Raw genomic sequence first — 144,179 nt, 5'->3', positions numbered from 1 at the left:
TTTTATTCCGTAACTGCCGACTTATAGCACGGCCCACATCTAGGCTTTTTAAGACACCGCTTACACGGATGAAATGGCGAGGAGGAGCCTAGATAAACCTCCAAGACTTGTGCAGGTATTCTAGTGTCGACTTTGGTCAGACTCGAACCCGCAACCCCTTGGTGTTGCAGCTGTGGATTATATCACTACGCTACCTCGCCACGACGGGATGGGTTATGAACTTATGATTCACTTCAGGGCATACAAGTCATCTTGATTTGAATATCCAATACAACCTCGGAATACGGTAATACTTTCGTTGACTATAGTTGGACTGATCATGAGGTAGAGTCGGTGAAAGTGATTTTACCTTGATTAGCTGGTCTCTAATTTCCCAGCTAAACATCGTCGGATTTTCTTTTTTATATTGCTCTATCTTGGATTCGATTTCGGCGTTACTGACTTTCGGCTTGCTTCCACCGATAGCTCCCGGTTTTATGGAGCCGGTTTCTTGATACCTACAAACACAGGCGATAAACGTTGAACTAGGTCAAGTCTTGTAATAAGAAAAAAGGCATTGATTATTTTTAAAGCGTTGTGGAGAGGCGAAAATATTTTGCTTACCGGCACAGAATCTTGCTGACGCATCCATGCGAGACTCTGAGTTGCCTACTTATCATACAAGGCCTGATTCCGGCGGCTGCCATTTCCACAATCTTGTGCCTCACGTGATTCGGTAGCGGACGACCGTTGATGAACACCCCGCCCAGTTGATTAACCCGTCCTTGTCCTGTTTGATACGATAGTTGTGAATACAATTCCAGTCCTCCCATATTGTGTCCGTAGAAGTAGAACACAAGGCAACAATCCTCGCTATGGCATAACAGAAGAGTGGATCCAGCAAGCATTTGATGTGGAAGCGACGCTTCACCTGTTGCCCGGCGGCGGATGGTAGATTTGCGGCGAGCCTTACCAATCGTGTTATATTACCATTTGTAAATAATGATCAATTACGTGTCGGTATCAGTTTACAGTCATGAAAAATTACGTCGGCTACCAATAAGTAAAGTTTAGAGTCCGCGTATAATCGCTTTGAATCATACAGCGCCGCAGATGTGAAGACCTTTGCGCTGAAATTCGCGAAAAACGTACCGGCATTTCCTAATCCAGCCTATCGAGACAGACGAATCGCCAGAATTAACTTATGGCGAGAAACCAAGTTCCGCTACGACAATAACACCGCGGTACGACAAAGAAGACACAGATTCAAGGGAGGCATGTGGAAAACGGAAATAACAACACTAAAAACGTCAGCCTGACAAGTCATAAAACTACTGTGCCTTTGCTCCTGATCCGCGTTTTCAATATTGTCAAACAGTTTAATAAAAAGCGTATCAAATGGGTAATGAGAGTTGGTCTATTTCCCCACAATTTTCACGGTAGTGCGACGTGAGATTCTCACGGATTTCCTAATGATCCGCAATGTACCCGCGATTGCTTCTGATAATTAGCCACTGTTGAAATGATCCAGACGTCTGAGGCGAAACCAATCGTCTAAGCAGGTTAGTGTGGCAATTACTGATTAATGATTCGAACGCGAATTCAGCGAAATCTCCGATAGAAACCAAACAAACCCGGTAAACCCGGTATACACGTTTATGTTCGCTGCTGACCGTTGGCGCTTATTGCCAAATTCACTGGACATCAGACATCGCACATTCAGCATATAACACTATATTGAATCCAACATCATATCAAATTTCCTACGAAATTAAAGCCAGCAGTGGCAATCCTTAAATGAAAATGCGTCCCATCCATACAGACGCATAGCATGAATTTTGGACATGATCCGGGACGCGTTTTTAGTGATGTGACTGTTAACTGCGATTGACTAAATATTAGATATACATGTATACGCGCGCGAGAGAGAGTGAGAAATTTTTTTCGGCTGTTAACATAAAAATCGACAACATAACCATAACAATACTTCTAGGCATACAAAAACCGCCGAAGTGGTTATCGGATTTTGTAACAACGAGTAAGCTATGTAATACACGTGATAACTATAGTGTTCATACATGGCATGGTACTTTTATTGAAATCAACGTGATTTTCTAATAGACCAGAAACCGAATGAAATATTAATCACACGTGGAAGTACAAGAAAGTGCGAAGGCAATGTCCGGACAAAGCTTAAAACCGGTTAAACTGCAAAATCTCTGGATCGCTATAACCTTTTCTTATTCAACTAAGTCGTTTCGTAGCGACTGTAACGGAAACCCATATATTCCGTTTGAAGTGAATGAACTTAGGTGTGTAGCTTGAAAATTAATGATGTGTGTCCGGAGTCCGGACTCTACATCTGCAACGTTAATGGATTGCGACTTCGGGTCCGATCGAGGTTGGCTCCGGAATTCCTTATTGAGTGTTAGAAGTTTATATAGGCTTGTCCTCGCCCAGGATTTGTTTTAAAAATTTTAGATCTGGGTCGTGCTATAATTCGGCAGATACGGAATCAAAGAATATCAGCCTGGTGTGAATGACCATTGTATAGCCGAAACACAGTACTAAAACAACAATACTCTCATCACATGTGTTTTATGCTGTCGAATTGCACACAGTGACAAATGACCGCAATGGTTGATGCATGGCGCAAAATTTGACATGACTTGAGAAGAAAGGTCCTGAAAATACCTCCTTTATAGATTTGTAGTAGCATAGCTGCATGATAACTATCGGAAGTTCGCGTAATTAAACACAATATATAAATACACTCATACAAAAATCGAGATACTTTACTTTTAGTGCTATAACCATTTTATTACAGGAAACATCCAATTCTATCACAAACATGAGTTTGCGCTATTTTATAGAGGTTGTTTGTTTGTCAGTCATCAAACAAATCAGAAATACAAGACCTCACGGCGTCACAGTGCCGAGCGAAAATTTCAAGTTTTACATCGCTCACTTTTCCGATCAATCCACGCGATCAACCGTTTTAAGGTAAACAAAAATATACAATTGTTACAAAGGAGTCAGGAAAAGTTCACCGTGTACAACGCAAATTCCAAATGCACATGCAGCTACAGATGCATGGTGGGTATTATCCGCGTGCTAACAATATTATGGGGTGGAATCGGGTGCATCGCAAGTTCACGCGGAAGATTCGTATCGCGAGATACTATACGTTAGTGGATCATTTGCCCGTCAATCTTGCTAATCCAGCCCACAAAGACTTGTACAACCTTGCTATGCTAACGCTTGCTATCTTAGAATCATCGATACTGGGATATTCCGAATACATTCGACGGGTGTATCTCGAGAAATAGTTGAGATAATGTAGATAACTAGTTAACAAAAACAGACAGGCATAAATTGACGAAGACGGGAGACTGCAAGGCGTCAACATGCGTAAATTTATCAAAGCGGTTTCGCCCATGGCATCCTCAAACGAACTTGAAACAGCGGATTACTGTGAAATGTATTAAAATGAGCTATACATTCAGATGGAGTTAAATATCAAGAAAATAACATCTCCCTACCTTCTAGTGGAAATGCGGGACGGAAGGTGCCCGGTCTGTGCATCATCGTGCTGTTGTAAAGTCCAAATTGGCGTTTGAAGTTCGAAATGTCGGCAGAAAATAAATAGGGCCTCTGTCGGCCTAGTTAAGTTAATATCTGTAAAACGAATCATTTAGATATCGCACAGGTAATATGCCTTCGAACACTCACTCAGGTTACGGATCTATTCTGTGAAAACTACAATCCATGCATGCTGATCGTGGAAATGTCTTGCCGCCATTTTGGACATTGACTGAACTTCCGAAATTGGAGTGGGTTTGAGAACAATATCGTAAAATAGTAGATATAAAGTCTTAAAGATAACATTGGATAATAAACTTATTTACATATTGTATAATGAACATTACAAATGTTACAATTCGTCGGCACTCCGCCGCAGTCCTGTTACAACACGATTTATTACCCTTGGAGTCGAACCATACGATAACATCAATATTTCGAGATGATTTTGTCCATGATCATTTTGGACACGAAATCAAGTTTCTAGAGAGTTGGAAACTAACACAAGAGCTATCTAAGCTTTCAATCTGGCGCTTAAAATACTGCTAACTGCGCACTCCTGTATTTTACGAGCATAATTTCTTGGGAGTTTTCATCTGTTTGATAAAAGTTTATCTAAGGATTAGTTGGTGCAAGGGACCGTATATAAATTTATATTTACTACCAGACCTTCGTACGCTTGATTGAAAGGGTATCCAGCTAACGTTGTACGCTAGGCGCCATTTTGGATTTCACTTACTAATTTTGTTGCATAAGCAACGACTATATGCGCACTGTTGAAATTCAATATTTTTGCCCTTTGGCAGCTGTGCAACTCTGTCGCCTGGAATACGAATTGTTATGATATAAAACAGATCTAACTAAGACGTACAATATGATGATAATCAATAAAACTGACGAAAAGAATCATTGTAACAGCTGTATACGCGTATTTCAAATCCAGGATATACGAAAAACTACCGTCTCCGGATTGGATACTACTATTTAGACGACATATATCGTTATAGCCTCCGATTTTCGATTTGTTACGGTTCGGTGTGAGATCCTCCATCTTAATACACCGTTACGTCAATTAGAAATAGGATCTTCCAAGTAGCGGTGCCCGGCTATAAGGCTCACCTCCACACTGTACTCGCGCGCGTTGGGGCGGACACATCCATATACTATACATTCCTCTATAATTATATGAAATCAGGACGACTTCTGTTGATATAAGATAGATGCGCTCTTTTTTCTCTCCGGCGCGTGGTCGCAGCGTCCACAGCTACACATCTCCCAGCCAGGATCGTCTCCATTATCACTCATTAACCAGACTTATTAGCTCTTGCTTCGAATCAGTACAGGAACTTCCGAGCGTACGTGCTTTTCTCTCGGGTCGCAAGGCTTGAACTTGATCTCGCGACCGCTCTCGTTTCAACGATCGCTCGCATCGCGACGGCGAAGCATCGCTCTTCGCTAGATTTAGAGATAATAAGCCTTTTTGCAGCCTCGCAATTCATTAGCCGTGCGGCGTGATCTGTATCGCTCGCGACCATTTTGAGGGAAACAAAGTATTCCGTCGAAAAAGCGCAATATGATTTCGCTCAATGCGATGCAATAATACGCTTGTGAAGCATGTTTTCGATAGTGCGCATGCAAAGTACTCGATTTTTGATGAGATCGCGCCCACCCGACGTTCCGAAATCACCATTAGGAACACAAAAAATCTATAATTTCTATTTACTCAGTTAATCCTTTGAAGATGACGTTTTGCAAGCGTGGTGGTTGTTAACTCCATTACAGCGCACCTTTATAGATCAATTAACATGCGATTTTCGCCGTGTAAAACAAAAGTTGTCTGGCGCATTGTTGCACGCAAAGACTCGTCTGCCTTGCCGCGGAGAGCGCGACAAATCACCGGCCGTCGTGTGCTATTGGGGTAGGAAGTTCAAGAGTGATGTCTGCGACATTCACTTGTAACGCCTATATGCAGACAGATAATTGTCAGGCTTGAATCGCAAATTCACAAATGTCTTTCAAACCTTCACGGAATAAACTTGGATGCACGCGAAGGTCGATACGAATTGCCCAACGACGCGATAGCAATTACAATCTCTGATCGCTTCATGTATACACACTACACAGTTACGCACTGATGTCAGGTGACAATATTTTTTTAAATTGTTCTCCCCTCCACCCGAAGCAATTGTTCTCAGTCACTTTTGACCAGATAGGATATAGCCCTTGAAATTCGTCGGTTCATATTTCGATGAACGTATCGCGACTAGACGCGTTTGCCGCACATAATTGCTGGCAATGTCACAAAATTTTACGGAGCGCGAGATATGATCGTTTCTCGACCCCACCGGTCGATATTTCGGAACCAGAGTCATTCAAAGCATGTCACACCGAATCAACCGACACGGAAATTCTGGACGAAAAGCGTTTCGCATTTACGACGTTTATGACTAACCATCACGATACCAGTGGTACGTTTGCAAAAATGACAAACAGAGCAGCCCAACGACGGTTATCAGCGTGCATGTTAACCGCCAGTCAGATTCAGAATCCAAGTCTCGCAGAGGAATTATCTAGCTTAGTAATAAGATAAAGGGATGTAATTATGTTGTTATTAGATCATTTCAACGTTTGGTCGGTGTATAATTTTATAAGATTTAATGCTTCAGTCATATTTGTTAGGTGGCAATAAATTCTATTTAACTGCTTGCAAATTAGCAAGATTCCGCCATGGCACGCGGGTGTCGCGCTCCGACAATGCAGTAAAGCTGCAAACGTTTTGCGCTTTACAAAAATGGCATCAAAATGCGTCTGGAATTTCTCGTGGACGGCAGTTCTATAAGAAACCATGGAATCGCTAATTTCGCGTTGATTTTACGCGGCATGAAGATTGTTGTCACACTGTAATTTTACACTCACGGGTTAGACAACTTCAATCTCCTGCAATATAATAAGCATTTCATTGCTGAAAAATCGCTCACAATCTGCACACAATTTGGAGTAACGGGTTGGGCTGGAGAGCGAAGGTACGATCAAAGCGAGCTAAAACTAGACGACTATGCAATAATGTCCAAATGAGAGGAAAAGTACATTGCGAAAACATTCAAGGTGTAATTAATGCAAGTTGAAATTTAGTCAAGCTGTAGCAGAACTATAGGTAAGGTAATTACAAATTGTCGTTTATAATCTTAGACTCAATTATCGTGCCCTGGTACTTCGGCATCTTTATAGTATGCCCTGAGATCTGATCACTTTTCAACTTCGACAATATGGGTGGAGGTTACGTCGACTTGTCGACGTATGAGCAGCTGATCTCCCGCCGTGCGAGGCCAGGCCGATCTGAACGTATATCTGTCCTCTTCAGGAAATGCGGAACACGTTTTAGCATATCTTTTACTCATTTGCGAGGATATTCAAAGCTACTTTAAAGAGTTGAAAGGCGCCAGGTGTAATATCTGTTGAGCGCAGTGTTGTTATGAATAATCCGGCAAGCTTTGTAATTCTGGGTGGGTGGTTAGTTTGGGCCTGCGGCTATGCTACTTTTATAATTCAATGATCATTGCAAGTGTGCCGAAACGATGAGGACCAATATCCCATGCGTAAAAGGTGCGTTGTCAGCTGACGTACCTCGTGAGGTGAGGTAGCCGGGGTAGATTACCGTTGGTTGTTTTAAAGACACATTATACTGTGTATATCGTTCCCCGTTCGACATTTTACATTGCAACAGGATGCCTTTCCTGCTCGTGTCACGTGACGGAAATATACTCCAATTGACCACCCTTTCAGTTAATTCTTCAGCGATATTGTAACAATAGATTATAGGTGAATCTCAATAGCCAAACCAATCCAAGCATACTGCCATCTGTAACATCCGTGCATAATATCAAGCGGAAGTGATGCTACAGAAAAATAATCATATGCCCCTACCACATATCCAATTATAGTACAAGCAGCCGAGTCAAGATAACCAGAATAAGATTTCCGAAATGCGCGGAGAGTAACTCATGGACGGTCAAGTATGACACGCTGTTTTAAATATTATCGTCATATATATCAATTATATGTAATAAAAAATTATACAAAATACATATCAATTGCGACCTGCGCAATAATACTGGGAGCTAGTGTTACTTTCGTATAACCGCCCATGTAGGCTTTTATTTATCAAATTCACAATCCACTTTTGCTGGCTTCTTTCCACATAAAATGGGTGGTATATATTCACTGAATTTATCTGTTCGTGGTCATACCTACCGACCTATATTTCCGTAAAACTAGGAAACGATGTACCCGGTGCAATACACGAAGAGAAATTTGGATTGCAGCAATGAGAATACTACATTGCAAATGCTACCTTTTTTCGTTATAAGATCGAACAAAGTATGCATGAACTAAACTCTAGTATTATCGAGCCTAATTATAAACATGTGACCCCTCAGCTAGTTGCATTTTCTTATGAGTTGATTGCATGCATATCGCTCTGAACCACGGACGCTTCCTATACTTAGAACTGTTAAAGTATATTCTGTCACCTTCAACGATCCCTTCACTTCGGAAACTATGCGATCATGGTACAATGCAGATCAATGGCATTTCCTTGCAAATATCACTTGCTAATCTCCGAGTTTCGTATATATACTTACGTCCGTATCCGATCGCATTGCATGATGGTCTAGGCAGAAATTATCAGGTGTGGACAGTATATATTTCGGGTGGCGATTATATAAAAACATGTTCTTCGAGCCGAGTGATTTGAGAAGTAGGCTATCGTCGAATAAAGCCGGCTACAATGACCGTTCAAATTTATCATGGCGTTTGTCGATCGCGAACGTCATAGAGCCATGACTTCGGCACAAATTTACGACAATTAAACGGCGTTCTCCAACATTATAGTCCATTTAAAGCCACCGAAGTGCGGCGCTCATTGAAAACGGGAAATCGCTCACAACATTTTGGATAAATATTGCTAGCATAGTATCACGTTATATTTTCGATGTATTAGCTCTCCGTGAGCGACCTGTGCACGACGGAAATAAGAAGTAGCTAATAATATGAGCCATATTAACTTCGATTGGATCGCAACGTGACAGAAGGCTTTCAGTAATTTTTGGAATATTTGCAACAAACGCCCGTCATTATGGGTATCAATTTGGAATAACTAATTGCAGGCCACCAGATTGAAATACTCGCGCTTAAAACCTTGAAAAAGAAGGTCAATAGTTTACCATCGGGGGTCCCGTGTCACTCGTCAGCTTTATAGGGCTTCTATAACACACACATTATTCCTCACTGCTTTGTGAAAATTAGCGTGCATAATGCTTCTTTTAAACGCACGCGTCGTGTGTTCATGATCCCTATACGACAAGTTTCTTATCATCGGTCATACGTTCGGCTATTGATAGTTTACATTTGTAGCAATAACCCAGCTGTTTTGTCAGCGGGAAAACTAGGCTGTACGAGTGTACGTGGCCGCGATGCAGCTGCATGTACGTTGCGCTTTGAGTGATCGTAGGGCAATAGCGATGCAATGCATCGATGATTTTTTCCTTGTCCGTAAAAGTTGACCGATGAACGAATTTTGAAGTCGTTGAGAATTGAGCTACTTTGGTGCTTAGAATCATCGCTGGATCGAATAAAATTACTTGTTTATTCTTTACCTATCACCCGGTAGTCAATTTTTCTCTCACCTGCATGCTCCTACAAATCTACACAGTTTAATAAGTTGTTAATAAATTACCAGCAGCAAGTATAACAAAGCGCATTAAGGGTATCGAGTTCGATGCGCAACACTACAATAGGTTTAGCTTCTAATCCTCCGTTTGAATCCACGGTTCTGATTAAAAAATGACAATGAACAGTCTTCCACTAGTATTGTCCGCTTGGAACTAATGTACTTTTCAAAATTCGATTACACCCAAGACGTGAGCAATAAGGTCAAGCTCAGTGAAAGTTATTCCCTCGATCGATTACAAGATCGAATATTTCAGAGAATGAATATCGAGACATCCCAATGGGCGGTATCGTAATGAATTGAAAACACGACGACCTCCCGAATTTGTGAAGGCTCAGCTGCTAGGTTAATCATTCGTTGAAAGATAATTATGACAGTGACCGTGTTCGCGTTTCTGCCTAGGTTTGGGTTAGGCTCACGCCCGCGGGGTAACCTATTCGAATTCACGAAATACCCATATTGTCGAAATCCTAGGGACTTGACTATTGAAAATATTTCGGGCTTGAATCCCAACGAATGACCACTCAACTAATTTCAGATATAACTATAGTATGTAGCCTACTCGTTTGTTTGTTTGTTTGTTTGATATTCATGGTGTTTCGACTGCAATGGTCAATCTACACCAGGCCGATACTCTTACTCTTTTATTCCGTATTTACCGACTTGTAGCACGGCCCACTTTTAGGCTTTTATAAGACACCGTTTACTCGGATCACGTGACGAGGAGAAGCCCAGATAAACCTCCAACACTTGGGCTGGAATTCTGGAGTCATCGTTCGGACTCTATCCCGCAAAACCGCTGGCGTTATTATTATGACCACTATACATTCGCCTGACGAAAAATCTGCAAAGTTAATCATTGTGACCCAAGATACACTTTCAATGAGAACTGTATTGGAATACCGACACCGTAGCGTCCCAGCGCCCTCATTATAGCGGGGCATGGATAGTCCATGAACTGGGTATCTGCCAGACTTTTTTTTAATTTTGTGCGGAGTTGGATCGTATTCGGATTCAGAATTTTACTTATAATGCCGGATAGGGACCGGAGCTTTATTTGTACTATTTCTGATGGTGCCGGAGTACTAACGAGTGAGTAGGATTTAATCAGAACCTGGGGGGGGGGGGCAGGATATTTTCATTTTGACCGGAGTCGGATTGGAGTCAGATTCCATTTTGAAGAAACAAGATCGGGATCGGACTAGAGATTTCGACGATTTGCCCCGCACGAGCCCCCATTTCGCCCAGGTTACCCCCCCCCTTCAAAATGAAAATCTCCCTTGAGGGGCGGAAGCGCCAACGTTAACGACCACGTACTGTTAGTTACTTTGAACCATAGATGCGACATCGCGAAAAACACGAAAAATTGAAAATGACATTTTACTGGACCTAATGCAATTTTAGTCAGAAAACTGCAAATTTCGTGATATGCAATTCCGTAGTACTTCCTGAGATAGATTTTAGACTTCCTTCTACGTATCACGATCACGAAATGTAGTTTCGAAATTAGGGTCATATTTGCAGTGCTATTATGTCTAATCTATATTTTTCGTCGATATGCGTCTAACAATTTCCAAAACGTCGTGACTTATTAGAAGCATAATTCACTAAAATCCTATTAAAGTGTACAAACATCAGTAATGCTTACCAAAAATCAAACCAAACCATTTTAAGTGGAGTGTTGAGATTGACACCGTTAGAGCGCCCCTATAACGTTATATTCCATTTGTGACGTATCTTATTTTACCTACAGTCATTTGATTTCGCGGCGGCTGAAGATCCTGAATTTCTACATGGTTCCATATGTGAGAAAGTAGAAGCCTATGACGCGAGCCATTAAACGTCACAAAATTTGTATTGACAGTGCAAACAGCTCGTTAATCCCGTTAAGCCGATAACTGCCTGCCGTAGCGGACTAAACACAGCTCTACAAGGTTACAATACAAAACTATAAAAGCTTTTGTTATATACAAATCGTGTCTAGGACTTATTCCAAATACCAAACATACAAGTTGGCAGACATGACATATGTTGTAATTAACTTACAATCACCATGGCTTGATAAAAAATAAAATACATTCTGATTATTCCACCAAAATAGGCTTGCCACAGTCATAATTTAGAAATATAGAAGGCATTTATGATATACTTTCAATCTGTGGTTAATGTGATGAAATAAATACATTGAGAATTGAAATATAGCATGCATAAATTGACACCTAAAAACTGTGTAGCAACTATAAGCTATAATCATATTACCACATTATGTTTCATCGTGAGATGAATGGCTAATAAATTTGAGATCTTATTGTTTATGAAGTTGATACCAGGGTTGTAACGACTCGAGTCATTTTCTTATAATACCAAGAATGACTTGACTTCAGTCAATTTGTGTATTGACTCGAGTTGTACTCGAGTCATTGTGCATGACTCGACCAAATCATATGACTCGAAATTTGGACGGTCAAGACAGGCATTTCATTGTAATTTCGAACAATAGTAAAGTTATCAAACTATTGGCATTTCGTCTATCTTTAATGGTACTTGAAAAAGTCATAAGAGTCATAAACTGCTAAGAGTGAGGAAAATTTCATATCAAGAATTTGATAATTCGATATCAACCAAGTGTCGAAAGTGTCCCCGGAGGACGCCCAAATGTCCTCTTTTTAGAGAATTTGTATTCTTTTTGAAAAAGTTTGGTTAAATGTATGTGGAAATTGGACTGAGGTAATAAAAATCAGCACTCATGGAGATGAACCATAAAGACGAACTTTTTTAATTTAGTTTTTTTAGTCAACCAACTACAAACTCGTAATAAATTTACCAATTTTTCCGGATTTTACCCCGGTATTGTAAGCCTGCAAATTTTGAAAAAGTTTCCTCTTTTCAGATTCTCAAAATATGGTAATCCTATTATATTACACCACGCCGATATGCTTTATTTTTGACTTCGTAGATACCGACTTGTACCACGGCCCACTTCTAGGCTTTTTATCAGACACCACTTACGCGGGTGACGTGGCGAGGAGGACCCAGATAAACCTGCAACACTTAGGCATCTGGGTGACATTAGATATGCTTCAGGTTGAAGTATATATATCACTAAATGAACATCGCCAATTGCATTGGAATTTCCGCCTGTATAGTATGCAGATTTATGAGATTCAACATTCGTATTCAAGTAATAGCCTACTTACTTAGATCGAGTATGCTTCGAACATGCTTTGACGTTAAGATGTTGAATCGTTGCACTGCTGACATTAGGGTGGACAGTGGATCATACAGCGGCGTAGGTCAACTGGTAAAATTCCACAGCGAGTCACGCCATTAAACGCCGGTTAACTCAGATATCAATTATTGACTGTCAATACCGTTGTTTGACTACGCCAAGAACAGTTCCTCACCGCGTATCAAGTCACAACAGCTTAAACTTGTACTTGTTCGCACTTAAAGGACACTAATCCCGTGTGGTTTGTTTGTAAAGTTAAACCTTTTGTTTTAGGATTCAACCGGCGTTACGGCCGCCGTTTTCCACCTTACGTTTAACTATAAAAGCAAATAGACATAATAGGTACTTTTCGCCGGCGAACTTTATGAAGTTCTCATAGTCATGTTATGAGAAAACCAAAGGCTCCAAGCGGACTCAGTATTCCTGGCTGCATATCCGTGACCTCACATCGCGCACTCATCATTACGTATTGACAATCAAAATAAAGGTGTCGAGCATTGTCCAATTCTATCAGAGTTCTGCTCCGTGATGACAGTTGGCTGCCAGTCATTTTCGCGAGTGACGTCATGTCGCAGGGGTACTCAGTTGAATCGGTCGCGGAATGTATCACGATTTTGCGTGTTCGGTATCTTTTGATGGAGGCCGACCCACTTTCACACTTTCACGGATTCTTGTTCCTTTGTAGGCGAGTTACACTTGGAGAAGGCGCCCAGGTCCATTGTTATGTGAACTCAAGGGATTTGAGTAAATTTTGGATATGAGAAAAGGATTGTTGAATAAGGTACGTAAATATGAATACATCAAAATTACTCAATATTTATTAATCTTATGTGGGAGATTTCAAGCAGAATTTGAAAAAATGAATGTGGTATGTGAATATAAATATGTTCACACTCACAGTGAAAATAGTGTGTATTCACACAGAACGAACAGTACCTACTTCAAAATTGAAGCCCATTCTCGGGGTGTCGATCGAATATTTCATCGGATTTGTTAGCGAGTCAACAGCATTTCCTTGTTTGTGTGTTCCCTTTGTACCTCTTCTAGTTTGTCAAGCATTTAGATTAAAATGTTGTGTTTGATTGACACCGCGGTATAATTCTGAGCTCTATGTGCACGAGTACCACCTCTAGGGTGTAAAACACACTCTTGTATGCATGATTCATTTCGTAACATAGCATTATATATATCACTATCTATATCCCAAAACCGGTTGTCTGATCAGTGGTCTATTCAAAGTCAGTTCGACTCCTTGCTATATTTTCATTGAATCGCTATGTTTTAGTATAGTGTTTTGCATCGATTAAGATATCAACCAAAGAGTCAATGAATCAGTGGTATTCATCTTTGGTCCAGTTACAATTTATAAGACCACAATGATCAACAACAATTTACGTTGCCAGTTAAGACGTCTCAACAGACACAAGTTCATATTCAAAAGCAACCAACCTTCAGATACGAAATCCAAACCATATGCAGTACAGCAGCAGTGCTGGTCACCAACCTACATGCGGTCCGGTCCGCGAGGAGTTCGTTACTGGCCCGCGAAATATTCGTATGCTTTTGCAAACATGTATGTTGCTGCCTCACTGGATAGAGTGGACACCCTTTCGTGACCTTACTTAACAGTGTATAAGCTGCGATCAAGATCGGTCCACGAAGAAAAAATCAGTTGGAAACCGGTCTGCAGAGCAAAAACGTTTGCCGACCCCTGCACTGAGTACATGTTCCCTGAAATTTAAATTGATCATATAATGCTACATTTATGCGATTCGTCATTAGGATGCCATTTAAACGGATGTATCACAAAAAATTCTGTTTCAGAGAAATTAAGATGCCAAGTTTTAATTTTCCGCACGTTGTATTCGGACTAGATTCAGGGCTATTTTTTATTGTCGACCCTACTTTACAACTATACAAGAGAAATTTGAGACAAGGCTTATATGGCCTATCTACATGATATATCTATATATAATATTGACTATACAATACCCTATCTTTTCATTTTAAGAAATGTCTTCTAAGATCATGATATGGCGTTTCTGACGTTTTTGGTCAAGACTTCGGTAACATGCGTAATAAAAAATATGCGGTGTTTATTACCAAAGGATGAAAAACCTTTAGAGGTGAGGCATGTACAGGAATCTTTTTTAGATTATGCATATCGCTTTGATTCATTCACACTTTAAATCATAGGAGCAGTATTTATTCCGCTTGCATTTGATAAAGCGATAAATTTCACAGCCGCCAACAAAAGATGTGCGGCTGTGCATGTGCTCGTGTGCAGTAAGGATGCGTATTTCAATTTGTGTAGCATGTATACTTAAAGTTAAACTCTACTATTATGAATTGAGCTGCGAGAATTACGGCAAAAATAGTGTGATACAAAAATATAACCATGAAATCTTTTATCTCCAGCAGTTGATCACCACAGAAGATTGTAACGAAGTTATTGAACCATATATTTGCTAAGGATTCACGAGCCAACTCAATAGAGTGTAGTGAGGTACAAAAATGCGATCAAACGTCCGCTAGACGCTGCAAACGGCTACCACGATAGGACGACTGCTTGAACACAGAGATTCCGTTTTCGCGACCAATTATAGCACCAGTATATCTTCCATGCGATATAGCTCGACATCTTTCGTATAATACCTTAGCGAGTCAATATTTTACCAACAAATCAGATAAACGGGCAGAGAGACCGGACTATTTCCAAGGAATTTTAGGTGACGCCCCGGGCTACGTGTTCCGCGCTTTTGCGCGGTTTTTTACGTGTAACAGAAAAAAGAGAGGTGTCGTGAGATTTCTTATCAGTGCGAAGCCGTTAATGCCTGTGACGAAAGCAGAAACCTCCTCGAATCATGAGGCATTTGAGATTAACCAGTGAATCCCCGCGCTTTTTGTGGCCATCAATGATTCCGTGAGAACCTGTATACTGCAGGCCTGGATGCGTTGTGATCGGGGTAACGCGTTAATGCAGCAGTAATAATAATGTGATAACAGGAATCTCTTCGTTTATGCTCCGAAAATAACCAATAAACCGATGTACAATACGCAGGACGTGAGAACGGACAGGTCTTGAACGACCGTGAAATTGACACCTGTACGACTTTCTTCGTGGTCTTACTGGTCTGTACGTCGCGCTATACGAGACCGATTATCCGTGTTTCTATTTCCTTTATTAAAAATTGGGACGCTCAAAAATATATTGGGGAAAAATATAAAGAAGATAGAATTGTCTTCGTGAGCATTTTAATTTTTACTTTAGACGTCGAAACGTTAGAAATTAACAAGAGTGTGAAATAATTATTTATTTCGATCAATGCAGATAAATTTCGTCAAGCAAGATTTTTTTTTAAATTCGCAATGCTTTGATATCTCTGTGGAATCGGTATTTTTCTACCATTCAGCAAGTTCCAATTTATTTATTCCTCAACTTCCTTTTTCTGTTCCCGACAAACCATATTTGAGTGATGTGAAGTAGTTACAATGACCATAAGAGGCCGTGTAATTAACTAAAAGTGGAGCGAAAATATTTAAATTAAATATCGTCAACAAAGCGTGACACCGAGAAATTAAAATAAATATTGTAATATCCAACTGCTGATTTGTTTACAAGGAGAGAAAATTTTCGTTAAATAGTCTTTACAGTATTTCAAACAAACTTTAAACAAGTCTTCCATCGAGTGAGGAATGATTTCCATTTGAATGTGTCGGATACATCAATGCGAAGTGGGGCTTTACAGTGTCCAATAAAATTACTTTATGCGTACACAGTTACCAAACATATGCAAGATACGGGGCGTATAGAATCCTTGCCATATCATGAAATTTGTGACGTCAATTGCGTTGTATTTAGGTATTGACATTTCCGAGACAGCTTATGGATATCGCCATTTTGTTCCTCGCAAAGACTTCTGAAAAATGCTCAACGTTGAGGAAATTGTCGCGGCTCGCGCATAGGTAAATATCGTAATATACCTTTGCTTATCGCGGCATGCGGTAAGCTCAACGCGGCCTGCAACATAAAATTAGTGAACAGAATGTATGATTGTTATATGCGTATTATTTAATTCCTGAAGTCCTGATTACGAGGATGCACTCACAAAGTGACGGAAGATAATATCATTAATCGCAGTAAATTGAAATACAGCAGTTACAAATTCAGCGCGTCGCCGCATGACTTGGACGGATAATTAGTAAAACGCCAGAACCTCGCATTCCAGATTAAATGATAGCCTGTAGCCTGATTACATATAGGTATGGCATCAATAATTATAAAGTATCGATATTAAAAATAGCATTTCTAGCGCTTGGAATGGGAGAGGCGTTCGCCTCGAAATATCCAAACGATTGAAATAATAATCCAGTTCGTGATTAGTAAATGATGTAGATAAGCGAAATTCAGGTTCGGATTGTAGTTAGCATTGCACTCGGAGTTTGTTTGAGTGAAATTTTCCGAACTATGTTCATCCATGACTTATTTCCCAATTGTATGTTTGCTAGTTTGCCATACCTGGTCCTTTCATTTTATAATATTGTCAACGTTGGAAATGGGGACTTTCGCATTTTATAATCAGATCTCTCAAGTGGTTCGGAGTCGGAGTTGAAATTTGGATCTTTGAAGCGCGAATGAATTTGCATCTGGCTCGGTTAGGATTTGCAATTGAAAAATTTGATGAAAATCCGACTTTACTCACTACAATGATTGTTTAATTGATTAAACAAGAACTATAGGGATTTCATGTGTGCTACCATGTGATTCTTGGCACCAAAATCAATGTAATAATTAGGATACTATACTAGACAGACTGTATGCAAGTGTTTGAGTAAGGTGAACGGAACAAGCGAATCGTTTTCAGAGTGCTGAAATAACAGATAATAGTTTTGTATCACAAGTATTCGTCACGTTTTATATGTGATGTCATACGCTACATTGAGATTCCCCCAATCCCGTACCATCTATATTCTATTCAATGAGTAGCTAACCGTGAAATTCCATTGCTAGTGATGGTTGAAATAAAATTACAATTACCTATTTTTTTCTATACACTCACGAAACACTGATGCAAGAAACGGGTGGTTATCAAACTCGTGGGTCAGTTTTAAATGCATGTCATAATTATTACCTAACGATGTAGTCACTGAATGTTCCGATCATCGTCTATCAAGAGATTGTAGATCCGAAAATTATCTGGTCACGATAAGGTACATTGTCGTGACGAAATTTCACATTACGGCAAACAAATAGGCGACACAAAATATTATTAGAACAGATGTTTTTCATCGACACCTGGAAGTAAGTCTTAACCCGTTTGATGTCAATTGGGCGAAGTACTAATTGTTGAAGAACTATCAGAATCACCAGGATTACGTAATTCGTGGGTTAATGTTGCCAAAAAGTGAAGTTGTTTCCAATACGATTTTGGTGTGCCGAGATGGGAATTTCACGCTAGCGTTAGATAGCTTGTTCGAGGTTTGCGTTCTCCTGTAAATCAGCGTTATTTTCATCAGATACTTCAATAAGTGATTCGATACGCCTTGCTATCATGAATTGCATCGTTTAATAGAGTGCGCTGGTACAGCACATTTTCAAATTTGTGTTGTTACCAATGTAATAATGATGGGTACGCTGTGCCGGGAATCCTCAATGAGCTCAGTCGTGGCTTTAAAATATAGTCATTCAACCACTCTGCAAACAATAACCACATAATGACATGTGATGGAAGGAACCGAAGTGATAAACTCCATCAAGCCATTTCTGCCGTCAAAGATTATATTATAATATAGGCGAGCACGACCAAGTTGCAGACCGATTATTTAATTCGGAGATATCCAAGCAATGCTATATTACTGAGTTTGAAAGCAATACATTTTATCGAATTAGCTTAAATGTGTCTTTCATAATTTAAAAACCACCCCACAATGGCAATACTAAACTATATGTGTAGGGTTGTGTTTAAAACAAAAATCAATTTAAAGCAAACCTGTTTAAAACAAGGCCCTTGTTTAAAACATGTTTTTATTGTTTTCTTTCTTTCTTTCTAAGCCATGACGTCTCGCATTTTCAATTGTGACGTCATAGTGGATATGTATTCACGATTGAAAACAAGCTCCTTTGACGAAATAGGCTTCCAAAGCCCGTGATATACGGATCAAAAATATCTTTAACCATGACTGCATCGTCTTGCAGCATTTTTACGGTCGCGATCATCATCATCAGAACATTTATTCGGTACCAATGATCTATATCTAAATACTATAGATGTTGAACCGACAATTTCGAGGATTCCAACCATCCCATATTGTATATGTCGGCTATATCGCGTGGTAATCATCGTCCGCAGGCGCATACAGCATGTTTTAGGAAAGTATTCACACAATTATGGCATATTTATACAACTTTAATAAAAATTTCTAAAGGCTTTTGTTTAAAATGCAATTCTAACTATGTATATGTCCAGGGATATCTACATATATCCCTGTGTGTGTGTGTCGAATCTCAGACCCATTCGAGTGTTTATACACCGACTATTGTGGGTATATTTTCATCGGACTAAGCCTTACATAGTATATATCGATTACAAGTATATCGAGCCATGATTAGGAGTACGATTGATTACGCCAGACCTGGGCAAAGTGTGGCCCGCGAAGCCATTCTGTGCGGCCTGCGAAAGGTTGCTTGGAATTTATAACATTAAACCTGTTTTTTGGATGTTGATGCGTGGGCTAAAACCATAGGCTGTATCAACTAAACAGAAAATTCGTTTACTTCGAAGCCTGTTTATTAATTTATCACGATTACGCTGCCTACGTACCTTGCATGCGTACTCCATATTCAAAATACAGGCAATGTGGCAAAGCATGAGTAACTATTGAATTCACAATAAATCACTCTTTCCATATAGTTTGGGTGAAACCTTTGTTGCCATTTTCACACTGCGCATTATATTATGGTACATGTTTTCAAATTGTTACGTGAGGTGTTTCCAAATCCCTAATTCGTATAACAAGTCAATCAGTGCTTCCGATTACTATATGACTCATCATTTCTATCACCCATAAAGAATGAACGGGCGTTTCCAAAAGAGAAAGCCGAAAGCTGAAATTCAAAGAAGGTTTAGAGCACTAAATATTTGTTTACTGCAGTTAGGGATAAACCTGTTCCTTTAGTTTTTGCCGAGCATGTCGCCGAGATTAAGGATTTTATTTATGACAAAACACGAAACACTCGGTCAAGGGAGGGCGATTAATTTCGGAAAAACTGCAAACTTTGTTCAGCATCAAGGCTATTTGAGCCGTACTCTGCTCGGAATGCAGCGACCAAGACAAGCTTTGTACTATCCCATATACAGTTTAGTGCAGTGGTTATCGAACTGGAGGGGCGTGAAAGCATCTGAAGAGAGGCGCGAAGCCGAAAATAAATGAAAACGTTTTTCGCGCTCCGCGCGATTTCCCCCAGCGTATAGGATAGTTATTGCTATGTGTATTGTCCGACTTTGATATTACGGAATTCCCTCATCTACAAACATAACCTTCCATGCCATCAAACTATCTGTTGAGATTGCTATCATTTTGGTTGCTCTTTTTAATTTGTTGTGGTATCATGATATGGGGGTGGGCACGAAATTTTTCACTATCATAAAGGGGGCGTACCTAGAAAATCGTTGAGAGACACTGTTTTAGTGTCTTAATAGAAAGTTGTGGATAGGGGTTTAAAGAGAGTTAAAATTGTATCATGTTTAACATTGTTTCGAATCGTGACGGCAAATAGATATTTTTTTTTAATTAACCGCCACTTTCTCATTACCTAACATCAACAGCGAGCAGCCTTTATTAACAATGTAATTTAGAAATAAAATTGAAATACGCTGGAGAATATAACTAAAATTGTTCACTCGGCCCGCCCACGTATTTTTTACTTCGCATTTGGCCCGCGGAGGAAAATACTTGCCCACCCCTGGATTACGCGATGCCAGCATACTTTTTTGCCACGAAGCGACATTTGGATAAACTGGACATGATTCAAAATCAAGCTCTAAGGTTATGTTGTGGTGCAATGCGAAGCACTCCAATTTGTCATGCGTTAGAAGCCGAGTGTAACCAGATGCCGCTTCACACCCGACATTTATGCCTCTACCTTAATTATCGGTGCTTCCTTCTTGCTCATTCCACTGAAAAGAGTCCAGCAAACGAAATATTTGATGATACTTGGCACGAAATATACAGTTTGACAAATCCAAGATTTCGAACCTACCTTCTATCAAAAATCGAATTGTTCCAGCATTTCACGCTATAGGTACATATCCACACATAACTGTACATTGTATAACGGTGGAAAATTCCTGTTCCAAGCGTAGATTTTCATCTACTACATTTCGAGAGGTCAAATATCTCATTACAACAATTATGCCAGGACTCTCTGTCTTATATGACAGAAAAATACTTGGTTACAAGTAGGATTATACGGATGGATCAAAAAACGAGTTTGAAACGGGATACGCAGTATATATCCCAAACGTCGCATTGATAACCAAACGATGTTCTCCATATTCTTCAATCTTCACAGCTGAACTAACTGCTATCTCCGAGGCACTGAAGTGGATTTTAGAAAACAGCTCAAGAATCAAGAAATATTTAGTACTATCTGATAGTTGCAGTGCATTGCAGCATCTACAAACAGCACGTTTCCGAGGGATGAGTAAGTTATCAAATGAAATTTCAACTAATCTTCTCGAGCTTGAATTACATAAAATACATTTTATCTTCGTTTGGATACCAGCACACGTCGATATTAAAGGCAACGAGATGGCACACTAATTGGCAAAGTTCGAAGCAACTTCCGAAGGACGGAATCCTGCAAATACCGTCTTGACAGGAACTGAAGCGAAGCAAGTCATGCTCAAATCTTTCAAACAAATTTGGAATCAGCTTTATCTCGAAGAAGCTGAAAGATATCATTTCAAACTTTATCGTCAATCTCTTCATTGCAGTGTATACCATCTCTACAAAATCTGTTAAGTGACTGAATATTATTTCGATTGCGCTCAGGACAATGCTGGTTAAACGCGCACTTGTTGGCTGGTGAAACGTATACTGTATCATCGATAAACAAGTGAAGAAATTCCGTATTTGCTCCAGTTACAGTCCGGACACTCCTCCGACGAAGGAAATGGCTCCGAAAGTAAATTGAATTCACACCATCATCACAATACTATATTACACAATCAGACTACGAGCCTGGACAATGGATTGTGATCATATTGTATCGATAAGTTGATAAGATATTATCTTCCTTTGGCAATATGATTTTGTTCGATTTGTACCTTTCGATTGCTATTCTCAGAAGTCAATTATGCAGTGCGCAAACCGAAAGTAGCTTTGTATTTAATGCCAGACACTGGGGAATTTGGTTGAGTGGAGGTGTTATTAAGAATCGATATCTAGTTATTAACACGACCAATCGATTTCACCGTGAAGAAGGAACCATGCATAATTTTAGAGCGTGTATGTTTGACTTTTTCCGGAACTATTTGCGATCGAACTTTATTTGCCTTTCGTGATATGAGGTTGGATTACGTATTCTCTAGCAAATCTGTCGAAACCGCCATTTTATCAAACACGATAATTTTCCTGGATATGTACTTACTTAAAATATATCGTAAGACATTTCGACTATAGAGATCGACCGATATTGATTTTTGCAGGCCGATGCCGGTACCGATTATCGACACTCTCACAAGGCCGATAACCGACATCATAGGCCGATATGGAAGGAACAGAGAACCATTAGGCAAGATGGCACTTGTACGTGCCACAGAAAGCTGAACAACAAACGAGAAAAATGAAATTAAAAAGAATTCTTGCTTAATTGTGCACATACATTGAAATTTGGGATAACCCAAAAGCAAAACTTGATACAGAATTGCAAATCAGTCCAGTAGAGGTACATTATAATGCAGGCAGCATAATTTCTCTGCAAGCTCATCCAGTTAAGCTCGTCTTGCAAGGATAAATCTATCACTCACCCTTTGTGTCGTCGATTTCTTGAGATGAAGAACATGGAGCATTGAATTTCCACTATTTTTGAATTTTTTTTATATATAAAATATCGGCCGCGATATCGGCATTCTTAGGTAGGGCTGGGCAAAATCGAGTACCTGAGTGAATCGATTCTGAATCACGTAATATGCTTCGAGTCGAGTAATCGAGTATCACTCATTATGACGTCATAGCAGACTGCAATACGTCAAAGTTCAAATATGTATCATTTATGCCACAACAAAGAATATAATGTTAGTTATCCATCTCTTAAAAGTTACTTTGGTATTTTTTCAACCATACCTAATTCATTCCACTTGGTTGCAATGTTGTGGAATAATCATGACTTTGGAAATGTGCTACGTCCAGTAACCTTCGTAGCTTTGTACCATAGATTTCGTATGCTACGATACCGCTGATCAAGGTTTCAAGGCTTCAACAGTGAAAATTAGTATCGTAGCTATAATTCTAGCTGATAAATTAACTTTCAATGGTGAGAAGCGTATAATTTTAGTACTCGAAAAAATCATCTTTTGCTACTCGACTCGAATCATTGAAATTAATACTCGATTCAGATTCGAGTACTCAATCATTGTGCCCAGCCCTATTCATAGGCCGATATCGATAACCGGGAAAGTTCCAAATATCGACCTCGATAATCGGCCAGGTCGATAATCGGTCGACCTCTAATTTCGACAATGAACTGTTCTTTCGGTCGGTAATGTATAATCGTATTATCATGATAAATATATTATCGATGGTCCCATAAACGTTTCGCAGTCATTTCTGTGAATAAGTCACTCGTGTGGGTCTATATGTGCACATTTAGGCCGCAAAAATGAACTTCCCGCTATACTAAATGGTCTGGAACGGGCAGCGTGTACGATTTGGGTATAATGAGTATCTCGGGAAATGTTAATGGTTGATATCGGGACTAAATAAGTGATTTTACAATGGCAGGGTGCAACAATTTTTCAGTAACTGTATGAGGTCATCGATCCTTATAGTCTCGATCAGTCCAAAATCCCTTTCGTCCTATCGTTTTTGAGTACTTGTTTTTCGTTAGAAAATCGTAAATACTGTATAATTGCGTAATGGGTTTACGCTGGCGTATTTATCTTTTATAGAGCTGGAGCAATACAGTCTGAGTACGTGTTTTTCGTTTGCAAATATAGTAAACACCTCATTATAATTACATAATAGGTTTACGCGGGTGTACTTAATATTTTATAGAGCCGGAGAGCATGCGGTTAAGATACGAAAGATCCACAAATATTAGATATCAGAGTGAGAGCAAAATGTTACAATATTACTAATAATGGTGGAACATGTGAAGCGCCTATCAGTTTCCAGCCTTGTGCACCCAGGAGAGGAAAACGTTTAGCGTAAATAATGACTGTGTATCGAATAATTACTCTCTCTATACTATAGTTCTGTGCGAAAAAATATAGCAATAACATTTTCTTTGTTTTGATATAATAACACTGCAACGGTCGAATCATATTAAGCTTAATTCTTTCGCATTGTTTTAGTACCAGGCTCAGCGCTCACATCTGTGCTCGAATCGACTTGGCGCAGCACAACCACAGTGAGAACATCAACACCAGGCCTTCCCAAGATATCAAAGTAAAGTGCCGCGCCTTCACTATCAAAGGAGTATCAACAAAATCAAAGCGAAATAGTGTGCTAGAGCCCGGCTGGGCCAGTAAGCTATGTACCGTGCGGGTTTTGGCCGTTTGGAGCGGAAAACACGGCGTGAAATGCGATGAGATACGCTGCGAATGCTGCTTCCGAGTGATGGATGCGAAATCAAATCCGCGCAGCTGTCAACGAGGGACCGAAATACGATTTGAGAAAGATTGGAATATTAACAGAAGTGTTTGGAAGGCTGATATTAACCTCGAAGTCCATTGTCACTCCGGAGGTCGACCTCTTGCGCGCTCGCTGCGTAACGGCTGGACGCGAGGTTGTCGCATTTCCGCGTCGCGGAAGACAGAGATTGAGGTCATGACTTCGCATGCCGCGTATACCCACACAGCTATGTAGTTTGTATGCCAGTGTGGCATGCAATATATTTCTACATCAATATGAATCAATACATCTAAGTGAAACTTGAATACAATATATATCTGTACACTGTTTGCATAAATGAGATTTCATATGGATATTTAGTTTGTATATTCGTTGTTCCAAATCGTCCTATAAAATGGCTTCAATATTCCGATTGATATTTGAAACAAAGGTTGAACAGGGCCGTGTTTATTGGTCCTGGACCCGAATGTCGATATTGCAGTCCGATTTGAGTGCGACGGGAACCCGAAAGCAGGCTCATACTATATAGAGTTAATTATATAGCGGTGGGGTCATTCGGTCCGCTTCAAGGCTGAAATCTTTTCGAAAAAAGGAGCCTGAAAAGTCGGGCCCAATTTCCACCTCTGATTTTACGATTTTTAACCCAAAATCTTTGATGAATTAAAGTCTAGGTCGAAATATTTACCGAAGACACTTGACCGTAGAAAGTCCTGTCGAGCGCTGTACCTGAAGCCGCTTGCGTTAACATTTTTATGTTCCGAAGGGATGCAGGCATGCTAGTGAAGTTGCTTTGAAATCGGCCCCGATTGAGCATAGCATCAATAACACATCCCCAAGATAGGGAAATATCATTCTTGGTTTACATAAAGTGCGAAGGGTCACCCGAGATATGGCGCTTGTTAACACAGCGTTGCATTCCACCACGTCTAGTCAATGAAAACGGTCATTCACCTCGAACCCGCACGTTCCCAATCATGAAATTTTACACTTGCACGCTCGTTAAGGCGCCCCGCGGCCCGACGTTAGCGCAAATTACATCGCGACAAAAGAAGTTATTTCCACCACCGATTCGCATCTGCGGCCGAAACCTGTCCGCTGGCACATTGTCGCGAGAGAGGTGAAGATAATTTCAGGATGTGACGAGAGCGGCATTTCGTTTGTGAGCACACAAATACCTGAATCACGGTTCGCATGCCGAGGACCTACAGGGAAATTTCGCTGCTTTTACAGGTGTACAAGAGCTTGTTGTGGCTCCGGGGTACGAGCGATCGTGCAGAAATTTACGTTTGATTTCCATGGTGGATTTCACGCCCGTTGCGAACATTCTCTGTCTTCTTGCGGTCTTTTATCAAAATCTCAGACATCACCGAGGGTGGCTTGAGACGATGGAAATTATTTTTTCGGAGTTAATTTTATTTAGAGTTTCTAGCAATTAGTCCACTGCAAAATACACCGCGTAATCTGGATGCATGTTAACCAAGTTGAACAGCTCATGTAAATTCATAATTTTGATCGCATAAAGAACTACCGGTAACTCACATTACCTACTATCCTTCGTTTATTTTCATCAGTAGACACCGTTTCACCGGGTTGTTCAATGTGGCCGATCAGGTTAATTTATTAGTGGATGCTGCAAATTGGGCTATACGTTGTGAAAAAAAATAGTTATTGAAAAGAACCAAGGTTGAGATGATGCCATAATAAAATGCAATCCATAAATACACGCGGACCTAAATTAGTCGTGAATTGAAATTAAGTTGGCTAAATGTTTGGATCATGTCACAGAAGGAATTTGTAATAGGCGGGCACTTAATAGATTAACATCACGTATCGAAGCTATCACTCATTTTCAGTCATATTTACCGAACACATGAACGAAACCAAAATACAACAACGATATATTATATAGGATAAAGACAATTTGTAATACTATGAAAATACGATGATGTTGATAGCACCACCTTCACAAAGAAAATGTCTTTGCCATATAGCCGCCATTTTGTTCGATCATGCGAAGTAAATCTCATAAGTGTGATACCAAACATATAGGGACATGATAACGATCAGGCAATCGGAAAATTAGGGACATCTGTGCCAGATGACCACGGGACGAAAAATGTACCATTTATACTCATCGTCACGATTTACAACGATAATAATCTACGTATAAATATGCGTGCGGAAATGTTTGCAGCGCAATGCTTTAACATAGAATTGGTTGCTTAGTCGTAAACGCGTGCTAATTCTAGTGGTATTAAGGTATTGAGACAAGGACGCTTCATACTTAAGGATGAGATGCAAAATCGTGAAGCGCTCAAAATCTACATTTACCGAAGGACTCGAAGAAAATATATCTGATTGGAGCAGCACACAACTGATTGATCCCTACAATTAAGTACATGGCATATTGGTTGGTGGTGAGTGATCAGACAACATAATATATATGCATTAGAAAGATATTTGAATTTGAATCTGGAACTACTCAGACTTTTGCTGAAAACAAATGCTATATTTGCCGAGCTCTTTACGAACTATGAATTGCCGGTACTCACATCAGCCGTGATATGTTTCATCGTGGTTGCTTGTAGTTGGGAGACGTTTTGGCATATTTTAGCACTGTAAATCGGTCGCTAAATGCCAACCCCTACCTATCCCCCCCCCCCCTTATGCAAACATTATTGTATACCGAGTTACTAGCATGCTCGACTGCTCGTGCTCAAATCTCAAGCGCCGACAGTGGTCGTGATTATTCACTCGTGTTTTTGAGAAGTAATTTCTAGTTGCTATTTGCCATACTACGACAATAATATACCGTAAATATGATTGAACAAGATGATTTCATGCAAACTCGAAAACCGATTGTGCGCTACAGTGATAGTCCCCATACGCGAACGTCATATCATGCTGAAATTACGGTTTGGTGATGCAGATAATCGTAAGAACCCGTTGCTATCTTTACATCAGTGTACAACATTGTGCTTTTGGTTGCATCCGTTCAAAATATGGGTAGTTTCTCATAAGGACATCGCTTGTATACGCTAGAGATAAAGAAACGAAGCGAATTTGCAAACAATATGTGGCATATCTCATCATATGATAATCACGTGCATTGTGCGATCAATTAGTAGTTATTTAGTGTACCATATATTCCCATATAGGAAGTCGTCAAATTTAGAGACGCCAATTTGTCATGAAGAGACTGTAAACAAAATAATCCGTGTAGATTTTGATGACTATATCACATCAAAACATGTCCGCGATTGAAGAGAGTTTACACTTCGTTGTATATAGTCGCGGCTGTGTGTGGCATGCGATCATCAATCATCTTTGACAGTATATATACTATTACTAATTAACCCTTCGTTCTCAATCAGAATTCGCAAAAAAGTTTCAAGAGTAGATATTATATTGATATTCCGACGTTGCATTCTCAGTCAAGTATTTGGTATGTTCTTGAGGCAGACTCATTGCCGAGATCCGCTGACCGATGCGGGTATTTTGACAGGATATATGGCGTAGCAAAGTTCCATTTAAATGACAGGGCAATAGTGCCTTCTACCGGTAGCACCTTCTAAGAGTTAATCAAAATATTGTACTTTTGTTGGAACTCTGAGTTATACATGGAATGTATCCATAAGTAGGCCTACATTCCCCCATATTCAATAAATGCCTCGTTTGCCTTGCAGTACTACAATCACTATAACACAATATGTCAATCTATTTCAAGCTAAGAGCCAAGCGGGCGGAAATCGATTTTGCAAACTCACTGCTCTTCATAATCCTGACTCGTATCGCGGGACATTGTCCGTATAGCTACAATGAAAAGGGGACAAGAATAGTTCAATAGTGACGTAACCGACGGTCTGCACATGAAACACAACTGCAGATAGTCCTGCTTCGATCGTATAAGTATGTACATATTTCGGACACCCTTACTATCCTAAGAAGCGATTCCGACATTGTACCACCTTGCCAACCTCATTCACCCATTATCAGCCGAGTGCTTAACCCAACCGCCGTCGTACAAATTAACATTCCAGGACTTGAACGTCCTATCTTTCCGTATCCAACATACAACAACAACAGTGGATCAAGGTTCGGCGGCCTGCACGCGGGTCTCACCCGACCCCAGGGCCGTAACAGCACTTCGTCAGCCCCCCAAAACGTTGGCCTTGCCCCCCCCCCCATGGGGTGATAAACCTAACTTCTAGGGGGCTTTGCCCCCGAGACCCCCCTTTCGCTGTCCTCTTTTTTACACTATTTCACATCTACATTGGGTGTCCGTTCGGTGGGACAGCTTTTCCCGCCTAGACGCACGAAGCGCGAAAAATTTCAGTAATTCATGATTGAATCGGGCAATATGATCGGGAATTACATATATATTGCTATCAATTTCGACCCTCTCTCTGCTCACGTAATCAGATTTACCGGTAGAGGTGAGCGAGGTCTGTTTTAAAGTGTAGGACCGCCCAATAATAATTAGACATCTTCGGGCGTATATCCGTTGGCAGGAACGAAACAGCACTTCGTCAGCCCCGCCCCCCCCCCCACAAAAACTTGGGTTTTGGGTTCTCATACGGTGATAAACCGACCCCTCATCACAGTGTTCGCTTTTGCCACGAAATTAGCTGCACTGTTTTAGTGAGCCAGCTCGAAGCGCGAAAATTTTCGATAATTCATGATACAATCCGCCAATAAGATCGGGAATGGCATATATATTGCTATCAATATCTTGTCCTCTCTGCTCACGTTACCAGATTTACCGGAAACTGTAGGGCCCGTAAATAATAATTAAACATCCTTGGGCGGGCGGACCCGTCTGCTATATCAAAAATATAGAATCGCTCAAACGTACTAAACTAAAAGACGCACACGATTTCATATTGGTATTTCTTCACTGGCATATATTTTTTTCCTGCTGGATGGTATTTGTCTTCTGAGGTTCAGATTGCCAAGACAGGAACATATGGCGCCAGTCATTTAGGTGTCTATGGACATTGGACAATTACACCTATTATTCTGTATATATAACGAAGTTTTCGGTCTGCGTAAGGGCAGTCCGTTTCGGCCAAGCTTTTCGCGCTGCCGATCGTTCTGGCACACTTCTTGGAGTCGCATGTAATAAGTCCTAAATCGTTATATATCTTGGTGCGTAGTGGCGTGTTAATGGCCAACGCCGATATGTCCACTTCTATAAATCTTGCGTGTTTTTTCTTGGGGGAAGAGTACCAAATAATCAAGAAATTTGGCAACTTTAAATCGCGACTAGCGCGAAAAATTTTGGAAAAAATTGCATAAATTTAAAAAAAAAATACTCTATAATTTATGCTAATTCACGAAATAATTTGGGGCCCCCTTCGAGCTCAGCCCCCCCTAATTGGGGGGTTTGGGGTGCGGCAGTTACGGTGCTGCCCGACCCGTCAGCTATTTTGACCCAGCCCAAGACGTAATTCTTTTCTGCTTTTATACTACTTCAATGCTGTCGTCTCTAAGTCATAACGTTTCATATTATGAACGCACGGCGAACCATTCATATACTATAGCACTTACGAAACGGAACCATAGCCACCAAGACTTGTTACGGGTAGCGAAAGGGTGAGGAAATTCCATGTCCAAATATAAATCCAGATTCAAAGATAGTCGTAAATCCAAGTTGGAACGTAATCCGGTGAAAATCTTCAAATCATGGCTTCTCAAATTCAAATCATGGCTTCTCAAATTCAAATCCATGCACTCTGGGATTCCCGATGTTGTCTGGCGTATGTACGACCCGCCTATTTATCAAGGCGAGTCAAATAGGTTGAACATGGAAATGCGTTTTTGCAACGGGCGATCCGACATGCTCTCTTATTCATGTTCCACACGAGCTCATGTCCGATAATGACACTAGAAATATCGGTAAACAGTGAAAACTGCGACAATGTCACTATGCGAAGCATTCTGATTGCAGGCTGATTGTGATGAAGATCAATCGCAAACTACTATAGAAGGTATTAGTGTATTCACCATCCTCTTTCAAATGATACAAATTTTAGCGACATCTTAATCTTGAATAAGAGTAAGATTGTCATCATTTGTATTTTCTGTCTATGTACCTCCTACGACATGGAGTTTGGTCCAGCATATATCGCATGGTCATTCATTCATTCTATTTTCTAATAGAGTATATGAACGACGTATAATTATTTACCATGCAGGCTGGGTGGTCACCGATTACCAATACTTTCGGCGCATAGATTGACGTGAAAAAAGTTACGAAATGTCGATGATCTGTTAATACACGCGAACAAAAACATCGCGCTACAATATTTACATGTCGTTTGTGGCGCCGGACGCCGCCACAAATGCATAACAGCGCACTCATGTGTTTATGCCTGAAGGGAATTCGTCGGGGAAATGTTGAAGTAGGTCTGACCCCAGTCAAAGTTTCGTTCGTTGCGGCGTAGTCGAGCCGTCACACGCCTCGTTATCGCATCCGCCTTCGTTTGTCATTTCCATCACAGTACCGTTTTGCTTATCCTTTTGTGTTCGTTTCGGCTTTTTGATTTTATTGTCTTCAACTGGTTCTGTACCTTTATCGAGACTCGAATCAATATTCTCTAATACGTCATGAAAGTCGACTGCGTCGTTCCTAGTGATATTGTCTTTGAGCGTAGTCTTTCGTCTTGAAAGAGCGGAATACATTTCTTTCAACCCCACGCTAAAGTCCAACACACAGCGTCTTACCTTTTGTACCAGGAGGAGAAAGTTAGCGATACTACCATGAGTGACAGTAAAATTACGCCGCTCAGAACAAGATAGATGATCAGAAGATTACGCGATCGGAATTCCGGGCCTCCGAATCCCCCTTTCAGCCACGGCTTATCGAGTCGCTGGTGCGTTGTTCTGAACTGAAACGGGATCGTGCTGGTTCAGCTTCACGAGTCGCGATACCATATGTGGCCCGCGCTTCATCGTGTGTCAATCGATCGGCGGCCAATCTATTTGGTCGACAGGTAACATGCGCTTTACGAAATATTGTGCGGGCGATTTGAGTGCTGATGACTGAAAAAATGTCATCGCTTCCATCCAGACCACGGCACTCAAATCGCCCGCACAATATTTCGTAAACCGCATGTGGCCCGTCGAACAAAAAGGTTCATGCCGGAAAAGGTAGCTGATGACTAAAAGCCAAGTCATCAGTATCATCAGCACACCAATTTCGCGGTCAGGCTAACCAGATTTTGGGTTGACCTGGCAAGTTCAGAATAAATTAAGGCATCGATTAATTTGATAATAATACGAATTTCTATAAAATTACCGCTTGGGTCACTCAGAAACTTCTTACAAGCGACGGGTTCGCTGCCCCTGTCCTACAGTGTTCACTTCGTTATTTCAAATATTGGGAGTGTTGTTGGGACGCCATTTTGATACAGTAAATCGTGGCATATAGTTATGGCGTATAGTTAATATGTATTCTGAATGGACCCACAATTTCATCGCAAATCGATCATGCGCAACTGTGACCGCCCTTTAAAAATTACTGGTAAGACCAAATAAATTCAATCTGTTGGATGAGCAAAGTCCACATCCCAATCGAATCGTTATTTTTAATGATTTTTATCAATTGGATTAAAATACCGATGATGTTTTACGCCACCGATCCAGGTTTTACGCGATCTTTAAGTGCGTGATCGACTCTGACATGTCCGCATAGTTATTGGGAGCTGTCAGACGAAACGCTTTGCCAAATCAGAAAATATAGTGTACCTGCAATGTGCTTCTATCGGCAAATTTGCTTCGAATGATCTGATTTGATGTTCGAATTCGAAAGACTTGAATCTAATCGTACGACATCAAAACCATTCGAATCGATATCAGTGACGCCTATAGCCCACCTATAGTCACACGCCCACGTTCAGTCTTCCATATGCAAACTGACTCACCTTGATACAAGATTCTGAGTGTGAGTTATGATTGCGCGTTGTAGGTTCTTGTTCGCTAATCATAAATGAGGAGCGTTCTTGATGCTTCGCATACACGCAGGCGATATAATTGGTATCCGGAATTAAGTTGCGAAGCTTAACTTGCCTGAATAATTTTAAATTATAATAATTGTTTGTGAATTGTACAGCCGGGTAAGCTGCATGAAGTTTTAGTTATATACCTTATTCCAGCAGCAACGTTGACAGTTTTTTCTATTCCTGGGATCGATGCGTAGGATACAGTGCTCAACACGTTCTCTCCAAATACGGGAATTCGCATTAGAGCGCTGTTTTCGTGTATACTTATAATTCTGCTTGGTGTACATTGCCTTTTAATAGAATAAAAATTAGAGCTACTGCATAAAAAAGTGCATATAAGAATAGATTTATAGCGACGGGAACTGTTCTGTGATGCCAGGGATAAGGCATTCATGCATAGTAGTAGGGTTCCTCTTCACCCGCGTCGCTGTTCTTACGGCGACAAAACAAGTCCTGAAAAAGACCCGATGAAAGAGCGCACTCACAAAGAACGGAAAGAGCAAGATAGAGCCACGGAATAGAGACTAACATCTGCAAAGGAACTGTCACACCGGGCACTAGGCCGAGGTGGATGCCAGTTTAAGAGACCACAACTGGTCGTTCGGCATCCTCCTATCTGTTCATTACATCACATTGTGTGTGTGTCTTGTTCAGATGAAAATATAATCTAACGATTATTGATTGGTGAAATTGTCAAGCGAAGAAAAGCAATTTGGAATTGAATACGTAGATTGGTATGGTACATTGGTAACAACGATAGGTTGATTCGGTTCAATACTATTACCGAGAATGCTATTACCGAGATGGACATTACCGAGAATGCTATTACCGAGAATGGACATTACCGAGAACGGACATTACCGAGAACGAACATTACCGAGAATGGACATTACCGAGAATGGACAATGCCAAGAATCTAGCTTACTGTAACGGACGTTGTCGAGAAGTTTATACCTGAGAATCGATACCGAATGTGGCAACGCCGTGATGCACACACACGATCTGTTCATATGTGTAACATGCCTGTATTGCATATATTGCATTCTCGGTAATATCCATTCTCGGTGGTGTCCATTCTCGGTAATGTCCATTCTAGGTATTGTCCATTCTAGGTATTGTCCATTCTCGGTATTGTCCTTCTCGGTAATAGCATTCTCGGTAATAACATTCTCGGTATTGACCGGACACCGGTTGATTCGTAGTTAATACGACATCAAGCGACGAAAAAACGGTAAGAGTCCTCACCCCTGCAGTACACCATAGTGATTTTTTTCATTCTTTTCTGTTCAAAACGCCATAACATTGAGTTGCCACGAAAAGATTGATCTTCCAGCAAATAAAAAGTGTAGTTTCATTACTCACATAAAATCTCCCATATCCAGAGTGTCCATAAATCTGCCGTGGACGCCGCTTGGAGAGACGCAAACCATTTTTGATCGATCAGCAACCTCCACGTGAGAACGACCAATGTCGATTCCCAGTGCCAAGGCCTCCATCTCGCAATCACACCGCCAAGGATTTCCGGCTAGCCACATGGATCTTTTAAAGCGAAACATAATACGTTCTCGTAGGGTTTGCATAGGCTATTCAGCGAGAAAATACAACGAGTTACATTGAAAAGGCGACCTGTTCATTTCGACAATCATGAAGTACAAAAAGCGCAGAAATATGGAGCAATAACCATACTATGTTAATATTATATTAACTTATAATATTCATACTGACATCAGGGATGTCTAGAATTACGGAATTGGGCACCCAGTGTGTAACGTCACACGAAACGAGCATAAACAAGGCGAAACTCATCCCGCTATCAGACGTGAAAGACGTGCCTGTAAGACGTATACGGTTTCCGAGTTCTATAGGTTCAGCTTTATTGGGTTTCGATAGGTAACGGTGTGTTGTTTTTTGTCATTAAGTCTTTCGCAGTTTAATTCCGCAATTAAATGGGTGATCATTCCGATAGCAACGGCGGTAACTTCATTTTGCGACCCTGTGCTGGTAGCCATGCATGTGTCATTTGTCTGATTTGGATGAAAATGTTTTACTCGATTTATACAGCGGTATAAGTCTTAGGTATGCTCTGGTTTCGTGTGACATCGGTGTATATTCACACCCTTATATCCGGGGTAGTACACGGGCGGAAATAGGCCTACACTCTTTTCGCTAGTCTTTAGTAATGTTGTCTGTCAATGTGCGCTTCCATCAACTGCTGGGTATGTTCTCTGGGTACAATGTGCAAGGTGTTCGACTAACGGTGTGATTTCTAGAAGTTCCGTAGTTCTAGATATCCCTGACCGAGACTAGGACAGAGAGACCCAATATCTCAACTGCCCTCAAGACCAGAGGCACCATATATCAGGGGTCATTTCACTAGTTTCAAGGGTTCCGTGAAAGCCCAATGAAAATTCGAGGTAAAGTTTGTTGTGGTGTATCAATAACAGCACACAAACTAATGTTATTGATTTCTTGTTTTAACTCGGTTATGGTTCAGTTTAGATCAGTTGATTTCATGTTGCTCTTTGCGACCAGGGATATCTATAGAGCTCGTTATCCCCGCACGCAACCACAAGTAAAATAAAATAATATGATTGGAAAATCTTTTTACAGTGCGCCATGATCATCAATTGAAAATAATAATTTGCGTGACTCTGTAAAAATTAGCCTGAGATATAATAGTTAACTTGCAATCCCATATATCATCACTCACGGCGATGGGATACAAAAGTCATGACTCTTCATTCCGTCAGCGGACAAGGTTACAAGGGCGGAGCATAGACAGTCTCCGGATGGGAAATGCCTATTTTTAAAACGATTTTTTTTTCATAATTATTTCCTAATGGTGTATAACTCCCGAAAAAACATAAAGTATGAGTCTTTACGGACGATTTTTACCCAATATGGACGACGTATTCGATGTTAGGTGGCTGGCATCCTCGAAATCGTCGTTGGGTCACTAGTTATGACACGTATGTAGATCATTGGTATCAGAATGAGGGTTCTGATGATGAAGACTGCCGACCGTAAAAATGCTGCATAACGATGTAGTACTGATTAAAGATATTTTTAGTCTGTTTATGACAGTGATCGGAAGCTCTTTTCGTCGAAGGAGCCATATTTACCATATATTTTCAATTGTCTAGGTCAATCCACTCTGACGTCACAATAAAGCGATGGCTATATTCTAAACATGGTTGTTTCAAATTGATTTTTGTTTTAAATGCAACCCTAGTCACAGTTTTATGTAGGGCTGGGCAAAATCGGATATACCTGAGTGATTCGATTCTGAATCACGTATTATGCTTCGAGTCGAGTCGAGTATTCGAGTATCACTCATTATGACGTCATAACAAAATATAGTATGTCAAAGTGGAAATATGTACCTTTTATGCCACATCAAAGAATAGCATGCCTGTTTTCCATCACATTAAAGATCCTATGGTATTTTTCGGCCATGCCGATTTCATTGCACTTTGTGACAATGTTGTGATATGATTATGACTTCAGAAATGTGTTATTATCATTAAAATTAATACTAGATTCAGATTCGAGTACTCGAATCATTGTGCCCAGACCTAGTTATAAGTATACATTTTCAACAATTGGATAAAAATGTATTTACGACACATATAACTTTTTCAAGCTTGTGATGATACGACAAAATGTCAGAAAGTTCTTTCCAAATTTTGAAGCTAACATGGGGTAGGTAAATACGCGATATCTTTGCTCCAGATATTATTAGATAAGAGTATACGAATGATAAACAATAAAAATTAAATTCAAAAAACTAACAGTCCACCTTTACAATTGTAAAATATCAAAACAGCTTCACAAAAAATATTTGCTATATAAATTTCGATAGCCGAGGAACGCAGATATTGAGCACTCACCTGAGTCCTGGCATAATGAATACCAACTCCGTTACATCCAAGGAGGACAATTTCATTTTATCAAGGTGCATGACACGAAGGCCCGTTAGTCCTGTTAAACCATCTGGCGGCATTTTTGCGATTGGATTTCCAGACAATTCAAGACTACGAAGTGAAGTCATGCTGCGTACCTTTTGAAAAACGGAGAACTTGGTTACCCCACAGCAAATAACCTATCCGGGAAGGGAAGCTCAGATGGCACAGTTGGTTGAACTCCCAGGGTCACGACACCAATGAAAGCGCTTTAGATTCCCGGCTCTGACCAACTTCTACGTGTCGGAGGTTTAACTGGTCTACTCGTTGCCAACCTCACTACTGCTTCAGTGCATTGAAAAGTCCAGACGTAAGGTAAACCAAGTTACAAGTCGGCAGCAACGTCCACGATGGGGACTCATGGGAGAGCGAGATAATGAAGAATGACTGCTAGAGAGATTGAAAGACGTCCACGGGAATACAAGAACGCAAAGACTCGTGAACACTATGAAATGCGTGTCGTGGAGAACAAGGCCTAACAAGGCGATAAGCTCGACTGTGTTGTGACCATTAATGCATACATATACAATTATACATACAACATGTCCACTGTCCAGGTCCAATGATCTATGACAAGAATTAATGGATTTTATCTTATATTTCATCGTTCTTGCATTTCTTTAGCAATAAGACTCCATTTGACATTATTCTCCATAAAACACTCTAAATTTAAAATTAACTGTCTCGATGGGATGTCATTGCCTTTTCACGGATTTGTTAATGCCCGGCATGCTCACCACGTTTGGAATTGATGACAGATTATTGTTCGCTAGATCCAGATTTTCAATGCTGCTAACATCGCCAAACGCGTCCGCTTGCAATGTTGAGATTTCGGTTCCACGAAGGAGAAGGGTCTCCAATCCTTTTGGTCCGGATAAAGCTGCGCTCCCCATACTTCCGATCGGGTTATTGCAAAGACCAAGAGCTTTGAGTCCAATATTATTTGATAACTTTGGAACGTCCTGCATCACGAAAATAGCATTCATTGGTTAACATATATGACATGATTTCAGGGCAGGGCTGTGGAGTCGATTCACTTGACTACCGACTCCAACTCCTACTGCAGACATTTTCAATATACCGACACCAACATTCCTGGAATAATCAACTCAAAAGTTTTTTTATCGTTTGTTAAATTTTCGGTTATTAATTATTATTATTATTACCAAGAGAATCAACCTATTTTATATATTTAAAAAATGTGCTCTAAGAAAGAAATTAAGTTTTTGAAGGTCCGCCTACGTGAAAAACTGCATAATATATTAATAATTAATAATCAGGGGTGAACAGCCTGCCGAGGCAGAACGAAATCTGTGCGACCGTGGTCACGTAATTCAATTAGTATGCGTTGGAGTTCGTCGACATGAAAATTGAATTTACGAGTTGTCTCCCGATTTTTTGAGAGATTACTTATTCTTTGAGAGATCTAATTGATCTTGAAATTTTATTCGCTCGGGGCGCGATTCAATGCGACTTCATTTTCAATTTAAATATATAGTATGTATGTATAAGGGGTTTTATGGTGCTCGACTACTAGGGTCTTGTGCACCAGGCCTGAGGGAGCTATAGTTGAATCAGATATGCCTACACAAGACAGCAAATTCTACGATCGCATTAACCATGTGCGGATCAGTTAACAGACATTCCAACGAAAAGCTCACACTGCTACGTTCGGCTACGTTTTTTAAATATTGTCTCTGGTGATTGTATCGAGGACACGTCAGTAGAAAATGTTCGACAGTTTCTGGTACGCTGCACGTTTCGCAGAGACCACTGTCGTGACAACCCATGCGTTGGAGGTGCGAGTTCAATTTACAGTGTCCAGTTTGAAGTCGCAATATAATTGCTGATTCCCTCCTTTGCATTCTGAACCCCAAAGTACAGATCCGGAATCGTGTGCTCCACTGGAAAGAAATTAGTTTCTGGTACGTCTGGGAGATTCTAATATCTCACCACTATACCGACAATCTTGATGGGAGGTCAAGAAACAACAGCATGAAACAAAGTGACCAACACCAATTGGCCCACCCTAATATGCATCATCATTTATAACAAAGTTTCCCAACCTTTTTAGACTGATTGCCCCCTTATCTACCTCGACACAAATTTTCGCCCCCATATTTACAGATTCGAAAAAAAGAGGACATATAGTCTGATCGCTGGTGAGCGGTGAATTTACTGAAAAAAGCCCATTTTTTCCAAGGTGGTAGGTGCTCGGAAAACTGGTTTCCGCGTCTACTCTCCAGTTAGTTGACCTTTTATTTTGTCATGTGCAGAATGAGCCGTCTTGACGTGCATTTTTGACCGTGTTAATTAAATATAGGCAGTGATTACTCGTCCGGTACCGGAAAAATCCGCGCGATTTACCTCCAATTTATTGTTTTTGCCCTGTGTATCATCCGAATATCATATTATTGAATTCTCTCATCACCACTCATAACCTTCTATGCCATCAGAATATCCGTTAGGATTGCGAGCATTCTAGTTGCATTTTCTTATATGACAATAATGGGGGCGCGAAATTTTTCGCTACCATAAAGGGGGGCGTGTCTAAAAAGTGTAAGAACCGCTGTTCTAAACCTTACCCGACCCTAAACCCAAATTTTACCCACATTATGAAGCGTCGCATGCCCAATCGTAGTACGCTGAAGTGTCAAATGCTGACATGATCATGTGTCCACGGACCGTTGGGACAATGTGAACCATTTTAGAGACCTCGGTTGACTGTCATTTATTCGCTACCCAGGTCTGGTTACTGATCTGTCCTGCGGGACTCGACGCTGTAAAAGAGGCGTACAACGTACCAAACCACCGCTATGCGGTACATAACTACCGGCATGGTGCCGCATCTCGGTAACTCCCCACATCCAAGCATCTGCTACATATATATTTAAGTGTCTGATTCGGGAACACTATAACATTTAGGGTGGCTTACAGATCTGCCGGTCAAATAGCCTGAGAAAGCGTCTACGTCTATTCGTTCGGTACCGGACCCCTATAGACACTTCCTTAAATACATCTCACTGAACGTCTTAACATTTTCGCCCCCATCGCCCCCCATTCGCCCCCTTTGGCATTTTCGCCCCCTCGTTTCTCAAAATCGCCCACGTTAGGAACCACTGATTTATAACTTGCCCTAAATTTTCGAAAATACTCCCTCCATTAACTCTACCGGTGAATCTGATCACATCGGCTGATAAAGGATAAATATTTGATAGTGATATGTGAAAATGCTAATATATTATTGGCGAAATTCATTCGAGAATCTGAAAAGTTTTTCGCGCATCGCGCGACTATAACCACTCCCAGTAACTATTCATTACATGACCACCATAGTGATTTCGATGCGCATTGTAAGACGATATGAAGAAGTAGATTAGTTCGCCGGAAATGGACATGGACAGTTTAACATGAGTATTTGGTGTCCAGCTAATTCGCTGCGACTATGTCCAGGAAATGCTGCCTTAGGCTACATAAGTAATCGAAATTCGACCGTGAATAGCCATCCCTGATATATATAAATAACTTCAATGGCACTTTTTAGTAAGATTTGAGAACATTTGATTTGAATTTACAGTCGCCGGGGTCAGCATTTTAGCAACTCCAGCTAGTACATGTATAGTCCTAACGACGACTCCAAATCGGGTTACACAATTTTTGTGACTCCGACTCCACCAAGAAAAACTTTAATGAAACTAAAGCACCACGACTCCGGTTCCGCTACCCTGTGAGAGTATCCCACGTACATATAGTATCATCACAACAGTTTGAAATTTTAATGTGTTGTGTACATTCGTTTTCGCACGAACCAGAACCTGTTTGGGGTTAGCACCATCCCGTTGTCTTCCTCAGACACCGAAATTACAAAAAATATTTCAACAATAATTAAGTCCTACTGAAAGCGGCAATGCTCAATGACTTATGAAAATTGGTTGTGGCATATTCAGTTATGTTTGTTATAATACTAGCAAGTATGAACATTGAACAATTTTCCAAGTCACATTCCCCCTTGGCGGATGACAGTTTTTTTGTTGGCAACTATAGCTCCTCATCGCAACTATTTCCAAAAATTAGTTGGAAAGTGCACCTCTTCGCAATATTAGACATCCTATGTGTTCGTTTGGTAGATGCGTTACCAACTGCAACTTTGAAATCCGCCACATGTTAGTTGGAATCATTACTCAAAAGACTCTTTTCCAGAATTATTTACAATTGTTCACTTTTCAAATCTACGGTTTTCCACTTCTATACGCGTTGGTAAACACGATCCCGCTCCTATTTGAGTTAACGTCAACGAATACGTTGGACCACCTCTGTCGCGTATTTACCGCCGATCCACACACCTTCACACTGTTATCCATCAGCATCAATTCATCAAGTTCGGTTAATTGTGAAAATGCATCGCCCGAAATTTCCTTGATTGAATTGCTATTCAAAAACAACTTTCGAAGAAACGGATTGTAGTAGAAACTCGAATCTGAAATCGTCTCGATTGAATTGCCGTCAGCGTACAACTCTTCAAGTTGGGGAAATCTGAATGTTTCAATACATATAGGCCTACAATACATAGTGACATATGAAGTTCTACACATAATCGCAGGTATATATCTCACTTGTCAAGAACCGAGCTGTCCAATTCGGTGATATTGTTCTCGCAAAGATACAATTTCTCTATGCTCCAAAATATTGTATCTGTGTCGGGCGAAATTTTGCTGATGTTATTGCGCCTCAAATCGAAGCTTTGCAAGTTTTCAAGATCTGAAGAACGTCAAGAGTTAAGAACTAACCATAAAAATTACAAACACTCGTTATACATCAAAATTATGTAGTTCACCTGAGATTGACGTAAGAGGAAATTCGCCGTATATTGAATTCGCGGACATGTCGAGAGATTTCAGACGAGTCAACTCGTCCACTATCGCCCCAGGAAGCGATTGAAATTTGTTTCCGGAAAGGTTAAGCGTTGTAATAGTCAATTCGCCGGGAAGGTATGATCTCCCAATAGTAGTTAACGAGTTGTTAGCTAGCGACAACAGCCTTAGGTTTTCCATTCTTCTGCAGTGAAAATGACAATACGTGATAAATATTGAGCAGAAAAACTATAGCTCTTTTGTGTAGCAGGAATGACCCGAATCATCGTATTTTGTCGCTTACTTCTATACTATCTTCTTTTACTTTTCATTCAGTGTGCATGCCTCCCCTTTAAATCGACTAGGCCCAGGTTGGCGTCTGATTCCGAAAACTACTCCAAGTCGTTTCGACACCTTCCTATCTTTTCATTATGTCGCAATTTTTCTGGTGTATTGAACTGATAAAAGTTGCTAATAAACCGAACTGAAGTCGAGATCACAATTCATAGTGAATTTTCTGTTACTTATGAGAGTTTGAATCCTAGATGTGCTGTTTTATTTTTTGTGATCGAGAAGTGTCAACACATTTTTATAAATTGTACTTAATGAAGGTCGACCTGCATCATGAGTAAATTTAATTCAACAGTTTTTCATTTGCGGTGCAGGTGCAAGTGTTGTGCTTGCCTCTGATCAACTTGATTTATTATCTACTTGCTGACAAGTTAGTGTTTGATATACTTATAGACTACTTCACCGAGTATTTCGGACTTATCCTTTCAGGTCACAATCTACAGCAGTGGTTCTCATACTGGTAGAGGAATGTGAAAGCATCTGAAGGAGGCGCGAAAAGTCACCTGAGAGAAGTAAATTTTATGAACTTGTAATTAGTTTAATTTTCGCTGAGAGTTACAAGTTTAAATAACGGCATTAGTCCCAGTTAAATTGCGATTTAAATGTCATAGTGGCGTCGCAATACCCATACACTGACGCTAGATTATGACTGAAACCGGACCTTAAACCGATCAGAAGATGTTTTTGAAATAAGATTAGCTGGTGAATGCGTGTAGTTAGATGATGCTTTTATGGCCTGTCTGTCAAGCATCTGTGGTCATCTGTGACCTATCTGTCAGTCTGTATGTCTATGCAGATCGATTACTTAGAAAGACACAAACTTATGGAGAAATAAGATATTTGCTATTAGGACCAAGCCATATATCATGTATAATATGCTTTTTGAAAGAAGATACATGGATTTAAAACGAAGTGGCTTAGAACGTCGGTGTAGCCCCTCCGAGTATACTCAATTAGGACACATTTTGTGGAATGCAGCTCTTAAGCAGCTCATTTTATGGCGGCCCGAAAGTGATCAAACTAATGATTCTCTTGCCGAACAGAAAGATTATTATTAATTGTCCCGCTAAGAAGGGCCGAGATTGAATGGCGTGTGCTGGCTAGCGCCATTGGTTTTTGATTCAGCTTATGGTCAGCTATACGTTTCAACCAAACCTAATTAAGAAATAGAAGGGAACAGACACCAAAATCGCTTAAATAGGCCTATCTGTAATGTGTCTGCTAGCGCTATACATGCTACCATTAAACATGATCATTCTTGACAAACTATTCAACTGAAATTAATTTCACGCTCGGTGCGATTTGCTTTCATCTCATAGTTGTTGCCCCGAGTCTAGTCCGGATTTCATAATCGAGAGTTCTCTCAACAGTGATAACTAGGGCAAGATTTTGCAACTTTTGCAACTTTTTTTACAGCTTCTCAAAACTCGGAAGTTTTGTAGAATGCTGTTTTAAGCTGTTTGAAGGAATCTTATATTGCAACATTATGCAACTTTTTCGATTTTTCATGAAAGTTTTTTCGTCATACAACCAACTTTTTACTGGAATATTTGGCAGTATATGTAAATAGATCGCTTGATTATGTCACTGTTTTTTTGAGAATTTTGGTGAAATATACGGCCAAATTCGACTGAAATACCGTAAATCAGCACTGAAGTAACGCTCTAACGTATTTCGGGAGCTGAGCCGAAAAGTTGACCCTTTTTTAGTCAACCGACCAAAATGTGGTCTTTCGGTGCAACTTTTGTGAAAAAAATAAATGCAACTTTTTACTGCAACTTTTGTGAAAAATAAATGCAACTTTCCACGGATTTAACTGCGACAAAAACTTGCACTAATGATAACCTTTCATGCCATCAAAGTATGCGTTGGGATTGCAAACATTCATGGTTGCTCTTTTAAATACTTTTTGATATGACGATAAGGGGGCGCGAATTTTGTCACTGTCATCAAGGGGGGTGTCCAAAAAAGTTTGAGTGTCTGTGATTATAATTTATAAATTATAATCAATATGTTGACTGCAGTGTAGACCCATAGTATATACTGATGTGCTCCTCCATAATAACCTACCAAATGATGTTGAAAAAAAAGAAAAACATATTTTTAAAAAACTTACTTGAAACTGTTAAAATTCAGTGCTTGTATTTCGTTATTGTCGAGAAATAGCTCTTCAAGGTATCTGTTTTCTTGCAATGTCGGGAGGGTATTCAAGCTGAAATGTTTACAGAGCCCAAAATGAACCTTGATCGACAACCGATAGTAGATATAGGCTTCAACTTCATTACTACTGATTGCAATTGTAAATCATTATTGCCATTACGATGCGTACTTATTACTACTAAGATCCAATATTCTTAACTTCAGTAACGTGGTGAATGCACGGGCTTGCGCAACGGATATATCACACGAGCTAGCGGCCAACACTTCCAAATTTGGTATTCCCGCAAAGGCATCATCAGCTGTTCAGTGAAATATACAGGTTGATAAGAAGATTGACCGAGAAGATACTCTCATAAAATCACTGCTAACCAACTATTCCAATACGATTTCCATCCATTTTTAGGGTCGCGAGGTTGGAGAACTGAATATTTCGCAGAGAACTCCCACTGATCTGGTTACGGCTTATGTCAAGATGCTTCAGTAGCGGCAACCAAAATAAATTTTCCGGTACTTCCTTCATTCCGACGTTCGCCATCTCCAATGCTCTTAGCTTGCCGAGTGGTCGAAAATCTTGAGACGCGAACGTCTGCAGTTGAAAGTACGTGGTTTGCGCAGAGGATGTCAAAGTAGTCAAGAAAGTTACTCAAGTAGAAGTTGAAGTAGCGACGAAAAAAATATACTCAAGTACGAGTAGAAGTACTTGTTTCATGAGTCACCTAAAACTACTTTAAGTAGAAGTAGAATTGACTGACTTTAAATCTACTCAAGTAAGTAAGTAGTATTGAAAACAGTCTTAATTCGTTCGCATGGACTGACAAAAGCTGCAAATTGAGCTATGCGGTATAGGTGCAAAGAACTTGATTCGTATATTGATGCACCCAGGAGGAATCGATTTTCGGCAGAATAAGCATTCTTTCGCATCATGGGATGCGAATTATAGTATTGATATGGAAATGCGGTACTAACCCTTTGCTTGCTAGAAGGCCCGGTTTTAGACAATATCGTGGCATGGCGCGGAGAGCAATACGGATAAGCTAGTTGTATCGGATATGGTATCAATATTTTGCGCGATTAGTATACGTTAATAACAAATATTGTGAATCGTAAAATTAATATTTAGTGTAGCTTTATTTTCGAAAAATAGAGGCATTACAACACTTGCTTTTATGCTTCAACATGTATGTTCTGTAGACAAAAGAATTGAAGTAATTAGAAATTAAAGTATGATACTCAATTTGCATAGCACTAATTGCATTTTTGCTCAACGCTCGCGTTTTGTGAATTCTCTCGTTGTTGTTGTTGTTGTTGCTGTTGTTGTTGTTGTTATACCATTCTTACGTCACACTACCTATATTTCATCTTTATATTTCGAGTTGCAATCTCCGTATTTACTGACGGCCACTCCCGACGAGGGTCAGTTGAAAAGCTTTAAGTGGATAAATTGCGAATATGACTGTTGTGTTCGTTGAAAAAATTGAAACTGAAATACAAATGCCACTACATAAAAAGCGGGAAATATATTTCGTGGCTTTTGTCCATAAAGCTTCAAAGGTGATCTGCTGAAACAGGTGTAACCTTAAAAAAGCCGGATTTTCCAGATTAGCAGGACACGTTATCGGCTGATAGATTATTATATGGTAGGTAATTGCTACATTGCAAAACGGTAGTTTCAAACGTTATGGTGGACCCTATTTATTGTATTGAAATATTTGATATAGGCGACAATGCGGTGTGAGCGGAACCAAGCAGTCCGGTACCTAAATTTTATTCACTGATACTTTCGTGAAAACATATTTGCCACTCCATAACTGCTGTGCGCGGAGCGCAACAAAATTTATGAGCTTTTCTTGACATTTATGACTATTAAATGTTGGTACTCCGTAAAAACAGCCCCTAAATTCCTCAGGATATCTTTCGTATTGGGGGATTAAACTACTTCTACTTGACAAACTGAAAATAACGTAAAGTAAGTAAGTAGATCACTAATTACCAAGCAGAAGTCGAGAAAATAAGGTCTACTTGAGTAAGTACCAGAAGTAGATAAAAACTACTTGAGTACTTCCAAAAAGTAGAAGTACTTCGTTACCGACCACCTCTGGGTTTGCGTGCTCGCATTGAAAAGAAACGCCCACACGTTTTTAATCGATTTGATTATACTAACAGATATCTACTGCAGTAGTAGTTTTTTTTATTGCATTGTAATCCTACCTCTTCCCGGCACGGTTATACAGGATCGTTTAGAAGTCGAGTGTAATAGCTTACCAGTCGAGTCCTATAAGCCTAAGTATTCAAGTACCACTCAAAGGGGGCCTCAGTCTCACCATATAGTTGAATTTCCCCCAACTGACTTCGTGAAGGGGGACTTGGTAGTTACAACCTTTAGCAAACACTGAATACAATTGTAGTCCCGTATTTCATTATGCCTGTCAACAGTAGTAGGCCTACACCAATCTCATTCACACGACTATCTGACCAAGTAACCATAAATTCGAGATTGCATCGCGCCACCTATATGTTACCGATATTATAATAAGCTTCCCCGCATTCGAATTTTCACACTCGACTCAATCATTTTAATTAATATAGGCTACTCTAGTTGGTTTCAACGAGGGTTCCTGCTGGGCAAAGCACTACAAATATTGTGGACAGTGGTGGCAGTACAAGTCCTTTCAGTTTAGGTATAGGGCTGCAGTTTTTTTCGTATTCATGGTCTTTCAAAAACATAAGTACATTGGTCGTTTTTTAATTTAACACCAAGCCGATATTCTTCGTTGTGATTCATGAGCTGCAGACTTTGAACACGTGACCAGCTTACGCCAGGGGTTCTTAAACTTTTTGATCGCGGACCCCCTCAAATTCTGTGGGCGGTTTCGCGTACCCATAGAATTTCAGAAGCCTATGACTAAAATAAATAGGAAGGTCATCACATTAAGCTCAACGGTATTAAGGCTATTCCACGACTATCACTAGAAAAGGTATTAGTCACAATAGCACTCACGGCGTCATTGTCAAAGGATAGGAATCGGGATTTCTAGTTTCTTGCAGTTCAACACTACCCTTTCACGGACCCGTAAAACTAGTTCACGGGCCGCTTTGGCGTTCGTGGATCATATTTTAAGAACACCTAGCTTACGCGGTTTGATTAGGGAAGAGGAGAGAGGATAATCCTTCAACGCTCAGGTTGAGATTCTGAAGTCTACCTGGGTCTAAGCATCTCGCCACTTTTAGACTAGGTATAGCCGTACGGTGGAAACTGTCGATGTGATCTGCTGTAGAAAAGCATTCTGTATCCACATTATTTCAATACCCATGCTGTAGTATATACTGTACCTTGATAGGATTGGAGGACAGATATAGTTTTTCGAGGTTTTTCATTTCTTTAATGACGCTAGGTACTGTCCACAGTTGATTATCCCTCAAGTCCACCACCGTAAAGTTAGACTTGTCATCGGGAAGCACAGTCTTCGTCAGGTATTTGATACTCAGAGAGCTTAGATAAATCTCGCGCAGGTTTGTGTTATCTGTAAGAAGAGCATCACCAATGAATGCGTGTCCGAGGTATAATTGCATTATTATGTGTCTTACGTTTCAATGCTCCATCTTTTACTGCAGATATTTTATTGTTCGATATTGATAGAACTTCTAATTCTATATTTTCCTCAAAATTTGGGAATTCCTTAAGGCGATTATTACTGATATTGACGAAGCGCAGATTCGGCAGATGAATAAACGTCTCGTTTGCGAGAAAATGGATATTGTTATCCTCTAAGTTCAACTTCTCCATGTTTTTGTTCTGAAAAATATAGTTATAGCAACTTCCATGAAAGTTGACGAACGCCATGCACGATGTATATGCCTAATCCTCATTCATCTCATGCGAAATGACCTCTGTATCATGTGCCACGACATCATATACTGGCTTCACTTCCAGTAATTAATTCCTCTATCAAAGATGAAAAATTGAGCATGAGCTATTAAATAATCTGCGACTAAGGAGCCTGCGGTGGATACATAATCTGCTCGTTGAAAATATTGGTCCAATATGGTTCTTTTTGCTGAAATAGGTTACCTGCCCCTGGTTTAATACATATGCACATTAGTTACAACAACACCTTAGGGCGAAAACACTAGGACAAACCAATCGTTCCACTCTGTAAATTTGTTAATAATGGCAAGCCGGCAGAAGCTATCCTCAATCGTTACTCCGACTTGCGCGAGTTAAATAGGGGGCTGGGCTGGAAACTGGTTATAATTTCGAAACATCCAAGGATGGAAACTATGTGTAATTTTAGTGTATGCCGGGGCCGTAGTCTAGGTTCTGTGATGTTCTAAATCCCCTTTATGAAACGTTCCGGTGTATTTGACTCATGTTTCAACCATTGAGAGGGTGTGAAAGCACAATGTGGTTCATGAAAGGGCCGTTTACCGAATTTACACCCTATACATTAGGGGGGAAATCAGCGAAATATAAAATTTTCGTTTACATTGCAGCGCACGCTGAAAATCAGGAATATCCATTTTTCAGTTTACAGTGACATAGTTAAGTTGCAAAATTGCAGGCAAGATATGTCATCCAATATGAAATTTGTATACACAATGGCCCATCATTAGGACGATTTATTAACCTAAAAACAGAAAGATCGACCAAATTTTGACCTAACGTATGCAAATTAGGTGTCTTCCCGCATAATGTTAAAATTGTACTACTTATCTTCAACTCTGGTTGAAACTGTTTGTCCTCACGAAGTGAAGATATTGACTTGAAAAAACTTTTTTGACTCAAAAACTGTCAAATTATAACATGAAAAAAATATATTTCAACGAAATCTGACCCTATGAAGAATCCCAGTAGTTACATCACGTAGTATGGTAGAAATAATTAAAATTTGTTGTAGTTCAACCAAAGATACTTTCCTACATTATCGGGTAGAAAGTAGCTGTCTTTACTAAGTAGCTTGCAAAGAATGGAGAAAGAACGTTCAGCAGCAGTTGTTGACTGACAACACTGAAGATATGTGTACACTGCTGGTGACACACCGTTTTGCTTCATTCTGACAATGGTGTATACATTATAATTTTTCACCACGCGCTTCTTAATATAAGAACCATGCGATGCCCAGCACGCAGTCTGCTGCAGTTAGGATATTACGGTACATTGAACATAACACTATCGAATGTTAACATTCGATAGTAACACCATGCCAACCTATTTGTCTCATTTGAATGTTTATCATTCACAGTGAGCAGACGATGGGCCGTCTACAACGGTTGGCCTATAAGGTAGGCTACAAGCTGTAAAATGTGAAATGATAAGTTCACCGACAATGAAAAATCTACGAGACAAACGAAATGCAGGGTGCAAAGGAATTTTGAATTTGTAAACAATTTTGTCATTTTTTGACATGTCAAAAAAATCGCCCTACTCATCATTTGCTATTACGTGTGCTCAGTAGTAGGCCTACATAATTCCTGCTTTAACGATGTTGATGTACCACCGGTATTAAGCGTTACGAGTTCACATATTTGCAAGCCGACCACAGAATTTAATTGCATGACCTGTATAGGCTATTACCTTCAATGTTCCAGCTTGAATCGAATATATCTTATTATTCGCCAATCTCAGTTCCGACAGCTCGGCGTAGTCTTCCAATGTTCCGCGACGTAAATGCATGACGCTGTTACCTGAACAGACAAATACCGCATATAGTTGATTCGACAATTCGTCAAGTCATTGTTGAAAAGATATTTGCCCAGTGATCCGGCGGTCAGATGCATAGTTTATCAAAATGAGGCTCACGGTTGGAGAAGTTTTCCAGGTGAAAATTTTTATCATTGACCATTACCATGCACTATACCACTGGTTCTCAACCAGTGTGCCATTTACGTCTCGCAAGGGTGCCGCGATAGACTCCTTCGAAGTTTTGAAGAATGCGCAAAATTATTATATTCTAGCAAACAATCAATAATATAAATCAGAGACGGGCAACGTACGAAAGTATCGACAAATTTTATGCGTCACAGAATGAATCCAAGTTTGCCAACCTGAGAAAGATGATCATGAAACTACTTGCTCTGTTCGGGTCTACATGCATTTGCTAGCATACATTTCGACCACGAACATTAACAAGACAAGGCTGCGCTCCACTATAACTGATGTTCATCTCACCTGCAGTTTCTACATACGACATGCAGCCAGACTTCAAAGAACTCGTTGACAACTTTGATCGAGCAAAGTTCTCTGATTGACTTCATCATCGTTTGCTAATAAATTCATTAATACTGATTTTGGTCTCTATGCTTTAAACTTAAAGTTTACATTAGATACGATTTATTCATTGTATAGGTAAATAAATACGCGATTAATTCTGTAATCCGGCCCATCAAGTACTTCATTTTCCCATATCCGACCCGCCGACCGGAGAAGTTGCCCGCCCCTGATATAAATCATGCTCGGTGTGAAGTTTGCACATTTGAAACATCAAAATTGTTGTCATGCACGCAATCAATATCCCCCGCGAATTCGCTTCACCCGACAACGACATATCCCGTGCCTTGAAGACTCAATGCTGTTTTGCACAATATCAATACGTTGATTGATCGCAGAGAAGAGCGGACAATGCGGCGCCTGTGCGAAAATGCAGTTTTCAAATCCTCTTTGCCTTTCTGAACTCCTTTGGAAGTGATGTTCACGTTTACAAATTCGAAAAGCCATCCACATTTCGATAATTATTCAGCCAGTCAGCGTACCGGGACTGCGGTTAAAATGTAGGCTCGGAGCGCAACGTTATGTTGCAGGCGAATTGAGAATGTAAAGTTGATCAAATTATTTCAGTTAGCAAATTTCCCCGCCGCTGAGGTCATTATCTCGGTTTGTCGGAACTAATGCGAGCGATTTGCGTGGTAATGCGCTTAGCATCATTGGCCTACGCCTCTGACCCTCTGTTCTGTATTGGTTAGCGGCGACCGTGATTGGCCTTTTTGGTGCAATGGTTAATTACATCGAGAATGCGGTAGTGGGCAGAGTGTATTGTCATCAAACGAATCTTATGAAATAGTATCAAAGCGCAGCTCGAAGTTTCAACGAGATCGTGCAGGCAAGGGTACCAGAGGTAATAGCTAAAAATTCAAAACCGCACATGGACGGGAAGAAATTTATTCTTCCGGCTTGCACTAGAATTGTAAAATAAATGTTTGGGAACACAGAGGCGGAGGGATTGAAAACGATTCCCATGTCAAATGATTCCATTCGTAGACAAATTTGTGACATGTTTGCAGATATAGAATATACCGTAATATCTTATTTTAAGCAGAGCAAAGCCTACTTGAGTGTGTCTAATAAGTAGAAGTAGGGAGAAGTGGTACCGATGAGACACTGAGACCGAAAATACTTGAAAAATTCTCCGTGATAATCCGATGATTCCAGTACGCGACTTTGTCTACAATGGCATGCTGGCAAAATCTTTCCTCACATGCAAAAAACTTCGACCTGCGTGAGTTATGGGATCTGTGACAAATGATTTAGGTTTTAGGGGGTGCAAAGTAAATTTGGATCCACACGTTTTTCTATATCACCTTTCAGACTACTAAACCCACAATAATTTTTAATGTGAATTATAGAGCTTCTATCAGGGATATAATGTCACATATTTTTTGGATCAATACCATCCTCGAGGGGACTATTTTCAATTCAATCACAATATTTATAGGGTGGGGGACCTATGGCACCATAGCCAAATCAAGCAAAATAGTTTGACCAACTAATCACTTACAACAGAAACACGCCTACATATATAGAGGCTGTAAATCATATAGTTACCTGTGGTGTTTTATCGCTATTACGGGGTATTTGAAAGACAAAATGTCGATTTTCCGGCAAGATGTATGTGGCAATAATTTTGTAAGTTTCGGCGGAAATCCAAACGTGATTTTATTCCAACATTTGAGTTGATATAATGTATTTTATCCTTGTAGGTGGCGACGAAAACATTGTTCGTTGGCATGCTGCAGGTTAAATTATAGTACACAACAAAACAAGTTGAAAAATTCGAGTTTTGAGCGTATGTCTCATAGGTCCCATGGTCGTGTGCTATTGGACCCACCGGGTGGGGACCGATGATACGTTCGAGCAACAAATTCTAAACGTTTATAGAAAAATTTATGAAAAGGAGGATATCCACGTAAATGCCCGCGATAGTTGGAGCTTGTGTCAAAGTGTTGAGACAGCAAAAGATCCGCTATTCTCGGCTGAAGATATGGGGGCCAGAGATCATTTTTCAATTTTTGATTCATCGGTACCACATCTCCCCCTAATCCGTCATGGACCACCTCTGTGCGACTACGTGGTGCTGCCAAGTACGCAGGTATTTTACAGGTGTCGTAAGCCAAAAAACGTTGAGAACCCCTGTGCTAATGTGCGGCGAACTATTGTTAATCTTCAAAGGGTGCCGCGATGTCGAAAAGGTTAAGAACCACTGCATCATTGTATTATTTTCAAGACCGTAACAGCCTTATCCCCCCCAGTTGTGGCCCAAGCTCGAAGGGGCCCTAGATAATTTGGTAAATATGACTTAATTGTGAGAGAACGGCATATTCGTAGTACATGGCTTGGAGCCGCTAGGATGATTTAGTCTGGGGATGTTGAACCCGTTGGTCTCGGCCTATAAGGCTCTAACATTTTCGCGCAAGAAGATATAGTCTTGGCCGTGTGACATGAACAATGAACATAACTTAGGCTGTACTTTACGACATCCGTACAAGTACATACATGTAAGGTACAATTATATTACCTAATTTTTCTAAATCATCAAATCAATCAGAGTATCCAAGTTTGTTTGAACAGTGAACTGAACACCCTATAGGCAGTGGCGTAGCACCCCCTTGGCGGTTCTGGCTTTGTGACAGGGGTGACAGGCTGCAAGTGCAAGGGGCGGCAATATGCGCTGTTCAAAAATATTTTTCGGATTCCAGCCATTCACTGATTAAATCGTCAGGTTACCGTAAAACACGCTGCACACCAAACCTGGTTCAATTCCAACAAGTGTACGCCGCCACAGAGCCAATTTATATTTTAAGTTATTAAGGAAAATATTTTTTTTTATATCAAATTTCTCTGTCAACCCCGTGAATGCGTTGAGTCATCTTCAAAAACGATGTAAAACAAATTTGACTCAATTCCAACTAGTGGAAGCGGAGTTATTTGAGTTTTACGTGGATAATTCTCGGATTTTCCTTGATTGGTGGATAATCCGAGAGCCCCATAGGTACCTAGCCATTGAGGGAAATTCCCGAGAGCGCAATATAGCGTTAAGTTGCTATCCGTATTTAAAATGAAACAGGAGAAAATGAAATCCGGAAATGTTTTTAATTAAAGTATTTTGAAAACTCTTTTTGATGATGTGTGAATTGTAGGTCAGGTACACTCTTGAATCCGGCCTGAAATTGGACATCTGCAGTACATAGGCATTGAGGCGAATTCTCGACAGCGCAATATAACGTCTTTGATGATCAGGCAACAGTATTTTTCCAAATTAGATTACAATTACTGAATTCGCAAAAACTTGAAAATTGAATGAAATTATGAATGAGAAATGAATACAACAAAATGTTCTGTTCATATCAAATCACCGTGCATTCCCATGACGATGGGTATGCTTCACGTCTCGGCGCACACTACACAGTACACACAGCACGAAGAGACGGCAAATCACGACCAACGTGAGTGAGGATCGACTATCAGCTGTATCGATTCTTTCTATAGAAAGAGACTATACGTTCAAACACTTGATTTCGAAGATATTATCGCTGATTATGCTTCGTCGAAAGATCGAAAAGTTCAATTTTGAGGCGGCTAATGATCTTTTATTTGTTCTCGATCTTTTGTCTTTCATTTTTCGCCTTGACGCTGAGGCAGTGAGGCTTCTTTCTCAAGCAATATAGAACTTCTGAGGTGCGGCATATAAATTATAACTATTTTTATTGAAAAGATTGATTGAACATAAAACTATATTTCAAAATTTGCGGCAGTCCACTTTGGGCGACATTTTCAACGAAAGCCAGGGGCGGCAGCATATACTCCTTCGTCACTGCCCATATGGGGGGCCCAAGACTAGCGTTTGCGACAGACAAATTACTTTTTCGGACATAATAGTTTGCATTACTGAAAGTTCTCTTTTAATGAAGAATGTAGCGTGAGCTTACCTGTCAAATCAAGCACTGTTGTGTTTTCTGGTAAGTCGGGAACAGTAAAAGTTGTTATCTCCGGAATGTGACATCTCACTATTGAATCCTCTTCGCAATTACATCCGTTCATGCAGGTTGAAGATTCCGCAGACTTTGTAAACAGCATTATGAGCATCACATAATAAAGGGACTTGGCGCGAGCCATTGCGCAGCTCATAACAGAAATAGACGTAATTTCTAACCCACCATGATATGCATCTGATTATTACAAGTTGTTGATTTATTATTATGTCTATACTTATAGATGCTCCGCCTAATCTGTGTCTTAAATGACCTTCTACGAACAGCATTATCCAATTCGCGTGCTGAACAATGCGAAATCTATACTTCATCGTTGGCACATTCGAAGCCTCTTGTACTACTGTTATCGATTAAAATGGTGAAAAGTTGTCCATTACTTTTGTAAAGATGCATATGAAGTGGTACTTAAACGTTGATAGATTATGCTCATTGAGAGCAAGCAGAGATGATTCAGTCCCGAAGTTGGCGATTTTAATAGATATAAGCGTATGTTATACCGTGTAATCATCTCGCTCCATTGAAACGTATTTCCGTATTTAAGTGCTCCAATATATGTCCCAGTACTAATTGTCGAGTATTGGCGTTGGTGTGGGTAGGATACGCATCAATCACTCGGCAATATGCATCCCTCCAGGGCAGGGGTGTCAAACATCCGGCCATCCAGACGATTTCACCAAGCCCGCGTAGCAATTTTGAGTATATTGAAAAATTCCTATACATTTGTAACAAATCGTGAGATTTTTTGCACGAAATACTTCCATGTCCTGTCCATACATGTTACCCCTAGTACCACTAGTAACAAACCCTATGATCCGTAGATTATCTATATATGCTTTCTATGTATTCAAGTGACAAGTAAGAGCATGAGGTAACATTTTGGAATCAGTAGACTCGTCCGGCCCGCGTGCGATTTGAAGGCTTGAATCCGGCCCGCGACGCAATTTGAGCTTGACACCCCTGCTCCATGGTAACCGTTTATTGTTGATGGCCGTAGCCTTACATAAAAAGCACCAAGTTTAAGTGATACACCAAATATCGCTACACTATAACATAATGCGGTAACAAACAAACAATCATTTCTGAACTATATAGAAGTCTAGATCAGTGGCTCTCAAACTTTTTTAGACACGCCCCCCTTCATGAAACTCCAAAATTTCACGGACCCCTTATCGTCATATCGCTAAAGGCAACCAGAATGCTGGCAATCTCAACGGATAGTTTGATGGCATGAAAGGTTATGACTGTTGATAAGAGAATTCTGAAATCTGAAATTCGGACTATACGCCCATCAATAACCAACCCATTGTTACGTTTTAGCGTGGCTAACAATCATCTCGCTACAGAGAGCTGGCCTCGATCCTGTTCAGTACCGGAGTTGGGGCAGGATTTCATCGATTTTTAATGGATCCGGATATTGAATTTGCTTGAATGTCGGATTTTAGCAGGATTTCCCACTGAAATACGACAAATTGGCTTGGTTTTATCAAGATTATTTCGGATTCTGAATTGGAAATTGACCGCCCGGATTTTTTCGGATTTCGAACTTCGTGTTGCCTACCCCTACCGTATCCGGATTGATTCGGATTCCGCAAATTGGGAATCTGGCCATCTCTGTGACGCTACATTGAAACACATTACCGTATGTGGGGCATCCATATATGTCCCCGTACTAATACTGACATACATTTGACACTTATCAATGTAACCTGAAAAAAAAGAAGATATAGTCCAGTTCAGTCCATTGAGTTATTTCGCTATCGATGGTTGGGATTTTTGAATTCCACATGGTTATGTCATCGAGAATTAAGTTGATGGGAATTCACTGAAACTCAAATCAACTTCAATCCAGCATCCGATTGTGCTCTGACTGAGACCATGAACCATCTGATACTTCGTCGAAATGCTTGCAATCAATCCACGCTGATTCTTTCAGGACTATAGTGCATTATATTTCAAAATTATGCAACACACCTGGTAGTGGCACTCGTTTGAAGAGCATAGTCTTTTTATGATATCAATACTCATTGTGGATGGAGTGACCGTACATTCTTAGTAAAACCGGGTCAATGGTGTATTGTTGCAACTATTGATCGTTCAATTGGCAGCACAACTAAGCAGCAAGCATCATATTGGCATAGCTGTCATAGTTGATGCATTATTGTTCGTTGGCTGTACAGTGCAGAGTACACAGTGTACAGTACAGATATCGAGTTTGTACCATTTGCATATGCTTGCGTAGGCTCACCCAAATTGTGCGTTTACTATTGTTGGCAAACGGAGTAAATGTAATGAAGATTTTAGGACATAGCTAAATATTCATTTACAATCGTGCTGACCAGTGTAGAGTAGAATGTAGATACGAGCGTGTGCGATGCGTGATACGTCCGTGTTGACTGTAGTGTTGATTCACTCTTCCATTAGCCGCCATTACTCATTCATTACTGGAGCGATTTTTTGACATGTCAAAATAAGTCGGAATGTTGTCAAAATTGTACCAGAAAGACAGTTTTATTGAACAAAATTGCAATAAATGTAAAATACATACTGCAGCGATACGATCCTTAGGGATTCCCGCGGATCATCCAGTCAGCTGCATTGATGGAGTACTGGAGCATTGTTCAATTTGAGTCCCGCGTCATAAATGAATATATAAAAAACGTAAGCAGGCAGAACAGTGGTATGTTGGAACATCAAATGAGTAACAAAATTGTTTACAAGGTCAGAAAAATTCTTGCAACCTGCATTTCGTTTGTATCGTAGATGTTTGCACTGTCGGTGAACTTATCATTTGACATTTGACATCTTGTAGCCTAATTTATAGGCATATCGTAGTAGAAGGCCCATTGTCTGCTCATTGTGAATCATAAACGGTTAAAGGAAACAAATAGACGGACATAGTCTTATGCTCAACGTACCGCAATATCCTAACTGAAGCAAGGCCGCGTGGGCATTGTTTCTTATATCAAGAAACGCATGATGAAAAATTGTGATGTAGCGGGTAGCCTACACACCATTGTCAGAATGAAGCAAAACGGTGTGTCAGCAGCAGTGTACGGGCACGCACAGCTTCAGTGTTGCCAGCCAACAACTGCTGCTGTTGAACGTCTTTTCTCCATTCTTGACAAGCTAAATTAGTAAGGACATACACTTCCTACCCGAAAATGTTGGAAAGAATCTTTCGCTGTTGTACTACAACAAATTTTAATTATTTCTACCATAATGCGTGATATAACTACTAGAATTATTCATAGGTCCAGATTTTGTTAAAAATAAATTGTTTTTATGCAAAAATTTGTCAGTTTTCAAGCCAAAAGAAGAGTTTTTTCAGGCCAAACTACTTCGTGAGGACAGACAGTTCCAACCAGGAATGAAGATAAGTTGTACAATTCTGACATTATTTATTAAACACCTAATTTACATACATGAGGTCAAAATTTGGTCAAGATTAAGTTTTTTAAGGTCAAAATCTTCGATCCCTTTTTTAGGTAAAAAAATCGTTCTACTCATTACACCTTCTGATTCAGAGACTAGTTTCGTTTCCAACCACATACCCGTGCATGTGAAGTCGGAATCAGCACAAAGAGTTCATTAAAATCGACACATTGTAATCGATTGGAAGTAGAACATGACATGTGGTTAAACTTATGCAAAGTCAAGCCGTGGCAAACTAAACGTTGATGCAGATTGACTCTTGTGCGCTCGTTAAACTCAGTTCATGGATTAATTGAGACATATTCAAACAATCATTTTGTAGTAATTTGTACATGTACTCGTATACCTACAGTTCCTGAATTCATATTCATGTATATATTGAAACTTGTTAAAAATAATCATTTTGTAATAATTTCGCGTAGCCATATTTCCCTGAAATTGTGCATACGCCTTACTTAACTCTTATCATTTAGTGTCAGTATTCCTTGAAATATTTTTTCCGTAACGGAAAATAAAATGAGATCGCATGTAAATGCTGGTTTTGTTTTACTTTGAATAGGGTCGCTTCTAAGTTGCCGAACACTGATCTAATCCATACGTTGAGAGCGAATGAATGTTTCAGCAGTCCAATGTTAGTTTTAGTATATAAAGCAGTCCTTGATCAATAAGTCATCGCAAAACTAAAATTATACCATATTAGAAGCAATGTTTTCACAAACTTTCCTGTCGAATCTAGCTTTTCGTTGATAAAAAATACGATAGCATGAAGCCAGATAACGGCGCGATTGTTCGTTTGGCATTGGAAGCGGGATGTAGCTCAACCACTCAAGAATTCGCTCAATATTTGGATGCAAATGACGAACTGGGGACATTTCGAGATAGATTCAGAATCCCAACCCGCGAAGACGGTACCGAATCCGCTCATAGGTAATTATACGGAGAATTAAAACAGCTTCTAGTTTAGGTTCGGAAATAGTTCACCTGGCGGCTAATAGAAACGGATTGCCCCCTAAAGGTGTCAAGAATCAGTTAAAATCTGTAAGTCTTACATTAGCTCCGCTTTTACGAATAAATCAGTTATGAATGTTTGTAAAGGTGATGGATAACTGGCGTTACAACGCCATAGAATGCCATTTCACCGACCCGTTTCCGGCGGCAACGTGTGAAGAGTCAATCGTGGATCAAACAGGACAACTTGTCGGAGCTGCGTACCAAAACGAAGTGCTTCAATACAACTCGGTTTGATAGGTCCCAGGATAACGCGCTCGTTTGTTGTTAGGTTGCATTGATGAACGAGGAAGTCACAAATTTGCATTTGTTGCTGGTTTCGTTTTATCGTCCGGTTGGCGCGAACAATAAAATCCTAATTGTGGAGAAAGCTGGCCTAGAAAACATTGCCCGATCTCACATCAAAAAGCACGATTTGGCGGAGAAAAATTGTTTATTGGTGGCAAAAGAGAAAGAGGTAAGGATTGCGGTTTACATCAATTATGTCACTAAGAGACACTAAATCTAAGATTAGCAAATCCCTTCCAGTGCTACCGGTAGTGTTGAAAATTTCGAAGATGCTAATACGAATATCATTATCCTTCTTCCATCACGTAAGTTTCCTTGGTAACGCCCATACTCTGTTTATTCCGGTGAAACAGGTTGATATACATCCCTATATAAGCAGTATGTGCTTTCGAAGAAGGTTGTACCAGGGTCGTAGCCAAGTCAAAAGGCTCCGAGTCACAAGTCAATCTCACTTATATAGTTTTGACTCTAGTCAAGTCGAGTCATTTTCAATTCACCACCGACTCAAATCCGAGTCCAATTCAGCGAGCCGAGGTTCGAGTCCGAGTCCATGTCATTGTGTTAACAGCTCAGTTTCCAGTTTAAGTACAGTTAAACCCGCATTTTATAACTCTTTATGGTTCGCATTTATAATATACGATTTTCTGATGACTCGACTTGACTCGAGTCCATTTTCTCAAACTACGGAAATGACTCGACTTGGCTCGACTCAATCTGTGTATTGGCTCGACTTGGACTCGAGTCATTTCGCATGAAAGTCTCGTGACTCGACGCTCAGACGACCAAGAACGACATTCCATTGTAATTTCGAAGGAACGTAAAGTAACCAGCACACTATTGGGATTTCGTATATTGGTACAGGTACTTGAAAATCTGAACAGAAACTGCTAAAAGTGAGGAAAATTATTATATTATAAAATGCGAACCATTCGATATCACTATACAGATTCATAAAAAGTGGGTTTAACAAGACTTTAACTGGAAACTGAACAATCAAGACAATCACTTGAACTCTGACTCTAGTCATAATACCATCACTCGAACTCGACCCTCTGCTCGCTGACTTGGACTCGGACTTGACTCGGCCGTGAATTGAAAATGACTCAACTTGACTAGAGTCAAAACTATAAAAGTGAGATTGACTTGTGACTCGGAGCCTTGTGACTTGATCACAATCCTGGATTTTCTATCCCATTTGGAATCACCTCCTTCCACTGCAGTTTTTTACGCATCCAGGAGACATTATTGAAAATTTAATTGATCAAATAATTAGTGCATCACGCTTATAGTTTCACCACCAACTTGAAACTGAAATCGTTACGCAGACGTGAAAAATATATCTGGCGGTTGAGTGTTCGGCCAATTTAGACTACCTCAAATTGTTGCGAAACACCGAAAAAGGGTACAATAACATTATATGGCATTCTGTATACTTTTACGAAAGTGTGATGAGGGTCACATTAACAAAGCAAGTATCCCTGCTTAGAAATGTGTCCATTCAAAGTATGTTTCCGTATAAAAATAAGTTCAATAGTAAGTTATGGCCATCACTGTCGCTTCTACCGGTATTTGTAAAGGCTAATAGCTACGTGAGCACCGAAGACATCGTGGGAATCATTCAAAATCATGGAAATACTCTATGTACAGTGATACTTCCAGCGGTTCATCCAGAAACCGGTTATTTGTATGATATGAAAAGAATTGCAGCGACTGCTAGAGAATTCAGATGCACGGTAAGAATTGACAATATAGTAATAATAATTTGTAGCTGTGGAGAATTCAGCTCCAGTAGAACCCGCGCAATGATTAGGCTATGTAACTTTAAATGGCCATATAATATGAAAACCATACGTATCGTGTTACCTGTCCTGCTGAATGCGATTTGACTATAACAAAACATCATTCGTCACGGGACACCATGGCCAAGCACGCGGCGTTGAAGAAAGTCAGTCTTTATATTTTTCACAAATTGAAGTGCGTGATATCTTAAGCCAGTGGTTCCCAACCTTTTTCATCTCGTGCCTCCCTTGGCCGAAATTTGAGCCAAAATTCCCCCCTTAGGAGAAATCTGCCCGATGATTAAAAAAGGTCATTTTTTACCGCGCAATCACCGGTTGACCGAAGAATAAGACGGGGGGTACAGAGTGTTTGTTTCTAGCAGTGCTGTAACAACACTTTGTAGACCTCCAAAAACAATGGTCTTGGTCCCAATCAAACAAATTCTGGAAGGCTTGACTCAACAGACCCCCACACTTCCATTTGTGTTTTGGGCTTATCATGCACCAATCGCTAATATATGCTGTGAAAAATCAGTATGCATAAATTTGCTGGTCTCGCGATTTTTTTCTCAAGTGTGCGTATGCATTCGGCGAATAATATTGGTATTTTCATATATAGCAGGATTGACCACACTCGAGTCGGACTCGAGTCAGCATTTTCTGATGACTCGACTTGACTCGAGTCATTTTCTCAAAATAGGGAAACGATTCGACTCGACTAGAGACAATCTGTGTATTGACTCGACTTGGAGTCATTGTACATGACTCGAACCAAGCCATATGACTCGTGACTATAAGACGGCCAAGACCGACATTTCATTGTAATTTCGAAGAACAGTAAAGTGGCCTTCCCATTGGAATTTCGTCTATTGGTCCTGGTACTTGAGAATGCGACAATAAACTGCTCAAAGTGAGGAAAATTGGTATATTATAAATGAAAATCATTCAATATCACCAAATAGAGTTATAAAAAGTGAGTTTAACAAGACTTTAACTGAAAACTGAGCAGTCAACACAAGGAATTGGACTCGGACTCGAGTCATGATACCATAACTCGGACTCGACCCTATGCTCGGTGACTTGGGCCGTCGGACTTGACTCAATGGTGAATTGAAAATGACCCGACTTGACTCGAGTCAAAACTATGAAAGTGAAATTGACTTGTGACCAATGTTACCTCTAATTCTTGACAATTCTGCGCACACTCACCAACTCAGACCCTTGGACAACAGTGCGTAACGACTAAAAAAAGGTCATCATTTCAATTTTTTGTGCGCAACTTGGAATTTCTGTGCGCAGAAACCGTCTCAGCACTGCGCATTTGTACACGTGCGCAGCTTAGAGGGAACATTGCTTGTGACTCGGAGCCTCGTGACTTGGTTACAGCCCTGATATATACCCTGATATAAAACATACACGTGATCAGATTTCCTGCTTGAGCTCATTGAAATTTAGGACACTCATTCGGTTTTAACAACATTGCAGCAAGTTTAACATGCATTTTTTCGATCGAGTAGCTGTTCACTAAAAATGAAGCAAGGCTAGCGATCTCTTTGACTTGAATCGATGACGCTGGAATATTTTGTCACTTTATGAAAATGTTGACATGAAAATATAAGATAAATACTTTCGTTAGAGGCCTTGTTGTGATAGATTCGGCACGACATTTGCTCGCTTAGAATATACTTGATTGAGAAGCCGTCGCAGGCCTACAAAATTGTCTTGCGAACTGCAGCACATCTGAACTAGTTCAAAAAAACAAGGGCGAACTTGTATGGGAGAAAGAGATTTCAAATAGCATTTGAACATACTTTCGGCAAAAAAACAGCTATAAAGGAGCATACGCTCTGATATAACTGGCTGCCAACATGACAGTTCGGACATGAACATTTTTGGAAATCCGTTACAATTCTTAAGTGGAATTCCTCCCTAAAAATTGCAAAATTCCCCCAAAGGGGGGAATTCCTCCCCGGTTGGGAACCACTGTCTTAAGCAGAAGTCTCGGGAAACAGTTCTATTTTCGACGAGCAAGGTTCATTCAGTTTCGTGTTGAATTATTTCCTTTCTTACTGCCAGCGTGACACAGAGAGTGAATTCGATAAATTTTGATCAACGATTTTGAGATTACCGGAAGTTTCTTTCATTCCACCGGCTAGACAGGGGTGGCCAACCTTTTCAGCCAAAGGGCCACATTCGATTGACGAACTATTGCGCGGGCCACTAGCCGCGCCAAGCGCGAAAATTTTTCGAAGTTCATGGGTCAATAATATTTACACTTGACTATATTGCGGGACTGCTGTATATCACTAGGGTCAGTTTGCAAGGACTGGACTATTCAGCGTCTGGACAATGGACATACCGATATCGAAAGCTTCGACCAACATGCGTCAATCATTTTGTGCCTAGGTTTCATAGTCGACGGTCTTTCTGCGAGCGCAAAAGCAAGGCCGCATATGTTGAACGACACTTTGTCTCGTAATCGCGATTATAGTTAGACTCAATCTGATACATTAAGCGTTCTTTCATTTTCACAAAGGGGTAACAATATTAAAAGCAAAAAATCGAGTGACAACATGTTGCGCGAAGCGTGTAGAAAATTTTACTTTTGATAAGTCTATCGCAAATTATTCTGCTTTATTGTAGTGTACGAAGATCTACCAAAATGTGACTGGCTCATGGTCCTCATGGATCTGTCAATGCGTCGGAACCGATATTTTAGTCATCACATCTCAAGTGTTGCGGCCAGACTAACCAAATTTTTGGTTGGCCCTGCAAGTTCACAATCTGTGCAATCCATTTTTGATAATATTACTAATTTAGAAAATTACCTCGCGGGCCACTCAAAACTTTCTCGGGGCCATATGTGGCCCACGGGTCATGGGTTGGCCGGCCCTGGGCTAGAACCTATACCATTTGTTTGCAAATGTGGACTCCTGATTTCTCGATGTTCGCATGAGAACGGGAACATGAACTGTACGTTCGCGTCTTCCCTAATGTATATTACGTTTTTCAAATTATATATATACTTTGTAAAATGAAACTTGGGAGGGTGCACCAGCATGAAAACCGTGTAAACCAGTTGACAATGCCGATTTCCGCATCATAAATCCTAGGTTGGATTTGATTTGAGTCTAGCACTGGGTGTGATGGAATTAAACCTACATGAGTGGATGGTCGACTATGCGTGGTGGGATTGCGGAAAGTTCTTGGGAGCGGGAATGAACTCCGTAGGATGTGCATTTCTTCATTCTAATCATTTCAACGCGGACCTACATCAGTTCAGAGGTTTGATAATTGCATATACATTGCCAGCAGTAACATACTATTGTGGCGTCCTGTTGCAGGTTGGTGGGGACACAAATATGATTCCCGATTTGCTATGACTAACCAATGGGATGGTTCCGGCGGAATCAATAGTTACAAACTTTCCAACCTTTCACCGATCAAAGTCGCGCAACTGAAGGCTTCGCTGGATGTATACAATGATATCTCGTTGAAGTCAATTCGGGGCAAATCAATCCTCTTAACCAGGTTACATTCTTCCCTGTAAATCATATTTAGATGTGTCACTGGTGATAATAATCAGTCGACGTGGTACATATATTACCCCCTCTCCTTCTGGAATCAAGACACTACCTTCAGGTCACCGTAAGTTTTGACTTTAGTTGATTCAAGTTATTTCAAATTTTCTCAAGTCAAGTCACGAATCCAGTCTCACAGATTTTCAATGTGACTTGCGCGAGTCAAGTGAAATAACTCAAGTTTTCCGGTTTTGAGTCAATTTAAAGTCACCAAATATGTTCAATTTGTTTCTTTTGGTTTAATGTGCGGATACATATGTATAATAAGAATATACAATTTACATGTAGACTAGACCTCGTTAAACATGTCAATTTTCATTCCTTGCCATTTCTAACCTATAGTAACCTAGACGATAGAGTCACGGGTGATTTATCCCAGTCGCTGAGACAGCCCCTCACGCGAACATACACCATTCTAAATACAATGGGAGTAAAATTCAACGTAAGCGTTTTTAATCAACCAAAATGCACGAAGGCATGAGGCAGTGCCGAACGCATTCAACACAGTGTAGAGGAGAATAATGTTTAACCGTATAACACAAATTGATACCCGCAATGTTCTTCGAAATGGCGTAGAAACGACCAACTTCAGTTCTAAGTAAAACACATGTTTTCAAGCAGCAACCGTTCAACTGAATACTTCATATTGGAGGTATATGGATTAGAATTCAACGATCGTAGTCCGAAACAGCTCGATAAGTACACCGTTCTCGCCCGTTATCGGTGCTTGCCAATCTGAGTAACTCTAGCAATTCCGTAAATACATATGTTCGAATGCGCGAAGCATCAGATATAGTTCCGTACAAACGATACTTACTGAATTATTTGGTCATGCTATAGTTGCTTATCTTATCATAACTACGGTCAAAGTCATAGTCATTATGAAGACAGACAAAGACGTGCCAAGCTGTTTTGTCTGTGATGTCACATTGTCGCTGCTGGCAAAGTTAACTACGTCGAAACGTAAATATAAAAGGAATTCTATAAGTAAAAATGGTATGGCGTGGTATGATGTATTGATGGTATGACGTGTTCATTTCTGGTGCAACGGAGAGGTTCAGCCTCCTTTGTGCAGTAGAATAATTAATGACTTGAAAGTAACAAGTAGCAAGCCATTCCACATTTCTCATAGGCAGAGATCGAGTCAAGTCATTCAAAAAGCGTGATTCGAGTTATGATGATTCGACTCATCTCAACACTGATCAACTTGCCGTAAAGTGCTTGTGTGGGACCGGTAACTAAAGGTAACTAAAGTTACCGGATATGGATGAGAGCCGAATCACCACAGCAGACATTTGATTTATTTTTAATACATTGCCTCTGTTTTATATACGCCCAACATGACCTTGAATTGAATTTATTGAAAAAGAAACACAATTTGAAATATATTAACCCAATCAAGGCCAGATAGGGTTGCATTTAAAACAAACGGTGTTTTCGAACACTTTGTTTAAAACATGTTTTAAACAGTGTTTTAAACAGAGGCCTTTTAAAAAGAATTGTGAAATTATGCTATAATTGTGTAGATACTTTCCAAAAAATATATTGTATCAGCCCACGGACAATTATCTCCCGATACAGCCGATGCATATCGATATGGGATGGTTGGAACCCTCAAAATAGTCAATTCAACAGCAATAGTACAGATATTTCATCAAAGGAGCCATATTTACCCTATATTTTCAATTGTCAATGTCAATCCACTATGACGTCGCAAATGAATATTCCTGGCGTCATGGCTTTAAAAAAACATGTTTTAAATAAGGGCCTTGTTTTAAAAAATTTTGTTTTAAATGCAACCCTTAAGTCAGCCAATATGTACTGTTTCAATACCGAATCTCATAATTGGACCGACTTTTATCTTCGGTTAAGTTCCAACTTAAGTTTTCTAAATACTCATCCCTCCGCACTATATTGTTTCTTTAGCTATCTGTGGCACCTCTGTCTATCTGGAATTCCAAGTCAACAGGGGACGAAGAGGCAAATTGAAATAGTTTCTCCTGCAGATCTTGATTGTCGCGGAGCTATTGTTCCTCTCAAAATCCCAGATTGTCCGGAGAAGGTAAAATAACGGTGATCAAGAGAGCTATTCATTGTAACCGAAATAGAGACAGGGATTTCTAATTTCCTTACAGGTACGCCATATGCTAAAGAGGAATGGATACGTTTGCGACTTCCACGAGCCAGACTTCTTCGTTATCTGCTTATCACCACTTTACTGTCGTTTTATTGATGTCTATAATTTCAGTCGGATTCTATTACGTGACGAAATGTAATCGATATTTCCGATGTTGAGAATATCGTTATTCATCATAATGTATCACTTTCAGATTCTCATTTTCCATTTCACCGTTACGCCATTAGAATCGGCATAACGATTCGACATTGGGTTCTCGAATGTTAGTCGACTATCAATTATAATTATACGAGTCTAGTATGAGGGAGTAACGATCTTATTCGTGTTACGAAATTATTTACCCTTTCCACTTTACAGAAACAGTTATTTCATCATCGAAAAACAAACTTTCGATACATGCTCTACACCGCGGGTGCCTTGAATCCTTGGTTCGTCGTAACTCAGTATCTAAACATGTTGTACCAGCCTACGCATGTTCGTGGGAAAAACCTGTCAGTTTGTGATCAAATCCTGGCATTGTCACAGAACGCTATGAAATAGAAATGATCAAGAAGTACAAAACTACTTTTGATAACGTGTAACTGGAAATATTTCACCCGTGGCCGGAAAAGCGATGCACATTTCAACTTTCTGGATAATTATTCTTATTTTGACGCCATAATAAGTGATACTCAAATACTTACTCTACTCGGAAACTAATTACCCGTGTACTCGATTTTGTACAGCCATACAGTTGTAATAACACGTCGTCGGACTGCTCCACACTCGCACGCATCTTGCATCTTAAAACTTAAGGGAGCACTTCTTTTTAGAAATGAAATTTACAGGTGATCTCGTTTGCAGTCATAAATTCCGAACACTGGATGCCAGCCCCATGATTCATATATTGTTGGAAAGGGCAGGAAATTTCCTTTCCGAATAAGGTCTTTAACTCTTTATGTTTAACCATGGGCTTGGGCATAACCCAAACGATACACAAACTCAAAAATCGATGAAAATTTACACCAGCCGTCCTAAAAATCCAGAAAAGTCAAAAGGCCCTTGAGATATTACTTCCAATATTGGTGTAATGATAGTACAGATATATGTCTACAAACCTATGATGGGATTGATGTTCGTTGGGATATTCGTGTATTTACGTTGGTATCGTTTCACTCTATTTTGTATAGGACTAGTAATTAGCGCCAATCATTATTTCCTCGTGTGCCTTGCGTTGTATTTATACCCTGTGTTCTGTTGTCTCGTGGTCTTTCCGTTTACCTGAACTCTGGATCGTGTCGCCTGTCTTAAAGTCATACTGCTGTACAATATACTGATTTCTTATTGCAACCTCGTCGCATTGAGTTATTGTTCAAACAAGATCTAGAACATAACAATTGGTGTCAGAAGTCGGATTCATAGTTATTTCTGCGACGAAGATAAAGCATGGATTCAGGTATATTGAAGCTGCTCGAGAAGCAGCAGGCAATGATGGCGAGCTTACATGAAACAATGGCAAATCAAAATGCACAGCGTAAAGAAGATATGGAGCAGCAAAATGCTCGGCACAGAGAAGAGATGGCCCAGCACAAAGAAGATTTGGCGCAGCAAAAGCTGCAGCATGAGCAAGCCATATCGCAACTAGCGCAGAGGTTGAGTCCCGGTACGTCAACATCTGAAGCTACCGCTCCCAAGTTTGATTCGTTTGTAAAATCGAAGGAGAAATGGGACCAATATCTGCAACGATTCAACCATCACCTTGCAATTTACGGCATTTCCAAAATGGAGAAGAAAAGAGCGTGTCTACACTCATGGGTCGGACCTGAAACGTACTCGCTCCTACGTGATTTGTTTGGTGCTGCTGATGTCAGTGCACAATCCTTCGACGCGTTGACTGAGAAGTTGTCTACACACTTCAAGGACTCAATTCATGTGCAAGCAGCCAGGTACGAATTTTACAATTTCAAAATGCAGCCGGGACAATCGTACGCCGATTGGGTCGCAACTCTACGCGGAATCTCCAAGTATTGCAACTTCACATGCTCAAGAGATGGCTGTGATCAGAGCTACGTTGATGAGCTAATGCGCGATCTCATCATTAAAGAAACGCCGCACGCGGATGTGAGACGGCATTGTCTAACACAAACCAATCCATCCCTCGACGACGTTCTCAAAGTAGCCGCAACATACGTGAGAACGCTGGAAACTGATAGGGTTATCCAGGGCGAGAGTAGCGGAAAAGACACTTCCATCGTCAACAAAATGACGGGAAGTTATCAGAAGGGGAGAAAACCTTCCAAATCCATCCAAGGCAACTTCCCAGAAAGACTGAAATCCTGCAGCCGCTGTTTCATCGATCACCAGAGAAAAGACTGTCAATATCGACATTCAGTATGTCAGAAATGTGGTCGTAAAGGTCATATCAAACCTGTGTGCATGTCTACCAAACCTAGTATCACGCAACAGGTCACATCCGTCAATTTCTGCTCAGTGCCGCTCCTCTCCTTCGACATCGATCAACTATATCGACGCGTGGGAAATCAGCTCTGGATCAACTCCAGCATCAACGGCATTCCGTTGCCGACACAGTGGGACACTGGTGCACCCTCCGCCATGGTGGGATTGACTGGGTACAAAATTTGGGCTCTCCGAAACTCTCCGCATACCATTGCTCTTTCGTAGCGTATGGCGACAAGCCACTGAAAGTGAAAGGCATTTGCACTGTAAGCGTGCAGGTGGGTTCTGAAGTTCGAGTTGGCTTAAAATTGGTGGTTCTCGACGAACACCGTGGGCAAAACATTTTTGGTCTCGATTGGAGCGATGCTTTCTCCATGACCGCTAAGGGAACGTCTGCTTTGGATGCAATTTCCTCGCAGATGGTCAAATCGCAATCATGTAATACTATCGACATTTCTGATTCGAACGACAAATTGGTATCTTTTCAGTCCAAATTTCCCTCCGTTTTCTCTAATGTATTAGGACGATGCACCAAGACGAAGGTGACAATTCACTGCAATTCACTTGAAACCTAATGCCAAGCCCGTATTCAACAAGCCACGCCCTTTGCCTTTCGCAAGGCAAATCGCTGTTCAAACCGAATTGGATAGATTAGTCAATCAAGGTATCCTCGAACCAATCAATTACAGTGATTGGGCAGCACCAATTGTTGCCGTCACTAAATCAAATGGATCAGTACGCATTTGTGGTGACTTCAAAGCATTGAATCAACAAATTCAGATAGATCAACATCCCCTGCCCTCCTTAGATGAAATTCTTCACAAGTTACAGGGTGGTTGTATTTTCACGAAAATAGATCTTGCCGATGCTTATTTTCAGCTAGAATTAGATGATGATGCGAAGAATTTGTGTGTCATAAACACGCAATTCGGTCTTTTCCGTTACCGACGCAAGTAGTATATAGGATCGGTCGTGAGCGGCCATTGGGGCTTATGGACGGGGTGGCATGGTGCCGAGAAACCGGGGGTGGCATGGTGACCCTTATGTCTTATGGCGGGGGTGGCATGGTGCCATTGTGTCTTATGGCGGGGGTGGCATGGTTACCTTTTCGGGTATAGGCTGCGGCGGTATGGTACCGTGAAAACTCGTGGTGGCGTGCTAATGTTTTTTGGTATACGTGCGGCGACATGCTAACGACGATAAATGTGTCTGTCATGTATTCTTACGGGATCTGTGATGAGTCGCCATGTGTTCTTATGGTGGGGGTGGTGATTCGTACTTTCAGGCATCTCTCGCGTGGTGTTGAATAGTCACCAACAATAACCGCACAAACGGAAACGCGGCTTGCAAGAGGATTAAGCAGTGCGTGCGACCTATATTTCGAATGACCTGCGTGCGGAATTGTTTCACGGCCAACCGCGCACTATCGTATCGATTATTACACTAATCCAGTCAGCACTATTACATTCAGGAGTATTCAGTATTCAGCAGTGACACAAAAAGCAACCAGCAAATAACCACACTCGTAAATTAACACTTCAAAAAGTGTAAAATAGATTGCAAATCCCGCGATCGCTAACAAGATAATGTCTCGGGCATAACCATTTTAGTGACTTGGTGGTAAAGACATACCGATCGCTCACAAGGTAATATTTCGGTAATTAGTTTGTCCCAGAACCGTCGCAGACGGTGATTCGAAACCCAACAATTTGACACTTTCTGGTGGTCGCTATATGTTTTGACACTTCGAACAGTGGCTGACTTTAGTTGCGCGATAAGAATTATGAGAATATTCAACCAATGTATCAATTTGCCAACTCGAAATGAAACTTACTACACAAACCAAGTTGATTCGTATCTGAATGTGTTAATTCGGTACAATTCTAATTATTTTGAGAAATCTTTTCGTGATCTTTTGATTCGACCATAACCCGAATATTACTGACGCCGACTTTCAGCTACATCGAATTATTCGCACATTCCACGCCGCTGTTTTCACACTTATAGAATCAATACCAACTATAATTCTACAAGAATCAAGAATCACAAGTATGTGTATTATACAGTTATTGTCTTTATTAACTTGAAATCAAACTCTTAACAAAAACACACATCTTATCACTCGTCAACTCTATCATGAAAATCCTCGAGTCCTTATCATCAAAAATGTTATAGCGCGGCGGCGGAATCTATTCGCGGGGTGTACTAAAGTTAAATCCAGATAATCCAAAATGAAATATTTGGACTTTGACATAATCTGAATTGAAATAGATTGACAATCATGACTACCAACTTTGATCCAGTCACATTTCAAGATTATACTTTGAAACAATCCTTGAAACTGACAACTCTATTCACGACTCCGTTTCCGTTTGTAAAATAGAGTTTCAGAAATACTATCACTATGATAACTCAACATTTTAACATCTTGCCATGCACAAAAGAGTGAAATACAAAAACCTTGGTAAGTCAATCCGTTTGTAGTAACTCACCAAACCAAAACAAAAAGTATCCGTATGAAAAGTAGACAAGACTATGCGAGTAATCACTACAACCCACGAACATACCAACTCAGTTGTATCCATATCCCATATTTTTATTCAACTGTAAGATGAAGTAATTACTACTTGGTGCGCGACTTGAGATTAACATGTGTTTTGAGTATACGAGATTTGAAAGTCCGACCAACGTAGTTGAGAATTCATTTCCTACGATCAAACGCCGGTGTTACATTGAAAGTTATCATGCTGTAAACATAAGGATTGACACAGTGATTTGACAGAAAATCAGAAAATATTTCCAGTAACCAAGACTAAAGATGAAACGACAATATCGGTATTATTACATTCAACAATCAGTACAATTATTAAAATCTATCGTTTGCGATAAACAGCACTAAAGATGTAATAATTCCAGTATTCATACATTGAAAATCCGATGCAAAATGCTTTATTATCCCGATTCCCAACGGGAAATTGAAACGACTAAGTGTAGAATCCAACGATTTATTGTCGGAATTTGTGACAGAGAATTGAAACATATGCACTTTACAGAGTGTGAAAATATCACTTTGAGTATCGAGTACCGTTCGAAGCTAGCGATCAATTCTTAATCATTTCAGTAACTCCCCATTGTGCGTGCTAAATGTAAAATATCGCGAGGTTATACACTCTAAGACTTTGATTATTGCAAAGGTAAATTGTGATATGTTTGTTAGATGCATCCAATTCAACTAGAAGTGTCTAGTGCCCAACACTCGTAATATCAAAAAAGTACTTGCTACACTGTTATTTGCTAAACGTGTTTTGCATTGTTGTTCATTTCTAGTATTGATTGAAATCATTCTTGAACCCTCAAATAATAATTGCCGACATGAAACCAAGCCGCTGAAAGTCGTTACCATCACGAAGATACAATGTGCACGATGTTTGTCAAATGTGTCCTACCTGGCCAACAGAAAACAATTTTCACTCACTCGAAATGAAACCAATGTGATGGTCTCCATTCGATATTTTGTTTGTGTCAAATACTTTGCAATGAACACATTTCCGTGGTTGAGCTTTGCCATCATCAAGCTGTCATTTGTATCGTTTAATTAACCGACATTGAGCGATTGGTGAACATACCGAACGATACACAGTCACTTCGAAATACTCCGTTGATCGTAATTTCCATCATCATAATAATCGAAGTACAATTGTTTCGAATTGCTAGAGTGGTTGAGCTTTACATCATCAGACTGCCATCTGTACATCAAGAATACATCCGACTTGTAACTGGGTCGTTTACCTAACCGAGTTGTATGCACAGTTTGATATTTAGCGATTGCAGAACATACCATTTCGAAATACTGCGTTGATCTCAATTCCTTTGTCGTGATAATCGAAGTATATTTGTTTCGATTTCATAAAAACCAACTTTTCTATGACATGATAAATTTTTGAAAAGTTATACTTAGAAGGTTGGTGCATATCGCGAAAAATAATATACCACCCATATTGATATTGCTACTCCATTGATCGGTATTTTCAAACGAGTCGATTTTCAAACGAGTAAAATTTATTACTTGAGTTGTTCTGCTTACTATATTTAAATGTAAACTCATCCATCTTTCAAAACCACAACGAACAACGATAAAAAGTATGCAATCAAACACAACATGTTTTACTTTTGTAGGACACTAATTATTATCTCATTTCATACTAAGTGTATAAGAAAGATATTCATGACACACGAAAATATTCGCTCATGCTACGAACCTGTACAATGATTGACACCGCTTTCAAACTGTTTCGATGTCACAAGAACTTTATTGTCTGAATGATTGTTCATGTATCTTAATAATCAAATAGTTCAATACAGAACTAGTACTAACAGAAACATCAGAGTTGTTTACACAAAAGTTTGTATGTGTACAGTATGCGAATACCATGTGTAAGTCCAGCACAATTGTGGTATCCATCCGAGTTTAGTTAACACAAATTTATTACAACGGAGCCACGTAAACTTTCGTGAAAGAAAAGCATACTCACTTCCAGAGGGTTATGTCAATACCATAGCAGTAAATCAGCTACTCCAACAAGAAAGTACATATGTTTTCTAGTCACGGTCCTTACATCTTTCACATAGATCAATCTACTTTGCTAACGAAAAGTGCTGAGTCATCACATGATTGCCCTCACAACAAAACAGCTAGAAGATATTATCATACAAAAATATTCCTAACCCTTTGCGCACCAGTGACAAATCATACAACAAACATTTTTTTGTGAGGTGAATTGTTGTTCAGTGTCAAGTCTACCTGTTGAAACGTACATTAAAACAACACAGTCACAATTCAATTAAAACCACGAATCTATTTTCATTTCGTCACATACAGAAAAATAAATTTTCTTTTCCCAACACATACTTGTAACCAATCGCTTTCATTAAACACACGACTCCATAAAAGTATTTACTTTCTACAACATAGACATTCCGATGTAGTCAAGAAATATTTTTATTAATCAAAATCATCGATTTCTGTTCACGGCGTTAGTGTGTGCATGTCATACCTGTGGGCTCCGTATTAAAATGGACACGACACGACTGAATGTAAGGGGGTAGAAGTCTATCACATCGATTTACATGTTGTCTTCGCTACGGTTTCAAAAAACGAATCATCTATTTTGCATTGGTCGAGACCGAGCGAACCAGTTACATGTATTCGCGGTAATGATTTTGCTTGTCGTATGCGAATGATAGGGTTGCTACTCCGACAAATCAAATCAACATACAACAATCTTCTGACGATCATAATAGCAATTTCATTTTCCACCCCTTCGTAACTGTATACCCACGAAAAGTATATTGCACAACTCGACAACTAAGTTTAACAAGACCAATCACACTACCAGCGTTGAACACAAGATACCTACCCAAGTCAAAATATCATACTGGTTTGGACAACTGATGTTTACCTGTGTAAAATTATCATTTTCACTTGGAGGTCAACCGTTACCTGACTAAAATACCATTGTCCTTTGGCGATTTATCGTTTACCCAGTGTAACAAACCTTTTTCACTTGGAAATATATTTTTTCTCTGGGTAACAAACCTTTTTCACTTGGAAATATATTTTTTCTCTGGGTAACAAACCTTTTTCACTTGGAAATATATTTTTTCTCTGGGTAACAAACCTTTTTCACTTGGAAATATATTTTTTCTCTGGGTAACAAACCTTTTTCACTTGGAAAAATACTTTTACCTAGAGTAACAATACCATTTTCGTTTTGAAAACTGACAACCACACCGGTCAATTTGATATTTTTGTATATTGTTACAACGGACAGTGACAAAATATACACCAACAACGACTCCGATACATTTGTGTAATCGCATACTCACTTGTTCTGGTGCATCCCATCAAAATCGACGGTTAGCCACACACACACACACACACACACACACACACACACACACACACACACACACACACACACAATAACAATGCGCTATCTCGATATGACTGCGATGTCCCGGTTCGTGCTTTAGATTTTCCAGAATCAATCCGTCTAAAGTTGTAATCCTGCGACTTTGTTAACTGATTGATTCACGGATAACAATCTTCGGAAAATGTAGGAACGCATGCTACCCATCGTGCGCGCGATTCTCGGTTACTTGTGATTAATTTCCTTGCTCACACTATACAGATTATACATACACGTGAATGGTTGGATCAATTCCGTCATTTGTTATTTATTGAAAACTCGATAAAGTGTATGTGTTTATATATCAACAAGGTTGGGAATATCCACTGTTGTAGTCATCTTGTTCTAGTGGAATATATAATCCCAGTAGAGTTCGATTTAACAATTTTCCGCGGGTTATGAAATCTTCATCTGTTCCTCGTAATTTCGTCATTGGGAGTTGTAGTGTCACGAACGCTTTATTTAAGTCGTCAAGCAGCTGATCCCAATCTGTAAAATAATAAATCACATAAGAGGATTCATAACACGAGAGGATTCATAGCGCTTTAAACTCTAACAGTGTTACTATAACAACTATAGACCTCACCCTTGGAACACTCTTTTAAATCTTTATGTTGTCTCGAAACGCGTTGTTCGTATAATTCATGCGATATCTCTCGATTCATATACAGCTCCACGAAGTGTACATGATCGCGGCGTTGTACAAGTGTCTTTTCGTGTAACCGAGTCAGGCCTGCTTGTTCCAGAACAGATATTATGTAATCACTAGCCATCTGTAAAACAAGACACAGATTTCAGGAAATATTATTACTAAAACGTTTTAGTTACAAGTTGACATTCCGAAAACACCCACAGATTGTAAACAAAGTTTCACCTAAAACTATCAGTGTTCACCACAAGATTATGTTCACAATGACCAAGGGAATCATGTTTGCAAAAATCATCGGTTGTAGCATCGCTACTTTCAGAGTCAGAACGAGTTCGTTTCAAACTGTTTGCAACTCGATGTTGATCAAGGAAAAATTGGAATTTTCGATGTCGCTTGCGAGTTCTCAAGTAGGCTTGTCTCTCTTCGTAACCGAAAAGCGGTATCCACGAACAATTTTTTCCCAAGACCACATAATTTGTCAGCTTTGCTCTGTTGAATAGGATGTGGTTATCACTCGGCGTCTTTCGATCAGGAAATTGTAGTTGAAGTAGCGCTTCTATGCAGACACTTCGGACGCGGATCCATTTCTCGTCTAGTTCCTGCCGGCGCGCCTTGGATCGATCGGGTATCGTGCGATCTTGTGAGTTGTCGTCGGTACCGTGAATCGAGAGCTGTGTTAATTCCTGCTCCAGTTCAAGCGTCTCTTTGTGCAAACTATTTAAATCTAATTCTGACATTACTGACTCGATATATGAAATAGCGTTATCCATCTGGAAAAACAAATGACACATTAGCACATAAAAAGTACAAGTAAATCATAATAATAGCAGACACACAGATAAAATACAATAGCACACAAAATATACAATTACGTCACAATGGTATTACACATTCAATGGTAGGGTTGACACACCATCCTCGAGCACTCGACGTTTGGCATAGAAATACGAAAATGTTTTACGCTGTTGTTTGTACGTATAGACACCCCTATCTCTGCACCGAAACCCCTTGTTCACTCCCCCGACAGATTGCCTAGATGTCAAGACACCCAGAAAAGTTTCGAAATCGACTGGGTTGGATTTCTGGAGACCTTTGGAAGCCAATTTTTTCTTTGGACCATCACAAAAGTAATTTTTGGATTGGAGACCACAGAAAGATGTACCACCTTCATACTCCACTTTCATCAAACCCGGTTGACGAAGGTAATACGCATACGTGTCTTTGCAACACTGCCTCGAGCGATCAAAAGAAACCGGATCAGTCAAAAACTCAGCTCGGTGTTCGTCACAAAAATAGCGTGGAAACCATTTCTCGTATTCAAGATAAAATTCATCCCTTTTCTCGGGGATAAGAATATCATCGAATGAGGCTGAATGCGAAAGATAGAGGGAGTCTGTGTCCATCATTAATAGCATGAAGCACTCGTCACGGAAATATTTACACAAGCAGTCATAAAAAAACGAGAGCATCTTGAGCTTAGCATTGTTATACACCCAGAATCCCACTTGAATACAGTTACCCCACTTGATCGTTTTAGGTCGCTTCGTTATTTCAAATAGATCGGCGTTCAATTCGTCACATTTCACAAAAAAACGATCCTTCACATTGACACCCAATTCGCTTTTATCACAGTAGGAGGTTCGTTTGAATTTACGTGGGTTCATCAAGACGCGGCCATAGCTGCTATTTCCGGCTAATTTTTGTGTCAGGGCAATGATCTCTAGGCTAGGGTCGCGGTCCCCAGCTCGTCGACAATCTGAGACATTTTTCGCAAAGTTGTCAAAACAGGTCTTTTTTGTGAATTCGACCGCCTCATGGATTTTGGATATAATCAACCCGTGCTCTACATACCACTTGATCAAGTCGGAGGTCAACAAGATTTTCTTGCCCCAGTATGAAGCAACCAACATGCGCGTGGGTTTGGTGAGTAATTTACGATCAATGGCAAACTGTTTCATGTGACCTGTCAAATGCTCGCGAGACACCATCGTATTTTTGAATATCGGACATAGTTCAACAAACTTCCTTTGTAAATGTTTTGGCGTAAAAATATCAACTGATAAACATCCGAAGAATGTACCAGTCATTACCATCTCCATCAATTTTTGCGCGGTGACAGACTTGGTTCGAGTCAATTGTGGTTGAATACCATTAAGATATCGCACAATATCAGGATTTTCCTGTTTCTCCGTGCGCCAGTCGCATTCCCATTTACATATGACTTGGTAATTGAGGCTTTTGTAATAATCATGAACACGTTTAGTCCGTTCTCGACGTTCCAAATCATCACAGCCAAATCTGCACTGATGTGCATGGAAATGACATCCAAGAAAAGACAAGATTACCCCTTGACCAGCAGAATTACGATAGAACCCATCAACAGGATAATTACGGGCTCCTACGCGGATTTCAGGTCCATTAAAAGCATGGTGGACATGTACATTGTGGGTATACGAATACCAGTTTAGCCATTGAGCTGCAGTCTCCCCCCATTTCGGTGCGGTCTTCACCGGTTTGAATTTAGTACACTCAGCATCGAGTGGTTGCCAATGCACCGGGAAACCGGTTGGACTAGGTTCACTCAAAGCAAAAAGGTATAACGAATTGCTGTCCAGCCCTGTTACATGTTGGGTAATCTGAGCGTTTTCCTTATAAAAAAATTCTTTGATTCGAGTTTCACCCTGTTTTTGATATCGATGAAAAATGACTGACGGTCCACCCACTAAATTGTCTCTGAATAGCGAAACCAGGTCTTGGTGTTTATCATTGAACAAGGTGAAATCACGCGGGATGCTATTGAAAAGATGCCTCGATACAACCCCGGGTAGGGAGACAGCTTCTTTGAATATATCCACACTGAATTGACTTTTGAAAGATTGAAATTGTTTTTCTAACCCCTCAATGAAGTAATGAGTATCGATTGCGTTGTACCATTTGAGATAATCACGTAAAGACGTCATTTTGTTGTCGTTCCAAACCTTCAAACAGTTTTCATATTCGGCTGTGGATATATTACGACCTTTTAGCGAGCTGTAAAACTCATCGTGGCTAGGTAGACTAGTATAATCCAACTTTTCCAAACTAGTCAGAAACTCATACGGAAAATGACCTTTAGCGGCGCTACATTTGAAGGCTTTCAAATAAGCATCGTACGAGAACCCGGGTGCCAAGTAATTCACAATATCCAAAAATTTAAGTCTGTTGGTTGTCAAAGAGAGGAAGTTGTTACCCCGCTTCAATACACTCAGATTTTCATCAACGAGTAAACCCATCAAGTACTCTTTGAGACAGTTCAAGTCATACCGACCGCCATTGAACGATAAAACAGGGATTTGTTTTAAATATCGCATGAACTCCTCTTGTAAACGTTCAAGTGGTATTTTTTTCTCGGAAGGATCGAGTGCTTTCATTTCGGTAATTTTAGTTTCGAGTATGTCCAAGTAGTGTTGATATTCCATCTGTAACAACCTAAATGACTCACTTTGAATATCATGAAAATGATCAACCATTTCCGCACACAAGTCGTTTGGGTCGCCGTTCGAGACAATTACATACGGTTCCAAGAACCCTTCCACATTAGAAGATATGCTAACGGAAATGGGAATATGTTTGCACTCCCATGTAGTTTTGGAGGAATCTGGAATCTCACACTTCTCAAACATGCTCTCTATATCAAACGCGATACGGTATTTGAAATAACGAAGCTGGTGAGGAACGAACACCCCTTCTAAATCAAGTTTTTCAAATATGTTCAGAGGAGGTGTATACACCCCACCGGGAAACACTTCAACCGGTTCTGTTGTACATTTGTGTCTGGTCAATTCATACTGCTCATAAAAAAATCTTTGACAAACATCACATCGATAGCTCTCCATATATCGCCTCATATCGGTAATGACACAAAAATGTCGATCTTCTAAATGTAAGAAAACAGGTTTCCCTTCAAACGTACTACGACGGAGAGCGACAGCTTTACCCTCGGTCTTGGTGTATACAAATATGGCCACATTAAACAAGTCCTCGATATCATCCAGCATGTCGAGAGTCACACCAGATTCTACATTGACGCCATACACCGAAGTGAACTGTTGAGCCATTGCTTTTGTATCTTTACCTAGTGAGTTGGCGATACAGCGAAAAGCGCACAGATTGTCCTTGTGTCTCGTACCGTTTTTTCGACGCAACATTGTCATGACGCATTTTGATTTTGTAAGCCATGTCGGTAGTTTAATACCAGCACAACCAATCAACATGCCGTCGGTAGGATATTCATATAACTGCGGGTTGATCAGACATATCGATTGGGTATCTTGGAAAACACCTACCCACATACTGTTCAAGTCGCGAATTTTATACACACGGCTACTGTTCACTACATACGATTTCACCGCGTGATAGTTCTGAGATGTAATTTCTTGCTGTTGGTCGTCGATCTCTGGTGGCGCATTCTCGTCCTCGTGATTTACCCGTCGTCGACTCATCTGTAACATTGTATTCGATTTTAATTTCACACTCCTGCTAATTAACGAGATAGTAATACCTACTTATCTTTTTCTTTGAAATCTTGATTACTTTTCATCTGGTAAACAAAGAAACAACCCTCCTTAAATTATATTCACCACATTGTGGTAGTAAAACAGAGCTTACCGATGCAATATGACCCGAGATTGTACTTGACTGTATCTGCTTCGACGAAACAAAAAACATCAGGTTAGCACAAACTTTAGTTTTGAATAAGATCACTGTATACTTACACGTGTATTGATAATATATCCACGAGTGCAGATTTCGCCTCGTCTCGCCACAACGATCAGGTGGAGAAGACCGATTTGACTGCTTCAGGATTAATCTAGTGTTCACGATTTCAGATCGTTTGTAAGCCTATTATCTGTAATTTCAAACACAAACACATGAACATTTACATGCAAAAAATCAAGGCAATACACTGAATCACAAATCATATTTCAAGGTATTTCTAATTGGTAAGAGTTGGTTCAGGTATTGTTCAGTTGCATCGTTCAATTGATTCTGAATCTGTTCAAAATCACTGCGTTCAATAGCCGATGCCAATAGTTTTTTTATTTCAACAAGGATTTTCCGGATGGAAGGCTTCTTCTTTTCCGTAAGGGAATCAATGAAACCTAGAATAATCCCTAGGTGTGGTCTGATCGCATCAAGAGTCTTGAGATGATCTCGAATTTTATTGGCAGTGTACAGACATATTTTCTCTTCCTGTCGTCTCACCCTCGACTGTTTTCTATCTCCACCCCCTTTTACGAGTTTTTGTTTCGATTTAGAGAGGCGTATCTTTTTACATGGAGGTGGACTGGTTTGTGGTGAGGTCGCGGGTACACCTCGCTTTCTAGAGTTTGATGGTTTCTCGGTCTGGGTCTGTGGTTTTGATAGATCAGAAAATATCCTTCGAGAGTTCGTCGGTTTTTCACTCGGCGCCGCGGATCGAATTCTAGATTTTGGAAAAGGCTTACGAGGAGTTGGCTGTTTCTCAATCGGTAACACAACTGAAGTCGTCGGCTCATCCTGAAGGGTTAAGCTCGAAGCCGAGGTTGTCGGTTTGTCAACTGCGACTCCTGATTCCAACCATGCCTGTAGTGTGATGTCGCGGTGAGGTGGTTGGTTTTCAACTGTGGAATCACACTCAACGACCTCTATCGTTGGAGCAAGGAGGTCTTCGGGTAGGAGACCTTCCAAAAAACCCGCATCCTCTTCAAATCGCTGCTCAAAAGAAATCACTTCATTCCCGAGGTTATTAAATCTGTTCAACTGAGCCTGAGCCATGATCAACACTAAATCGAGGTATACTGATTGCCGGTTGATGTTCAGAATAAGCAAGTGGGATTTACCAGCTGAATGACCACCTATTTATTAAAAAAAAACGACTTCCTACCACCACCTTCTTCCTTTTCGACGTCGTGTTACTCTGTTTATTATAACAACCTTATTTCCAAATTCCAAAATGCATGATCACTTAATCACCAGGAATTATTTTACAGTTTTTGCAATAACCACCCAATATGGACTCAACTCATACCCGAATGATTATAGAAAATTACTTGCGTCACCATCACAATCTACATGTACCCGCTTTGGGAGAAATAGAACAGTTGGTTCACGACATCGTTGATGTCTACATATCGGATCAAATTGCTGTGAGCATCGAAAAATGTGATTTCACGTCACTAAACAACTCGATTCTGGGATACGGCGTGGACTGGAATGGTGTAATGTGCATTATAGCGGTCGCAGCTATGAAAAGTGATGTTCACACTATCTCGGCGTACACAGATTCGACATCGAAATTCTTGAATACACACTTTATCTCGCTGACAAATGATTGGGTATGGCGAATTTCAAACTACACAATCATAAACTATCACTGTGATTCCATTTTACAGAATTCCACCAAGGATTATTTCAGACCGAGCTTGTTCAGACGATTTATCCGACTTCTAAACCGAGCAACTAACCGTTTGTGGTCGCAGATTGACCAGTTAACCCGAATTCTAGAGCTACAAGAATGATATGTATATGTGTCTACTGTTTCTCAATACACAATGTTTTATGCATATTTTGGTGTCGCCCCCTGAATACTGAATATAGATCGCTCTTTTCGCGTTGCTGCTGAATACTGAATACTCCTGGATGTAATAGCACTGACTGGATTAGTGTAATAATCGATACGATAGTTCAGTATACTGTAGCACGAAACAGCTGCACAGGAAAAAATTCAGCGCGCAGGTCATTCGAAATATAGGTCGCACGCACTGCTTAATCCTCACAACAAGCCGTGTTCGCAAAACGGATGTAGTTAGTGGATCGCACATATCAAAACGCAAGCGCAAACATCTGTTTTTTCAAAATCGCACAATGTACTGTGGTTTAGTGAATTTCCCCGTCGGAAATAAGTGACAATTTGTTGCTATTCAAGTTACCCACACTGATGGTTCTGATAGTCGGTATTTATTAAATCTTACCAGTGAAATCTAGTTCTGTGACAAACTGATTACTAAAATTTCACCGCGTGAGCGATCGGTATGGCTATGACACCAAGTCGTGAAAGATGGGTATGTCCGAGACATTATCTTGTCAGTGCTCGCGGGGTTTTGCAAAAGTTGGTAGTCATGTTTGTCAATCTATTTCAATTCAGATTATGTCAAAGTCCAAATATTTCATTTTGGATTATCTGGATTTAACTTTAGTACACCCCGCGAATAGATTCCGCCGCCGCGCTATAACATTTTTGATGATAAGGACTCGAGGATTTTCATGATAGAGTTGACGAGTGATAAGATGTGTGTTTTTGTTAAGAGTTTGATTTCAAGTTAATAAAGACAATAACTGTATAATACACATACTTGTGATTCTTGATTCTTGTAGAATTATAGTTGGTATTGATTCTATAAGTGTGAAAACAGCGGCGTGGAATGTGCGAATAATTCGATGTAGCTGAAAGTCGGCGTCAGTAATATTCGGGTTATGGTCGAATCAAAAGATCACGAAAAGATTTCTCAAAATAATTAGAATTGTACCGAATTAACACATTCAGATACGAATCAACTTGGTTTGTGTAGTAAGTTTCATTTCGAGTTGGCAAATTGATACATTGGTTGAATATTCTCATAATTCTTATCGCGCAACTAAAGTCAGCCACTGTTCGAAGTGTCAAAACATATAGCGACCACCAGAAAGTGTCAAATTGTTGGGTTTCGAATCACCGTCTGCGACGGTTCTGGGACAAACTAATTACCGAAATATTACCTTGTGAGCGATCGGTATGTCTTTACCACCAAGTCACTAAAATGGTTATGCCCGAGACATTATCTTGTTAGCGATCGCGGGATTTGCAATCTATTTTACACTTTTTGAAGTGTTAATTTACGAGTGTGGTTATTTGCTGGTTGCTTTTTGTGTCACTGCTGAATACTGAATACTCCTGAATGTAATAGTGCTGACTGGATTAGTGTAATAATCGATACGATAGTGCGCGGTTGGCCGTGAAACAATTCCGCACGCAGGTCATTCGAAATATAGGTCGCACGCACTGCTTAATCCTCTTGCAAGCCGCGTTTCCGTTTGTGCGGTTATTGTTGGTGACTATTCAACACCACGCGAGAGATGCCTGAAAGTACGAATCACCACCCCCACCATAAGAACACATGGCGACTCATCACAGATCCCGTAAGAATACATGACAGACACATTTATCGTCGTTAGCATGTCGCCGCACGTATACCAAAAAACATTAGCACGCCACCACGAGTTTTCACGGTACCATACCGCCGCAGCCTATACCCGAAAAGGTAACCATGCCACCCCCGTCATAAGACACAATGGCACCATGCCACCCCCGCCAAAAGACATAAGGGTCACCATGCCACCCCCGGTTTCTCGGCACCATGCCACCCCGTCCATAAGCCCCAATGGCCGCTCACGACCGATCCTATATACTACTGACGCATGTGTTTCGGAGTCGCATCTAGTCCCGCAAATTTCCAACGCTGTATTGATGCCATGATCGCCGGCTTACCCGGTGTTGCTAGTTTTATCGATGACATAATTGTTACTGGCATTGATGAACGCGATCATTTTCGCAACTTATCGCTACTCTTTGAGCGCCTCACCGAATACGGTTTCACCGTCAACTTCGCTAAATGTGAATTTTTCAAAAGTAGTATCGAGTACCTCGGTCACATAATCGACAAGGACGGCAAACGCCCGTCTCACAAATCCGTTGAAGCAATCAAACAGTTGCCTAAACCTCAGGATGTTCGCCAGCTACAGGCATTCCTGGGCAAAGTCAATTATTATCGCGCGTTTATTCCTAATTTCACGAATAAAGCCGCTGCCTTGTACCGTCTTCTGCAAAAAGACGCGGAATTCATTTGGAATGCGGACTGTGATGCAGCTTTTCGCATTCTCAAAAACGACGTAATCGACGCTACGCAGTTAGCTCATTATGATGTACACAAGCAGCTCATTTTGTCAACTGATGCTTCTCAATTCGGAATCGGCGCTGTCCTCTCAATCGAGCACAATGGCGAAGAGAGACCGATCGCGCACGCATCGAAAACACTTTCCGATTCGCGAAAATCCTACTCTCAAATCGAGAAGGAAGCTCTGTCAATCATTTACGGAGTCACTAAATTTCGTCAATTCTTGTATGGTAGAAAATTTACGCTCGTGACGGACCACAAACCGCTTTTAGCTATTTTCTCGCCGGACAAGAAAATTCCCGTGATTACAGCGCAACGCTTACAGCGATGGGCACTAACGCTCATGGCTTACCAATACGATATTCGCTATAAACCGACAAATCAGCACGGAAACGCCGACGGTTTATCTCGCCTACCAAAGGGTCCAGACCCTGAGTTTGACGAACTGGAAATTCGTGAAAACGCGGAGATCGTTCACGCTATTAACATGGCATTCGATGGCTTACCGTTAACTCGCAATGAAATTCGCGACGCGACGCTGAAGGACAAAACCATGAAACTAGTAAAATTATCTGTCACTCATGGTAATTGGAATCCAAAGACGCACATTGATGATTTTTCTTGGTTTTCGACTCGCAAACATTCGCTTTCTCAGCACGAAGACATAGTCATGCTCAACATTGATGGTTTTCAGCGCGTAGTAATTCCGCAGTCACTTCGCTCGCGAGTCTTATCATTGTTACACGAAGGACATTGGGGTATCGCGAAAATGAAGCAGATGGCAGATGTCGCTTTCTTTTTCTATACTGTATTCTTTACTTTCATTCAGTGTGCATGCCTCCTCTTTACTACGCCTAGGCCAAGGTGGGTGTCCGATTCCATTGACAAATCCAAGTCGCTTCGACATCTTCCTGTCTATTCATTGTATCGCATTTTTTGTGGTGTATTGAACTGATAAAATTGCTAATAAACCAATGATGATGATGATGGCCTTCCATTAATCGCGACATTGAAAATCTCGTGAAGAGTTGCGACGCTTGCCGCAAAGTAATGAAAGCGCTTGATCGTCAGTATCGCGAATGGCCCAAAACTTCTGAAAGCTTTGATCGAATTCACTTGGACTTCGCAGGTCCAATAAACAATAAAATGTTTCTTGTCATCGTCGATGCGCATTCGAAATATCCTTTCGTTAAAGTAATGAATGTCGGTTCTACCACAACCTTGTGTGTGGTCAACGCTTTGAGGGAAGTCTTCTCTATCGAAGGCTTGCCCATAACAATCGTCACGGATGGCGGACCGCAATTCACATCGAATGAATTCGATACGTTTTGTTCTAATTTGGCAATCAGCCACATCGTATCACCTTCTTTTCACCCTGCCTCGAACGGGGAAGCGGAGCGTTTCGTCCAGACTCTAAAAGCTGGATTGATAAAAAATTGCGACGGGGGAAAAGATCTCAACTTCGCGCTCCAAACACTTCTCGCTACTTACCGATGTGCACCGCACCCGGGCATAGACTGGAAAACGCCTGCTGAGATTTTACATGGTCGGCAGCCGCGCAATTTGTTAAGTTTGTGCTCGCCCTTCGACAAATCGAAACCCGTTACGCCTGGACAATCAGTCACTCATTTCGAGATTGGTTCCGCGGATTACGCTCGCAGTTACCGAAGCGGACCAAAGTGGGTTGCTGGCGTGGTGACGGAAATACTGGGGCGTGTTGTGTACATCATAAAAACAGATCATGGGTATTGGAGAAGGCACAAAAACCAACTCCAACCACGCTTGATTTCAGCTGGCCATAATAATACAGCCACACAGGAAGTTGCTCAGCCTCAACAGTCCCAAGCTGAGCAACCATTGGTCAGGAACAGGGCACAAGATCCTGCAGCTAGTCTTGCTCGTACGTCGGGTAGACGTTACCCCGTTAGAAATAGAAAACAAACAGATTTCTATCGGCCGACGTGAATCCCCTTGTACCCTTTAACTTACAGGGGAGGACTGTTATGTTCGTGTATTTACGTTGGTATCGTTTCACTCTATTTTGTATAGGACTAGTAATTAGCGCCAATCATTATTTCCTCGTGTGCCTTGCGTTGTATTTATACCCTGTATTCTGTTGTCTCGTGGTCTTTCCGTTTACCTGAACTCTGGATCGTGTCGCCTGTCTTAAAGTCATACTGCTGTACAATATACTGATTTCTTATTGCAACCTCGTCGCATTGAGTTATTGTTCAAACAAGATCTAGAACATAACAGGTTTCCTAACAAAAGTATTGACATTTTTGTCAGCGAACCCTACATTTTGATGATTTAAAAAAAAATATTTCCCCTATAAAAGTCTCTGTGGACGAAATTTTGAGGAAACGCTTCACAACTTTTTTATTTTATTTTATATAAACTAACCATCATTCGTGCAAAATCTCATATGAATCAGATGAGCGGGTGCGGAACAGATACAATTTTTGTGCAGAAAAAGTATATTTTGAGAACGCGTTTAAAAAAGTACAACCACAATAACTTCGAAAAACAACGATATGAACTCTGCTCATGTCATTAATGGTCACATTAGTTGATTTTCATCACACAGTGAAACATATATAACACAACCTGAGCAATAATAGCCGCCAGGCACAAAGTTAGATGTGTCTAAGGACTCTCGAACTCTTTGAATTTTTCGCTTTTTGACAGCGGAAGAGCGTTGAGATGCAGTCTTTCCTTCTTTTTTCCTTCAAAACCAGTTCAATACTTGTGTCAGTGTTCACTAGGAGTATTCAGAAATAACTTTTTTCTCAAATCGTACGTCACCGTTATTCATAATCCAAATTTTTTGACGGCAATAACTCCGCTTCCACTGGTTGGAATTGAACCAAATTTGGTGAACATCGTGTTTATAGACAACCCAACACTTTCAGGGGGTGGACATAAAATTTTCAAATTTTTTGTTATTTATTTTTAGATAATAAATCGAAACTTAGATAATAAATCGAAACTATCTTCTCCTGTAGCAATGCGGCTACTGGCCGGAATTGAGCCAAATTTGGTGCGTGGGCTTAAATTAGGTAACCTAACAATTTTATCAAGTAGCCAGTACGATCAAAAATGTCATTTTTGAATACCCCTATTGTTCTATGGTAAGTTTAGGCTTTCAAGAAAACTCAAGAACCCACTATATCCAGCACCGTAACTGCCGCACCCCAAACCCCCCAATTGGGGGGGGGGCCGAGCTCGAAGGGGGCCCAAAATTATTTCGTGAATTAGCATAAATCATAGCGTTATTTTTGAAAATTTATGCAAATTTTTCAAAATTTGTTCGCGCTGCGCGCGAATTCAAGCAGCCATTTTTCTATATTATTAGATATTGGACCATTGCCGCGCCACGGCCCACCAAGACATACAATCAAGTTTTTGGCCATATAACATGCGACTCCAAGAAGTGTGCCAGAACGATCGGTAGCGAGAAAAGCTTGGCCGAAAAGGTCTATGCCCTTATGCAGACCGAAAACTTCGTTACATAGGCTATACAAAATACATATAGGTTTAATTGTACATAGGCTCCTGAATGACTGGCGCCGAATGTTCCTGTCTTTGCAATCTGAACCTCACGAGACAATTACCATCCCGCTGGGGAAAATTTTATGCCAGTGAAGAAATACCAATTTGAAATCGTGTGCGTCTCTTAGTTTAGAAGCCTACGTTTGGGCGATTCTATATTTTTTGATATAGCAGACTGGAAGTCATGAAATAACACCATAACGAAGTCATATCAACGGGTCCGCCCGCCCGAAGATGTTTAATCAATATTTACGCGCTCTCTCGTTTTCAAGACACTTCACTCAGCTCAACCGGTAAATCTAATTAAGTGAGTAGAGAGGACAATAAATTGATAGCATAATATATATGCAATCACCGATCTGATTGACCGATTTTATCATAAATTATCGAAAATTTTCGCGCCTCGCTATCGCTCGGCTCACAATACAGTACAGATATTTTCGTGACAAACGCGAACAACGTAATGGGTGCCTGACGAGGTGCTGTTTAATTATTATTGAGTGGTCCTACCTTTTCAAACACACCTCACTCAGCTCTACCGGCAAATCTGATTACGTCAGCAGAGAGAAGATAAAAATTGATAACAAATACGCAATTCCCGATCATACTGACTGATGAAATCATAAATTTTCCGCGCTTCGCGCGCTTATAGGCGACAAAAACTGATTCACTAAACAAAGTCCCATAGTTTAAGAAGAATAGTGGTAAACAGTGTATCGCCGAAGGGGGGGTCCGGGGGGCGAAGCCCCCCAGAAGTTCGGTCTATAACTCTATGGGGGGCCCAAGACCAAAGTTTTGGGGGGGGCTGACGAAGTGCTGTTACGGCCCTGACTATATCCGATTGTCCAGTTCGGTACTGACAGTTACACGTTTTACTGCCACGGTTCCAAGGTACATTTTCCTCAGATACCTTTGCCATATAGTCGCATTGAATGACTAATTTTGGTTTTGGGCGAGTCCACTATATGCATCATTTCAATGTAAAGATTCTTCTTGACCTCTAAATTTCCTTGATCGACTCATTCTAAACATATTGATAGCTGTAAATGAAAACCAATCCAAGACAGCTATTAAAAAACAAATACTACCCAATATTATCAGTCATCAGTCAATGAATAGAAAAAAAATAGAAAAAACACACAACCTCCACCTTGACTGTTTACCTGGTACTAAATCAGTGAAGCAGCTAAGTATATGAAGGCAGACATGCTAGAACACTCATTAATCAACATACAATAAAAACTACCCAATATTGTCAGTTATCAGTCAACTAATAAAAAATAAATGAGAAAAACAACCTCACCTCGCGTGTTTACCCGAGATGAGCGGACCATGAGCAGAAAAAAATTATATTTTCGTAATGAGTACATCAGCAGCTTTCCATTGATACCCATTTTATCGAATTTAGCGCTCGGCAAGCCGGTCAAAAATGGCCGTAAACTTGCCTTTGACCAAATGGAAAGGGTGACGTAGAGCAATTTCACTGAACTGTGAAATTTGATTGTGTACTCTACTCCACACCATAGGACACTATTACTTCGTTTCCATGCTCGGCCGACGGTCGGCCGAAAGGCCATGACGCATGCGTTGTACATGTCGGCCGTGTTTCCATGACCGGGCGGAATCCGACCGTGGCTTGGCCGAACTAGGTGGGCGGAGCGATCGCAATGACGTTTTTGGCTTACTTTATGTAATAATTTCATAATAATCACAAGATTGCGATAAATGACTCAGTAGGAATGAGCCGAGATGACTTGTAGCGATCATTCAGTCAAACAACACGCTTTGAACTTGAACACGTAGGCCTAAATCCATCCTACATGTAAAATGGTCATGATGAACCAAGAGCTAAAAACTAACAGAAGATAAAATAAAATGGAAACAAGATGAAAATTGGTGGCATATCTTAGTATGTGGGGGATATAGATATGGAATGTCGTGGTCCAATAATTTCGAGCGCAGAATAGTAACTTGTCCAGTGGTCTACCGGTACTGTTTCGTCGTCATGATTCAGACATGAACTTCCAGTGTCCTGTTGATGATTCGCTTACAAGGAGAATGTGAATAAGTTCAGCTAGTTAGTGGTCAAACGGTATATTTTGTATTGTGCCCATGCACCAGAACACAAACCCTCGAATTGTGGCAGCAGCGTATGTGATCAGATGGCGAAGATTTCGGTAGCCTATGGGTAATTCGTAGCAGTACCGGTACTACTAAATTCCATTGCAATCATAATTAAATTCCAGGTTTTTCAAGGAGTCCTAGATCCGTCCGGAGTGCAGCCATAGTTAATTTGCTACGAAAAGTGTATTGTAAGTAGCGAATACCAATTCGCTAATCCAAGACTCAGCGCAAGCATGGCCGAAGGGCTAAGCCGAAGGATCCACTCGATGGCCGACGAGTCGGCCGACGTGGGTGTGTAATCTGTGCATGCGCAACAAAATTCTCTCGTTCGTCGGCCGAATCTCTCGTAAATGGGCCCATCGGCCGTGCATGGAAACGCAGTATTTGTTAGAACACTTATTTTAAGCACTGCACAACATTGATCTCACCAGGTGGCGCCATTTTCACCTGCAAATGTGAATATTTGATTAGAATGAACACGACTGCAGCAAAAATTGGGCTTTAATTCTTTTTTAATATAATGGTCCCCAGAAGAAAGTATATTTGAATAAGAAGGAGTTGGAATATCATAAAAATAATATTGGAAAGAGCGTGGAATTTTCGTTCTAGATCGATGAAAACACAAAAAAAAAATTCTAAAGAGAAGTGCCCATTTAACAGAGCACATAAGTGTGATGGTTTAGCTTTAGTTGGTCTTGCATTTTATTGCATATTTTATCGCTAATAAATATCCATCTCTGTCTGGGATTTGATCAGTAGTCATCACACAAGAAGTAAAACCAGCATTTTCGCCTGCCACCGTACCAGTTCAGATATTCGGCTGCACGAGTAACGGACCCTTCGAAACACGATCCCTAAAACCTATCGATGGCGATATAATCAGCCTTGAGGGTACGATTCGAATGATATTCAGGCCAATGCAGTTGAAACGGTTTAGTATTGTTAAGTGATCGATTCTATTCATGTTGGACATGCGATGGTTGGAATGAATTTCTACTACGCGTTATGTTGTGCATTGTTTTTAGTGATGCAATGCTTAGGTGAGTACTGCTACATTTCTCTCGGGCTCATGCAAATGTATACGTACAATTTTACGTCTTCCGTGACAGGTTTCCTATAGCAAGATTAGGCTATATGGCCTCCGCCGTGATAGAAATCAGATGTTGAGGATCTATTAGTCTCAAATATATTCCATTGTAAATCTATGGAGTTCATACAGGCCGAGTTTCAGTTTTGGTGCGGGGTAGCCTACACCATTCTCTTCATTACTGATTTCCAGTTTTTGCACTTAGTACTCGATCAAAATACGCGAGAAGTTATGAATGTAGTGCTATAGCCCTTGAAGTGTTGCCAGAGACGTCTGTATTGCGGATATAGAAAGGCTTATAAAAACTGACTCGAAACTGCTATGACTATCCCATACAGCTTGTCATCCGAGAGGTGTGTCAGTAGAAGAAGATAACAAGGACGTAGTGGAATTCATATTACCACGTAGTAAACGTCAAGTCCAGATATCGATGGAAGATTTCTTCTCCGAATGTCTGCGTTCTACGCTGGAAACGAACAGATCATTGAGTATCGAGACCATCGTTGATTACACAATCAGACAAAGTAATTGGTTCGCAATGACGGATCAGTCATATTGCCAGTAAGTATGATTCGATATATATGTAGAATGTAGCCAATGCGAGTGACGTGGATTATAATTACATTTTATCCAACCTTCGACTGGCGTACCAAAACGCGGTTGCAGGGTCAAGGGCCGTCAACACGACAGCAGTGATGCTTAGTCGGTGTTCCTTGGAACATCACGAATTTCCGGAGCAGGGATTCCCGGAGATCACGACAAACTCAACTGATAAATAAAATTTATGGTGATATAAGCCCGACCCCCGTCTTGGCCATATTTTTTTGCAGTTAGAATTAGGCCCGTTGTCGAATTGTGACTGTTGTGGTGGCACCTCGTAATTTTGATGGTGTTGTTCTTATTACACTCTGTTGATGCATATAGTTTATTTTGTGCACCAGTGGTTTATAGTAACGTATTCGATGTGTATAGTGTCTCGGTGAAAATTAGGGGTTCCGCAAAGGCTTGCAGATTAGCGTAATTGTTCCGCAGGTGAGTTGAGGTGAAGAACCACTGCTCTATAGTGATTGAATTGCTCCGTGCATGAAAACGTTTGGTGAAGCATGCATCTACGATTTCATTATATGATCCTTGTGAAACCATTCGTCCTTGATATTAGACTTCGACAACTATATAATAGTTGTCTAATTTCACTGAATTAGAGCGAAATGCCCGTAATCTAATTTTAATCTAATTTGTGAAATGTTTCAATGCTCTAATTCCAATTCTCGTCTAATTTGTGAAATATTTCTATACTCTAATTTTAATTCTAATCTCATTTATTGTTTTCCTGATAAGCCCTCTTTGTCCGAGGCATTTTGCAGCGAGTTAACAACAAGAATATCCCTCTGGCGCTGAGAAATCCAGTGCCAAGCCGCCATCGCTATACGCCAGGGGGAAGCAAACTTTTGAGCTCGTTGGCCGCATTTAACATCTGAATCCATTCGCGGGCCGCACTATATAAAATTGGGATTATAATCCAAAAAGCATTATTGGTATTTGATCATATAGTGAGTTCAAGGAGATAATATATATGCTTATTTAAAACGAATGAGACATTGTTTTGATGATATCGTACACGCGTCAGAAACAGTGGCGAGATTTCATAGGCTGGTCGACCTCAATAAGCGATTTGTCAAAACTATAAAAATGAAAGTCGGCTGTCCCGATCTTAGAACAGGATGGAAATTTAAATCTGTGACACGCGATCTGTTCATAGATTTACAAATTCGACTTTTGGTTCAGTTCCAGGACACACAATGCTGACAGCATCATAACCATGATAGCTTCAAACGCGCTTCTACTATATGCGTAGAGAAAATAACAATACCCTAATTCTACGCATACAGAGAACGAATTTACCTAAGACGCGCGCGAATCATTTTTAATAAGAACATCACTGAAATAGTTCAAATTGGAGTGGCCAATCTGAAATCACACTCGTGATCCGAAATATGTCAATCTCATTTAGGATTTCTGTTTAGCAGTTCAAACCTTTCAAACTGCGTGGGCTGTTGCGCCAGAAATTAAACATAAAAATAATATAGGAAATATTTACCTTAGAACAGTGGTTCTCAAACTTTTTAAGACACGCTCCCAATATCATGGTGAATGATTTCGCGCCCCACTTATCTCCATATCACAAAACGCAACCAGGATGCTAGCAAATCTAACGGATAATTTAATGACATGGAAGGTTACGACTGTCGATGAGAGATTTTTAAATATGAAATTCAGACTAAATACAGAGCAAAAATTATGAATCGGGTGGAAATCGCGCAGAGCGCGAAAAAAATTTCAGTTGAGTTCAGCTTTGCGCCCCTTCAGATGCCTTCACGCCCCACAGTTTGAGAACCACTGCCGTAGAATTATAATGGTGAAATATACTAAGAAAAAGTTTAATCAAGTCCCTGCATTAATTCGATTTTTAGTACGCATTTTATCAGTATTTTTAAAAAGTTTCTTTCGACTCTCGCGGGCCGCACAGAACGGTTTTTCGGGCCGCATGCGGCCCGCGGGCCGTTGTTTGCCCACCCCTGGTTAACGCCCTTACTTACACAGTCCAGTCCAGTAATTATTATAACGAATAATAGACTATGCTAGCATATATAGTAGCTTGTAATCTGCGAACATCATTCTAGTTTCAAAAACTTTACGTTAGTACAACGCCGTGCTGACTAACATGGGCGATGCTCATGGTTACCACAAAAGAAGTAATATTTTATTAAAGTAGTACAAATACAACAAGAAATATCATGATCATAAACGTCATTTTGTTTTGAATTATGAGCTGCGCACGAGACCCGACAACGCTTTCCAGCGACCAATGAATCGATATCGGGGCTAGCCAGAAATGTTATTATCTGTAACTTGTGTAGCTCTAGTTCTAATTCTAATCTAATTTGGAAAAAACTGTTTTGCTCTAATTCCAATACTATTTTAATTCGTAAAAGCTGAAAATTTTCTAGTTGTCCAAGCATGCTTGGTATGAGTGGTCAAAGCAAGGCAGAGGCCGGATTGAAAGAAAAAGATAATATCGCTGGCTGTAAAAGTGCTAAACTCCAAATCAATCAAATCAAGATGATTAGCTGCCTTAATGCGCTTTTTTAGCTCATTTCACGATCGAGAAATTTTCCCAACACTTCTGCGTCAAATATGGGGCTATGTTTGGTAACAGATCAATATGTGATTGCAATTTTACGTTATAAGATTTTGAAACCTACACTTGAATATGATTCCGTGAGTACCGATTGACATAGCTTGAAGCCAGTTATACGATTCCGATACTTCGTGAATCGCATTGAGCTGCTGAAGTGCCCCGTGCCATAGATCGAACCACTCTTGCCCAAACACTGTATATACGCAATACTATAGGCTACGGAGGGCACCCCACGGGCACATCTCCCCCATGAGAGTATCGACTAACTTAAAAGCGGTTAAGAACGCCAACAATAATTTACATCTGCTTCTTCGAAGGGTCGATTCCGTTTACTGTTGGACCTATCTGATTTTTCATTTTCTTCGTCCGAATTCCGAGCTTTTATCGCCGGCAATCGACTGCATCGAAAAATATGGTTTACGTGCAGGAACCCAAGGTATCACATTCAGTTCACATTATGTCAAATTACTCGACTGGACAAACTATGACTCTTCGACATTTCACGTGATGTTCAACGGTGAACAGGACAACCGAAACAATATCAATTGTCTGCTAGTACTCAATACAGTTTTAACACCACGGATCGGCGAGGCAGCGGTTTCTAGACATTCATGAGCGCGTTCTGGACCGGCGCTAAAGTACTTCGACACCCGCTTCGGCCCATTGAGACTTTCCGTTATGTTTTGTGATCCTAAATTTTACACTCACGTATAACTAACGTGTTGAGTTGACTGCTGTCGGTTCCTCACTTCAGCTCCTATACTGGGATGTAAATGATGTCACGTCAATTCTTAGTTGAATCGAAGCTGACTTTCGTCTTAGGTACAGTCTACAGAGGAACAATTCCGACATTTGAACAAACGAGGGTGGAAAATGCCTTGAAGGTTGAGGAGAGACTATTCAGCGATGAGATAGAATCTAGATACCAGCGGACTGAGGCCACGGATGATTCCTTCGAAGACGTAATCACTCTTATCGATTTCTGCCGAACGGATATGATTTGCTCGTGGGTTTTCGTACCTAAGTTCTAAAGATATAATATGTATAGGCTTTAATCGAGTAAGCATAGGGTTGTCAAGATGAATTAAATCTCCAAATGTCCACAATATTTCTACAACAAAAGCGGCACGGAGAGGCAAACTTTCCAATGGATCAGCTCAGTTAATTGCATCACAAATTATATGCATGCCTTAACAATCTAGTATTGGCCTGGGTTCATGTGTCTAAGAAAGGTAGAGCATGTCTAGTAGCCAAACTCATGAATGATAGTAGGCAATTTGGCATTACAAACTGGGTTTTACCATTGACAGTAGATACAATGACCTATGACCTATTATTTCGATGAACGGTAATGCAAGATCACGATTCATACTGTCACAGGACGTAAGACACCTTATATGAGTGCTGTATTTCCGTATTTCTCTGATTCTAACAACAAATAGCCTACTTCCATAGATGCACGAGTAAACAGCACTTAACACTAATCAAATTTTGATTGTGATAGTTGAAGAAAGTCGAAATTCCAAAATAGTGTCAACGTGCCAAACTCAAATTCTCGGTGCCAACCAACATGAAAATGAGCCAAAATCCCGAAATTTGGCTCCCAAATGCTTCATTTGGCCACACTGCTACCGTAATGGAACTGCAGTTATATGATTTTTCCGAAACCCCCTTTTCATTCTTGTTGCCTTTACGCTGCAGCGACTGCGCGTCTTCGCTGCTTAACCCGTTGCGACATTTATGAGATGTCTTCACTGTTGCACTTGCTTGACGCGATCAGGCAGTCACTGAGAGAATGAATTTTAGATAGCTGCCAGCCGATATTATGAAGAAATTGTGTCTTACAAACCACGGCGGTTTAGTTACATTAAGAAGGCGTATACGGTACCGGCGCTCAGCGAACGACGTTCGGCCATGTGGATTTGTGTCTGAAACTTGTTAAAAACATAGTTAAGCTGGCATATCACAGCTTGAACATTACCGCTGTATGAATATAGTTTCTCCCCAGTATACAACCATTGGCATCTCAGTATTAGTCCGACTAAAAGACAAATATATTATTGAGAGAAGTCAGACACTAATCCACCTGGCTGAACGTCGTCCGTTGAGCGTACTGTTACTAAACCTCCGTAGTTTGTAATATATAATTCATCCAGAATATCGACTGACAACTATCTAAAGTTCGTTTACTGCGTGACTGCCTGATCGCACCGAGAAAGTTCGACAGTGAAGATATAGTGTCAGAAGTTTCGCAACGGGTTAAGCAACTTAGACGCGCTGCCGCGGCAGCATGAAGGCAGCTAGAGTGAGGCAGCCCGAGACGGATTCACACGTGTGCGATAGACGGATATTTAAATGCGCGGAGTCTCCGACCGGGTGACGCCAACTCCCAGCCTGACAAAATTAATAAACAGATCTTAATGGGTTTATCAATAGTTTTTGATACCATGAATTGTATTAAATTACTTCTACCGACTCGTTCTTACGTGTTTTCAGGTTAGACATCTGTAATTGTGAAGGTGTCGACCTGCCTGAGGGCGAAGAATGCGGCATAACGTGGTATTCTAAATTGGCGGCGATGACCTCGGTGCTATCTCCCGGCAGAAAGGCGGTGGTGAATGGATCAAGTAAAGACTTATATTTCCGCTGAGTTATGTCACATATCTATACAGTAAAAATATTAACCGCACATTTCCCGCTTTCCTGAATTATTCAAATTATCTTTTTAAGTCTGGTATAACCAAAATATGAATGCATTAATATTGTGTAATTACATTTTCGGCAATTTCAATTGCAATTAACTTATAAGATAACCTATAAGTTATTTATTCGTGTAGACCTAATTAATTGTAACTGTTACGAGATCATGTCAATAAGTAGCATGTGAAATTTCAGTTTCTCAGGATTCTCGATATGTCATTACATTATCCCAGTTAGCAACTAAATCAGTGGTTCCCAAAGTGGGCGCCAGCGCCCCCTGGGGGCGTTCACGAGCATGAGAGGACGCTGGCCATGGAATGGGTAATTGGGGCGCTGGCTATAAAATTCAGCGGTAGGGGGGCGCTGAAAGGAAACATGGGGCGATGTAGGTGTAGAAGGCAACTGCTGCGTAGTGTTGAAGCGATTGATAAATAAAGCAGCTAAATACGCAGTAAAAATTCAAAATCTATTCAATTAGGGCAGGGGTTCTCAACTTCGCATGTACAACGGGCCGCATTTTGCCCGCAAAAGACGCTGCGGGCCGCAAAACATTATTACCATGCATTTGTAAGCTTCTATCAAATTTAGGCTACTGGAGCCTATTTATTTGTCGTATACGGGCGTCTAGTCCATTTTTATGCATTTCAAAGCATTAATGGTCACTTGGACAGCGTTCGTAAAGTAAATCACTTCATGGAGCGTGCATTGCATTCATTTCCAAGTCGGTATATGTACCTTATTATTAATATTACTCACGGTATTACTGTGACGCTTATCGCCGTTTATGAAATGAAAAGAAGTCTGGCGTTTCGGGGTCATTTCAGAGCAAACCAATCAACCCATGTCCTTTCCTTCCATGGCTGGAGCCCTCCACCAATAGTTACATAAGTCAACTTTGTCAAGTTCATGTTTTTCGCTGGCCACCTCCCCACGTTTGCCATGCTAGCATTCCTTCTGCAAATATGTCCACTCTGATAAAATGCACCAAGAAAATTAGCTATGCAATGTCTGTGAAGTCGGTGGATTCGTCCAATGCTAGGCTAAAGTTGTATACGCGGCAACGTGTTTCAGAACATGCGATAAAATGTCGGCGGGCTACTCTTCTGATCACGGTTGAATCGGACAACTTTAGCTTCAAAATTTGTCAGGTAATGTTGTCCTTGCTGTTCCCTCTAATTTTGACGATTCTGCGCACACTCACCAACTTACTGCGCAGACCCTTGGACACCCGTGCGTATAAAGACTATGAAAAAAGGTCACCATTGCGGATTTTTGTGCGCAAGTTAGATTTTCTGTGTGCACAGATCGTGTCAGCAATGCGCAATTGCGCACGTGCCCAGCTTGGAGGAAACATTGCTGCTAAGTCCCGGAAACAGCGAATATTCGCACAGTATGTTAAAGTATTAGTGAAATCACGCCTTCTCTAGCAGATTTCTTGGGTTTAGCGATATTCCAAAGCGTCTGTAACGTCGTCGGCAATTTTAGTAATTCCTCGAACAACGGATTACTGGGCTTGACGCCTAGGTAGTAACGTTTTTTCTAAGATCAGGTGATATGTAACCTAGAATAAACTTTTGCTTAGTCGTATCGTTTTAAGCTTCTACGCTTCGTTGCGACAACTGTTCTTCGACAAATATGACAAATATAGGTTTTCCATTTATATATGAGAAAGCAAATTCACCAAATTCAAGCTGCGCGCGTGCGTGGCCGCACACTGTTGACAAAGTCGCCACGCACAGAAAATCTGTGCCGCGCACAAAAAAAGCCGAATTGATGACCTGATGACCTTTCTTTCAGTCGTTACGCACGGTTGTCCAAGGGAGCGCGCGGTGAGTTGGTGAGTGCACGCAGACTAGTGAAAAATTAAAGGTCCATACCAATACTGATTCAGAACAATAACAATCTAAACTCGAGAACATATCAAGAGACCAGAACACGTCAACGAATGGGTATTCAAACGAAACAGCAACGGTGCGATAAGAGAGCTAAGTAGCTAAATTAATATGCAACAATGCTGGGCCAGTAGTAATTGCGTTCGTAATGAAAGAGGCCGCGGGCCACAAAATATACCTCTGCGGGCCGCATGCGGCCCGCGGGCCGCGGGTTGAGAACCCCTGAATTAGGGCATATTATGGTTCTCCATCTATTTATTCAGCTGTACCGGAAAGTCCATTTGTTACTTGACAATGTTGATCCTGTCCATCAATGTACTAATTTTGCGGTCGGCAGAATCCCTAGAAAGCGTGGCTCATTGTGTGCTGTCCCAGTCAACAAAATGGGAAGCGATCGCCCGGCGTATAATACGCTTTCAATGCCAAAATGATGCTTCAAAAGATACAATTTTCGCACTTCAGCCGCAGACTCCTTGACCGCTAGTAACCCTATCGCTAGTCTCGCCTCGCTACCCGAATCGCTGTTGATTTCTAACCCTGTGTTGCAAGTCATCACAAGTTAACTCAGCATTTTCATTATCGTTTTAGTCATATTAAAATCAACGAAAAAACAAGTTGACCGACATATGACACGATCAAAGGCGAGAGATTAGCATGATCATTTGTCAGATTAAGATCCAAAAATACAATAAATATGGCGCTTAAGTACCGTAAACCTGGGTAACTTTGGACAATTTTGCTTCATATCTTAGAAATGACTTAGTGCAGGGGAGGCAAATTTTGTGTTTTTCTGGAGTTATTGGGCAGAGATTAGAATTAACTAATTCAAAATCTTCCTGGTCATAAATGAGTACCGTATTTTTGTAAATTATCCGTGTCCAAAGTGACCCGTCCTGATAAAATTTGAGGGGGTAACTTTTGACATCACAATTTTTTAAATTGACCCAAGGGTGGGCCCTTTGAGATTTCGGACATTGATTAAGACTACTTAGAGGTATCTGCTGCCAAGTTATGAATCTAGGACTCGCATGCTATTTATTTTTGGTTGTAAGAATATAATAACCATAAATTTTGATGAATTTGACCCCCCTGCCATTAATTTATCAATGTTGGGACACGGTCTCTGCGCACAAAAAATTCGAAGTAATGGACTTTTTTTAGTCGTTACGCACCGCTGTCCAAGGGTCTGCGCACACTCGTCAAAAATTAGAGGAAACATTGGTCAAGGTTATCGAGTAGTGGAATGATTTCACCTTTTATTGAGACTACTTGTGGTACTGTTGCCTCATGAAAAAGAATTGGACAACCGTTTTTTTATCAATAACCATTCAAATGGTTTACTTCTTAGTGTCCAATGTTACCCGGTTCATGGTATACACATTGTCTGGCAGTATAGGCTAATATGCAACAAGGGCTCAAACTAGTTACAATTTTAACCCCTATGACAAGGGTCGGCAACCTACGGCCCGCGGGCCGGATCCGGCCCGCCAAGCGAAATCGTCCGGCCCGCGACGTAATAATTAGTTATCACAAGAATACGGCCCGCCGCTTCATAATGAGTTTCAATCTGCAGTGCAGCGCTGCATGAAAAAAATGCGGCATTGCTACGATATAATAGCAGCCTACATCGTATTAGTCTATTGTTACGCCATAAAACGAAGGTGGTTGAAGCAGGAGATGGAGATAGACTAGACTGGATCAGTGCTTATCAATCGGGTGTATCTCGCAACCGAAGGTGTTCCATGCTTTTTTAAAGGGTTAATCACTCTAACGGGGTGTGACAATAAAGGTGTTCTTCCTTTGCTTCAGAAACGCTTGGAGCATCTCAGACGCAATGACGGAATCTCAAAATATTCAATTATAGATAACTAGCCTCCGTATGTTAGTTAGCCTGTCTATAGTTTGGTTTTCCAGAAGGCATTGTGGGCCAAGACAAAAAACCTGAATAGTGTTTTGGCCACAATGGTGAAAACTGTAAATATGATTTTTGTCTCATCAACTGAATCAGTTACGCCAGATATTACTAGAAGCAGAGAATCAATATGGCGATGTCATGTAGGCCTATATATCTGTCATGTTCGCTCATTGAGTCGAGAAGCTATGCTTACACGAGTGTATGAACTGAGAAATGAAATAGCAACTTTCCTCGAAAATACAAATATCGCCGACTCATAATCTTGTAATCGAAAATGGGTAACTCATCTTGCTTTCCAGATACATTTAACGTCACATCTGAACAAATTGAACTTGCAGCTTCAGAGGAAAACAGCATCATACATGAGATATTGAGGCGCATTCAAAACAAATCTGTGACTCTGGATATGTCAACAGTACAAAGAAAATTCTGCTCACTTTCCTATACTGGAGGAGAGAAAACCTAGTACCAACACTACATTTGTAACTGTGATACGAAATTTAATTACTGAATATTCACCCGCTTTTCCGACATTCCTTCTCTACAAAATGAAGTCTGACTATTCAGTACTCTGTTTAATGTGGACGCCAATACCATTGCCTGAAAATTTCAAATGGGCCTTTCTGAAATGCGATGCAGTTGAATTGAATGACAAATTTCATACAAAGAGCATATCGCTGCATGACTTTGACAACGATTACGTTCTTGAAATTGGTCTTTAACCCAGCTTGACTAGCAATGCAAAAGAAATTGCATCGATTTTTGGAAGCACGTACGCATGCGAACAATAGTTTTGAACAATGAAATTCACGAAGAGCAAGCTAAGATCACGTATTTCGGACGTCCAGTTTGAACAGGGTCTGATTCTTGTTTCATCTGACTTGTTACCAGAAGTAGAAAACCTTTCACAAAGCAAGCTGCGTCAATTGTCACAATTATTCTCTGTCATTGAAGTGTAAATACATGTGTCTTCGGATTGGTATGATTGAGATTGCAGCAATGTCGGATGATATACCGAAGTGAGCGTAAAATATAGTACTAAGAAAAAATCCGGCCCGCCAAAAGGTTGTACACCCGAAATTTGGCCCGCGACTAGCAAAAGGTTGCCGACCCCTGCCCTATGATCAACAACAGCAGGTAAATCCGAATGGTCACCCGACATAAAACCTATGCGGAGCATCGTCCAGTCCATCAGATGTAAATTCAACAACGTTGCTGATCTCTTGAGGGATCTGGAAAATAAAATGTAAACATTAATATTATATTTTCGCTATCAATAAGCACTGATTGTCCCAATCATATCCTTTCTGGTTGTGCGTCATTTGATCATCTCACACCCGAGTATGTTACTTGATAAATGGCAACTCTAAACCATAACCCGACCTAACCTGAACTATAAGAGAGATGGTTATCGCCAAGTATACTGAGCTATTTTGTCCCGTGCTTACATGTCCACGGACCACATTTTCTGATAGCTCGCTAACTATATCCTGGATCTGTGAACACCGGTAGTGGTTTTGTGGTTACTTGGTGGTCATTGATGGCTATTTCAAGGCAAAATTTTGGAAATTACGAATTACAATATACATTAATTCATACTATTTTGAAATTAGGATCGTATACCTGAGGCAACACTATTTAATTTTCGGCGGCCGGCGTCCCAATCCGGCACTCCATGTAGAACAGTTTTTATGTGCACTGAAATTTCATGATGGGTAGCGAGCCTGAATCCGGTATACTGCAGGACAGCTGGAAAGAACTGAAGTTCAAGCAACGAAATGGAATGAAACTGTCATGCCACTCACATAGAAGATGACGCCAAAGATTTGAGCCTTGCACGGCATCTTAAATCCACCTTGACGAGAAGCACATGTCCACGAATACTTCAGGGCATGCCTTTGAGTCATAAAGTACTTGAAAAATGCACGCACTGTAGCCCGAAGACTTGGTTTCACTATTTTCAGTGCGACAGCAGATGGGATCTGACATATATCGAAAAGATGCTTAGCTCATAGCGGTTTCTTCCGACTAATCAATTGTTATGCTGACCTGATTCTTCAATAGCATATCCAGCTCTTCTACACTGTCTGCTTTAACAAAATCTTCCATGGAGTCGTCTTCATTGACTTTATCATACATATGCTTCATCTCTTCCCTTAGCTGGTTAATTTCATCTTTTATCTCATCAAGCGAATTCGACAGGTTTGTAAGAAACTCATAGGGCCTGTTTTAAATAAAAGAAGTATAAGTCTTTCACAGCCTACTCATTCACAACTGCGCAATCTCTAGGCCTAGCCTCCGAACCAATGCCCTTAATGACCGACACCATGATTCAGGATTGAGTATTGACTGGCAAAGGCTAAAAAACCTGCATTCTCTGGTGGCGACGTTGCTATCACTTCTAATAAAATATACTACTTCTACACATGAGGTAGGAATGTGCAGTTGTCCACCTCATGGTAAAATAGCCAAAATATGCCATAATTGCTCATTGACTTTCAACACAACTCAGATTTCAAAATTATCTGTGAATGATCTCATCAACTTACATCTGAACAGTTCTTCGACTTAATGTTGCATATCTATCAGCTTGATAATAACTGTCACTTGACCGGCTACGTATTTTCGGATGAGTCGGGGTAGAATTTGCCCAATAGCCTGGTACTGGGAGCCCGTATGCAGATTCAAGGCACTGACTGTAAGTTACTGAGAAATATTGATAGGAAAATGTTACAGACAACAACTGAACATTAGTATAACCAACCTGCAGAGCACATGACTTTACATCCATGGGCTTTCCATTCGTCTGTAGGTTGAGATGCAATCTTTGAAAGATCTTGCACATTTCCTTCAGGGGGCCAAAAACACAAGCTGTTGCTGCATGCCAACCAATTTTGTGGAACTACCTCGTTGGTGCCATCATCAAACTGCACACAGTAAAACATCACTAATGATAGGAATAGTGGCTAATACTTTATTCTTTCCTGAAAATTAAAATTCACGTTGATACAAGTGAGCATTCAGATATCGGATCTATGAAGCATTGTGGTTATAATATCACGATTGTTCTGAAGCAATGATCGGCACTTCACGGACAATGACAGACACAGATAGTAGATAGATTGAGCATATCGCACGTCTCCTGACTGATTCATGCATTAACGATTACACTACCGGTACCAAATGATGTCGCAGTCATAACCATAACACGTCTAACCAAGTGTGGAAATAATTTCATCAATAGCCAATCCGGTCTTTTACTATTCTCAAGCACATAAATCGTCAACGATAACTTCATTCCTATTCCATTCCATCGTTATAACCTCGGAAATACAATTCGCGAGTAGCGGTAAACAACATCCGAAGACTGCATGACATCACAATTACTCCACGCTCAAGTGCTCACAAACCTGTCAAAGCCAGACGGCACGGTGAAGTCACGTGATAATCATGCGCGGTTTGATTGGTTCATAACGCTACCTCCAATCTCTTCGGCCGACGATGGGAAATAGAACAATCGATCTTTTGAATTCGAGAGCGATCAGTTTTTGTACATCAAAGGTGCCGCCTCGCTATAGTGAGAAAACGGCTGGGATCTCTTCTCCCCTTAACTATCTTCGCCTAGTTCAGCATTAAATATACACAATTTTGTTGACTGGGGTGAGAGCTACGAAGTATTTGGACAGTTTATTGCTCACTGCAAGGTATGATGACTTTGTAAGAGAAACTGTCTTGCGTTATTTTATTCTCTGTTTCAAACGATAGTGGATTTTCCACCGTGGTATTCAAATAAAAATAGTCTCACTGGAGTCAGAGTGACTTGTTCGTCGTTGCCCTTCCCCCCTCATATTTGACACAACGTGTTTTCAGTGTCGTGACAAAGTCTCTGACTCACAGCAGAAACCGTCCTGACAGTACGGGACGTGAAGACTGGCATTTTAGAATGAGAGTGTTCTTATCAAAACTCAAATCCAATAATAACGAGGATGATAATAATAACACTACCACACGAGCTTGATCCGTATCATTATTAGCTGTAATAAATGCAAAACAACTTTCATGTTATGATTTAGGTATGTTGAGGGGGTCGGGGGCGCTGGCACTTTATTCGTTGTCCATGGGGCGGTAGCTCAAAAACGTTTGGGAAACACTGTACTAAATGAACAAGTGACCGAATTTGTCCTTGCGTAATTGCATATGTCTGCCGTAAGAAGTCGGGGCGTTCGCCGAATATGTCCTATATCAGCGGTCCTCAACCGAGGGTTCGCGAAGCAATTCCAGGGGGTTCTCGAAACCTCCAAATTGCAATGTGTGTGCTAACCTGATTTATATTTATTTTTTTAAACTAGAGAAATCACAAAGCAGCTGCGCTTCATAACTGCAAAATTTAATGACCCAGAAAACAGAATGGCCGTCTGAGATGAAATATTCTGCTGCGCAAACTCATTTTACTCGTCAAGTTGTCAATAGCCTACAAATATAATGCTGTTTAGGGGTGTTTTGTTGCGGTTTTAGAATAAATTCGCTTGTAAAAAATTCTTTTTCTCCTGTGAACCAACCGCTATTCCAGAATAATATCAAGATAAGCTTCTAGATCAGTGGTCGAGAACCTATGGCTCTTTTTGGTATAAGATTTGGCTCTTTATCAAATATTTATTTTTGTACTGAATTGATCAATATTTCAGCGACTTGTTAGTAAATTTTCATCACGGCCAGAATAATTATTCTCGTGGCAGTTTAAACAATTTAACATGCCGTTGAGGGGTAAAGACAATGCGGTCTTCAGGTTTAGGCGGGGCTCGAACCTTCGAAAATCCTCAAATGTAAGTTTCTGTCGCGCCGGCGACCAATATCACTTGCGAATTCTACGTAGTACGTACCCGACTCGAAATCTTGGATTGTGCGATACGTTGATTAATCAAAGAGCACAGCAGACATGGCAACGCCCATATCACAACGCAGTTTTCAAATACACATTGTATTCCTGGTCTACGGCGCGATATGAACTGCCGTGAACGTGACATTCAGAATTGCAAACTCGAATTACGAACTAACGCAATAACTATCCACGTTCTTGATTGGTTTGTAGCTCTGTAGTACCGAAGATAAAATGTATGCGTGCACGCCGTGCATCGCAGTGTTATGCTGCTGTCGAATACTTTGAGAATTGAGAAGTCGATCAGTATTTAGATTTTCGGAATCGGTGTGACAGTTACATTCGACTGATATCAGTTATAATAAAATCTAAGTTATTAACGATGGATTGCGTTATCAATAGTGAGGCTTGGCCCATCCGTGCCTTCTGCCTTACTTCTCGTTTGGAGCTTTATTTTCGAACAATAAAAATACCAATTTTTACTGAAAAAATGTGGCGCACTCGACAAATCCCATGTAGTGAGTTCTAATTTGTGCTACCATGACGTCACGAACTTTCAATTTTGACGTAACAGCTAATTGGCATGTATGGCTCTTTGGGAGTTAAATGGCAAAAATAGGTCCAATATGGCCCTTCGGACAAATAAGATTCCCGACTTCTGTTCTAAATTGAAGTGACTATAGGCTGGACGTTACAGTGGTGCCATATATGCTGCGATCGGACCCAAAGGTGTCGAGAGCGTTACGCGTTATTATCACATTCGCCACCGCCTATCGTTGTGGTAATTAATGGATTTTACGCACGCGTTCGTGTCAAACCGACGACACGGATTTTCGAGACACGGCAGTGTATTTCTAGAAATGTAGCCGTGCAGAATTCGCTTTGAAATAATGAAAGTATTTCCAATTTCGACATAAATAGTATAATGTTATTTTCGAGAAAGGTCATTTTGTTGCTGTTTATCACTATAGCCCAGACCTGGGCAAAGTGCGGCCCGCGGGCCACATGCGGCCCTCGAAGCCGTTCTGTGCGGCCCGCGAAAGGTTTGCTTGGAATTCATAACATTAAACCTGTTTTTGAATGTTGATGAGTGGACTAAAACGATAGGCTGAATCAACTAAACAGGACATTCGTTTGCTTTGAAGCCTGTATACATTAATTTGCCACAATTATGCGGTAATCGCATGCGTAATCCAGATTCAAAATAAAGGTAATGTGGCAAAGTATGAGTAACAATTAAATTCAAAAGAAATCACACCTTCTTTGTTGCCATTTTCACATTACGCATTATATGGTACGTGTTTCAAATTGTTACGTGCGGCGTTTCCAAATCCCTAATTCGTAAAACAAGTCAATCAGTGCTCGCGATTACTATATGGCTCATCATATTTCAAGTCAAATAAGTCTGCTACGGAATATTCTACTTTATGGTCATATACGAAGATCTGCGATGAATGTGGCTGGCCCCTGGTCATAGGCGCCGAGTTACGGGGTGGCGTGGTGGCGCAGCCACCCTCTACACATTTATAGGGTGGCGTCCACCCCATACAAAAAGATTAAACGCCCACCGTCTGCAATTTCAAATCATTAGCGCGTCCGTGATAACGCGTAAATGCCAACTATTTACCATTAACCGATACGCACACGAATATTTGAATACGCATCTTCGTCGGCGACAACGAACTAGTGCTTAAAACGCCCCAATAAACTGTAATTTGTGATTAGTAGGGCTAGGCACAATGATTCGAGTACTCGAATCTGAATCGAGTATTAATTTTAATGATTCGTGTCGAGTAGTAAAAGACGAATTTTTCGAGTACTGAAATGATTACGCTCCTCGCAACTGAAAGTTAATTTACCAACCAGAATTATAGTTTTGATACTATTTTCAACTGAGGAAGCCCAGAAACCTTGATTGGTCGTGCCGCAGCTTACGAGAAATAGTACAAAGCTACGAACGTTACTGGAAATAACACATATCCGAAGTCATGATCATCCGACAACATTGTCAAGAATTGCAATGAAATCGGTATGGTCGAAAAAATACCAAAGTATCTTTAATGTGTCGGATAACAGGCATTATGTTCTTTGTGGTGGCATAAAAGGTAGGCCTACATATTTAAACATTGTGTCATAATGAGTGATACTCGAATACTCGACTCGAAGCATAATACGTATTTCAGAATCGAATCACTTAGGTATTCGATTTTGCCCAGCCCTGTAGTGAATAGTAATCAGACAATCGAATCAACCTCGTTTACTACGTCGATTTCGACACGCTTGCGCTGAGAACAGGCGAACGAATTCACGTTCTCATTCTCTTAATTAAATTGTATTTGCGCCCATATTCGTTTACAAATTAATTCTTGAGTTAGTTCCGTGATAGTCTCTTTAATAATCGGAGGCTTGGGGCGCGAAATAGGACAGTGCGTTTCTGTATGCCTGCGGATTGAAAGTCATTCCTGCGCAAAGTCCGCATATTCATTACTCTAGTAAGGCTTCGCCAACTTCTATCGGGAAATGCAACAATGCAGCTCAAACATCGTTATAATGAGCGAACAATTGTCGCGATGTCAGACTCGGAACCTCATTGTGCTGTACGCAAGTTGAGGAATTACTGATTAGATGCGCGCTTTCTCGTTTGCTATCATCTGTAGGCTACTAATTCTTGACTGCTTTATACACTAGCAACTAGCATTCCCTCGGTGTCACTTGTCAGTGTTTGATTTGTTATTGTCACTGCGCATTGTGCAGTGTGCGGCGTTGAATTACGTTGTCAAATATTGATGCAACACGAGATTCTCAGTGGCGCAAATTCTGAATTTATTCGATTAGTCTGAACGGGAACCTTCTATCTTCAGTTTCTATAAACTTCATTGCTGTGCGGACTCTATCGAGCGCAACCATATTGCGTATCGAATTTCGAACCTTTGGGATTTGTATTTCTATTGAAAGGTCGCGGCATGCGCCCATATTGCTCTTGCTGCAAAAACACGTGGATAATCAAAAGCGCACCATCTTACGATCAAATTCGACTGGCTGATCATGGCCTCTACGTAGGCCGAACGCCCCGGGCTGCGCGTTGTCGGTATTAAAACCATAGATGCGTAGCCAGGGAGTTTCTCATTTGTAACTGAAATCCCGTCCTTTTGAAATGCCAATTCACGAATTCGTATTACCGATGCTGCGTAATGCAAATTAGTGATAAATGATAATCATTTGTATGCGAAATGGGTCATCGAAATCTCATGTGCACTTCACTATCGTCGGTGGTTTGATTTAGCAGGCCTGCTATCGTCCGCAGAAACGCTTTTCCCAAACAGTAATAATCTCTGAGTGTAATATTGTTTGTGTTCATGTATATTTTTTTTATTAATGCTTATGTCCGCGTCTAAACAAATTGTGCTCGTTGCCATTGCCGAATCTGGGCATTTAAGGTATGACTAGCGCAGCCTGTAATTGTAATTATTGCGGGTTTGCGGCATGTCTGCAATTTCGTTATCAGCGCAACCTTGCCGGCCGATTGTGCAGTCCGATAATATTGATCACATTCACTAGTATTTCGCACAGCGTACCGATGCTGATTTCAGCAAACTAACGATCCTTATTAGATGTACAAACTCGACCTCATCGTTGAAAACGTAGATTTCATCGCGCGCTTGGAGAAACACCATCTCCTATCGCGATTTGACGACCAAATATATGACCACTTTCTACAAATTACGGTAAAAAGCATTATTTGCATCAATGAGGGCCGCCAGCCGCGTTTAAAATATTTTGTGAACCATTTTTTGATAAATATTCTCGGAGCGCAAAGTTAAACAGTGTTTTACTGTGTGCGCCTGCTAGTTGAAATTTATTCCCGTGCCCATAATATTAATCCAATTACGCTTTGCGAACGTAAATCGGGAAATGCAGCAATGCAGCAATGTTTTAATCGGCGACGAATTGTCGCGATGCGAGCTACTCAATATTGAGTAAACAAACACCCATTGTGTTGGCGGTAAGGGATTACTTATTGGCCGCGCGCGTTTATAATCATCATTCTTGTCTATCTTTCGTGTTCCAGAATTGTCGCGCCTTGTTACTGCTCCGATGAATGCCGAACTTCTCGCGGACGGGCGGGCCACATTTGGTCTGGGGGCACGGTTGGCCGCCCCTGATCTGTATCGTACAGTGATTGATGGTACATAAAAATCCTATTACAGTAGTAGTTGTTGTTGTTATTGTTGTTTTTATTATCAGTAATTCAAAGATACCTTTGAAAGCAATCGTTTTCATGATAAAGAAGTCGGAGTCGGAGTCGAAATCATGGTCATGTTCACAAACTCCGATTCCAGTCAGTACTTTTTCCACGACTCCGACTCCATTAAGCGAAAATTAGCCAAACTCCGGCTCCAACTCCGACTCCACAGCCCTGTATCAAGCAGACAAACCACAAATTTATAGCCGAAACAGATGATTAGAAACGCGAAAGCACGCATCCAATCAGTAATTCGTCGCTACATCCAAGATCCAACACGACCTGCAATAGCATTGATTACCTCGCATCGCGGCAATCGTATGCTGATTACAACGGCTGAATTTCTGCATTTCACGATTAACGTTCGCAAGGTCCCATTGAGATGAGTAGCTCTATGTGTAGCCCAGGGATATGTAGAGTTCTATATATCCCTGGTATAGCCTATGAATGAATTTCAATTGGCGTGCATATTGTATATACAATACACACTGTCCAATTTCGCGAAATAATTCAAAAGATTAGCACGAAAATTTTGAATGCGGGAATGCCAATTGCAGAATTTATGACTTTTGATTGTTCTGCATCAATCTTGAGCGGATGAGTTAAGGGTGAGCTTTTCCCCGAGCGTGATGCAGATAAATCAGCATGTCCCTAGATATATTAGAACATGCAAAGTAGTCAAGAAAGCTACTCAAGTAGAAGTAGAGGTAGCGACGAAAAAATCTACTCAAGTACTAGTAGAAGTACTTCTTCAATAAGCCACCTAAAACTACTGGAAGTAGAAGTAGAATTGACGGACTTTATATCTACTCAAGTAAGAGTAGAGTAGAGTTAGAGTAGAGTTTTGAAAACAGTCTTAATTCGTTCGCATTGACTGTCAAAAGCTGCGAATTGAGCTATGCAGAAGGTGCAGAGAGCTTGATTCGTATTGATGCATCCCAGGAGGTGTGAATTTTCGACAGAATAAGCATTCTTTCGCATCATGGGATGCAAATTATAGTATTGATATGGAATTGCAATACTAACCCTTTGTTTACTAGAAGATCCCGTTTTCGAGAATATCATGGCATATGGCGCCCTACCCCAAATTATAATGCCCCAAGTTTAGGCAAAGAGCAGTACGTAGAAGCTGTATCGGATACGGTTTCATCACTTTGCGCGATTAGTAGCCTACGCGTTAATACCAAATATTGTGAATCGTAAAAGTTATATTTAGTGTAGCTTTATTTTCGGAAAATAGAGGCATTGCTACACTTGCTTTCATGCTTCAACATGTATGCTCTGCAGACAAAAGAACTGAAAGTAATTAGAACTCAAAGTATGACACTCGCAATTGAAAGTGAAATACAAATACCAATTGTAAAAAGCGAAAAATATTTTTCATGTCTTCTGTCCATAAAGCTTCAAAGGGGATCTGCTAAAAAAGGTGTAACGTTAAAAAAAGATAGATTTTCCAGATTGGCAAGACACGTAATGGGCTGCTAGATTACGATATGGTATAGGTAATTGCTAGATTGCGAAACGGTAGTTTCAAACTTTATGGTGGACCATATTTACTGTGATGAAATATTTGATGTGGGCGACAATGCGGTGTGAGCGGAAGCAAGCAATCCGGTACCTAAATTATATTCACTATCACTGATACTTTCATGAACACATATCTGTCACTCCATAACTACTGTGCGCGAAGCGCAACAAAATGTCTGGGCTTTACTTGTGTTTTAGGAATATTAAATGTTGGTAATTCGTGAAAACAGCCCCGAATTCCTCAGGCTATCTTTCGTATTGAGGGATTAAACTACTTCTACTTGACAAACTGAAAATAGCGAAAAGTAATTAGGTAGAAAACAAAATATTACCAAGTAGAAGTAGAGAAAACAAGATCTACTTGAGTAAGTACCAGAAGTACTTCGTTACTGACCACCTCGGCATTTTAATGCTGGTGACGTCATATTTTGTGATACGATTATTGATATACGATCTTCTTGTGAAATATCTATACTAGTTTCTAACGATTACCCCTGACGAGTGTCAGCCGATAATATTCGGATTCATTTCAATATGAATTTGAATATACTATTCAATTGTATATTGAAGTTCTGTACCTCCAAGAAGCTGATGTACATTTGTGCAACTAAATGGGTCGCCAGTTTGCTCTGATAAGCCTTGTCATTAGTATGGAAATTAAAGTGTTGGGAGCATAGAAACCGACGGTAATTTTTCCTTCCGGGAAAATTACAAGCGACGGGTAGTGATATCTGTTAACTGTATCATAATACATAGCCTACACGCTCATGCACAGTGCGGTGGAATAAGTTACAGATCGTTATCTGTATTTCGCGTGACGCAGAATTTTATGTACCAATACTTGACTACTTCGATTGGATATCGATAGGAAATCGTGCCAAGAGGCCTATAATTTCGTTGCTATAGTCTTGCTTGAGTTTGTTAATCTAAGGGCGGAGGTGCTTGACCGCTTCATCTCTTATCTCATCTCTGGTTGATGGCACATGGAAGCCATAATAAATGTACAGCAAGAAACAGAGTACATAATTGCATAACTGCTATTACCGCGCTCATTGTCGCCAGCTTTCCCACATAGGACGCAAGTAGGTTTGGGCGACGGCGCTGACCAGTTTTTAGTAGCCAGCACGCCAAATTGAGAGGTGGGGTCGCGGAACATTTACAAATAAATAGTTTGGGAACCCCTATGGCGCACACAAATCACGTGTGTGGGCTGAGTGTGTGTTATGACCCCCAAGAAACCCCCGAGACTTGCTTAGGGAGCCTCTCGTGTTTATGAAAGATCAGTTAAGAACAACTTGCGTTCACACTGATGTCACAGTCGTCACGCATACATTCATATAAAGCAGTTTACCGTTTTCTCGGCGTATAGTTGACAGTCATGGGAACAATTTTTTGAATAATAGCTCATCTATGATAATCCTGTTTCATAAAGCATTTATGAACATTGAGCATGAAGTTTAAATGAACTCGGCCTACCTGGATCCACATGACCAAATTGACCATCCAGTCATTTACTATATGCTATATAACCAGAGTACATAGTGTTTCATATGAAAAAATGTCAATCTCTATCAGGCTATTAATCCTATAGATTGGTATGCCTATTTCGAGGATTTGATGACTAATAGTATTTGATTTTACAGATGTTGCGATAAACGAAGCTAAAGATACCAGCAACACTACATCCATTACCACCAGCACAACTGCTCTACCGGATATTTTCGTAACTTTACCACCACCATCCAGAGAAAGAGAGGAGATCATGCTTAATTGGCTCCGATATATTGTGCTCGTCGACACTATAATCAAGACATCCTCCGGCTAACATGTCTAGTGTGCATCAGCTAATCGTTGTTATTGTTTTCACACTAATATCGTTTAGCCTAAAATCAATGTCAGCGGAGAACTGAAGGATGAATGTTGAAGTTCATTGTTAATATTCGCTGCGCAATTAAATTATCATATTGTTTGTGATCCAGAATAAACTTTACCTTACTGCAATCTCGATCGTTATTTCCGAACGAATCTCCTGGTAATTGTAGTTTATGAATATCGGGAAAACGTTCAAGTTGAACTTGCATCGAACTATGATCAAATTCGCCTGATTGTCTTGCATCTTATTATCTTCATGGCGTAAAGTAAGTTCAGCTGTCCAAAGTCTTTCGCCTCCTGGCGATTTTGTACCACCACATTAGGTATAGTTTCTTAAAACCAAGGTCAACGAACTTTTTTTCGCGCTTTGCCCGGTTTATTGGAACCGATTTCTTGATTATAATGTGGAAACCCCCCAGAGTTGGTCAAAGTAGTCAAGGAAGCTAATCAAGTAGACGTAGAAGTAGCGACGCAAAATTCTACTCAAGAACGAGTAGAAGTAATCCTTTTAAAAGCAGCCCAAAACTACTTGAAGTAGAAGTAGAATTTACTCACTTTAATTCTACTCAAGTAAGTAGTTGTGGAAACGATCGTAATTCGTTCGCATGGATTGTCAAAAGCTGTAAATTGAGCTATGTGAAAGGTGCAGAGGTTGTTTCGTATTGATGCATCCTAGGAGGTATAAATATTCGATAGCATTACCCTTAATCTGCATCATGGGATGAAAATGATAGCATTGATATAGGAATGCATTACTGATCCTCTTTTTACTCGAACACCCCGATTTAGAAAATATCATGGTAAGGCACCTGCCAGCAAATTATGAGGATCATAGTTTAAGCGAACAGTGATACGGTGAAATTGAGTCGGATACGGTGTTAACACTGTTAATACTGTACGCGATTAATGAGCGTTAATACAAATATGACTGAACGTAAAAATGCCATATAGTGTGGCTTTATTTTCGGAAAATAGAAGCATTACTACACTTGCATTCAGAGGTGGTCAGTAACGAAGTACGTCTACTTTTTGAAGTACTTGAAGTAGATTTTGCCTACTTGCACTAATTTTTAAGCAGTTATGATTTTAGACTACTTCTACTTGACGGTTTTCAGATTTTTTAGGCAAAAATAGGAGTAGAATACCTACTTTCTTACTTAAACTTGTGAATCGCCACTTCTACTTGAGTAGAAATTCCGGCGTTACTTCTACTTGAGTAGCGATGGTGACTACTTTGACCACCTCTGCTTGCATTATAGCTCAACAATCAACATGTATATATGTTTCCAAGCAAAAGAACTGGAACTTACAACTCAAATAATGATACTGGGAATTGAAAGAGAAACATAAATACTACTTCTAAAAAGCGGAAAATATATTTCTTGTCTTTTGTCCAGAAAGTTTCAACAGTGGTATGCTAAAATAGGTGTAAAGCTAAAAAAAGTCGGAGTTCACCAGATTAGAACACGCCATTGGCTGCTAGATTACAATATGATAGGTTAATGCTAGATTGCGAAACGGTAGTTTCTCTAACGCTATGATGGGCTTATTTACTGTGATAAAGTATTTCATATGGGCGGTGTGAACGGAACCACGGAACGCGCTACCTAAATTATATTCACCGATACGTTGCTGAAACCATATCAGTCTACTGTGCGCGACGAAAATTCTGGGCTTTACTCAACTTTTATGGAAATTATATGTTGATACCCCATGAAAACAGCCCCAATATTCCACAGGCTATCTTTCTGATTGGAGGATTAAGCTACTTCTACTTGACAAACTGAAAATGACCAAGAGTGAGTAAATAGATCTCAAAATATTGCGAAGTAGAAGTAGCAGAGAATTAGATCTACTTGAGTAAGTACCCAAGTAGCGGAAAACTACTTGAGTACTTCAAAAAGTAGACGTACTTCGTTACTGACCACCTCTGGACCCCCCACCCCACCCCCACCGAAAATATGCATAATACAGAAATGAGTCCAACCGCATTAGCAATTATGAAATTACGGCAATTTAACATCGTATGAAGCTGCTTCAATGCTTTAGTCTATAGGAGTGTGCGGTGTGCGGCCTGTGGGAGTGCGACTAATATATGAACCGGGGCATTTCGGCGCTGGACATTTTCACGCTGTAGAAGACACGACCTCGACATAACGTTTCGGGCAACATGCGACTCCGTGCGGTGTGTGCGCTGCCAAAATTATTGGCGGCGATAAAACCGTACAATAAAATAACCACCGCGTGTTGGCTATATCCAGAAGTGGTCAGTAACGAAGTACTTCTACTTTTTCGAAGTACTCAAGTAGTTTTCCTCTACTTCTGGTACTTACTCAAATAGATCGAATATTCGCTACTTCTACTTCGTAATATTTTGTGATCTACTTACTTACTTTTCGCTATTTTCAGTTTGTGAAGTAGAGGTAGTGTAACCCTTCAATTAGAAAGAGAAACTGGGGAATTCTCGGACTGTTTTCACGGAGTTCTAACATTCAATTTTAAGAAAATTTAAGTCAAACCCAGAATTTCCGTCGCGCTTCACATCGAGTAGATATAGAGTTGCAAATATGTTTTCAAGAAAGTGAATGTTATTAAGATTGCAGGTTGCATTGCACCGCATTGTCGCCCATATGACATATTTCATCACAATAAATATGGCCCATCATAACGTTTGAAACTACCGTTTCGCAATCTAGCATTTAGGCTGCCCATCATATCGTAATATAGCAGCCCATGGCGTGTCCTAATCTGTAAAAGGGGGCTCTGACTTTTTGTGCGTTAGGTCTGTTTCAGCAAACCACCGTTAAAACTATCTCGTTAAAAGACCTAAAATACCTTTTCCGCTTTTCTGGTGTAGTATTGGTATTTCTGTTAAATTCGCAGTATCATTACTTAAATTTCTAACTAGTTTCAGTTCTTTTGTCTGGAGAACATACATCTTTAAGTTTAAAAGCAAGTGTAACATCGCCGTATATTTTCTAAAAATACAATTACACAATATGGCATTTTAACTTAACGCCATATTTTTTTATCATCGTATACTGTTATGTTCTTGATCTTGTTTGAACAATAACTCAATACGACGAGGTTGCAATAAGAAATCAGTATATTGTACAGCAGAATAACTTTAGGCAGCGACACGATCCAGAGTTCAGTTAAATGAAAAGACCACGAGACAACAGAACACAGGGTATAAATACAACGCAAGGCACACGAGGAAATAATTATTGGCGCTAATTACTAGTCCTATACAAAATAGAGTGAAACGATACCAACGTAAATACACGAACATAACAGTCCTCCCCTGTAAGTTAAAGGGTACAAGGGGATTCACGTCGGCCGATAGAAATCTGTTTGTTTTCTATTTCTAACGGGCTAACGTCTACCCGACGTACGAGCAGGACTAGCTGCAGGATCTTGTGCCCTGTTCCTAACCAATGGTTGCTAACTTGCTCAGCTTGCGACTGCGGAGGCTGAGCAACTTCCTGTGAGGCTGTATTATTATGGCCAGCTGAAATCAAGCGTGGTTGGAGTTGGTTTTTGTGCCTCCTCCAATACCCATGATCCGTTTTTATAATGTACACAACACGCCCCAGTATTTCCGTCACCACGCCGGCAACCCACTTTGGTCCGCTTCGGTAACTGCGAGCGTAAACCGAGGAACCAATCTCAAAATGAGTGACTGATTGTCCAGGCGTAACGGGTTTCGATTTGTCGAAGGGCGAGCACAAACTTAACAAATTGCGCGGCTGTCGACCATGTAAAATCTCAGCAGGCGTTTTCCGGTCTATGCCCGGGTGCGGTGCACATCGGTACGTAGCGAGAAGTGTTTGGAGCGCGAAGTTGAGATCTTTTCCCCCGTCGCAATTTTTTATTAATCCAGCTTTTAAAGTCTGGACGAAACGCTCCGCTTCCCCGTTCGAGGCAGGGTGAAAAGACGGTGATACGATATGGCTGATTGCCAAATTAGAGCAAAACGTATCGAATGATTGCGGCCCACCATCCGTGACAATTGTTATGGGCAAGCCTTCGATAGAGAAGACTTCCCTCAAAGCGTTGACCACGCACAAGGTTGTGGTAGAACCGATATTCATTACTTTAACGAAAGGATATTTCGAATGCGCATCGACGATGACAAGAAACATTTTATTGTTTATTGGACCTGCGAAATCCAAGTGAATTCGTTCAAAGCTTTCAGAAGTTTTTGGCCATTCGCGATACTGACGATCAGGCGCTTTCATTACCTTACGGCAAGCGTCGCAACTCTTAACGAGATTTTCAATGTCGCGATTAATGGAAGGCCAAGCGATGTACCGTCGAGCCATCTGCTTCATTTTCGCGATGCCCCAATGTCCTTAGTGCAACAATGATAAGACTCGCGAGCGAAGTGACTGTGGAATTACTACGCGCTGAAAACCATCAATATTGAGCATGACTATGTCTTCGTGCAGAGAAAGCGAATGTTTGCGAGTCGAAAACCAAGAAAAATCATCAATGTGCACCTTTGGATTCCAATTACCATGAGTGACAGATAATTTTACTAGTTTCATGGTTTTGTCCTTCAGCGTCGCGTCGCGAATTTCATTGCGAGTTAACGGCAAGCCATCGAATGCCATATTAATAGCGTGAACGATCTCCGCGTTTTCACGAATTTCCAGTTCGTCAAACTCAGGGTCTGGACCCTTTGGTAGGCGAGATAAACCGTCGGCGTTTCCGTGCTGATTAGTCGGTTTATAGCGAATATCGTATTGGTAAGCCATGAGCGTTAGTGCCCATCGCTGTAAGCGTTGCGCTGTAATCACGGGAATTTTCTTGTCTGGCGAGAAAATAGCTAAAAGCGGTTTGTGGTCCGTTACGAGCGTAAATTTTCTACCATACAAGAATTGACGAAATTTAGTGACTCCGTAAATGATTGACAGAGCTTCCTTCTCGATTTGAGAGTAGGATTTTTGCGAATCGGAAAGCGTTTTCGACGCGTGTGCGATCGGTCTCTCTTCGCCATCATCATCATCATCATTGGTTTATTAGCAATTTTATCAGTTCAATACACCACAAAAATGCGATACAATGAAAAGACAGGAAGATGTCGAAGCGACAAGGAGTAGTCTATGGAATCTGACACCCACCTTGGCGTAGGCGATGTAAAGAGGAGGCATGCACACTGAATGAAGGTAAAGAAGATAGTATAGAAAAAGAATGCGACAAGAAATAGGGCGGCATGTCATGGGAAGCGAGATCGATAGGTCAGTCGTGGTCCGGTAATCTTGAGGATGAACTGTATTTATTTAGTAGTAATTGCTTGTATTTCGACTTGAATGTGGACATGCTCGTCGACTGTCGGATGGCCGGCGGGATACTGTTCCACACATCAGGTCCGGCATATTTGATGGAGCGATGATCTTTTCGGTCGATCATATGATATTTGGACGACGTGGACGCGCGTGTGTTGTACTTGTTTGTTGTGCTCAATTGAGAGGACAGCGCCGACTCCGAATTGAGAAGCATCAGTTGACAAAATGAGCTGCTTGTTTACATCATAATGAGCCAACTGCGTAGCGTCGATTACGTCGTTTTTGAGAATGCGAAAAGCTGCGTCACAGTCCGCATTCCAAATGAATTCCGCGTCTTTTTGCAGAAGACGGTACAAGGCAGCGGCTTTATTCGTGAAATTAGGAATAAACGCGCGATAATAATTGACTTTGCCCAGGAATGCCTGTAGCTGGCGAACATCCTGAGGTTTAGGCAACTGTTTGATTGCTTCAACGGATTTGCGAGACGGGCGTTTGCCGTCCTTGTCGATTATATGACCAAGGTACTCGATACTACTTTTGAAAAATTCACATTTAGCGAAGTTGACGGTGAAACCGTATTTGGTGAGGCGCTCAAAGAGTAGCGATAACTTGCTAAAATGATCGCGTTCATCAATACCGGTAACGATTATGTCATCGATAAAACTAGCAACACCGGGTAAGCCGGCGATCATGGCATCATTACAGCGTTGAAAATTTGCGGGACTAGATGCGACTCCGAAACACATGCGTCGATAACGGAATAGACCGAATTGCGTGTTGATGACACACAAATTCTTCGCATCATCATCTAATTCTAGCTGAAAATAAGCATCGGCAAGATCAATTTTCGTGAAGATACAACCACCCTGTAACTTGTGAAGAATTTCATCTAAGGAGGGCAGGGGATGTTGATCTATCTGAATTTGTTGATTCAATGCTTTGAAGTCACCACAAATGCGTACTGATCCATTTGATTTAGTAACGGCAACAATTGGTGCTGCCCAATCACTGTAATTGATTGGTTCGAGGATACCTTGATTGACTAATCTATCCAATTCGTTTTGAACAGCGATCTGCCTTGCAAACGGCAAGGGACGTGGCTTGTTAAATACGGGCTTGGCATTAGGTTTCAAGTGAATTGTCACCTTTGTCTTGGTGCATCGTCCTAATACATTAGAGAAAACGGAGGGAAATTTGGACTGAAAAGATACCAATTTGTCGTTCGAATCAGAAATGTCGATAGTATTACATGATTGCGATTTGACCATCTGCGAGGAAATTGCATCCAAAGCAGACGTTCCCTTAGCGGTCATGGAAAAAGCATCGCTCCAATCGAAACCAAAAATGTTTTGCCCACGGTGTTCGTCGAGAACCAACTCGAACTTCGGAATTCGAACATACTGAATGTCGATATTGACAGTCGATATTGACTCTGGTGATCGACGAAACAGCGGCTGCAGGATTTTAGTCTTTCTGGGAAGTTGCCTTGGTTGGATTTGGTAGGTTTTTTCCCCTTCTGATAGCTTCCAGTCATTTTGTTGACGATGGAAGTATCTTTACCGTTACTCTCGCCTTGGATAACCCTATCAGTTTCCAGCGTTCTCACGTATGTTGCGGCTACTTTGAGAACGTCGTCAAGGGATGGATTGGTTTGTGTTAGACCAGTGGTTCTCAACCTTTTTTTAGCCACGCCCCCCTTTTTGATAGTGAAAAATTTCGCGCCCCCCTTATCGTCATATCACAAAATCCAACCGGGATGCTAGCAACCCCTACAGATTGTTTGATGGCACGGAAGGTTATGAGCGATGATGAGAGAATTAAAAAAATATGAAATTAGGTCTATATATAGAGAAACACGCGTGAAATGGAGGCAAATCTCGCGGGGCGCAAAAAATTTTTCCAGTTGACCGCTTCTTCGCACCCCCCTTCAATGCTTTCACGCCCCCCAGGTTGAGAACCACTGTGTTAGACAATGCCGTCTCACATCCGCGTGCGGCGTTTCTTAAATGATGAGATCGCGCATTAGCTCATCGACGTAGCTCTGATCACAGCCATCTCTTGAGCATATGAAGTTGCAATCCTTGGAGATTCCGCGTATAGTAGCGATCCAATCGGCGTACGATTGCCCCGGTTGCATCTTGCAATTGTAAAATTCGTACCTGGCAGCTTGCACATGAATGGAGTCTTTGAAGTGTGTAGACAACTTCTCAGTCAATGCGTCGAAGGATTGCGCACTGACATCAGCAGCACCAAACAAATTACGTAGGAGCGAGTACGTTTCAGGTCCGACCCATGAGAGTAGACACGCTCTTTTCTTCTCCATGTTGGAAATGCCGTAAATTGCTAGGTGATGGTTGAATCGTTGCAGATACTGGTCCCATTTCTCCTTTGATTTTACGAACGAATCGAACTTGGGAGGGGTAGCTTCAGATGTTGATGCACCGGGATTCAATCTCTGCGTTAATTGCGCCATTTCTGTCATGACTTTTGCCATTGCTTCGTCATGCTTTGCTTGCTGCTTCGCTTGTTGCTTCAAATCTTCTTTGTGCTGTGCCATTTCTTCTTTGTGCTGTGCGCGTTGTTCCGCCATCATTTCCTGCTGCTTCTCTAGAAGCTTCAATATACTTGCTTCCATGATGTATCTCAGTCGCAGAAATAAATATGAATCCGACTTCTGACACCAATTGTTATGTTCTTGATCTTGTTTGAACAATAACTCAATACGACGAGGTTGCAATAAGAAATCAGTATATTGTACTGCAGAATAACTTTAGGCAGCGACACGATCCAGAGTTCAGTTAAATGAAAAGACCACGAGACAACAGAACACAGGGTATAAATACAACGCAAGGCACACGAGGAAATAATGATTGGCGCTAATTACTAGTCCTATACAAAATAGAGTGAAACGATACCAACGTAAATACACGAACATAACATATACGAATCGCGCAACGTGTTAACATCGTATCCATACAACTTCTCCGTATTTCTCTTCGACTAAACTAAAGGCCGTAATATGCGTGAGCGAACATGCTATGACATTTTTCTAAAACGGGATGTTCCAGTAAACAAAAGATGAGTAGCCGATCTCATTTCCATATCAAAACTATCATTTGCATCTCATGATGCGGCCGAATGCTCATGCTGTCGGAAATTTATACCTTCTGGGATGCATCAATATGCATTGTACATGAAGCTCTCGTCTCCACCTTCCGCATAGCTTAATTTGCAGCTCATGAAAGTCCATGCGAACGGATTTATGACCGTTTTTAAAACTACTTACTAACTTGAGTAGATTTAAAGCCAGCAAATTCTACTTCTGCTTCAAGTAGTTTCAGGTTGCTTCTGGAAGAAGTACTTCTACTCGTACTTGAGTAGATTTTTGCGTCGCTACTTCTACTTCTACTTGAGTATCTGTCTTGACTACTTTGACCACCTCTGGCTAAATCGTTCGACACCGATATGTCGGCTGTCCACTCTCTAAATGACCAGCGTGGAATATTCCAGCGCCCGCAGCTGGAGCCGCACGTATCAAATGAGACCTGCCGATGAAAATAATGAGCCCTGTGAATTAAGAATCGCGCTCGTCTCACGAAATGGGATATTCTTTTTTCCTTCGTCTGGTACGAGTAAGCAAATCCAACATAGGCCTATCTGGAGCAACGACATCTTTTACCGCTTTACCACGATCTTTGGAGCTTAACAGACAAATCTCGCGTCAGACCAAACTCAATGCAACATCAAACCGACTTGTATTATACACTGCTACAGGGGTGGGCAATTTTTCATCATTTGACCATAATAATCATCGCAACAGCATTGGCCTGCCACTGCATGATTGGATATGGTTCCGAACACAGTAGGCAATCAATCAATCGACAGTTTACATTTTCATCTTCTCAAGACACACAGTACACACACACACACACACACACACACACACACACACACACACACACACACACACACACACACACTGTACAGTGCGATATACACGACACACAATGCGATGTAATGAACAGATATGGGGATGCCGAACTACCAACCAGTTGGGGTCTCTTTAACTGGCATCCACCTAGCCTAGACCTAGTGCCCGATGTCACAGTTTTCTTCGATGTCATTCTTTCATTATCGGTTGGTCCTTTTTTCAGAAGCTATCGCTTGCTCTTTTTCTTTCTTTATAGGGTCCTTAGGTTAGTTATCCATAGTCCCTCGGCCGTCCATGCATAGCTATGGTCCATGGAAACGAAGTAAGTAGAGCGGAACTTGTGCGCCTCTAGTGTCTGGCCACTAATGAGCTTGAGCATTGAGCAAGTAGCTTGCAGCAAAGTGTATTGCACGAACGAACTGCTCTGAACTCGGCGAGAACAAACGTAAAGCATAATTTATTGAGTTTACTGGAGCACTGACTTCATCCAACAGTCACCAATCTGGGGGCTAAGCTAACCGTAAGTTAGTTATCTATAACCGTAGCCGTAGCGTCCGTGGGAGACAGTGTCCAATTTCCTGACGTCGCGACCTATGCAGTGCTCAGCTCAGTCAGCTGCTCTATTCTGTTTTCGATTGTCCAATGTTCATATTCTACACTCAATGGCACCAGCCCTTATTAATTTAATAGCATCACGATGATGAACCAGTGCAACTGCAAGTTCCTACTGTCAGAATTATGGTGGTGTCTGAACATCTCAGAAAACTTCGTATTGGTTAAGTAATTTGTGTTGGTGGATGTTTCTTTTATGCCTAGTGTATTTTTTAAACAATTGGTTATCAAAGAGGCACCAATAAGATGGGTCAATTTGATAACAAATAGTTTTTTCATTGAGTATCAAATTCACCCCGGCAGACTTTGATATCTTTTTTGACCTTTTGAAAAAGCATGAAGAGTGAATACAAGAGCTGATGAAAAATGATCTGGTATATTGATAGCCAAGAGCCACATTGTTACTAGTTCAAAGAATAAGGAATGAAAAACCCCTTCAACCTGCCGTACTCAAACTGTATCAGAAGTGCCAAAAAATATCATCAAGTCACCCCGGTTCACCGGTTGACGGTAGATGCCGTTGCATTCTGTAGCATTTTGAGACCAAATAGTAGAACATGTACTCTACCAACGAATGAGCAAACGCTTTGATCATTCATGACTAGCTAGTTCGTTAGCATGCTTGACTGTGACTCAGGTGACCATTTGCTGCTACCTACTATGCTAGCATGCCTATCTATCAAACGATCATACTTCGATTTAAGATAGCCTTATTGACTTGACATCTGTCACCTTGCTGATTCATCCTCAACCGCATTTTTGTACGATAGAAAATTATTGAAGAGCGAAAATTAGAATAATGGCTTGCAATGCGGACCAAAGTAAGGCATCCGGTGAAGGATCGATTCCCATCAAGATGGACAGACCAAGGCTTTCGTCTGAACCAAATCCAAATTATAATACTCCTGTTGGCTCTCCGACTCAGCAGCACTTGTTTGTCGTGCCTAGTCCATTGGTGACTCGCCGTGAACGAACCTATTCTGCTTCTCGCCGCGCTACTGAAGGCCCGTCAAAGCGAGGAACTTGCAAATACTTTTCTCGCTCCAAAGGACACGGTTTCATCTCCCCATCTGACGGCGGTGAAGTTCTCTTCATGCATATATCGGATATCGACAGCGACTATGCGCCAGTACCGGGAGATGAACTGTCTTACAAACTGAGTCCGATCCCTCCGAAGTTTGAGAAGCACCAAGCCGTGGAGGTGCGAATTATTGCCATGGATAAAACATCCGGGAAACTTCATCACAGATGGGCCGAAGATGACTCGTGAACACACCCGTCGTTCTTAGCCTGCTCCCTGTAATTTGACCTATCCATGTAATCCAATCTGGTAATTATGCATTACTACTGTGGGAGTTTATCAACACATTTTGAAGTTTTGGATTACAGTATGGCTGCACTCATGCAACTGTGCGTATCTACAAATGTAGTAGCCTACTAGAATTTTTTGATTTGATAGTGTTCAAGTGCAGATTGGACTTGAAAGACCAGTTTAATCTCTGAATGCTTGGTTCGAAATCGATACAATGTCAGAATATAGTGTCTGATTTAATTTTGGTTTTATAAGTGGTTGAGCCATTCGAAAATGATTTCATATAACCCTGATTCAGATATGGCTAGTTTGAGAAACAATTCAATTACTTCAACCGTCAATTTCTTGATCAACCTGACAACGAATTTTTCCAGTAGTGTGCCATATTCGCTATGAATCTCAGCGTATGAATTACATCAAGCTGTAAGCTGTAGCCTACTGCATAAATCTCACCCTATTCAATATTGTATTGTGACTATTTTCATTTCATGTTAGTTGCAATATTGATTTCCTTTAGACATGGGTTGACATGTGGTTCATTTTTTGCTATAGTTAGTATTGCTGCATTTATTTCGACCTTGATTTGCTGTATAGTAAGCTGAGTGAGCTGACAGCAGTGCTGTAACATCATGTCAACCCAAAATCTGCTTCCACGCATTTGGGATTGTAATTTTAGCTATGTTGGGATTAGCCTTCGATGCATAGTCTGTTGTTTTATTCAATAATGAATGCTGGAAGCTGATGCCCTGAATGCGTATATTTGAGTAACCGAGAAGTTTCACTTTTGCTCCGTCTATTAGCCGTATAAGTCCGAAAGGAAATGACTCACACCAGGTTAGCCGATTCATTTTGTGAGCTAAGTCCATCACTTTGCAAAACTGTATGTTGAATGCTTAATTTTTCCTGTTCAGCCTTACTCTATGTGAGTTACATTTATGAGAGGGGGAGTTTCAGCTGCATCATTTTAGAAACATGCGTGAATGTATATCGGTACATGTCGGCCAGTGTGGAGTGCAATTAGGCAATGCATGTTGGGAGCTATATTGCTTGGAGCACAATATCCAACCGGACGGATTAATGCCAAGCGATAAAAGTGTAGGGGTATGCCAAGACTCCTTCAACACATTTTTCAGCGAAACGTCAGCTGGAAAGCATGTTCCGCGCGCATTATTCGTAGATTTGGAACCTACCGTTATTGATGAGATCCGCGTAGGGCCGTACCGTCAATTGTTTCACCCACAGCAAATGGTCACTGATAAGGAAGATGCGGCTAACAATTATGCAAGAGGGCATTATACTGTCGGTAGAGCCAAAATTGACGAGGCGGTCGGCGTTGTGCGTAAATTGGCAGAAGCTTGTAGCGGTCTTCAAGGATTCCTTGTGTTTCACTCGTTTGGAGGAGGCACTGGTTCGGGGTTTACATCGCTACTGCTGGAACGCCTGTCCTTGGATTTCGGGAAAAAATCCAAACTGGAATTTGCAATCTACCCATCACCGCAAGTGGCTACTTCTGTAGTGGAGCCGTACAACTCTGTCTTGACTACTCACGCGACTCTAGAACACACGGATTGTGCATTCATGGTCGATAACGAAGCCATCTATGATATATGCAGAAGGAATTTGGATATCGACAGACCCAGCTACTCCAATCTCAATCGACTGGTGAGCCAGATCGTATCGTCTATCACAGCTTCGCTCAGATTCGAGGGAAGTTTGAATGTCGATCTCACCGAATTCCAAACCAATCTGGTACCGTACCCGCGAATTCACTTCCCTCTGGCTACGTACGCGCCTATTATTTCAGCTGAAAAGTCTCATCACGAGCAGTTCAGCGTTGCTGAAATCACGAAAGCTTGCTTCGAACCGAATAACCAGATGGTCAAGTGTGATCCCCGGCACGGGAAGTACATGGCTTGTTGTTTGCTGTATCGGGGCGACGTTGTACCAAAGGACGTCAGTGCCGCCATTGCGGAGATAAAGGCCAAGCGATCTATACAATTTGTGGACTGGTGTCCCACTGGATTCAAAGTCGGAATTAATCATCAGACGGCTTGCATGGTGCCAGGCGGTGATCTCGCCAAAGTGCCAAGGTCCGTTTGTATGTTGAGCAACACTACAGCTATTGCGGAAGCATGGGCGAGACTGAATCACAAATTTGATTTGATGTACGCTAAACGTGCTTTTGTGCATTGGTGAGTAATAAGTATTATGAATTTTATATGACATAGAACTCCACAGCCTTGTGGGGGATTATATGTGTTATTTTGAGTGTAGCATGCCAAGGTGGTCAGTAACAAATTACTTCAATTTGCTTACTTGCACTACTGACTCAAGTGGTTCTGATGTTAGACTACTTCTACTTCTTGACAGTTTCAGAGTAAACTAAGTCTAGAATACTTACTTTTATACTTACTTGGAAGTCTTGACTTCTATATGCACTCGGGTGGATACCATATCGGTATTTACATCACCGTACTTCTCCTGATTACCAGGCTGCCACGCACATACTATAATATAGCCTACTATGGTCAAGAGCACAAATCTCTGAATAATAGATTGGGATCAGCGGTTTGTGAACTGTGCAATGTGATGAAATTGCAGACTTCCCAGTATTTCATGATACTGTTTTTGATTGATCCGCCACCATGCTTTCTGGAAAATGTTTCACTGTCCTAATCATGACTGGATGCCATGATAAGCTTATCCTGTGAGGTCTTGCAAGCAAGTTTGGAAATCCCCTATTGCAGTATAGCTGCAATTTGCTTAACTAGACTTTGCTTGATGCAGAGTGGATCGATTCATGCAAATTATGCTGAATCAGCTCTGCAACCACCTGTTATTTCATCCAATATCAAGATAATCATCACTTTTGTCCAGTGCACTCGCGTAATTGATGGCTTGTACGGTTGCTTTGAATTGAATGTACAATGCGCTCATGTCATGGATATATTTTATCTCAAATTTTTTCTCAGGTATGTCGGTGAAGGCATGGAAGAGGGAGAGTTTTCTGAAGCACGAGAAGATCTTGCAGCATTGGAGAAGGATTATGAAGAAGTCGGCAGCGATTCTGTTGAGGATCAAGAAGAGGAGGATATGTATTGATCACACTAGTGTTTTAAAGCATGTATCTGTGTATATATAAGCGAGAAAACCCACTTAGGGAACCTTAGGCAGCAGGGAAATTGTGCTTCCAAATTTGAGTTTTTGTCAATCATAAACAGGGTACGGTATCTTTTTCAGTTACGAGATCTTGGAATCGTAGGCTACTACAACTTTCCTCCCAAATTAGGCCTGTATATATACACTGTACAGTCATATTGAAACCAATGCACAAAATAATTTGAGACAATCATTTTACTAGTGATGTTACGCTCTTGCCATATTATGAAATTTTATCAAATCAGACTGCACTTGTCACTCTCTTGAACTTGCAGTTCATTGGTATGCAATTTCCCAAGATTTATGTTATTGTTTCATGATTTTTAACATCAAATATTGATGAGATAAGAGGTCTTGGGCCTAATGAATATATTATTATATCTATTTTGAAGATGTCGGTGTATTGAATTTTACTTTGCAGCGGCTGTTTAACAGATGGCCATCATTATCTTTATTTTTTCCATGCAATATAATCACGTTTGTTCTATCCTGTATTCAGAATAGTCACAGTGTTGCCGTAATGAGATTAATTGTTTAGATATTATTCTTATTTATCTCTTCCATTTTATTTTGAGCTTTTGAGCTTGAGTAATATTATAAGTTTGTATAGGTGTATTCACTTTAAATTGATATTGCAATGTCTAATAAATCATAATCAGGAGTTGCACCATTTCATGTCCACCCCAACCTGCTTGTTTGTCTGTTAAGGAGATCATAATGAATAAATATATATATGCGGTGTACTATGTGTTGCATACCATTGATTTTTAGGAGTTCCATTCAATGTTCCCTGAGTGGTGTTTAGGAACAAGTCCGGCTTCAGCTACAAAGCAAACTTAGGGTTCCTATGCAAGTTTTCTATCTCTCAGTATAGGGAGCAACTAATTGGCTCATTGCTGTTACTGGCAGTTGCTGAAATTTCAACCTGTAATTAAATGTATATGTGCAATTGCACTTATATATACCATCTGGTGATTGCAATCTATATTGATAGTTTCAGGACATTGGGTAAACTCATGACTTTGATTAAATTACTTCTTATGAACAGTATTCCAAGTTCTGTTACGAATTGCTATCATGAGATATGCTCTTTCTCTAAACGCATGAGAATCATTTCTCGGATGAGATTTTTTCCAGTTGTGATGAGAATATGTTGTCATAAAAAGCTCAGCTCCACAAATTTGACAAGTATTCGGCTGCACTCTGTATTCATTCTCTTCACAGCTTAGCCCCCCCCCCCCTGTATTCATTCTTTTCACAGCTTAGTCCCCCCCCCCCCCCCTAGACAATAGGTTTGAAGATCGGGACCTTTGCAGAATGTAACGGTTCATCAAAGTTTTATTTATTACAAGCAAAATATCTGTCCTCAATAAGAGTAAGTAGGAATTTCAAATAACAGAATAATTCTGGCTTTATCGATCGACTTCCCCAAACACAATATCCATAGTTCCTGAAACAAAATTCAAGTTATAGCTACGAAAAGTACTGTAAAATGACCTGCGCATATCTCACCAATAAGAGCCACCAAATCTGGCAACATCAAGCCTGTAGAAATGTAATCGGTTGCGGCCTGAAAAGGCAAAAAGGTATGATAGCTACATAATCTTAGCGTAGTCCAAAAGCAGTTGCCTACCAAATGAGCAAAGCCCGGAGCCTTGATTTTGCACCTGTAGGGTTTACTCGATCCGTCAGACACTAAATACACCCCAAACTCGCCCTGGAATATACACATCGATTGAGATAGAGTTCTTGAGCTCAAAATAACAACATGGAACCTTAGGAGCCTCGACAGCGGTATATGTCGCCCCGGGAGGAACTTGGTACCCTTCGGTGAACAATTTGAAGTGGTGAATAACCGCCTCCATGGACTTCTGCAAAATCCATCAAAAATATTGCAGCAAGAGTAATCGGACATCAAATTTTAGTGTTACCTTCATGTCGGCTCTGCTTGGAGGAGTGATTTTATTATCGTCGATTTTGATATCGCCAGGCGGCATTTTGTTTAGGCACTGTTCGATTATCCGCAGAGATTGTCTCATTTCTTCGACACGGCAAAGATATCTGAGGAAATTCATTCACATAAATGATTAGCAGCAAGACTGTGTGTGGTTACTTCTGTAAGGACATTATACCTTCAAAAATTGCAAATACCATTTAACAACTAGTTCCAATCTTGATACCACTAACAGCCTACAGCTATTACCTGTCGTAGGTGTCTCCATTTGTGCCAATTGGAACATCAAACTCCACCTGATCGTACACGTCGTATGGTTGAGTCTTCCGTAAATCCCATTTAATTCCAGACCCACGCAGCATAACACCACTGAAAAATGAATTTATTACCATATTAGTCCTACATGATGATTGATGAAACGCATCCCAGAGACTATGCTTCAAATCAAATGCTATTCATAGCCAACTTGAATAACAAACCTGAATCCGAGGTCAAGGGCATCCTCAGCTTTGACAATGCCAACATCAATTGTACGCAACTTCCAAATTCGGTTAGCAGTTACCACCTGAGAATATATCAATGTGAATTAGTTATTTCAGTTGGATGAACGAAAAAAATGTGTAGGATCGTAAACAGACCTGTTCTTGTATCACCAATGTCACAAACATGTCAGAATCTTGCTCATTAGTGCCATCAGCAACAGAAATTTAAATTCCCTTTACGGACACTTCTATTTCATTGCTACGAACACTTGCACACACTATCTGACTAGAAAAGCATTTATTGCAGAAATGCCTATTCTGAAATATATTTTAGACAGTGCTCGATATGATGTGATAGATGTAACAAAGCACATCGACGTGTTTGGAGTAATACTCTCATAGTTTTATTGGATTCGCATCACCTTTAGCCGTGAAATTCTCATAACTGGGCAATGTTCCTTTATATCACGTGCACAATGTATAATTTTGAAAATCTCATTTATTTGTGACACCATTCTGCATCAGTCGCAATGATGCATCGTCCGACTTCGAAATCTTTCACCACAGAAAATTTGATTTTGGAATGCCTTAAAAGTACCTCCTACTCAGACCACTTGCTACTTGTACTTGTCATTTCTACCTCTGCATGATGATTGAAAATCATTAATAACTGAAGATAGGAGTCAAAATCTGCCCAAGTCACAGTTTTTAGCAGAAATATGTGATAATTGTGAATGGGTCTACTTGGGATTTGCCTGTCAGTGCACAAGCGAATCCAAAATGGGTCCCCTATTTCAGCAAATGAACTGATGACCATTTAAGTATGACTGTAAAATTGCAAAATATCTTCAAAGTTTTTACTTCAGTAATTTTCCAAACTAGAATCAGCATAACAGTAAAACGTGTCATACCTCCTCCATCTCGTCGATTCTCGCAGAGAATCTGACAGCCCAATCGTAGATGTCATCCATGAGTCCAAGAGGCAGATCCTGGCTCACACCCCCTGGTCTCACGTAAGCCGCATGCATTCTGGCGCCAGACACTCTCTCATAGAACTCCATAAGCTGCGGAATGATTAAACGATTCCTACAGATCAAAATGGAATGAAAGTGAATCATCCTACCTTTTCACGCTCCTCAAACATCCAAAAGAATGGTGTCATGGCACCAACGTCAAGGGCATGCGTAGTAATACCCATGAGATGGTTCAGGATTCTTGTTATCTCCGCAAACAGGACTAAAAATCAAGGTCACAGTCACATTTGCAGCATTTACTAAATAATGAATATTATTTTTTCCTGATTACTGATGTGTATTTAAAAGATTTCCAGTCAAAGTTGTGCGTAAAAGATCTGTACTAGAAGATAGGGATAACTAAAGAAACATTTCAAAAAAGTTTACCTCTAATCCACTGGGCTCTGGGTGGTGGGGTAATTCCAAGCAGTCTCTCAACAGCAAGCGAGTAACACTGCTCATTCACCATCATCGATACATAATCCAATCGATCGAAATACGGCAGGGCCTAAACAACATCAACACGTATAGAAACATTGGATAACCCACGACCCATATCGTTTGTCAAAGTTCATCTACCTGTGTGTATGTTTTGTATTCGATGAGCTTCTCTGTGGCTCTGTGCAGCAATCCAATGTGAGGATCAGCCCTGATGATGACCTGAAGGATGAAAGATATACCCAATTGGGAGTGAACAAAACACAATATACAAAACTAGGGAAGATGTTACATTATTGGCACCGATTGTCCAAAGTATCGTATTGAAAGGGGCTTAGAAATCACTAATGAATCGAATACCGGAATACATGTAATTTTCAAAAATATGATACTCACTTCACCAGCCAGATCAAGAACAAGCCTTAAAACACCATGAGCCGCCGGATGTTGTGGTCCAAAATTGATTCGAATCGTGTCAAGCTTCACATTGTCACTTGGCACAGCTGGAAAAACACTCAAAATATCATACTTGCTAGAATACAAGACTTCAAGATACAGGTAGTTAAGTCATCAAATGACGTTCAACTAGAAGAACGGCATGATAGAGGATGTGCTTGTTATACTGGGAGACCTAAACTAAGCTCTAGCAATGTCAAATACATTATTTTGGCATAATTAAAATCCAGAAATAAGCAGTTTCTGATAAGAAAACCATGACTTTTTCATAGATGAGTTTCATTTTACCTCACAACTCTAACTATAATCACACACATTCCAGAATGAATCGTTGAGAGGATATTAACACAATATTTTAATCAGGAAGTTAATGAAGAGAGCTAGATCGACCGAATCTTCTCTATGAAATAACACACTAAACCAGTGGTTCCCAACGTGGGCGATATCGCGGTCCCGGTCTAAGGGGGCGACAGGGGAGCAATAATGGACAAAGGGGGCGACGGGGGCGAAAATAGCGATAGGGGGCGATGACGCGTTAATACAGCTGACATTTTTTTTTTTAGTCAACCCACGGAAATTTAGTTACAAAAGTGTGTCAAATTAGACATCGAGCCGAAAATTTGACCTTTTTTTTTGGTCAACCCGCCAGTAATTACAGTTTGTATGCCCAATTTTTGGTACACATGTATGGTGAAATAGAACACAACTTATACTAGCGTACCCGAACTGAATGCTTTTACTTATAAAAGATTTCTTACCAATTTGTTCTTGTTCTAATGCGTCGAATTTCACAATTTCTTTCGATTGTACTTTGGGGTTCATATTAACTTCTCCACCAATAAAATCCTTGAGATATTCGACATCAGCTTGCCAATAAGCTGATCTAGAATAAATACAGATTGCTTACAACAAGGTGTCCAATAACAGGCCTGAATCCTGAGACAATCATGTTACAAACTTGCATCTCACCTTTTAGACGTGTAAAACGGCAGTCCGCGATTTGCTTGCAGTGCGATGGGTTGTCGCAATTTGGCTATTAGGTGCCCGGCTCTAGTTACAAACGACGACATGTCTAACTACTACTGAGATTCGGGTACCTAAAATTGACGAAAACAACGTCGCTATCGCTACTCAAACCTGCCCAAACAACTTTTTGCAATCGCAGGGGTCTAACTCTCATATAGTGAATAGTGATGGGGGACGACGTTTGTGTCCTGAATGACTGACATGTGTAATCAGGCATGGAATTGTTGCAAACTAGCCATAAGAGAACCAATGATATGTTCCCGAAGTGCACTATAAGTTTGGTAGATTGTGAAAAATACAGATACTCTAACGTCGGCTCACTTTCCATGGGGCATACATAAAACGTACAGTAACTTTTATGAATCTCCAAAATAATTGCATTCTTCATCCTCATTCCCCACATTCACGATCAAAATTTTGTATTTGATACAGTCAGATTCCACTGAATGAAGTCGCTTGTGATAGACGGACCACAATCTAACGTATCGGTCTTACCTAACCAGTACCCACACGAGTCACCTCATTTTCATTGCTTGTCCTTTTTATGTAATCTTCAGCTCGTCAACGATATGTGATTGATTTTAGTTCAGTATGCAATGTGCATGCACATGTCTCTGATATACATGTTGTTTCATTATCATATGTTGGTCAAGATCGATGTTTGGATGGATCATTCATAACCGCCTTCTTGAAATATAGATCAGAGATGAGCGAATTTGGTACTGGTATGGTTGTTATACGTCCTTCTCTTTCAGGTTTTTGAAAATGTCCTCCAATCTAAGCTTAAATGTCCTCCTTTTTTCCCATCGCACTCCTTTACAGCTTTTAGAGTACGCTTACCATACGTCCTCTTTTAAGAGGATTTGTCCTCTTTTTTGACTTGTTTGAAAGTGTCCTCGGAGGACGCCCTTTTGTCCTCTTTTTTGAGATTTTGTCCTCTTTTTTGAAAATTTAGGTCAGATTTAGAGGAAATTGCGAGTGATATTCCGCAAATTAGCGTAGAAGTGAAGCTCCGGCGGGTATTTCGGAGGGAAAAGCGGTGATTTTAGCTTTTTGAGCTCTGAGCGGAAGTGATGACCTTTTTTTTTTTTTTTTTTTTTTTTAGTCATCCACCTGGCAATGTGGAGTGAAAAACGTGCTTTTGAGCTCTGAGCGGAAGTGATGACCTTTTTTTTTAGTCATCCACCTGGCAATGTGGAGTGAAAAACGTGATTTTGAGCTCTGAGCGGAAGTGATCACCTTTTTTTTTTTTTTTCTTCTCCAGTTTTGCATGTCTGAAATTTCTGAAAAAGTGTCCTCTTTTTTCATTTCCGAAATATGGTAAGCCTATTTTAGAGCTACTTAGATGATGGATAGATTCGAGTGAAAATGGGCATAAATTACGCTAAACCAATGATATATATACAATGGTATACAATATATATACAATGGTATATATATCATTGCGCTAAACAGAAAATTTGGGGTTCGAACATGAGTGACGACTTTTTTTTAGTCAACCAACCACAATTTCGTGGTAAATTGACCTTTCTTTTTTCCGAATTTTACTACAGTATTGTAAGACTGAAAATTTTGTAAAAGTGTCCTCCTTTCCCGATTCCAAAATATGGTAACCCTAGTATTCTACAGGGTTGGTTCGATTATGTTCACAATAAGAGCAATTCTGTTCACAATAAGAGCAGTCTCATGTTCACAATAAGAGCAGTCATGTTCACAATAAGAGCAGTCTCATGTTCACAATAAGAGCAGTCGTTGTATTCACAATTACATCAGTCGCAGCACCACCATATCCCCCTGACACGATGTCCGAGTGGCAACATAGTCCGAACACAACCCAGACATGATGTCCGAACACCCCCAGACACGATGTCCTAGTGTCAACGCAGTTCAAACACACTCCTGACATGATGCCCGAACACCCCTAGACACGATGTCCGAATGTCAACGCAGTCCGAACACATCCCAGACACGATGTCCGAACGCCCCCCCCCCCCCAGACACACCCCAGACATGAGGTCCGAACACCCCCCAGACATCCTCCATACACGATGTCCGAACTCACCACGCCCCAGACATGATGTCTGAGTGTCAACGCAGTCCGAACACACCCCAGACACGATGTCCGAGTGTACACGCAGTCCGAACACACCCCAGACACGATGTCCTAACGCCTCTTCCCCAGACACACCCCAGACACACCCCAGACATGATGACCGAATACCCCCCAGACATCGTCCAGACACGATGTCCGAACTCGCCACGCCCCAGACATGATGTCCGAGTGTCAACGCAGTCCGAAGACACCCCAAACATGATTTTATGAACACACCCTAGACTTGATATTTGAACACAGGCCGGGACATGATGTCCGAACATGATTTCCGATTGGCAACGCAGTGTGGACACACCTCAGTCATGATATCCAAACACCCCCAGACATGATGTCCAGAGTGTCAATGCAGTCCGAAGATACCCCAGACATGATAATACAATAAGATCAGCCATGTTCACAATAAGAGCAGTCTCATGTTCACAATAAGAGCAGTCATGTTCACAATAAGAACAGTCCTATGTTCACAATAAGAGCAGTCATGTTCACAATAAGAACAGTCTCATGTTCACAATAAGAGCAGTCATGTTCACAATAAGAACAGTCTCATGTTCACAATAAGAGCAGTCGTTGTATTCACAATAATATCAGTCGCAGCACCACCATATCCCCCGGACACGATGTCCGAGTGGCAACATAGTCCGAACACCACCCAGACATGATGTCCGAACACCCCCAGACACGATGTCCGAGTGTCAACGCAGTCCGAACACACTCCTGACACGATGCCCGAACACCCCCAAACACGATGTACGTACGTAAAGTACGTGCGTACAGGTACAGTGACCCAGTCGAGACCGATAGATTGATGACTCGAAGTTGACTCAAAAAAATTAGCTTTGAGTCACGAGTCAATTTACATTTTGAGACACAGAGTCAAGTTAAGTCGTGTCTGGGGGGGGTTCGGACATCGTGTCTGGGGTGTGATCGGACTGCGTTGACACTCGGACATCATGTCTGTGGCGTGGTGAGTTCGGACATCGTGTATGGATGGGGATGTCTGGGGGGTGTTCGGATATCATGTCTGGGGTGTGTCTGGGGGGGGGCGTTCGGACATCGTGTCTGGGGTGTGTTCGGACGGCGTTGACACTCGGACATCGTGTCTGGGGGTGTTCGGGCATCATGTCAGGAGTGTGTTCGAACTGCGTTGAGACTCGGACATCGTGTCTGGGGGTGTTCGGACATCATGTCTGGGTTGTGTTCGGACTATGTTGCCACTCGGACATCGTGTCCGGGGGATATGGTGGTGCTGCGACTGATGTTATTGTGAATAATACAACGACTGCTCTTATTGTGAACATGAGACTGCTCTTATTGTGAACATGACTGCTCTTATTGTGAACATGAGACTGCTCTTATTGTGAACATGACTGCTCTTATTGTGAACATGAGACTGCTCTTATTGTGAACAGAATTGCTCTTATTGTGAACATAATCGAACCAACCCTCCTCCTAGTATTTGGTCCAAAATCAAAACCAGAATTCGTTTCGTATCATGGACAAATACGAGTGGATATCGGGAAATTACTAAAGTTTTATTCAAAATTCGCATGAAAATTGTATATGAAATGTATTATAGATTCCCTGTCCAAGTATAGATAACTAACCTACGGAGGTTAGTTATCTATAGTCCAAGTCCTCAGGCTCATCTCTGGTATGAAAACGGGTTTGAATCGTATATCCGGAAGAAATTCATGATTCAATGCACATGATCCATCCGAGAAACATATAATAATAATAACTGAACGATGTTCTTCGTGCAGAAGTTCGAAGGGTAGTTCGTTTATGTGTTCTTCCATGTTTGTGGATTCTTCGACAGTGGCCCTTCAGAACATATTTCGATCGCCCTGATAATTAAATGACGGATCTGGTGAGGCAATGATATATATCATTGGGTGCGGGTAGCATTCCTATCTCTTAGTCTTAGCCCGTATATATAGTTACGGAGTAAAGTTGCCGGTACGAAAGTAATCTTGTGCTGCGCTTTACTCGATGACTTACCAATCCCTCTGTTCTCCACAGCTAAGCTGTATTGCTGAAGGCTCGACGCTGTACACAATGTGTGTGTTTGTCAACTACTGTATTTCGATAAACAGTAACACAATTACATCTGTCACTCTGTCAGTCCACACACGAATATTCTGAATTCTCACGACAATTGACAAGACTGCTCCTTCTGCCGTACACGGCCTGAATATTATATTTATCCTTACATTCCGCAGCCAGAGGCAAGTGGTGGCTAGTTTGTATGCAGCTGGATTCTCTCACAATCTCATAACATTACATAGGCTAGCATTTGAAAGTAGGCTACCGAAAAAAAGGACTTGTTGGTGACTGACTTGAATTACATCAATCTGATTTAAAGGGCTTGCTCAATGAACTCATCACGTACCGGCACAATGCTATTATTTTAAGCTAAAGCAACAAAACAAAACTTCCCAACATTAATCTCTATTTCATGAACTGTCAGCTGCATTGTCATCAAACCCTTCCTATCATCTCGTTTAGTTGCTTGTGCAATAACAATGAAATCTGGTAGACCCAACGTAGTGAAAGAGTTGGAACAGAGGAAGCAGCGGGAAAGAGAAGCTCATGCCCTGGTTGTGACTTTAGTAGACAATTCAGTGTCGAAAGATTTTTTTCTGAATTCCCTCAAGCAACTTACTGTCCATCACTACGAAGACGTGACGGTCGAACGCTCGTTGGCAGGCCTATGTGGATATTGTTTATGCAACAAGAACTTGAATGCAGTACCTCAACAAAAATACAAGATCGTCAAGAATCGCGTTTACGATATATCTGCTCGAAAATTGTTTTGCAGCAGTCGTTGCTACGCTGCTTCCTGTAAAATATTGGAACAGATATCGTCGGTTCCTCTTTGGTTGAGGGAGACCGAGACAATGCCTGACATAGAAATTTTTGATGATACAGCCAAAGTGGGAGATGAGGTAATATTACGGAATAAAATCTCAAAAGCAGATATCACACAACTCGAACAGGATTTCGATGGGAAAGCAAAGACAAAGGATGATGATGCAATGAAAAACACTAAAGATTTGAATGAAAGTGAAAAATTACCCGAGCACTCTACTGGCCAAGTACAATCGATCATCGGTGAATCTTTAATGAGTACTCCTTCCTCGGACGCTGGCTTACCTGCGGTATCACCGCTAGACGAACTTCGAAATATTCTGAATCAATGGATTTGCCAGGACAGTTATGATTATCTCTACGGGCGCCAAAAAACTGAAAATCTTGAAACTTCAGTCGCAGCAGGTGATGTGGAAGAAATTTTATTGAATAAAACAGAATTCGAAGGAATTGAAGCAAAAGACGGCACACAAACGGATATTGGGCTTGAAAGATCCATGAAAAAGTATGAACGCATCGTAGAAGACGCAAAAAAATACCAAAACAAGGTGTCAGGCTTTTTTGGTGGTGCCATAGAAATCAAGGAGCGACAAACAACTGCCGTTACAAACGATGGACAGCAAGTGTGCGACTCTGAGATTCGTGTTTTTCGAGAGAAACTTGTGTTAGACAAATTGAAGAAGTTTATAGATGATTTGACCCCGCCACTTCCGAGCGTTTATCCGGAGCTGAGATATCTCGTAGGGACTCTGAATTTGTCAAGCAAAAATGTCATGGCGAGAACTGAATTATGGCCAATGTTAACTGTATCGATATTATATCTTTTAACTGTGAAAGTCACCCCATTGGATAAGATTCTCAGTTCCAGAGAGATTGCAAGGGTTTTACAGATAGTGTTGAAAGTCTTCAATGTGGACGCTTCCAGTTTGAAAAAAAATGCATTTCAGATTCTATCAAAATTTGATAAGTAGGAGGAGTGTAGGACTAATGTAGACTGCAATTTTTCAGTACGTCAATCTCGATGCGACTGCGTTTTTTGACAATATAAAGTCATTCTTGTACTGTATGAGCCATTTCAATAGTTTTCTGGGTTGTATTGACGTTATAAGAGGCAAAATCATGTATCAGAAAGAACTTCATGCTGCATTACTGCAGCCACTTTTTACATTCTGGTTTCAGCCAGGTTCACTATGTGTTTATATAGATCACATTACATTACTACTATTAGTGAAACTGTGGGAATATAATTTTTACAACCTCGCCAATTTGCAGTGTCATTACTCGTTCTGTAGTAGTAAAGATTGATTTTGAAAGCTGTCACCAGTGAATGAATGACTAATAACAATCTGTGAAGTCTCATCTCAATCTACTTACTTGGGTCATTTTTATACATCTTGACTTTATTATACTTCAAGCAGTTTCAGCATGTCTTGAAAATTGTTACTTTTATTGGTACTGCAGATACTTTGACTTGAGTATCAACAATGACTATTTCCACCACCTGTATACATCAATGATTTGCGCACACCTGTACTCGGTGAGAACGAATACTTCTGAATCACGCGATTACGATTACAACAAAATCAAGAAGTAGTCGATTACGATTACATTGGAAAAATAATTACTATTACATTCATTTTGCTTCTTAGAACAAATCTTAGAAGATGTATTGGAAGACAAAAGAAGGATTGCAATGAAAGGCTTAATGAGATAACAATTTTCTTTTCACTTTAGCACCTGACGAAGGAGCGGAGCTCCGAAAGCTCGTGTAATAAATAAGATTATTACGTTGCAATTGGACGCTAAATAAGGTGTGATAGCAACCAAGATCCTAATGATTTTCTTTATTAATTATGCGTCATTTGCTTGTTCGTCATAAGGCCCATTGCCCAACTCAATAGGGGAGGATTTATCGCACCCGACGTTTTGCATTCTTGCCAGGTCCGTAACTGCCGCACCCCAAACTCCCGACACGGTGGGGAGCGAGCTCGAAGGGGACTCAAAAGTATTTCGTAAATCAATGTCAATTATAGAGTATTTTCGAAAGATTTAATTAACTTTAAACTTTTCTTCGACCTTCGCGATCTAAATGTCTCTAGATAGCGTGATTTTGAAATTCATACCCCTCCCTCAGGAAAAAAACATGCATAATTTACGGGAATGGGCATTCAGTTCCGGTCATTACCGCGCCACGACACACCAAAAGACATGCAGTTTCGGCCAACATGCGACTCCATGGAGTGTTCTACTAAAGAAAGACCTTGGCCGAAACTTAGTGAATTGGTATATTGCCAATAGCCGCGCTCGGTAGGCGTGACTAATAGTCCTGTCCTTCCAATCTTAGCCCACGATGCAAATGATTCCGCCCGGGCATCTCACAAAGGAATAAAGGCATGACAATTTGTGTCTGCGTCTCACGAAAGTTTTTCTTTTAGTCTGCTACGTTTGGGCAACTAAAATATCTTTTGATTATATAACAGAGCGGAGGTCACGAATGAACAACATACTATGAAGTAATCATACCAACATAGCGGATGTTATAATTGAGAATTACGTGCCCCCAGCTCTACAGGTAAATCTGACGATCGGGGCTGAGAGAGGATTAAAATGAATAGTAATCAAGGCTGTGGAGTCGGAGTCGGGAAAACTATAATAGATGGAGTCGGAGTCGGTGGGAAAATACTGACTGGAGTCGGAGTCGGAGTTTGTGAGAATTACTATGACTTCGACTCCGACTCCAACTTCTCTATCATGAAAACATTTGCTTTCAAAGAATTTTCAGTAGAATTTTTATGTACCACCAACCACTGCTATTATTAACCATACAGATCAGGTGCGGCCAGCCCGTGGCACGAAGACCAAATTTGGCACACGAGAAGGTTAGGTGTGGCCTGCGAGGGAATTCTCGAAATTATTTATGACATCAGGTACAATTGCAAGGCCAACCAAAATTTGATTAGCATGACCGCGAAATTTGATGATGACTAAACCAACAGTTCTAACGCATTGACGTAGGCTATCCAGGGGCCAGCCACATTTATCCCAGATCTTCGTATATGACCAATTGACCATGAAGTAGAATGTTTCATAGCAGATTTATTGGACTTGAAATTTTTCTCGGTACTTCGCATGATTCATTGTCACTAGATTTCTTGCATTCAGTATTTGAGCACCCTTCTGAAAATTATAAATACATATTATTCACAGAATTGAGTCTAACTGTATTCGCAATTAGGAGATACGGCTTCGCTTGTGCACTCGCAGCGAGATCGTCGACAAAACATTTGCACAAAATGATAGAGGCATGTTCACTGATACCATCGATTTTGCTATGTTTAAACGTCGAATAATCCTGTCCTTGCCAAATGAGCCCAGTGGTATACAGATGCGACCCCCAATGTATGTTAGCGACATATTTATTGATACATCGGCTGGTTTTGTAAAATTGATGTAGATATGACCAAACGATGCTCCCCACTTGACAAAATTATAAATATTTGTAGTGTAGCTTATAGCTGTTTGGGTCCCAATCCTTGAATACTTGATTAAGTACATGCAGACTAGACATAGGCTATGGTCTTTGACTATACTTAACTAAATTCCATTTCTGACCAATGTCTATTGTTAGTAGTAAGAGTGTTTGTGCTTGTAATCAGGATAGTGTGCAATGACAAAATTAGTAAGTTCAATTTCTTTATTAGTTGCTGAGTCATACGTATGAGCTACACTTGGATTTTTTATCTACATTTTTATTAAACAGGATTGGATATCTGCCATATTTGAATGATTCATACATTTCAGGATATTAGAGAGTCCATGTTATAAAAACTTGAATAAGGAAGGATATTTAGCAAATCTTTATTTCATGTTAATTGCATAGTGGATAATCCGAGCTGTGCCACAATGAAACAATTTAGCATGCCACAGTTAATCATATGTTTGCATATGTTTAATGGTTGTATGATAGTCATTCAACCGACAATGTGGCATATAATTTTCGAAGTAAATTGGTAATAATGCTGGAGTCGGAGTCGGTACGTTTAAAGACCCAGGAGTCGGAGTCGGAGTCGGTACGTTTAAGACCTCAGGAGTCGGAGTCGGTATATTGAAAATGTGTGGAGTCGGAGCCGGAGTCAGTGGTAAAATTTACCGACTCCACAGCCCTGATAGTAATACAGCGTTGTAATCAAGTTACAAGGTTCCGAGTCACAAGTCAATCTCGTCACTTCTATAGTTTTGACTCGAGTCATTTTCAATTCACCACCGAGTCCAAGTCACGAAGTAGCGTGTCAAAATTTTGTCAAAATTATAGCGTTAGGTCAAAAAAAGTCAAAATTGTTTACAAAGTCAAATTTTTTTTGCAACCCGCATTTGGTTTGTGTCGTAGATTTTGCACTGTCGGTGAACTTGTCATTTGACATTTTTCAGCTTGTAGCCAATGATATATACATACCATACTAGCCAGTCTTCAGGATTACCGGACCACGACCTAACATTGACCTCGTCCTCCGCCACATGCCACCTCATTTTGTCGCTTGCGTCTTATATTCTCGGCATTACTTTTCATTCAGTGTGCATGCCTCTTATTTACTTCGCCTAGGCCAGTGGTTCCCAACGTGGGCGATATCGCCCCCCAGGGGGCGATTTGGCGGTCCAGGGGGGCGAAAATAGCGAAGGGGGCGAAAACGGACGAAGGGGGCGATGGCGCGTTAAAACCGCTATATTGGAGTCCAGGACCGCAATTGCCGCACCCCAAACCCCCAATTGGGATGGGAGGCCCGAGCTCGAAGGGTCCCAAAATTTGTTGGTGAATTAACATGAATTAGTGTAATATTTGGGAAATTTATGCAACTTTTTAAAAATATTTTCGCGCTGCGCGCGATTTAGTGATGTCACAGTTCTTGCTTATTGGATACCCGTCACCCAAGAAATAATACGCATGAGATATGGAAAAAGGCATCTCTCAGCCATTACCACGCCATGACGCAGCAAGGCATATGAAATTTCAGGCCATGTAACATGCGACTTCGAGAAGTGTGCCAGAACGAGAAAACCTTGACGGAAAAGCACTGTCTTTATGCTGACCGACGACACACATATATGTTAAATTGTCCATAGGCCCCTAAATGGCTGGCGCCAAATGTTCCTGTCCTGGCAATCAGAATCCCACAAGATTAATGCCATCCCGCAGAGAAAAATTAATTGTCAGTGCAGAAATACCAATTCTAAATCGTGTTCGTCTTTTAGTTCAGTACGTATGGGCGATTTGAATATCTTTTGACATAGCAGACATGCCACGAAATGCCATCACCTAACGAAGTCTTTATACCCACGGGTCCGCCAGAATATTTTTGATTAATAATTACGGATCCTACATTTTCCAAGACACCTCACTCAGCTCTACCGGTAAATCTGAATCTGAGAGGATAAAAAATTGACAGCAATATATATGCAATTCCCGAACATATTGATCGATCCAATCATGGACGATAGAAATTTTTCGCGCTTCACGCGAATTAAGCCGACTAACTAAAGAGTCCAATAGTTTTTGCTGAAAAGTAGTGGTAAAGAGGTATCGGGGGAAAGAGTCTGAGGGGCGAAGCCCCCCAGACGTTTGGTTTATCACCATATCGGGGGCCCAAGACACACGTTTTGGGGGCTGACGAAGTGCTGTTACGGTCCTTTTGGAGTCAAGTCGGAGAAATGACATTTTTTAGGTCAAATCGTCGGTGATTACAGTTTGTATGCCTATTTTTCGGTTCCCCATATTTGGGGGGCGATGATCGGTGCGGAGCTTGAAAAGGGGGCGATGAGTCGAAAAAGGTTGGGAACCACTGGCCTAGGCTGAGGTGGGTGTCTGATCGTAATGGCTACTTCAAGTTGTTTCGACACCTTCCTATCTTTTCATTGTATCGCAGTCTTGTGATGTTTTTGAAACGATGAAAATATTAATAAACCTGATTGATTGATTGATTGATTGATTGATTGATTGTTGTAGCCTACTTTCTAGGCCTACCGTTATAGACGGCCCATTCTCTGTTCAGTGTGAATCATACACATTCCAACGAAACAAATACGTTGACATGGTGTTATGCTTAACGTACCGCAATATCCTAACTGAAGCGAGAGCGTGAGCATTGCATAGTTCTTATGGCAAGATGCGCATGATGAAAAATTGTGATATAGACAGACGCCATTGTCAGAATGAAGCAACACGGTGTGTCAACAGCAGATGTGGTCAGTAATGAAGTACTTATACTTTTTCGAAGTACTCAAGTAGTTTTCCTCTACTTCTAGTACTTACTCAAGTAGATCTGATTTTCGCTACTTCTACTTCGTAATATCTTG

The 144,179-nt window shown here is 40.7% G+C and overlaps 10 protein-coding genes and 1 long non-coding RNA gene across 16 annotated transcripts in view; 6 read left to right on the top strand and 5 right to left on the bottom strand.

The window, feature by feature from the left end:
• Positions 1–4,943, bottom strand: part of LOC145449967 (uncharacterized) — a 24,447-nt gene extending 19,504 nt beyond the window's left edge. The window contains exons 1-4 of one of the 3 annotated variants that reach the window (XM_080328407.1): positions 3,712–4,943; positions 3,522–3,657; positions 604–769; positions 350–497 (exon numbers count right to left, since the gene is read on the bottom strand). In XM_080328407.1, the coding sequence (XP_080184533.1) occupies positions 350–497; positions 604–769; positions 3,522–3,567 (360 nt within the window). In that variant the 5' untranslated portion in view covers positions 3,568–3,657; positions 3,712–4,943. The remainder of the gene's footprint in view (positions 1–349; positions 498–603; positions 770–3,521; positions 3,658–3,711) is intronic. The other 2 variants (XM_080328408.1, XM_080328406.1) reach the window with 2 other exon arrangements.
• A 14,109-nt stretch (positions 4,944–19,052) lies between these two features.
• LOC145449968 (uncharacterized) lies at positions 19,053–26,520 on the top strand. 3 transcript variants are annotated; one of them, XR_013918389.1, is made up of 3 exons: positions 19,124–21,222; positions 21,304–23,892; positions 24,095–24,835. It is a non-coding gene; the product is annotated as an uncharacterized LOC145449968 (long non-coding RNA). The 3 variants fall into 3 exon arrangements; XR_013918388.1 differs by adding an exon at positions 25,605–26,520 and having other exon boundaries at positions 19,129–21,222; positions 21,304–25,533; XR_013918387.1 differs by having other exon boundaries at positions 19,053–21,222; positions 21,304–24,835.
• A 3,341-nt stretch (positions 26,521–29,861) lies between these two features.
• On the bottom strand, positions 29,862–54,196 carry LOC145450068 (uncharacterized). Its single transcript, XM_080328546.1, has 17 exons — positions 53,898–54,196; positions 49,273–49,382; positions 47,286–47,493; positions 47,031–47,221; positions 44,070–44,286; positions 43,870–43,999; positions 43,657–43,752; positions 41,174–41,394; positions 40,953–41,097; positions 40,683–40,872; positions 37,077–37,301; positions 36,268–36,437; positions 33,740–33,916; positions 32,521–32,667; positions 32,300–32,444; positions 31,101–31,264; positions 29,862–31,038 (listed from the first exon to the last, which is right to left on the bottom strand). Exons 1-17 carry the CDS (start codon positions 54,094–54,096, stop codon positions 30,795–30,797), a joined length of 2,979 nt encoding a protein of 992 aa, XP_080184672.1. The 5' UTR covers positions 54,097–54,196; the 3' UTR covers positions 29,862–30,794.
• Positions 54,197–56,121: 1,925 nt separating this feature from the next.
• On the top strand, positions 56,122–67,513 carry LOC145450506 (kynureninase-like). The gene is made up of 9 exons (XM_080329024.1): positions 56,122–58,300; positions 58,357–58,430; positions 58,488–58,613; positions 58,672–58,857; positions 60,266–60,421; positions 63,580–63,751; positions 63,811–63,997; positions 65,974–66,109; positions 66,183–67,513. The coding sequence occupies exons 1-9, from the start codon at positions 58,156–58,158 to the stop codon at positions 66,321–66,323; spliced, it is 1,323 nt and encodes a 440-aa protein (XP_080185150.1). The 5' UTR covers positions 56,122–58,155; the 3' UTR covers positions 66,324–67,513.
• Positions 67,514–74,411: 6,898 nt separating this feature from the next.
• On the bottom strand, positions 74,412–79,664 carry LOC145450306 (uncharacterized). The gene is made up of 2 exons (XM_080328818.1): positions 75,176–79,664; positions 74,412–75,078 (listed from the first exon to the last, which is right to left on the bottom strand). The coding sequence occupies exon 1, from the start codon at positions 79,567–79,569 to the stop codon at positions 76,123–76,125; it is 3,447 nt and encodes a 1,148-aa protein (XP_080184944.1). The 5' UTR covers positions 79,570–79,664; the 3' UTR covers positions 74,412–75,078; positions 75,176–76,122.
• A 10,827-nt stretch (positions 79,665–90,491) lies between these two features.
• On the top strand, positions 90,492–113,305 carry LOC145449918 (uncharacterized). Its single transcript, XM_080328355.1, has 6 exons — positions 90,492–90,905; positions 91,291–91,513; positions 94,469–94,587; positions 94,974–95,157; positions 96,648–96,778; positions 112,948–113,305. Exons 1-6 carry the CDS (start codon positions 90,842–90,844, stop codon positions 113,127–113,129), a joined length of 903 nt encoding a protein of 300 aa, XP_080184481.1. The 5' UTR covers positions 90,492–90,841; the 3' UTR covers positions 113,130–113,305.
• LOC145449919 (uncharacterized) lies at positions 99,014–104,274 on the bottom strand. Of its 2 annotated transcripts, XR_013918379.1 has the most exons (5): positions 103,423–104,274; positions 102,708–102,882; positions 102,464–102,640; positions 102,282–102,407; positions 99,014–101,890 (listed from the first exon to the last, which is right to left on the bottom strand). XR_013918379.1 is itself a non-coding variant. In XM_080328357.1 (4 exons), exons 2-4 carry the CDS (start codon positions 102,804–102,806, stop codon positions 102,348–102,350), a joined length of 336 nt encoding a protein of 111 aa, XP_080184483.1. In that variant the 5' UTR covers positions 102,807–102,882; positions 103,423–104,274; the 3' UTR covers positions 101,897–102,347. The 2 variants fall into 2 exon arrangements, 1 of the variants encoding a protein (XP_080184483.1); XM_080328357.1 differs by lacking the exon at positions 99,014–101,890 and having other exon boundaries at positions 101,897–102,407.
• Positions 113,306–123,750: 10,445 nt separating the features above from the next.
• Positions 123,751–125,081, top strand: LOC145449546 (cold shock domain-containing protein CG9705-like). Its single transcript, XM_080327932.1, has one exon. It carries the CDS (start codon positions 123,810–123,812, stop codon positions 124,278–124,280), a length of 471 nt encoding a protein of 156 aa, XP_080184058.1. The 5' UTR covers positions 123,751–123,809; the 3' UTR covers positions 124,281–125,081.
• A 71-nt stretch (positions 125,082–125,152) lies between these two features.
• On the top strand, positions 125,153–127,579 carry LOC145449545 (tubulin alpha chain-like). Its single transcript, XM_080327931.1, has 2 exons — positions 125,153–126,514; positions 127,295–127,579. The coding sequence occupies exons 1-2, from the start codon at positions 125,295–125,297 to the stop codon at positions 127,422–127,424; spliced, it is 1,350 nt and encodes a 449-aa protein (XP_080184057.1). The 5' UTR covers positions 125,153–125,294; the 3' UTR covers positions 127,425–127,579.
• Positions 127,580–128,801: 1,222 nt separating this feature from the next.
• LOC145449544 (NADH-ubiquinone oxidoreductase 49 kDa subunit-like) lies at positions 128,802–133,034 on the bottom strand. The gene is made up of 14 exons (XM_080327930.1): positions 132,794–133,034; positions 132,583–132,707; positions 131,765–131,871; positions 131,510–131,590; positions 131,318–131,438; positions 131,041–131,153; positions 130,829–130,981; positions 129,915–130,000; positions 129,685–129,804; positions 129,413–129,542; positions 129,257–129,352; positions 129,115–129,198; positions 128,994–129,051; positions 128,802–128,931 (listed from the first exon to the last, which is right to left on the bottom strand). The coding sequence occupies exons 1-14, from the start codon at positions 132,892–132,894 to the stop codon at positions 128,894–128,896; spliced, it is 1,413 nt and encodes a 470-aa protein (XP_080184056.1). The 5' UTR covers positions 132,895–133,034; the 3' UTR covers positions 128,802–128,893.
• Positions 133,035–136,694: 3,660 nt separating this feature from the next.
• On the top strand, positions 136,695–139,254 carry LOC145450756 (putative RNA polymerase II subunit B1 CTD phosphatase rpap2). Its single transcript, XM_080329265.1, has one exon. It carries the CDS (start codon positions 137,486–137,488, stop codon positions 138,800–138,802), a length of 1,317 nt encoding a protein of 438 aa, XP_080185391.1. The 5' UTR covers positions 136,695–137,485; the 3' UTR covers positions 138,803–139,254.
• The last annotated feature ends 4,925 nt before the right edge of the window (positions 139,255–144,179 follow it).

Source organism: Botryllus schlosseri, chromosome 11, assembly GCF_051294905.1.
Source record: "Botryllus schlosseri isolate E-star chromosome 11, Bs_hap1, whole genome shotgun sequence".
NCBI lineage: Eukaryota > Metazoa > Chordata > Ascidiacea > Stolidobranchia > Styelidae > Botryllus > Botryllus schlosseri.
This window is presented reverse-complemented; position numbering and strand designations above follow the sequence as displayed.

Bases quoted from the DNA above. Each gene is read 5' to 3' on its own strand.
- LOC145450068 (XM_080328546.1), bottom strand. From the start codon at position 54,096: ATGAGCTGCGCAATGGCTCGCGCCAAGTCCCTTTATTATGTGATGCTC. The intron at 47,494-49,272 runs GTAATAGCCTAT...TATATTTTTCAG, and splicing joins TTCAAGCTGGAACATTGAAG to AACAAAAACATGGAGAAGTT. The intron at 43,753-43,869 runs GTACGCATCGTA...TAAACATTTCAG, and splicing joins TTGGATCTTAGTAGTAATAA to CTTGAATACCCTCCCGACAT.
- LOC145450506 (XM_080329024.1), top strand. From the start codon at position 58,156: ATGAAGCCAGATAACGGCGCGATTGTTCGTTTGGCATTGGAAGCGGGA. The intron at 58,431-58,487 runs GTAAGTCTTACA...ATGTTTGTAAAG, and splicing joins TCAAGAATCAGTTAAAATCT to GTGATGGATAACTGGCGTTA. The intron at 63,998-65,973 runs GTTACATTCTTC...TTGTTTCTTTAG, and splicing joins AAATCAATCCTCTTAACCAG to CTATCTGTGGCACCTCTGTC.
- LOC145450306 (XM_080328818.1), bottom strand. From the start codon at position 79,569: ATGTGGGTAGGTGTTTTCCAAGATACCCAATCGATATGTCTGATCAAC.
- LOC145449918 (XM_080328355.1), top strand. From the start codon at position 90,842: ATGGTTGGAATGAATTTCTACTACGCGTTATGTTGTGCATTGTTTTTA. The intron at 95,158-96,647 runs GTGGGTTTTCGT...ACGTGTTTTCAG, and splicing joins CGAACGGATATGATTTGCTC to GTTAGACATCTGTAATTGTG. The intron at 96,779-112,947 runs GTAAAGACTTAT...TTGATTTTACAG, and splicing joins GGCGGTGGTGAATGGATCAA to ATGTTGCGATAAACGAAGCT.
- LOC145449919 (XM_080328357.1), bottom strand. From the start codon at position 102,806: ATGAAGCATATGTATGATAAAGTCAATGAAGACGACTCCATGGAAGAT. The intron at 102,641-102,707 runs GTCAGCATAACA...GATATATGTCAG, and splicing joins ATATGCTATTGAAGAATCAG to ATCCCATCTGCTGTCGCACT. The intron at 102,408-102,463 runs GTGAGTGGCATG...AGTTCTTTCCAG, and splicing joins TCTTTGGCGTCATCTTCTAT to CTGTCCTGCAGTATACCGGA.
- LOC145449546 (XM_080327932.1), top strand. From the start codon at position 123,810: ATGGCTTGCAATGCGGACCAAAGTAAGGCATCCGGTGAAGGATCGATT.
- LOC145449545 (XM_080327931.1), top strand. From the start codon at position 125,295: ATGCGTGAATGTATATCGGTACATGTCGGCCAGTGTGGAGTGCAATTA. The intron at 126,515-127,294 runs GTGAGTAATAAG...ATTTTTTCTCAG, and splicing joins AAACGTGCTTTTGTGCATTG to GTATGTCGGTGAAGGCATGG.
- LOC145449544 (XM_080327930.1), bottom strand. From the start codon at position 132,894: ATGTCGTCGTTTGTAACTAGAGCCGGGCACCTAATAGCCAAATTGCGA. The intron at 130,982-131,040 runs GTAGGATGATTC...ATCATTCCGCAG, and splicing joins TGTTTGAGGAGCGTGAAAAG to CTTATGGAGTTCTATGAGAG. The intron at 129,353-129,412 runs GTAACACTAAAA...TGGATTTTGCAG, and splicing joins CAAGCAGAGCCGACATGAAG to AAGTCCATGGAGGCGGTTAT.
- LOC145450756 (XM_080329265.1), top strand. From the start codon at position 137,486: ATGAAATCTGGTAGACCCAACGTAGTGAAAGAGTTGGAACAGAGGAAG.